We start from the raw sequence: 142946 nt of genomic DNA, 5'->3' as shown, positions 1-142946 counted from the left end.
TTTTGTGGTATGCAGGCCTCTCACTGTTGTGGCCTCTCCCATTGCGGAGCACAGGCTCCGGACGTGCAGGCTCAGCGGCCATGGCTCACGGGCCCAGCCGCTGCACGTGGTATGTGGGATCTTCCCGGACCGGGGCACGAACCCATGTCCCCTGCATCGGCAGGCGGACTCTCAACCACTGCGCCACCAGGGAAGCCCAGCATCTCTCTTTTTAAAAATTGTTTATTTTTTATTGAAGTATAGTTGATGTACAATATTATATAAGTTACAGGTGTACAATATAGTGATTCATAATTTTTATACTCCATTTACAGTTATTATAAGATAGTGGCCACATTCCCCATGTTGTACAATACACTCTTGTAGTTTATTTTATACCTAATGGTTTGTACCGCTTAATCCTCTACCCCTATCTTGTCCTTCCTCTCTTCCTTCTCCCCACTGATAATCACTAGTTTGTTCTCTATATCTGTGACTTCTTCTAGAAGCACACTCCAGGAAAAAGAGCAGCTCTCTCCTCGAGGACCTGGAGGTCCAGTAGATCTGTCCTCCTGCTGACAGTCTGAAGGAGTAAGCATCTTGTGCCGAAGACAACCATGGCCCCATCTGGGGAGAACATGGATGAGAAGTGCATGGGAAGAGGCAGGTCTTGTCTGGGGGATTAAGGCCCCCAAGTCAGCACCCGCCCACTCCGAGAGCCCACTCCCAGAAGCCAGGTGTCTCTGCCAGGAGGAGGAATGTGCCCATAGGTTGGTTGCTTCCTTCTCCTATGGTCCAGCAGGTTGTACCAGGTTGATAGGGGAGGAAATCCTGCCTAACTGGAAGCTTCTGACGCTGCTATACCCAGGGTTCAGAGCCCAGTGTGGCTTGGAGAAGATCCAGGTCTGACAACTCCCCCCCTTCCAGGAGGGCATAAATTGTAACTGGCTCTGGACCTTCCTGACCCCCTTGTGAGCGACCACGGCCCCCACAGCCCGAGGCCAGCCTGGTACTTGGGACCCCTCCCCAGCTCTCACTAGGGAAGCGGGTTTAGTGTAGCAACATGAGCTGCTGCATCCTGGGCCTCTCTCCTTGGTTCTTCTTTACTCAGCCCCCCACAATCAAAAAGAAAGGTCCTGGGCTTCCCTGGTGGCACAGTGGTTAAGAATCCGCCTGCCAATGCAGGGGACACGGGTTCGAGCCCTGGTCCGGGAAGATCCCACATGCCGTGGAGCAACTAAGCCCGTGCACCACAACTACTGAGACTGCGCTCTAGAGCCCACGAGCCACAACTCCTGAGCCCACGTGCCACAACTAGTGAAGCCCGCACACCTAGAGCCCGTGCTCTGCCAACAAGAGAAGCCACCACAGTGAGAAGCCCGCGCACCGCAATGAAGAACAGTCCCCACTCACCACAACTAGAGAAAGCCCGCGGGCAGCAACGAAGACCCAACGCAGCCAAAAATAAATAAATAAGTTCATTAATTTAAATAAAGAAATAAATAAATAAAAAGAAAGGTCCCCCTTTCCTACTGTACAGCCCAGGGAATTATAATCAATATCCTGTGATAAACCATAATGGAAAAGACTGTGGAAAAGAAAATATGTATATGTATATGTATAACTGAGTCATTTTGCTCTACAGTAGAAATTAATACAGCGTTGTAAATCAACTATACTTAAATAAAATTTTTTTAAAAAGAAAACAAAAGAAAGTACCCCCCCACACACACTCCACATATATTCCCTGACCCACTGGCCAACAGAGAAGGCTGAGTGTCACATTGGTCTAATTATCGTTCTAGGTGTTCTCTTCATGGCCTAGCCCAGGGCCAGACTAGGACGTGAACACTGATGAGGCAGTAAAGAGCAGGAGCTAATCACTTTCATCTGGAAAGATTTTCCTGTTTTTTCCATTTTTTCCCTTTAGCTCTATAACCATAGAAGAGGGATTACTAGGCCCAAGGGCATAATCCTCCTTAAGGTTTCTTATTCACCTGTCAAGCAAGTGTTCATTTCTTTCCAAGTGAGTTGTTTTCTACTTCCAACCTGCATTCTACTCCATCTTCAGTGCTGAGTATCATTATTTCTCATTAATGCTACTTCGATATTTGAAAATGATTTTTTCTGATTGTGTTCATTTTAGTTTCTTTGTTCCCAAGTAAGGTGAACATTTTCCCATAGCTTTAAAAAATTAATTAATTAAGTTACTTATTTATTTTTGGCTGCACTGGGTCTTTGTTGCTGCGCGCAGGCTTTATCTAGTTGCGGTGCGCGGGCTTCTCATTGTGGTGGCTTCTCTTGTGGCAGGGCACGGACTCTAGGCACAGGGGCTTCAGTAGTTGTAGCTTGTGGGCTTTAGAGTGCAGGCTCAGTAGTTGTGGTGCACCACAGCATGTGGGATCTTCCTGGACCAGGGCTCGAACTCGAGTCCCCTGCATTGGCAGGCGAATACTTAACCACTGCTCCAACCGGGAAGCCCTTCCCATAGCTTTAAGTCACCTTAATACTTGTTTGTTCAGGCCCTTTGCCACTTTATCTTTGGAGTATCTACTGGGTTTTTTTTTAAGCTCTGTTCAGTTAAGTTTTAATGAGTTTCTACTTGGTATCATGCAGGAATTGTGTGGGGTCCCAACAGTACGGAGATGAAGCTAACACATGCCTTACCCTTCAGATGACACTCTTCATGGGAAAGCAGGGCTCCTAACGAGATCATTTCAATACTATAGTGAGACAGGGGTTTGCATCAGGCACAGGGAAGGGGAGCATTTTCCCCTGAAAGGAAATACCAAGTACTGAAGGAATAAGAATGAACCAACAGAAGAAAACACTGAGGAATTTACAGGCAGAAAGAACCACAGGGATAAAGGCCCAGGGGCAGGAACCAATAGTAGGTGGTGAAGAACCCGAAAAGCAGATGCTTAAGGCTGAGGTGGGGGAGCAAGAGGGCTTGAAAGATGGGGCAGTTGGGGCTAGGAGGGGTCAGAGTATGAATAGCCTTGAACTCCACTTGAAAAAGTTTGGACCACTTTTTGGAGATGAGGAAGAGCTAGTGAATGGCTTTTAGCGGGAGAATGACATGGGAATATTTGTCTCCAGATTTGATTCCTCCCGGCTGCAGTGTTTACAGTGAATAGGACAGAGATCCAAAATAGAAGGATGTATGAGTTTGCTAGGGCTGCTGTAACAAAGTAACACAAACTTGGTGGCTTGTCAACAGAAATTTTTTGTCTCAGAGGCTAGAAGTCTAAGAGCAAAGTATCAGCAGGGTTGGTTCCTTCTGAGGGCTGTGAGGGAGAATCTGTTCCATGCCTCTTGACCAGCTTCTGGTAGTTTGCTGGCAATCTTTGGCATTCCTTAGTTTGTAGAAGCATGACCCTGATCTCTGGCTTTATCTTCACATGGTGTTCTCCCTGTGTACATGTCTCTGTGTTCAAATCTCCCCTTCTTATAAGGACACCTTTTTATAAGAACATGATATTGGTTTAGAGCCCACCTTAATGACCTCATTTAAACTTGATTACCTCTGTAAAGACCCTATCTCCAAATGAGATCACATCCTGAGGTACTGGGGCTTAGGACTTCAACATACAAATTTTGCAAGGACACAATTTAGCCCATAACAAAAGGGGAGAATAGATTAGGAGCCTAGGACTTGAACTGTGGAAGGACAGACAAAATAGAGGGGCTAAGACAGAGTTCATTTGTCGATGTAAAATCCACAAGTCTTGCTGTTTCATGAAATGTAGGGGAAGGAGAGTTCAACTTCCAGGTTTGGAGTACTTCCATTTCAGGGTTATTTGGGTATTAGTACCAGAGGAGGAGGATGGGGAAGGGGAGTAGAGAAGATTGGACTGTAAGGTGACAAGATCATGCTAGATACATTAAGCTTGAAAGATCTGTGGGACATTCCCATCAGTCAAGCAGAAGAGAGATCAGAGCTGGAGACGTACATTTGGTAGTGAGAAGCAGGTAGGTGGAAGTTTAAAGTAATGAGCAAGGAAGTGATTGCCCAAGGAAAGCAGAGGAAGGATAGAGGGTCAAGAACAGAAGGCTAGGGAACACCATGTATAAGGGTGTAAGGACGGTGCTTAGTATGAGGAGTTCATTAAAAAATTCCAAGGAGATGGGCTTCCCTGGTGGCACATTGGTTGGGAGTCCACCTGCCAATGCAGGGGACACGGGTTTGTGCCCAGGTCTGGGAAGATCCCACATGCCGCGGAGTGGCTGGGCCCGTGAGCCATGGCCGCTGAGCCTGCGCATCCAGAGCCGGTGCTCCGCAACGGGAGAGGCCACAGCAGTGAGAGGCCTGCGTACCGCAAAAGAAAAAAACAAACAAACAAAAAAAAACACACCAAATAATCCAGTTTTTAAATGGGCAAAGGACTTTAATAGATATTTCTCCAAAGAAGACACACAAATGGCCACCAGACATATATATATATATATATATATATATATATATATATACATATATATACATATATATGTATATATATATATATAAAGTACCTGAAAAGGTGCTCAACATCCCTAATCATCAGGGAAATGCAAATCAAAACCACACTGAGATATCACCTCACACCTGTCAGGATGACTATTATCAAACAAAACAAAAGAAAACAAGTACTAACAAGGATGTGGAGAAATTGAAACCCTTGTACCCTGTTGATGGGAATGTAGAATGGTGCATCCACTAGGGAAAACAGTATGGAGGTTACTCAAAATACTAAAAATAGAACTACCATATTATCCAGCAATCCCACTTCTGGGTATATATCCAAAAGAACGTAAATCAGGATCTCAAAGAGATATCTGCACTCCCATATTCACTGCTGCATTATTCACAATACTGAAGACATGGAAACAACCCAAACACTCAAGACAGATGAATGGATAAAGAGAATGTGGCATATGCATATAGTGGAATATTATTTAGCCTTAAAAAAGAAGGAAATCCTGCCATTTGCAAGAACATGGATGAACCTAGAGGAATTTATGCTAAGTGAAATAAGCCAGTTGCAGAAGGATAAACACTGCATGGCTCCACTTATATGAGGTATGTAAAGTAGTCAAACTCATAGAAGCAGAGAATAGAATGGTGGTTGCTGGGGGCTGAGAGGAGAGGAAAATGGGGAATTGTTGCTCAGTGGATATAAAGTTTCAGTTATGGAAGATGAATAAATTCTAGAGATCTGTACAACACAGTACCAATATATAGTTAACCATATACACCGTATGTAATTAACAATAAGGCACTGTACACTTTAAACTATACTGAGTCTAGATCTCATATTAAATGTTCCTATCACCAAAAGGAAAAAAAAACCCACAAAAGAACACAAGGAAACTTTTAGAGGTGATAGGTATGTTTAGTACCTTGCTTGTGGTGATGGCATCACTGGTGTATGCATATATCCAAACTCATCAAGATGTGTACCTTAAATATGTTCATTTTGTATATCAATTATCCTTTAATAAAGCTTTAAAAAAAGAAAAGAAAATGCGGGTAATTACATGAGACTTCATGAGGTATTAAAGGACCGGACTTGTATCCGCTGCCTACATGGTGGCCGGCACTTAGTAAGCCCTCAATACTCTCCCGTTTATTAACTAGAGGTTAAGGACTAGCTCAATGTCCCCGCAGCTCCCTGAGGTCCCACAAACCCCGCCCCTGTTGCCGAGGGAACAAGTGCAGAGAAGGCGCCTCCTGGGCTGCGCAGCCAGGCGCGTCCCAGCCTGTCTCTGCGGTTCAAGCAACGCCAATGAGAGGCGCCCGTAGTCTCGCAAGGGCAGGGAATCGGGAAGGGCAGGAGGCGACCTGGAAAGGACTAAAGAGCCGGCGGAGAAGCCGGAGACCGAGAGGCTGGGAGAGAAGGATGGCAGAGGGGCCGAGAGAGGGGAAGATCCTGGAGAGGGTGACAGGGCGCCCACGGCGGGAGCAGGTTCCGGGCCAGCGTTCTTGGCTGCTCCCAGTCAGATCCCTCTGGGCCCAACAGCCGGCAGTGGCTTGACAGGTTGCAAACTCCTGACCTGGCGCAATGCAGCAATCCCTCGAGCAGTCTCCTTGCATATGTAACCTGTCCCCGCCCTCCGCCCTCCGCCACCCCCCAGCAAACTAAGGCGTTCATTGGTTCAGCCTTTAGATCTTTCCCGAACTCTCCAGCTTTGTCTGTAGTTGGCAAAGTGCAAGCTCATCCCCCTAAAGCCAGGCTCATACCCTCTTAGCGACCAAAGCCAGGGTGACTGAGCGCCTGGTGGGGACCTCAGGTGCTGCGAGAGGAGCATTTACTGTGATCAGAGGCACATCTTACCCTGTCCTTCACACATCTTCGTTCGGGAAAAGCTGAGTGCTGGAGTCCCAGAGGGGTGAGGAGAGTGTCTGCTAGCCCCCATCGTTAATGGTTTCTAAATACTACCACTCTCTGCTAAAGGATACAGGGTTCTTCGAAGAAATGGCTTATTCTATGGCTGGAGCAGGGAACGTACAAGATGTGCTTAGAACATCTTGTGCCAGAAAGTAGTGAATTGCTCAGAGAATAACGGGGACATATCAGAATGATACAGGAGGCAGCTTGAAGGGGCTCTCACTGGGCCACGTTTGGACAGTTTGAGCCCCGAAATAAAAAACGACTTCCAGTTCCGGTCAAGAGGGAGTAGGCCATCCCTCGCAAACCCTCCCTCTTACAACTAAAACCCCCTGTACACAACACAACAAATAAGCATAGGAAGACTCTGGAAGGTGGAAAGAAGGCAGATAGATGGTCTAGGGACCTCAGGACTTGAGGAATAACACAGCAGTGAATTTCCTCAGCTTCCTTATTGCGGCTCATAAATCCTGGACAAGGGGCTCCAGAAGCCTCCAATCTGGAACTGCCAACAGGCACAGACAAAAAAAAAAAAAAAAAAAAGCTACAAAGAAAGTCTGTTTCGCCAAAGGTCTGGGCAAAGGGTGGCTTAACAACAGAAAAACCGTTTAGATAATACCAGCCCTACACACCAGCCAAACACCAATGGAAAAATCAACATCCCCCCCAACACTACCATGTTTCATCAGGAGAGCAGGGAGCTGGTATTCCACCCCACCCCTCAGCGCTGAGCCTCTGCCTCGCCCAGCATCCACAGACTAAACAAGGCAGTACTGGTTAGTTCTAATCAGGATTTCCCATTCCCCTCACCTCTGACGTCAGCAGGACCCAGAAGGCAAGTGAGCTTACACCCACACACAGAGGTAAGGAGATGGTGTCAGTCTGTGTCCCACCCACCTACATGGAGGCCTGTAGGTATTTTGAGGCTCTTTTGTTTGAAATGTGCACATTGAGGATTGTCATTTCTTTCTGGTAGATTGATCTGTTTATCATTATGCAATGTCCCTCTTTGTTTCTAATAAGGTTATTTTTTGTCTTTGTTTTTTTTACTCTGAAGTCTACTTGATCTGATATTAATAGAGCCACTGCTGCCTTTTTAAAGATTAATATTCAGTCTACTTATGCCATTGTATTTGAAGTGAGTTTTTTGTAGATAATATCTGATGTGGTCCTCAATTTATGTAGAGGGGATATTTAAGACAATTATATTTTTAAAGTGGAGAGGGTAAAGGAAATAAGGTTTTTGCACTTCATTCAGAGTGGTAAACATTGATACCAATAGATAAGTTACATATCTACTGGTTACCTAGAGCAATCACTAAGAAATCTATACAAAGAGATATACTCAAAGAAATCTATACAAAGCAGTACACTCAAAACACTATAAATAAATCAAGATGGAATCCAAAACATGCTCAAGTAACCCACAGGCAGGTAAGAAAAGAGAATGAGAAACAGAGGAAACCAGCAGGAAATAAATATTAAAATGGCAAACAAACTCTAACATATGAATAGTTACCTCAAATATAAATGGTCTAAATTCATCAGTTAAAAGAGATTGGCAGAGTGGATTAAAAAACACGATCCAATAATATGCTAGAATAAAGAACTCTTAAAGCTCAGCATTAAAGAAACAAACAATTTCTTTAGAAAATGGGCAAATTGAGGGACATTCTACAAAATAACTGCCCTGTAATGTTCAAAAGGTTATGAAAGATAAAGAAAGACTGAGGAATTATTCCCGATCACAGAATAATAAAGAGATGTGAAAACTAAAGGCTAGACATAATCTCCAATTGGATTCTTTTGTTATAATGAACACTGTTGGGACAATAGGTGAAACCTGAATGGGGTCTGAGGATTAGATGGTAGGGATGTTAATTTCTTGATTTTGTTAGTTGTCCTATGGTTATGTAGGAGATGGTCCTTGTTTGTAGAAAACACTGAAGTATTTGGAGATGATGGAGTATCAGGTTGGAACATACTTTCAAGCAGTTCAGAAAAAAAGTTACTTTTATTGTACTTGGAACTTTTCTGTATGCTTGAGATAGTTTCACATAAAAACTATTAAAACAAAGCAAAACAAAATTATTCATCTAAACACATATGCAATAAAAGCCATATTTTTATGGCAAGACAAGAGAGATTTAAACAAAAAAATCTTCTCTGCCCTTTGGCCTCCTCACTTCCCCCACTGTGCATTGTGTATCTGCATTACGCATCTATCAGATCTGCCCCATCAGCAGGAGCACCTGCTCAACCATAAAGAGCAATAATATTCTCCTAGCACCAACAAGACAACTCCTTAAAAGATAACATTCCTTCTTGATCTTGTAAGGGGTACATGACGCACCACAATGCTGCTTAGATCTGGATTATGTAAACTGTCAGTAATACATCGTTTGATGTACAACCCTCTGTCTCAAAAAACTTATATAACTGTGCCTTGACTTCTAACTGGCGGAACAGTTCTCAGGGCTTTCTGAGATGCTCTTCCTGGGTTATAACCTCAAATTTGGCTCGAATAAAATTTTCCATTTCTTTCTTAGATCGACTGATTAATTTCTTATTGACACACGCCATCAAAAAGTGAAAAGAAAAGACACAGACCAGGAAGATATATTTTCTATGCATATAATGGACAAAGGATTAGTATCCAGAATATAAAGTATCATTAAGAAAAAAGATGGACAACTGCATAGAAAAAAGAGTAAGAAATTTAAGCAGGCAATTGAGAAAAGAGGCAAATAATCATATAAAAGATGCTCAGCCTCATGAATAAAACCTCATAAAGAACCAGAGGTGGTATCATTGTGCTATTAATCCAATACTGGAGATTTTCCAATACTGTGAAACCCATTTAATGAGAAAAGGATTGTTTTCCTTATCATACGTATAAAAATGATTTGTAACTAGTATATTCAATATCATATGAGTAAATGTAGCTAAAGTGTCTGAGAATACAATCCACAGTTTAATCTTCATAGTGATTCAAACCTGTTCAGCAATATTTTTAAATTAATCTATTAATTTATTTATTTATTTAACAGCTTTATTGAGATATAATTGTGCAGGCAAAAAATGTTGCCTGGCATTCCAGGAAACAACAAATGTTGCCTGCCATCTAGCCTCAGCCACTGCATCCACCACCACCGGGGCGCCTTGAGGAGAATTCAGGATGGAGAAAAACAAGACAGTGGCCCTAGATAGTTAAGATGCATATCTAAGGAATAATTTCGATGAATCTGGATTCTTGCATCTTCCCATACATAGAAAAGCACTAAAATAATTAATTTGAGATGTCTGTTTTTCTGGTTAATTGTAATCTTTTGATATTCGATTATATGTTTTTTCCCCCCTAACAAAAAACTCCTATATATCCTGGCTCCTCCCTTACCTCTTTGGGACAGTTCCTCTGAGCTATCTGAGAGGCTGCGTCCAAGGCTATAGTCCTCAATAAGGTCCCTGAATAATACATAACTCATAACTTTCAGGTTGTGCTTTTTTCTTCAGTCAGCAACTGGCACATAACATAGTGTTAGGTACCACCTCCATCTTGTTGCATAGTTACGATTTCTTGTTTGTGGTGAGAACATTTAAGATCAGCTTTCTTGGCAACATTCAAGTATATGAAACAGTATCATTAGCTACATTCATCATGCTGTATATTAGAACCCCCAGAACTTGTTCATCATAAAGCTTGAAGTGTGTGCCCCTTGACCGCTACCTCTCCATTTTCCTACCCCCAACTCTGGATAACCACCACTCTACTCTCTGTTTGTGAGTTTGGCTTTTTTACATTCTACATATAAGTGATATCATTCAGTATTTGTCTTTCTCTGTCTGGCTTATTTCATTTAACATAATGCCCTCAGGGTCCATCCAAGTCATCACAAAAAGTCCTTCTAACTCATGGCTGTTTAAGATTTTAGTATATTTTGGATATTAACCCCTTATCATATAAATGATTTGCAAATATCATCTCCCATTCCATAGGTTGCTTTTTCATTCTGTTGATGGTTTCCTCTCTGTGATATAGTCCCACTTATTTATTTTTACCTTTGTTGCTTATGCTGACATATCCAGGAAATTGCTGCCAAGAACAATGTCGAGGAGATTTTCCCCCATGTTTTCTTCTAGGGGTTTTATGGTTTCAGGTCTTAAATTAAGTCTTTAATCCTTTTTGATTCAATTTTTTGTGAGTGGTGTATGTTCAGCAATATTGTTTTACCCAACAAATGGATAAAGGAAACACATATTTCAGTTAGCTGTCTTACATTCTCTTGGCTCAAAGCCAGAGAGCAAAATTTACTTGTATTATTAATCATTTTAAACAACTCTTCTCTTATAAACTTAAGATGAAGGCAATGAAAACCTTTTCCTTCCCTATCAACTTGGAGACTTTGATGTCAAAATAGCATGTATCATGATTTCCAGGTGCTGTGACTTTTCCCTATTCAAGTAATGTCCTGACAGCGTTCTATTTCTGGTAGTGATTATTTTAATTACCTGTTCTATGGCATTGTCTTTCTCTGTATCTCACTACTTATAAAACTGCAGATTTTTAAATAAAAAATAAATGAAATATTTCCAATACTTCTAGAGTATCTAGTAGTTACTTGGGGAAAAAAATGAAAACTTGAGATCTGTCTTCTCCTTGTACCAGAAAAGAAATTCCATCTGGTTTGAAGCTTTAAATGTTAAAGGAAAAAAAAGAAAACTAAAGGAAAGAAAAAGCCTTTGAAAATGTTAAATTAAAACAAGGCTGAATATTTTTATAATTGACAAATCAGATGTCATGAAAGAAAAAACATTGATAAATTAAGCCTCCTAAAAATATAATTGTTTGTGTGTGCTTCTGGACATCTTGCTATTCTTATACCAACATATTTTTTTAACAAAAAATGAGATCAGTGAATAATTATTGCTCTGCAACTTATTTTTATTCACTAGGCAATAAAATAAAGGCATCTTTCCAAATCAGAGCCTTTGTTTTAATGAATGTGTATCTCATTATATGGAAATCTATAATGTATTCTCTTTTGTATTCTTCTCTTTTGTTAATATCTTAACTAACTAGGTTATAGGAGGAACAAAGAGTAAGCCTATACCAACACTTATAACGCCTAGAGATTCTTATCAAAGGGTTTCAAAGCACCTAATCCAATGCTTTCATGACTTCCTCTTCTCCAGCAAGTGGCTGGAGATAAGTGATTCTGAAAAGAAAACTGCTGAGTCATGGAGTATATTTTTTTTTCACCACCCACAGGTGGATATGAAGTTTAATATTTTAAAAAAGTAATTAAGATTCTGAAGACTGTAAAGTTATGGATGTTGAAAATTACATAGTTTTGCTTTTCGGAGTGATGATAAAATGCACCATGTTAGTAGTTAACTTTTAAATGAGGAGGGAGAAGGGTAAGCTGGGACAAAGTGAGAGAGTGGCATGGACACATATACACTACCAAATGTAAAATAGATAGCTAGTGGGAAGCAGCCGCATAGCACAGGGAGATCAGCTTGGTGCTTTGTGACCACCTAGAGGGGTGGGATAGGGAGGGTGGGAGGGAGACGCAAGAGGGAGGAGATATGGGGATATATGTATATGATTCACTTTGTTATAAAGCAAAAATTAACACACCATTGTAAAGCAATTATACTCCAATAAAGATGTTAAAAAATAAATAAATAAACTTAACACACCAATACATCTCAGGTGTTGCTAACAAAAAGGAGAGGAAAAATTAGATTTCTAATTTCATGATCTAAATATTGTGTCTTCCAATCAACTTCCAAATTGTGTACAAAATCAAATGTATACTTAGTTGTTTTCTTTGGTTCTCAGAAAAAATTTTCCCTACCTTCTCCTTGGCTTTTTTCCTTCCAGAAAGTTCCCTGGATGGAATTTTGCACATAGCCCAGCAGAGGGCTCTGTGTTCTGAGCCACAATCAGGCATACATAGAAGACGCTGCAGACACCAGTTAGGGAATCAGGAATGAGGGCTCCTACCTCCCACACGCCACCCACGGGACTATCAGCTTCCAGTTACAGCTGTTCAGCGAACAACAGATGGTGTCTGCACTTACTTATTTAACCAAGGAGGCAGAAGAAATGGTTTCTAAGAATAACTAGCAGCTCAGAAAAGTATCCCTATTATGTGAATTGCCATGCAAGTGTTTTATATTGCAGCTTTTATTCCCCTAAGATTCCTATTTTAATTTAAAAATGTATTTGAAAGACATACAGACATATAACATAAACGCTCAGGGAAAATACATTAAAAAGAAATATGTTACTGTGGTAAACAATGGTTATTAAAGAAGAGATTATGGCTGATTTTGCTACATTCTTTTTTCCCCCAGATTTTACAGTTTGTGCAGTTCTTTTGTTTTGAATACTCCATTTTCAAAAAGGGAAAATATAGAAGAATGAAAAAGCAAGAGACAGGAAGTAAATAATGTTTATCAAAAAGATTCAAAACATTTGGAGCAACTTTGGGAATTCCCTGGTGGGCCAGTGGTTAGGACTCAGTGCTTTCACTGCAGGGGCCTAGGTTCAGTCCCTGGCTGGGGAACTAAGATCCCACCATGCGGCCAAAAAAACAAAACAAAACAAAACAAAAAAACCCACAGAACAAAACCATCTGGAGCAACTTTAAGCAATCTTTACTGAAAGAGTTTTTAGAACAGTTTAAAGTGGTGTACATGAAAATGATTCATTTAGCCTTTATCTAATTGGTCATTTTTATCCTTTCAGCGAAAAAAAAGTAGAAGAATTCACTTATTTGAAGAAGGAATGGATCTCTTTTCCAGAAACAAAGTTTAAAAACTGCTGTTGTTTTTATCTTGATTTCAAGGAGGGGGGAAAACCCTGTCTGATGACTTTCTGTCATAAAAGTATATTTTGAATTAAAGGATCATTTACTCTTTTATTCCACAAATATTTAGATTCCTTTTATGTGCCAAGCACTTTTCACACCCTGAGCAGCTCCCCCATCAAACCCACAAAAAAGGTTTGCCTCACTAATCTAGATCACAAGCCCTTGTTATCAGGAAACTAGAACTGTTACTATCTTATCCCATCTAGGTAGGTCCCCTATCTCCCCAACTCCAACTGTGACTTAGCTAGGCCTCCTTCATTCTTAAGTTCTCCAACTATTCTTTTTTTTTAATTGAAGTATAGTTGATTTGCAATATTTTATTAGTTTCAGGTGTACAACATAGTGATTCATATTTTTATAGATTATACTCCATTTAAAGTTATTGTAAAATAATGGCTATATTTCCCTGTGCTGTACAATATATCTTTGTTGCTTCTTTATTTTATACATAGTAGTTTGTACCTCTTAATCCCCTACCCCTATCTTTTCCCTCCCCGCTTCCCTCTCCCCACTGGTAACTACTAGTTTGTTCTCTATATCTGTGAGTTTGTTTATCTTTTGCTGTATTCATTTGTTTGTTTTATTTTTTAGATTTCACTCTCTAGCTATTCTTCAGGGAGATCTTCTCCCCCCCACTGCAACTGGCTTCTGCCCTCTGGACATTGGCGTCCTCAGTATTCTTGGATGCGTGCCCTTATCAAACTCCTTGCAGATACTACCAGGTCATTTGCTGAACTGTGGGCACCAGGAAGGAAGGACCAGGAAACCCTTGAGCCAAACCTGCTGACATGGAAGTCCCATGTATGTGTAAATGAACTGTACTTATAGAATAAGTAGGTTTGTAAGCATTCTCTAGTTCTGATATGGGGTATTTCTTCTCTTTCCCACCATATTTTATTTTACTTTTTAAAAATCGAAGTATAGGGCTTCCCTGGTGGCGCAGTGGTTGAGAGTCCGCCTGCTGATGCAGGGGACACGGGTTCGTGCCCTGGTCTGGGAAGATCCCACGTGCCGCGGAGCGGCTGGGCCCGTGAGCCATGGCCGCTGAGCCTGTGCGTCCGGAGCCTGTGCTCTGCAACGGGAGAGGCCACAACAGTGAGAGCACTGCGTACTGCAAAAAAAAAAAAAAAAAAAAAAAATCGAAGTATAGTTGATTTACAACATGTAAATCAGGTGTACAGTAAAATGACTCAGTTATATACATATATATAGATATAGATATTTCAGATTATTTTCCATTATAGGTTATTACAAGGTATTGAATATAGTTCCCTGTGCTATACAGTAAATCCTTCTTGCTTATCTACTTTATGTATTGTAGTTTACAGCCATTAATCCATACCTCCTAATTTATCCCTCCTCCTCTCCCTTTCCCTTTTTGTAACCATAAGTTTGCTTTCTATTTTACATTTTTAAATGTTTATTTTGAAATTATTTCAAACTCAACAGAAAACTTGCAAGAATAGTACAAAGAACTCTTGTATACCCTTCATCCAGATACTTCACTTGTTAACATTTTGTCCCATTTGTTTATCCTTCTCTCTTTCCACCCCCTCCATTTGTACATATAATATTTTGTCATGATTTCCATTTACCCTTAAATACTGTGGGACTGTAAAGAAAATATTTTCATGTTTCTGCATAGTTAGGGTTTTCTGAGAAAAGAAATTTGGGCTAAAAGACAAGACTTGGAAGCTAAAGGGTAAATAGATAGTAGGAAATCATAGGGAGAAATTTGGCATCCCAAAGGTATGTGTTTACATTTCAGAGTGAGATGAAACCCAGAGCCAGGTGTTTACATTCCAGAGGATTCAGAAAGGCTGAGACTATGGTGCAATGGGTTCTCTCTGTCTCTCTTAGAAAGGAAGTGGCTGGGCAGCTGTCCTATTCCTATATAAGCTCCAAGATTCCTAATTTTGGTGCGCCTCCCTTAGAGTCCAACCCCTGTGTTGCAGGTCTGTCCATCTGGCTCTGAATGCATTGCCCCAGAAGGGTGAAGGAATGGGGCAAAGGGAAACTGATGTAGTTATTCCTGTAAGTAATAATAACCTGCCTGAAATCTTATATTTACTTTCAATATAATATGAATAAATACAGATATTAAAATTTTATCAAATACTTCAGAGTGTATATCCTATTAACAAGGGCATTTTCTTACAAAATCACAATTCTATTATTAAATTCAGGAAATTTAACATTGATACAAATATTATCTAATCTTCAGTCCTTATTCAAACTTTGCCAATTTTCCTAATAATGTCTTTTAAAGCAATTTTTTCCTGGTCCAGGATACAATCCAGAATCACACATTGCCTTAATTGTCAAATTCTTTTTAGCTACTTTTAATCTGGAACAATATATTTGTTGCAATATTAGCTTTGATCACATGGTAAGGTGATGATTGCCAGGTTTCTCTATTATAAAGTTACTGTTTCTCTCTTCCTAATTAATAAGCATCTTGTAGGGAGACACTTTGATGATGAATAGGATATTTTGTAGACTCAAACTCCTCCCCTCCCATTTAGTATTCATTGATTACTCTTGCCTAAATCAAGAATGGTTGAAAATGATGATTTTCTAACTCTGTCATTATTTTTCTACATTTAATAATTGCTTTCTAATGTAAGGAACCTGGTATAGATTGAATGTTTGAATACCCCTAAATTCATATGTTGAAAACCTAACACCCAATATGATTGTATTAGGAAGTGGAGCCTTTAGGAGGTGATTAAGTCATGAGGGTGGAGCCCTCATGAATGGAAGAAAAGAGACCCCAGAGAGCTCCCTTTTCATTTCCACCGTAAAGACACAGAGACAAGTTGGCAGTCTGTAACTCAGAAGAAGGCCTTCACCAGAACCCAACCATGCTGGCACCCATGCTTGGACTTCCAGTCTCCAGAATGGTGAGAGATAAATTTCTGTTATTTGTAAGCCACCCAGTCTGTGGTATTTTGCTTTAGCAGCCCAAACAGACTAAGATAACATATATATATATATATATATATATATATATATATATATATATATATATATATATATATAAATATACATACATACATATACACACACACAAATATATATACATATATATATATAATATATATGTTATATAGTATTGGGGGCTTCCCTGGTGGCGCAGTGGTTAAGAGTCTGCCTGCTGATGCAGGGGACACGGGTTCGTGCCCCGGTCCGGGAAGATCCCACATGCTGCGGAGTGGCTGGGCCCGTGAGCCATGGCCGCTGAGCCTGTGCGTCCGGAGCCTGTGCTCTGCAACGGGAGAGGCCACAACAATGAGAGGCCCGCGTACCGCAAAAAAAGAAAAAAATATTACAAATATGGTAGATATTAGTCCAACTACTTCAATAATCACTTTTAGGTGAATGGTCTAAATATACCAATTAAAAGAATGTCAGGATGGATGAAAAAATCCAAGACTCCACCATATGTTGTCTAAAAGAAACTCATTTTAAATATAAAGATACATACGAATAAAAGTAAAGGGATGGAGGAAGATAAATCAAGCTAACACTATTCAAAAGAAAGGTGAAGAAGCTATATTAATTTCAGTCAAAACTGACTTCAGAGCACAAAAAATTATCAGGGACAAAGAGGAACATTACATAATGGTAAAGGAGTCAATTCTGTGAGAAGATATCCTTACTGTGAATGCTTCTAAGAACAGAGCATCAAGATACATGAGGTAAAAACTGATAGAACTGCAAGGAGAAATAGACAAATCCACTATTATAGTTGAGACTTTAATACCATTTTACCAGTAATTGATCCAGCAGGCAGAAAATCAGTAAGGACATAGTTGAACATCATTAATCAACTGGATCTAATTGACATCTTAGACTACTTCATCAAGCTACAGGAGAATATACATTCTTCTCAAGCTCACATAGAACATTCACCAAGATAGACCACGTTCTGAGCCACAAAACACACCTGACCAAATTTAAAAGAACAGAAATCATATAAAGTATACTCTCAGGCTACAGCAGATTAAAATAGAAGCTAATAACAGAGATAGCTAGAAAATGACAAAATATTTGCAAATTAAAAAACACACTTCTAGGGCCTCCCTGGTGGCGCAAGTGGTTGGGAGTCCGCCTGCCGATGCAGGGGATACGGGTTCGTGCCCCGGTCTGGGAGGATCCCATATGCCGCGGAGCGGCTGGGCCCGTGAGCCATGGCCGCTGAGCCTGCGCGTCCGGAGCCTGTGCTCCGCAACTGGGGAGGCCACAACAGTGAGAGGCCCGCATACCGCAAAAAAAATAAAAAAAAATAAAAAAAAAAACACACTTCTACATAACACATGGGTCAAAAAAAAAGAATTCTCAAGAGAAATTTTAAAATATTTTGAATTAAATGAAAATGAAAAAAAAACACCTTATCAAAATGCATGGGATGCTGTAAAATCAGTGCTTAAAGGGAAATTTATAACATTAAATGCATATATTAGAGAAGAATAAAGATCTAAAATCAATAATCTAAGCTTCCATCTTAAAAAACTAGAGAAAGAAAAGCAATATAAACCTAAAGCAAGTAAAAGAAAAGGAGTAATAAAAATTAGAGCAGAATTCAATGAGACTGAAAACAGTAAAGCAATAGAGAAAAATGACAAAACCAAAACCTTGTTCTTTAAAAAGATCAATAAAATTGATACATCCCTAGCCAGCCTAACTAAGAAAAAAAGAATAAAAGAAACAAATTACTAATATTCCGAATGAAAGAGGGACCATCACTACCAACCCCATGGACATTAAAAGGGTAATAAAGGAATGTTATGAATCACTCTATGCTCACAAATTTGGTAACTTAGATGAAATGGACAAATGCCTTAAAAAACACAATCTACCAAAACTCACACTAAGTGAGATAATCTGAATAGGCTCTTTCTATTAAAGAAATTGAGTCAATAATTAATAACCCTCCAAAACAGAAAGCACCAGGCCCAAATGGTTTCCCTGGCAAATTCCACCAAATATTTAAAGAAGAAATGACATCAATTCTCTATCATCTCTTTGGGAAAATAGAAGCAGAGGGAATACTTCCTAATTCATTCAGCGAGGTCATCATTACCCTAATACCCAAACCAAATAAAAACATTACAATAAAAGAAAACTATAGACCAATGTCTCTCATAAACATACATGCTAATATCCTCAACAAAATATTAGCAAATTGAATCCAGGAAAGAATTATACACCATGACCAAGTAGGATTTATGTCAGGTATGTAAGGCTGGTTCAGTATTTGAAAATCAATTAATGTAATTCATCACATCAACAGCCTAAGAGGAAAAATCATATAACCATATTGCTAGATGCAGAAAAAGCATTTGACAAAACCCAACACTCTTTCATGATAAAAGCTCTCAGCAGGATAGGAACAGAGGGGTATTTCTTCAACTTGATAAAGAACATCTACAAAAACCTACAGATAACATCATACTTAAGAGTGAGAAACTAGAACTTTCCCATTAAGATCAAGAACAAGGCAAGGATGTCCCCTCTCACTACTCCTTTTCAACTTTGTACAGGAAGTCCTAGCTAATGCAGTAAGGAAAGGAAGTAAAAGTTATACTGATTGGGAAAAATGAAATAAACTCTTTGTTCACAGATGACATGATTGTCTATATAGAAAATCCCAAAGAATCAACAAAAAAACCCTGGAACTCATAAGCAGTTAAACAAGGTCACAGAATATAAAATTAATGTATAAAAGTCAATTGCTTTACTATGTACCAGAAATGAACAATTGGTATTTGAAATTAGAAACACAATACCATTTACATTAACATAAAAAATACTTAGGCATAAACCTAACAATATACAGACAGAATGTACATGAGGAAAACTACAAAACTCTGATGAAAAAAATCAAAGAAAATATAAATAGATGAAGAGATATTCTGTGTTCATGGATTGGAAGAATCAATGTTGTTAAGATGTCAATTCTCTGCAACTTGATTTATAGATTCAACACAATCTTAATCAAAATCCCTGCAAGTTATTTTGTGGAAATTGACAAACTGATTCTAAAGTTTATATGGAGAAGCACAAGACTCAGAATAGCCAACACAGTACTGAAGAAGAACAAAGTCAAAGACTGACTCCCAAACTTTAAGACTTAATATAAAGCTACATTAATTAAGATAGTGTGGTATCAGTGAAAGCATAGGCAAATTGGTCAATGGAACAGAATGGATAGAGATCCCAGAAGTAAACCCATACAAATATAGTCAATTGATCTTTGGAAAAGGAATAAAGGCAATTCAACAGAGAAAGGATAGTCTTTGCAACAAATGGTGCTGGAACAATTGGACATCAATAAGAAAAAAAAATCTAGATACAGTCCTTATACCTTTCACAAAAATTAACTCAAAATGGATCTTAGACCTAAGGGTAAAACGCAAAACTATAAAACCTCTAGAAGATAACATGGGAGAAAAATCTAAGTGACCTTGGGCCTAGCAGTGAGTTTTAAAATATAATACCAAAAGCACAATCCATGAGAGAAAAAATGGGGTCTTCCCTGGTAGTCCAGTGGGTAAGACTCCGCACTCCCAATGCAGGACGCCCGGGTTTGATCCCTGGTCAGGGAACTAGATCCCACATGCATGCCACAACTAAGAAGCCCACATGCCACAACTAAAGATACCATGTGCCACAACGAAGACCGGGCACAGCCAAAAATCAATCAATCAATCAATCAATCAATCAATAATAAAATATTTTAAAAAAGAAAGAAAAAATCGTTGTTGGGCTTCATTAAAATTTAAAACTTCTGCTCTGCAAAAGACACTGTTAAGAGAATGAAGAGACAAGCCACAGACTCAGAGAAAATATTTACAAAACACATATCTGATAAAAGACTTGTATCTAAAATATACTAACAACTCTTAAACCTCAACAATAAGAAAACAAACACCTCAGTTAAAAATGGGCAAAATATCTGAGCAGAATAAAGAACAAAGAAAATACATAGTTGACAAGTAAGCATATGAGAAGATACTCAACATCATATGTTATCAGGGAACTGCAAATTAAAACAATAGTGAGACACCACTACATACCTATTAGAATGGCTAAAATCCAGAAACTGACACCATCAAATACTGGTGAGAATGCAGAACAACAGGAATGCTCATTCATTGCTAGTGGGAATGCAAAATGGTGCCACTTTGGAAGATAAACATAGATTTACCATACTACCCAATTGAGTTGAAAACTTATGTCCACGCACAAAAAAACCTGCACGTGGATGTTTTTAGCATCTGTATTCATAACTGCCAAAAACTAAAAGGAATCAAACTGTCTTTCTATAGGTGAATAGGCAAACAAACCGTAGTACATTCATATAATAGAATATGATTCAGTGATAAGAAGAACTGAGCTATTAAGCCATGAAAAGACATAGATGAATTTTAAACACACATTGCCAAGTGAAAGAAGCCAGTCTGAAAGGCTACATACTGTATGATTCCCAGTATGTGATATTTTGGAAAAGGCAAAACTACTATAGAGACAATAAAAGATCAGTGGTTGCCTAGGGTTCGGGGTAAGGGAGGAAAGGGATAAATAGGTGACACATGGGGATTTTTAGGGTGGTGAAATTATCAAGTATGATGCTATAATGCTAGATACATATCAGTATGTGTTTGTCAAAACCCATAAAGTTATATAATACAAAGAGTGAACTTTAATGTAAGCTATAACTTTTAGTTATACTTATGTGTCAATGTTGATTTATTACTTGTAACAAATGTACCACATTAATGCAAGATGTTAGTAATAGGGGAAACTTGTACCAGTGCCAGGAGGGATGTGGAGGCCATGGGTATATGAAACTCCATGCTCAACTATTCTGTAAATTTAAAACTAATTTTTTAAAAGTAAAAAACCTGGGCCTCCCTGGTGGCGCAAGTGGTTGAGAGTCCGCCTGCCGATGCAGGGGATACGGGTTCGTGCCCCGGTCTGGGAGGATCCCATATGCCGCAGAGCGGCTGGGCCCGTGAGCCATGGCCGCTGAGCCTGCGCGTCCGGAGCCTGCGCGTCCGGAGCCTGTGCTCCGCAACGGGGGAGGCCACAACAGTGAGAGGCCCGCATACCGCAAAAAAAAAAAAAAAAAAAAAGTAAAAAACCTGTAGTTGGTCATTATGAAGTTTATTTGACAAGATTGGAAGAGACATGTTAATTTAAATTTTTAGTTTGATTTATAACTTTTAAATATATATATATTCATATATATGTATATATATGAATATATATATATGTGTGTGTGTGTATATATATACATTCTTGCTTTAGGACCTGCTGGAGGTGGGCTTAGATTGTGTAGATGATCTTTTTGAAGAAAAGTAAGTTTGGAAGACTTGTTCCACCAGATGTCAGAATGTATATAAATTAGGGCGATGTGGTAATAGTGCAGGGATAGGCAAGCAAATAAATGAAGTTGAATGGAAAGTATAGCAGTATGTCCAATACAGACCCTTGACCTATGATCAAGGTGTTATTACAGAGCAATGCAGAAGGTAGGCCTTTTCAATAAGTGGCTCTGGGCCAATTGTGTATCTACGTGGAAAAAGGCTGAAATTGTTTCCCTATTTCACACTATCCACTAAGCATTAACTAGCAGGGCATTATAGTTAAATAAGAAAGGCAGAACTATAAATCCTTTAATAGATAAGATACGGGGATAGCTTCATGACTTGGTGGTAAGGAATTTCTTTTTAAACAAAAACTTCAAATCACAAAACTTAAATGAAAAGTGTGATTTATTTTACTCTATTAAATTAATAAATTTGTTCATCAAATTATACTATAATTAAAATAAAGAGACAAGCCACAGAATGGGAGAAAGTATTTGTAACATAGCTATGAAAGTTCTCTTATCCAGAAGGTGAAAAGGGTTTTTGCAAATCAATGTAAAAATGGGCAACCCAACAGAAAAGGGTCTATACAAGCAACTCATAATTGAGGAAATTCAGATGGTATATAAACATATGAAAAAGGGTTCTATTTTACTAGTAGTAGGGAAATTGCCAATTAAAACCACAATAAGATGTTACTAAACACCCAACAGATTGTCAAGCATTTTAAAGTGTGATGGAACTGTAAAAGGCGCACATTTATAGGAAACAGCTTGGCATTATCTAATGACATTAAGGATATGTACTCTCTATGACACAGAGGTGCAAATACATGTCTGTCTGAACCATCCCTCAGGATAGGCTGGCTGCACTTTAATCCATGCCAGTGCAGAGATTTCCCTAAATAGTTCAGTTGGTGTATATATCCTGAACCTCAGTAATCTGACCGTTGAAAGCACATTTTTAACATTCACAAGCTAATAACAAGCACTAATTTTGCAATTGAAAAGACATTTTAAATGTTCATTACACAAATTAGTGAAGCTTCAAGTGTTGATCAGAGATAATATAGATGAACAACCAGAGTGAGCCCTTTCCGAACAAATGCTAGCTCACTGTCCTTGCTGTGGGAATTCTCAGTTAGAACAACTTGTTGTCTTAGGTGTCAATTAAAATCAACCCACCTATGTTGGTCAAAAGGTACATACTTATAGTTATGAATAAACTCTGAGAATCTAATGAACAGCATGGTGACTATGTTAATAATACTGTATTATATACTTGAAATTTCCTAAGAGAGTAAATCTTAAATATTCTCACTATTTTAAAAAAAAATGCCAACTCTATGAGGTGATACATGTGTTAAATAGCTTAGTTGTGGTAATCATTTTGTAATGTATAGGTATATCGAATCATCAGGTTGTACATCTTAAATACATATAATTTTTATTTTGTCCATTAAGCTAGGGGAGAAAAAACCAACCCACCAATGGTAGACACTCTGATGTGGTACCTAGATCCCCCTTCAAGCAAGGACTTGTGGACCCAGCTGCTGGGAGCACTGGGAGCGCAGTCCTCAGCCATCAGTCCCTTCAGAGAGCCTCCTTGCACAAGGCCATGCCCTCCCAGGGTGGTCCCCACCCAGTCATTGACCAATGTGGGATGGGGATGGGGTTGGGGGCATAAAGGCCTGGCTACCTTCAGCCCAGCTTGGGAAATCTCTGATGGGCCAACCTATCTCCAGAGCTTTCCTGTGTGATCAGCCAAGGCTATCCTAGGGACTGCACGTAACAACTCGACGTGTCCCTCTGTCCAGTCTGGCCTCTCCACCTCCCCTCCACATGCACCGATACCAAGAACATTCCAGAACAAACAGTCTGAACACTAAACTCCATCGTGGGGTCTGCTTGTTAGAGAGCCCCACCTGCAATACCACCTTCCTATCTTGCTGCCTATGCTGTCAGGTTTTAAAGGAAATGACAAACATTGCAACTACCAGATCACATGGATGCCTTTGGCTTCAAGGCATATGGTTTCAACAAACTTCTGTATATAACATAGTTAATATTATATAGCTAGAATACACCTCAAGTTGCAAAGCTTTGGCCTACTGTGAAACGTGTGCATTTTGAAGATATAAATGGAAAAAAATCCTTTAACTCAGCTTAGATTTCAACTAGTTTGTACGAATACTAAGGCACTCAGATTCTTGGATTAAACCTGAAAACCTGCCCATTAATTGGAAAAAAAATAGAAGAAGAAGAAGAAAGAAAGAAAAAGAAAAGAAAAAAACTGGTGATCTAGAAATGTAAGAATTTTATCTGAATTAAAACTTCATATTGAGGATGAAATGTTTTTTACCATCTTAGCCTTTTTTGTTTCTTATACTTTAGTGTGACATAAATTTTAAGATTAATCTGAACAGAAATATTTGAACTCAGAGCAAAATATTTGCATCTTTTTACAATCTTGTGTTAGTTTCAGATGTATAGCAAAGTGATTCAGTTATATATATATACATATATATGTATATATATACACACATATATTCATATATGTATTCTTTTTCAGATTCTTTTCCATTATAGGTTATTACAAGATACAGAATATAGTTCCCTGTGCTATACAGTAGGTCCTTGTTTATTTTATATATAGTAGTGTGTATCTGTTGATCCCAAACCCTTAATTTATACCTCCCCGCCCTGCATCTTTTTGATATAGAAATTTTTAGTGCAGTATAAATGACTAAGTCCCTGTTGAAATCTTTCAACAGTGCCACTAGAGGGCCTGCACCTTAGGAAACACTTGGTATAGTAGAGGTTGCTAGGTTTAGCAATTGCTCGTTTTAAGAGCCTTAAAAACTTTAAGATAGAAAATAACTTGCGTGAAGAAAATGAGAAAGAGGGAGACAGAGAGAGAGAGGTAGACAGTGACAACAAAGCATTAGGTGTTGATGGGTTACAGGAAGAATCTTAGATGTCCTAGGGCTTAGCAGTGCCAATACTGCTCTTCAGAATTAAGAAGTACCATTTCTCATGGGAGCCTGAACTTTTAAAGAAAAAAGGTTAAAAGAAACTCACCCTTCTGTGGCATTCTTAAAAGCTTTGGCACCGTTTTTAGCATCAATTAAATTTCTTCTGGTATTACAATGCAAATTACATTGTTTTAGGAGCAAGATTGGGAATAAAGGAGTGGACAGAGGTTTAGAGAGCTAGGCTAGGCCCTGCTGGGAAGGGTGGGTCTAGGCCCCCTCATTCTGTCCCTGGTAATTTTAGCCCCCTCATCCTTAGGACCAGGGAGGGAAGAAAGGGAGTCTGATTCTCCTTACTTATTCCAACTTCATGTTTACCAGCCTCTGCCTAAATTGTCTCAACCTTTGGGCACCTCACTCTACATTAATGCCTTAAGACATCTCTTTTTCCTTTTGCATTGGAAGAGGTTTCGCATGAGACAGAATGACCTTTAGACTGGAAAGTTAGGCATTATCTATAAAATTGTAAAGATTTTCAAGTGAGTGTGCATTTCTGAATGCCAAGAATTGTTATTTTTCAGTGATTTCTCAAGGGAACGCTGATAAGAAGATGTTTTGAATATTTTCCTTCCATGCCCTTTGCTAACATCATCTTTGCTCACATAGTTGTTGAGAATGTGAAACTGAGACAAAAATGTTGTGTAATCTAGAGGAAAGAAATGTTCCCAGATCCTTATCCTTGAACGAGAAATACAGTGTATTTAGCTTCTGGAGTTGCCATAACAAAATACCACAGACTGGGTGGCTTAAACAACAGAAATTTAATTCTCACAGTTCTGGAGGCTGGAAGTCCAAGATCAAGCTGCTCCCAAAGTAAATTTAATTCTGAGACCTCTTCTCCTGATTTGTAGGTGGCTGCCATCTCACTGTGTGCTCACATGACCTCTTCTTTGTGAAGGGGAGGGGAGTGAGAAGAAGAGAGGGAGGAAGGAAGGGAAAGAGGGAGAGATAAGAGAGAGAGGGGGATAGAGAGAAAGAGAGAGAGGTAGATGGAGAGAGGGAGAGAGAAAGCACTTTTTGATGTCTCTTCTTTAAAGGACACTAATCCATCACATCAGGGCTCCGCCCTTATGACCTCACTTAACTGTAATTACTTCCTTAGAGCCACATCTCTAAATATAGCCACACATGTGAATTTTGAGGGGACACAACATTCACTCCATAACATATGGTGAAGATGCCTTCATTCTCTTCCATAAATAACAAGCTGAATATACTGGATGTACTTGTTCCCTATAAATATATTGGTAAAATCTCTTTAAATATTAAAGCTAAAGATGGAATTCCACAGCATAGTAAAATTTTTTCAGAAGGCTCAGAGAATATTCTCTCTATGCCTGAAGGTATTTATGTTTCCTATAAAATATCTGATTGACAGAAATATTGTGCTGAAGCATATTGTATACCTAGACTATTTCTATATTAAGCATTTAACTGCTAACCTAGAATTAAACCCAGGAATAACAGACAGGCCTTTTCAAGAGGAAGGATGCTGTGTGTAGCAAAACTTCTCCTGCCACTGTGAAAAAAAACCCCAAACCCAAAAGTTTCAGGGAAACAGCAGCTTTTAAAGAGATTTTAGCCAGAGTTATATCATTATTTTGGAAAAAGCACCCAAGGTCTTGGTTTGGGGGATTGCATGGAGTCATTAAGAAAAGGAGCAGGCACTTCTGCTTCCAGCCAAGATGAAGTAACAGGTAACAGATATAACCTCCCATCTGAAAGAACCAAAATAAATGAATCAATATAAATGACAGTGGACAATATAAATGAAACAATGGTTTTTTAAGACACTGGATATCAGGCAATGAAGGACAATGATCCCTGGGATATGGAACATAAACAAGATGAGACCTGTGATTGCCCCAGCTTACTGCCTTGAGAGAGTTTCCGTGCCCAGCAAAGCATCAGAGAATGAGATGAAGCCCAGTAGACTCCTTGAGTTGAGAAGATCTCCTGGTTGTGATAGTGTACTACAGTTTTGCAAGATGTTACCATTGGGGGAAATTTGGAAAAGGGTACATGGACTTCTCTGTATTATTTCCTACAGCTGCATGTGAATCTACAATTATGTCAAGATGAAGTTTTAAAAAACCTTAACTTTAAAAATAAGAGAGGGCTTCCCTGGTGGCGCAGTGGTTGGGAGTCCGCCTGCCGATGCAGGGGACACGGGTTCGTGCTCCTGTCCGGGAAGATCCCACGTGCCGCGGAGAGGCTGGGCCCGTGAGCCATGGCCGCTGAGCCTGTGCGTCCGGAGCCTGTGCTCTGCAACGGGAGAGGCCACAACAGTGAGAGGCCTGCGTACCGCAGGAAAAAAAAAGGGTAAAAATAAGAGAAATAAAGGTGCTTTCAGATATAGAAAATCTGAAAGAATTAATCACTAGTAGACCTGCAGCATGAGAAATATTAAAGCATGTCCTTCAGGCAGAAAGCAAATGATAACAGATGGAAATCAGGACCTACACAAAGGAATGATGAGGGACTTCCCTGGTGGTCCGCTGGTTAAGAGTCTGCCTTCCAATGCAGGGGATGCCGGTTCGATCCCTGGTTGGGGAATTAAGATGCCACATGCCATGGGGCAACTAGGCCCTCATGCCACAACTACTGAGCCCACATGCCATAACTAGAGAGAAGCCTGCACGCAGCAATGAAAGATTCCGCGTGCTGCAACTAAGACCCGACACAGCCAATAAATAAATAAATAAATAGATAGATAAATAAATGAATAAATAAAATATTTTAAAAACCCCAGAGGAATGATGAACACTGGCCTTGGAAACTACATATGTAAATATATAAGATTTTGTATATTCAAATCTCTTTAAAGAAAATTGCCTGTTTAAACAAAAATAATAATAATGCATTATGGGGTTTATAACATGTAAAAATATAATGCATGACAACAATAGTATAAATTTCAGGAGGGTAGAAATGGAAGTATACTACTGTAGGGTTCTTATACTATATATGAAGTGGTATATTGTAACTTGAATGTAGACTATGATAAGTTAAATATGCTTACTATGAAACCTAAAGCAACCACTAAAATAACAGTTATAGCTCATAAGTCCACAAAGGAGATAACATGGAATCATCATAAAAATATCAATCCAAAAGATGGTAGAGAAAGAGATAAAAGGGCACAAAGAACAGACGGGACAAACAGAAAATGAATAGCAGGATGATAGGCTCAAACCTAACCATATCAATAATCACACTGAATATAAATGGTCAAACATCCAAATTAAAAGGCACAGATTGTCAGATTGGATAAAAAGGCAAGACACTACTATATGCTTCCTACAAGAAACGCTTTAAATATAAAACCAGAAATAGGTTAAAAGTAAAAGAGTGGGAACAGATACACCGTGCTAATACTAGTGAACACTAGTGGAGTGACTATATAAATATCACACAATGTTGATTCCAGAGCAAAGACCATATCACAGAAAAGGTCATTTCATAATGATAAAGTAGCCCATTAATCAAGGGGACATAACAATCCTAAACATTTATGCACCTAATAACAGTGGATCAAGATACATGAAGCAAAAACTGATTGGACTGCAAGAAGAAATAGAGATTTCAATACCCTTCTTTCAAAAGCTGATGGAACAAGTAGGCAGAAAATTAACAGGGATATAATAGATGTGAACAACACTGTATTATTCTGTTCAGGCTGCCATAACAAAAAAGACTCGATGGCTTAAACAACAGAAATTTATTTTCTTACAGTCCTGGGAGCTGGAAGTCTAAGATCAAGGTGTTGGCAGATTTGGTTTCTCCTGAGGCCTCTCTCCTTGGCTGCAGATGGCCACCTACTCACTGTGTCCTGACATGGTTTTTTCTCTGTGTGTGTGTGTGCTCCTGGTGACTCTCCCTCTTCTTAAAAGGACATCAGTCATACTGGATTAAGACCAACGCTTATGACCTCATTGAACTTTAATTACCTCTTTAAAGGCCCTGTCACCAGATATAGTCACGTTGGGGGTTAGGGCTTCAACATATGATTGTGGGGGAATACAATTCAGTTTATAACAACACTACTAACCAGCTTGACCAGACTGACACTTATAGAACAATCCACCCAATAATAGCAGAATATATTCTTCTCAAGTGCACATGGAACATTTACCGATATAGACCATATTTGGGGCCATAAAACAAGTTTCAGTAAATTTATAAAGATTAAAGTCATACAAAGTATGTACTCTGACCCAAATGAAATTGAATTAGAAATCAATAACAGATGAATCCACTATCGTAGTTGGAGTCTTCAACACCTTTCTCTTATAAATGGACAGATGCAGCAGGCAGAAACCAATAACAAAAAGATCCTTGGAAAATCCTCAAGTATTTGGAAACTAAATAACCCATGGATCAAAGAGAAATCAAGAGAAAAAATGTAAAAATCTTAGAATTTGTGGGATGCTGCTAAAGCAGTATTTAGGAGGAAATACCTATATTAGGAAAGAAGATCTCAAATCGATGAGCTTAGCTTCCACATTAAGGAACTAGAAAAAGAGGGGAAAATTAAATCCAAAGTAAGCAGATGGAAGGAACTAATAAAAATCAAAGCAAAACTCAATGAAACAGAAAACTGAAAAACAATAGAGAAAATCAATGAAATCAAAAGCTGTTTTTTTGAGATCAATAAAATTGGTAAACCTCTAGATAGACTGATGAGAAAAAAAAAAGGCACCACTTACCAAAATCACGAATGAAAGAGGTGACATGACTACAGATTCTACAGACATTAAGAAAGATAATTAGGAGGGCTTCCCTGGTGGCGCAGTGGTTGAGAGTCCGCCTGCCAATGCAGGGGACACAGGTTCGTGCCCCGGTCCGGGAAGATCCCACATGCCGCGGAGCGGCTGGGCCCGTGAGCCATGGCCGCTGAGCCTGTGCGTCCGGAGCCTGTGCTCCGCAACGGGAGAGGCCACAACAGTGAGAGCCCCACGTACCGCAAAAAAAAAAAAAAAAAGATAATTAGGGAATATTACGAACCACTTTATGGTAATAAATTTGACAACATGGATGAACTGGGCAAATTCCTTGAAAGACACAAATTACCAAGGCTCACTCCAGAAGATAATCTGATTAGCCTTAAAGAAACTGAAATTGTAGTTTAAAATGTTTCTACAGAAAAACAAAAAACAAAAAACTCCAGGCTGTGGCTTTACTGGTGAATCTACCAAATATTAAGGAGGAAATAATAACAATTCTACACAAACTCTTCCCCAAACTTGGAGCGGTGGCAATACCTCCCAACTCATCCTATGAGGCCAGCATTATCCTCATACCAAAATCAGACAATAACATTACCAGAAAAGAAAACTACAGACCAACATCCCTCAGTAATATAGGTAAAAAATTTCTAAACAAAATTTTGGCAAATCGAATTCCATAATATATTAAAATGATAATACATTGTGACCAAGTGGGATTTATCCCAGGAATGCAGAATTGGTTTAACATTTGAAAAGCAATTAATATGATTCACCACAATTACCACAATGACAAAGTAAAAAAGAAAACCATATGATCATCTAAATAGATGCAGAAAAGCATTTCACAAAATCTGATACTCATTTTGACAAAAAACCCCAGAAAATTAGGATAGCAGGGAACTTCATAGGGTATCTGGGAAAAGGAAAGGAAGGGGAAAAAAAAAGAGGAGAGCTCCTCAAGGCCATAGCCCTGGATGGCGAAGCTGGGTACCTGCAGGCCACCAGGATTGCTAAAACATCTGTCAATGCTGGGAATGAGCCTTCTGAAATGAAACTAGCCTTCGTATTGGATTCTTTGAGATGTTTAATCTCTCGTAATCCTGTCAGTGTCCTTGAACTTGGATCATACATCAAGTTCTGCCAAGGGACATAGATCTTTGCTTTGATACTTTATTAATATCAGTGGTGATGATAGTGATAATAGGAATAGCTAACAGTTACTGCACAGCTACTATGCATCAGGCACTGTGTAAAGTTTGATATAGATTAGTTCACAGAATCTTACAACCACCCTATGATGGAAGTATTTAAAAATATATATATTAAAGATAAGGAAACCGAGACACGGAGAAAGGAAACAATTCGTCCAAGGTCACACAGTTACATAGCAGGACATGGGGATACTCACCCACTCTAACTAGACAAAAGGTCAACTCTTAAGACATTCTGGGTAACTTCAGAATTGATTTTCTCATACTACATGATGGTACACAACATGTATATGGGCGACCCAAAAACTATGAGGAATTCTTATATATACAAAGCACTAAATATAATACATATATAATATCAAGAATGATATAGCAAAGACCACATGTGGGTCATTTATCCAGAAATAATGAAAATTTATTTGGGGCATATTTGTCTGAAATCTCATTTACAATGGTTTTACAAATTGAATAAAAATTTATTGAATATGTGTGAAGTAAACCAACAGATATTAAACTTTTTTTTTCACCTTTGATGGACCTGTGGGTCAGTGTACATGTGCTTGGAATAGATATGCTAACCTTGAGAAATTTTTTACCAAATGCGTTTCTGATCAAAACCAAAAGCAAACATTTCAGAATCACTTCCTTTGGGGAAATTGCTTTTTGTTTGTTTAATTAAAAATTTAAAAATAATTGCTGAACATATTGAATTGCAATCCCTACCAAAGGAGCTACCAGGGAGGGCCAGAGGTGTGTGTCACTGTTCATGGCATTTCAAAGATGGTTCCACTGATCAGTTTGTAGGTTTATATTGATCCTTTTGTTTGACTATTAAATATTTTCATATTCGAGTTTTGCTTTATTTCTAAGAAATAAACATAGCCACCGAAGGATTTCCTCATCAGAGTAAACTTTAATAACAGAATTACAGGACCTGTTATTTGGTTTAATTATTTTTTTCTTTTTTCCCCCAGCTTTATTGAGAAATAGTTGACTTTTTCTTTTTTTTTAACTCATCTGGTCCTTGAGTTTGGAAACTGAAAATATACAAAACCGCACGTTTTATGAAAACATGGAAGTATCATATTTAACATATAAGGAACTTTTTAAAAAATTAATTTAAAACAAAAGAACCCTGTCTGCTGGTTTAATGGTATGTTTCTCATCCATTTAGATCACAGGGATAGCAAATTCAAATTACCACCCAATGCATCTTGTAGGACAGACTTTTTAATAAGGAATATTAATGTTACAGGTAGTGTTTCGGTTCACTTGCAAATTTCCCACACTTCTGACCCCTGGGTTGTATATTAAAAATGTCTTCAAGAAATATTCAGAAATGGAAACTTCCACACTCTGCTTTAGATGGAACAATTACAGTTGCACTGGCACTCATCTAAGAGCAACATTAAAGCTGGTTTGCAGCAAGTCTCAGGCCCGCACCACCTCTCATTGGCTGGGACGGCCCAAAGACCACCTGGGCTCAGAGTGACTCCCTGCAGACCACTGCAGTGGCCTAGAGGAGCCAATAATTGAGGGCGCTGAGCCAGGACTGTGGGACTCCCGGCTAAGCCTTGGTTTGTCACTCAGCAAAACGTGTATACGCAGTCCCCTCCCACAGTCATCTCTCCTGTAATGGGTTGCTGAGCGGGAGGCAGGGTGATGGGGTTTCAGAGGTGGCGTTAACCTGGCTGCCACAGGGGCAAGCAGTGGCCTTGGGAAATGGGAGTGGCAGGTTTCAGAGGGGAGCCTCAGGCACGCAGGACTGCTGGGGTAGATCCAAGATTCCTTAAGGAGGTGCCCCTGGCTTGCACCCTTGTTCAACATATTTTTGTTAACCAAACGTTTATTCCTGGGGCTCCCTCACCTCTGTCCAGTAAGGGCAGCCTGAACCTCAATTTGCTCAGCTGTAAAATGGGTAGCCTTACAACAGCAGTCGGTGAATACTTCAGGTTTTGAATGTTTCTCAGAATTTAAAATCAACACTAACAAAAATCAACAACGAGTTTAAAATCTTTTAAAAGTTTTAGGTGGATAATTTCGAGGGCGATGTCAGAAAACCATAATCAGCTAGTTTGGGTTTTAATTTTTGTTTTAATACATGGTGCTTCTGATGATTTTAATGTGATGATGATTAAAAACCCAAATCCCTTTAATGGCCTTCATGGCTTGTCAGGTACCTGTGAGGTACATGGCTGAAGTCGTGTTAGTTGGGATGGGTTTTGAGTGAGTCTATTAGCCTTTGGAGAGAACGGATTGCCTTTGAGTGAGCCTCGCCCCGCCCAATCCCCCATCCCCCACCCCATCCTTCCTCTTCCCCACACAGCACTGTGCAGTGAGCTTACCCTGGGATTTTGCTCATCTTTTTATAAACGTTGTGCAAAGGAGTCAGAAATCTGTCTTCAAATACTGCCTAGAAATTAAAGTTTTTAATCAAATTAAATAACATTTAAATGAATTGAAATTTAAAATGCACTCTCCCCATCCATGAAATTATTGTTTCTCCTGGTGAGCATTTTGGAGCCCCTCACTGAGCTCCAGCTGGAGTTGTTCCTTACCCCACGTGGCGCTAAGGTGGCCGCCAGGGCTCCTGCACTGGGAGACAGGCATGCCTGGTCCAGGGACCCAACTTCAGAACAGAGAATTTGTTTTTAAATCCTCTAATCAATAAGAATTCATAAGAAATCAAATGTTTAGAATTACGTTTGAAGCCATTTTTTGCCATGCATTTTAAAAATCAAGGTATATTTTACATACAATAAAATATGCCCATTTTCAGTATAGAGTTCAATGAATCTTGACAAATGCATAGAGAACGGCCCAATCAACCTCCAAAATTCCTTCATGCTCATCCCAGTCATTCTCCCCCAAGACAACAACTAGTTTGATTTCCTTCACTACAGATTATTTTTCCTGGCTTAGAATTTCATACAAATGGAATAATTACAGTATTTCTATTTTGTGTCTGGCTTCTTTCACTAAACCTTGTGCTTATGAACTTCACAGACATATGAAGTAGTTTGTCCCTTTCATTTGCTAAGTAGTATTCCATGATCCCATTGCTGTGTTTCTTTGTCAATTCTTATGTTGTTGGACTCCTGGGATGTTTCCAGTTTTTTTTGCTATCATGAAGAACGCTAATGTGAACATTTGAGCACAAGTTTTTTGTGTGGACATATTGCGGTAACATGCTGTGGCGGGCTCACCAGAGCCAATTTTGCAAATCTCTTCTCAACTCTGGTTCTGTGACGTCATATTAGTACACAGTTTGAAATAAGCCATGATGGGAGTATTTACACCATAGTTGACAATCGCTACAAATTAGAGCTTTTTTCCCCCGGAGAGCTGGTTGGTAAACATTTACCAGCACACCATTGGACATACGTTTTCTTTTTTTTTTTTTTTGGAGTAAATACCTAGGAGTGAGATTGCTGGATTGCATGGTATGTCTGTTTTACTTTATATGAAGCCGCCAAACTGTTTTCAAAGTGGTGTAACATTTTACACTCCCAATAGCAACATATGAAAGTTCCAGTTGCTCCACATTCTCATGAATACGTGGTATTGTCAGTCTTTTTAATTTTAGCCATTGAAAGAAGATCTGAATAGAAGAGGGGTGATGGGAAATGGGGGTTATATGGCAGCCCAGTAAGCTGTACATTTGTCTCTCTCCTTATAGACAGAGAAAGTCCTCAGTAAATCCAAGTTGAAGCATGTTGAGATCCCCTCACATAATGCCCTTTCCCTGATCCTTCCCATTTTATCGCAGAGGAATGCTGAGGCTCCTAATGGGAGAAGGTAGTCACTTCAAACACAACAGGCTGCGTTCATACTGTTGGGGAATAATTAAAAATAAAATCTTGTGCCAACCCAGTGAATTCGCTCCACAAAGGTAAAAAAGAATGAAATAGTTTTATTGTCGAATAAGCATTAAACCAGCTCGTGATGTGCATCACAAGCAATTCACTGAAGAGATTTCAGAGAGGGAAAGAAACCTCATCCTTTTATATAGCCAGGCAGAAACAACCCATTGCATACATGTTCTTAAGACAGATGATAACTTGCCCTCAAGAGAACTTGACAGCACCTTTTACTACACACAGGTCATCTCAAATTCCCTGGTAATCGGTGTAGCCATCTGCCTTTAGGCAAAGGAAGAATAAAACACATATCTCTTTGACAAGCAGGTGACGACTTGGAGCCAGCCGCCTAGGTCAAATTCCTAGGGTCGTGGAGATAGGGCACTATCTCCGCTGACGTTTACATTTCAAAGAGATGGCTCCCAGGCCCTCAAGAACAACATTCCTGAGTTGTAAAACTGGCAGGAGGCCTATTTAGATTTTTTAAAGAGTTACATATATCTTGAAGGTATGGAGAAAAAAAATTAGACGTTTTCTGAAGGAAATACTCCAAGAAAAGGGAGGATGGAAAGTCTCTTTCACTTGTGACATCAGGAAAAATTCAACTTTTAAAAACTTTGTGTCTACCCTACGATACTTCCACACTCTTCCCTGCGTTATGGCCTACTCCAGGTCCACAATTTCCCCTGACCTTCTACTATTAGTCTTTCAAAATCCTTATCAACTCCATTCCTAAAGGAAGCCTCCCCAAACAGCAGGCCGCCACTCCTAGAGCCACAGCCACGGCCACACTAGAGACTCGCTGTATCAAAGGCTATGACTACAGTCTCTTAGAATTGGAAAACTTTGCAGATATTTGGTCTGATTCTAACCCATTTCAAAGACGGTAAAACTGAGACATAGGAAAATCCCAAATGGGTACTTAGGGCGCTGGGTCACACTGGAGCAAAAAGGACGCTTAAGGATCCCCCGCCCAAATTCGGGGATCCCTAAAGTCAGCCCCAGGTGACCAAAAAAAAAAAAAAAAAACAACACCCTGCTTGATTCCACTACGGCACGATTGGGGTTAAAGCCCATGGAACGCAGGTCTCCTCCCAACTGCGCCTGCGTGAGTCAGGACGTGCGAATTTGCCCTGGACCCTGACGTTTCAGGTAGCCCCTCCTAATGCGGAACACGACCCACATTCCGCCGGTCCTGCCTTGACAGGCGTGACCCTAATCCAATAAGAATGGAGGGCTGAGTCCTCTGGAGCCAATAGCCAAAGCCCAAGGGGCGGTGGAGGCGGACTCTGTAAGGAAACAAGAAGACAGGCCCAAGATGGAGGCGGCGGCGGCTGTAGCGGCGTGACAGGTGAGGGCGGGCCCGGCAGGGTTAGGTTTCTGGAGCGACCGCTGGGCTCGGGTAGGGAGCCGGGACCGAAAGCTCAGCTCCAGGATGGCTGCGCCTGGGCCCCAATGCCCCCCGCCCGGAACCGGAGGAGTGGTTTGACCCGGGGTGAGACCATCGTCGACAACGCGGGGGGGGGTAGCCTGGAATAGGGGTGCAAGGCTGCGGGGGATGGTTTCGCCCGTCGCGTGTGGCAGCGCGCCTGCGCAGAGCTGGAAGGCCCTCGGTGGGCGGGGCCGGGCCGAATGGGGCTTGCGTTGTGGTGTCTCGTCATGTGCAGTCCCTCTTAACCTCCTTAAGGTATCTGATGACCCTTGCTTACCGACAACGGGGAATGCGTGAAGACGTAGCTCACTTCTCTCTTTCCTTATTCTGGATCAGTGTCTAGCCCACTAGGAGAATGTTTGAGGATTCCCCCATTCCTCCTCTTTAACCCTCCCCAGCCTCCTTCCATTATCACCAGTAATATGACTGCAACCCTTTCATTAGTTGTCAGGGAGAATTTTGGAGCGCCCTCCGCCCCACCCGCGCTTTACCCCCATTTATCTCACCTCAACCATGTCTGGTGATGCTCCATTACCCTCCTTTCCCCCATGACAGTGTCTGGTGACACCCGTTATCCACTCTTCTTCCCATTACAGTCCCTAGTGACCCCTATTACATCTCCCCTCAGCGTAGTGTCTGCTGAGCCTCTATGAACTCCCCATCACAGTCTGGTGACTCCCATTAGCCACCTAACACGGTATCCATGAACCTACCATCATTACAGTTCAGGGCTTTGGGATGCCCACAGTGCCCTTATGAACACTGTTTGGTGCAATTCCCATTTCCCTCAAACTAAGGGCAGTATCTGATGATCCTCTGTTAGTTCCCCATCACCCTGTCTGTGACTCACCCCACACCACAGCATATGAACCGCCTTCTCCATCAGAAAGCCAGGGCAGCCTGTTCATGTCTATTATGTACCTGACAGGCCCCAGTGCAGTGCGTGCTGACTTCCCCGTTAGTCCCTAGCACGGAGACTTATGTGCTCCTGTGCCCTCCGGGACAGTGTGTGTACCTCTCACTATGTCCTACCCCCCACCCCACCCCGCCCTACGCAGTGAATCCGAGACCTTGGCACTTAAGTGTGAGACAGACAACAGGAGTGGCTGAGCAGAGGAGGAACTGGATCCTTTGGGCTGTGTGGAAATTAGGCTACAAGGAGTGACAGTGGAGCTGGGAGATTGAATTTTTGACCCCTGCCACTTTGCTTCCAGACCATCATTATGGGACCTCTGAATTTTCCCTCTGTCTTCTAGGAGCCCCATGGCACCTGCTCAGCCCCACCTTAGCCCGTCTTGACAAAGTCCTAGGCTCCATGGAGCCACCACGGGGCCCCCCTGCCAACGGGGCCGAGCCGTCCCGGGCAGTGGGCACCGTCAAAGTGTACCTGCCCAACAAGCAACGCACGGTGGTGAGTCTGACGGGAGCAAAACTGGCAAGGGGTGGGCATGGACCCGGTTTTAAATCTTGGATCAGAAAGGTGACAAGGGCTGGGAGGGTCAGCTGGGGACCCCACTGAGTGCTGACTCCTCACATCTACACACACACAGGTGACTGTCCGGGATGGCATGAGTGTCTATGACTCTCTAGACAAGGCCCTCAAGGTGCGGGGACTCAATCAGGATTGCTGTGTGGTCTACCGGCTCATCAAGGGGTAAGTGTGGTACCGCCACCTCCAACTGGGTGCGCAGCCTTCCAGCCCCTCCTCAGAGTCATGCGACTCTCCACTCTGCTGTGCAGTCTCCGTTAGTCTTCCCTTCATTCAGTGAATCTGTGAGTGCATCCAGCTTTTGTCTTATTACTTCATTAGTTTATTGGCCTGTAAGGGCAGCAACTCATTTCCTTCTTGCACCCCAAATCCTCACCGTGCTCCGTCATGTCCTCCCGGAATTCATCTGTTTCATCTTTCACTGTTTTATCAATTTGTCAGCCCTCTCCTTCCTCCGTTTCCTTGTTCTCTGTCTGCTGTGTGGGCCTCGCTGACCTTCCATTTATTCCTCTGTTTTAGAGTTCCTTAACTTTTTTGTATTCAATTCACGCATTGCTTTTTATTTGTTATTTCAGTGCCTCACCAGCTGCTTTGTCGGGGGCTTGCTCAGGACTTCTAAGATTTAGTTGTTTCTTCAGTCTCATTTGCTCCTCGTCTTGTGGCTAAGAGCATGGACTCTTCGCACTGTCCTGCCACTCACAATCCCTTGTGGCTCTGGACAAGTCATTTCATCCCCCTGAGCCTCAGTTTCCCCATACATAAAGTGGGGGCAAGGATAGTACTAGTTCCTAGAGTTGCTGTACTGAGAATAAAGCATGTCATCTATTATTGCATGGATGGCAGGCTTGGAGGGACTTTTGGGGGGTTCCCTTCTTCCCCATGGCCCCGTCCACCCTCCCACTCACTCCCTTCCATGCCTTCTGCAGGCGAAAGACAGTCACCGCCTGGGACACAGCCATTGCCCCCCTGGATGGCGAGGAGCTCATTGTGGAGGTCCTCGAAGACGTCCCCCTGACCATGCACAATTTTGTGAGTGCAGGGTAGAAAGTGGGGGCAGACCGTGGGTGTGGCGGGAGGGTCCCTGACCAGGCCTCAATCTTCTCTACTCTGTGACAGCAGGTACGGAAGACGTTCTTCAGCCTGGCCTTTTGTGACTTCTGCCTTAAGTTTCTGTTCCATGGCTTCCGCTGCCAAACCTGTGGATACAAGTTCCACCAGCATTGTTCCTCCAAGGTCCCCACAGTCTGTGTCGACATGAGTACCAACCGCCAACAGTGAGCCTGGCCTGGGGTGGGCAGGGGGATGGGGAGGACAGAGGCCCAGCCACAAGGCTCTTACAGACAGCTGACCCATGTTCCCTTGCTTTACACCCTGAATGCCCTCAAGGTTCTACCACAGTGTCCAAGATTTGTCCGGAGGCTCCAGACAGCATGAGGCTCCCTCGAACCGCCCCCTGAATGAGCCACTCACCCCTCAGGGTCCCAGGTAGGGAACGCCTTAGCTGAAGCGCCGCTGTCAGAAGAAAAAGATCTGGAGGCCTCCGTAGAGTACAAGCCATACTTAATTCATTTGTTTACTCCATGAACATTTATTTAGCACCTACAAGTGTGAGTAAGGGCATGGAGCTCTGGGGCCTTGGGTGAGTCCCCTAATCTCTCTGGGCCTTAGTTTTCTCATCTGTAAAGAGCAGATAATGACCACATAGGGTTCTGGTGAGGATTAAATGAGTTAAGACGTGTCCAATGCTTAGAACAAGATCTGGTATAAGATAAGTTCTTATTAATTATAATATATATCTATATATATGCATCTAACTACTTAGTTAATTCTTCCAGTATAACCACGCTCAAGCCTTTCCACTTTGAAATACATATTATTTTATCGTAAATTCCCTTTCACTTCTCCTTTATGTTAAGTATTATAATACTATAGTATTTCAATGTTGAAATCTATTATTGCTCTAATATATCGTGTTCATATGATATGCATTTTATATATCTATATTTTATAATGTCAATATTTATATGATATATTTATGCTATTATGTGTTATGTTGATAATATTTTTATATAATGTAGAACATCAAACATTTTTATGTAATGTATGAAATAGTAAAGTTAGAGCATTATGTTATTTTTAATTATGGGTATATGTGAATAAATTATCTATGAATTGCATTTTAGGATAGTGAAGGGACCGTTAAGAAATATTTTTGTAACATTATAATATATTTAGTATATATCATGTATAACAGATGTGTATGTGTAACATATAACATTATTATACGATGTGTAAAGCATCGTAATGTTAATATAGATAACATACTGTATGTTATATAATACATAATATATTTGAATAGTACATATAGTTATACAATATTATATATTGCTCTTCCCCCACTATCTGCATGGCTTGCTGTCCTTCCTTTAAGTCTTTGCTCAAATGTCACTTGCTCAGAGAAGCCTTTCCTGACATCACCAGGGACACTTCCTGTCTCCTTATGTTGCTTTAGTTTTTGCTTTATTGCACCTATCACCATTGGACATATTAAATATTCTTTGTTTTTTATTCCTCTTTTTTCCTGCTGCAGTCAGCCCCATGAGGGCAAGAACCTTTATTTGTTTTTTGTTTCTTTGTTTTTTTTTTTTAATTTTAAAGTTTTAGTACAGTTCAAATCAGCATGCGTGTAGAACCTTTATTTGTTTCATTCACAGTTTTATTTCCACTACCTAGAATGGTATCTGGCACGTGGCAGGCACTCAGTCAACGCTTCTTGAACAAATGCATAATAGTAATGACAGTGGACGTTTACTCTGTGTGAGCTAAACACACACTTAGGACGGGGCGGGGCGGGGCGTGGGCGGTGGTAGCAGCTCTACTGGTTTTCTCATTCACTCGACAGTGATTTCACAGCCTTTCCCCTGCCAGCTCCTGCACCCAGCACCGCGACCCCAAGCACTTCCCCTTCCCTGCCCCGGCCAACGCCCCCCTGCAGCGCATCCGCTCCACATCCACCCCCAACGTCCACATGGTCAGCACCACGGCCCCCATGGACTCCGGCCTCATCCAGGTTGGTGTCGAGGTGGGAGGTCACGGGGGAGCACCGGGCAGAGGGGAGGGCCATTCCTGTTGTCTTCCATGTCCTCTCTCTGACGCCCAGCCCTCTTCTTCCAGCTCCCTGCCCAGAGTTTCAACACTGACGGTGAGCCCCCCGCTACCTGCACCCTGAGTCCCCCACCCCACCCCACCCAACCCGGCTCCACTCACATCCTCTCCGCAACTGCAGCTGCCGGGAATAGAGGTGGTGGCGATGGAACCCCCCGGGGGAGCCCCAGCCCAGCCAGCGTGTCCTCGGGGAGGAAGTCCCCACATTCCAAGTCCCCGTCAGAGCAGCGGGAGCGGAAGTCCTTGGCCGATGACAAGAAGAAAGTGGTGAGCTCCAAGGGGCACCTTTGGTGGGGGCACCGCAGGCCGAGTGATGAGGGGTGTGGGCAGGCCCCTGAGATGCCGCCCTTGTGGCCCGCAGAAGAATCTGGGGTACCGGGACTCGGGCTATTACTGGGAGGTGCCACCCAGTGAGGTGCAGCTGCTGAAGAGGATCGGGACGGGCTCGTTTGGGACCGTGTTTCGTGGGCGGTGGCACGGCGATGTGGCCGTGAAGGTGCTCAAGGTGGCCCAACCCACAGCTGAGCAGGCCCAGGCCTTCAAGAACGAGATGCAGGTGCTCAGGTGAGATGGCTCGCGTGCAGGGATGGGGGCAGGGGCGGTGGGCACCGCCTTGGTGCCTCTCTGGGGAAAGGCCATACTGAAGGCACTTCCGGCACATCCCCTGTGTTTGTGTGGTGTTACAACCATAATGGTAAGTTTCTTCTCTATCAGAGAAGCCCCTTTCCCCTCTGGGAAAGGGGTATGTTTAGAGGACCTCTGGTCACATTGGTGTTTGCGTTTGTGTAAATACTGATATTAATTAATGGCTCTGCCTCCAAAATGTGGGTCTTTTCATTTGTCTGCTGTGAAATGGGTATCACTAATGTTACTGTGGTACTTACATCAATAGCATAATGTGAGTTCACTGCATCGCCAGGCAGCCTGGCATCCTTCCCTCTCCTCTGCTTGTTCTGCATCATTAGTATATGTTTATTGTGTTGCCTTGTTATTAATTATAACAGTACCATACTTTAAAGGACAGTATTAGAACTATAAACAGAACCATAACTTAATCATTGTTTGATTAATGATTGTGGTTGCTCTACCTAATATATCATTCATACTATATTAACTCATTTGTGCTAAGAAACCCTGGCACTCCGTTTTTGCCACCCTAGTTCCTACCACTCCTGGGGTTGCCAGTGTGGGCTTTCCCCTCTGACAAGTGGGCACAACTGTGTTGCAGAGTTGACATTATCGTAATTCCTTGTGCTATTTTAATACTCATCCTCATAATGGATGCCACAGTAAGGAAATTTTCAGTCTCTGCTCCTCTCTATGAAATGGCAATGATTTGAGCAGGCTGTGAATTTGCGTTGTGTTCGTATTGAAACTATAACCTAACTGCTGTGAAGAATACTAATGCGCTGTGAGCAAAATTGCAGAAGCGTTGTTGATGTTCTTTGTGTGTAAGTTACCATTGTAACTGCAGTTAATACTTCTATAAGGAATGAAAGTTTTCTTCTAAATGAGGGTGGCTCCATTCATACAGGACAGAGTTTCTGTCAGGTAACCTAGGTACCCAGTAGCGATAACAGCAAGGACAGTGATGTTTTCAGAGTGCTTGCTTGTGTTCAGCTGTTCTCATAAGCACCTTACAGGTTATTTACTCACATATTCCTCCCAACACCCCTGTCAGGTAGCTCACAGAATTATCACAGTTTTTCAGTTGAGGAAAATGAGGCACAGAGAAGTTAAGTGTCTTCCCTGAGATTGTACAGTGAGTACCCAGGGAAGCCTGGATTGGAACTTAGGATCTAATTTGAGTCCAAATCCCAAGCTCTTTACCTCTAAGCCTCTCATGGTTAACAGGATATAGTCACACATCACTGATATTTTTACCCAGCATTTATCAATATTATGTTGATATATCACTGATGAAGGTTGGCATTCCACTTTCTCATCTCAAATGGTCACAGGCTCAGGTCATGGTCAGGGTCAGAGGTATGGCAGGTATTGATGATTAAGACACTCCTGGTCAGTAGGGGGTGAGGGGTGATCCCTCCCTCCTGCTTTTGTTGGGAGACTTGGATGAGGAAGCCCAGGACGTAAGCGCCCAGCGTGGAATCATAGCCCAGCAAACATATCTCACAACTTCATTGAATCTGGCCATAGTCTGGCCCTGAGCCTCCTGAAAGCCAGGGTGGGGATGATGGCAGAAGGCAGCAGTGAACAGCGCCATTCCCAATGCTCAGAAAGTTGCTGTTTACCCTCCCTGCCCTGATACCTTCTGCCCTGCCTGCAGGAAGACACGTCACGTCAACATCTTGCTATTCATGGGCTTCATGACCCGGCCGGGATTTGCTATCATCACACAGTGGTGCGAGGGCTCTAGTCTCTACCGCCACCTGCACGTGGCCGACACACGCTTCGACATGGTCCAGCTCATTGATGTGGCCCGGCAGACTGCCCAGGGCATGGAGTGAGCGTCCTGGCCCGGGGACTAGGGAGGGGCCTGGGGGATCCGGGGGTGGGGAGATGAGGTAGCCCCCAGACAATCTGACACCTGCTTGTACTCCCAACAGCTACCTCCATGCCAAGAACATCATCCACCGAGATCTCAAGTCTAACAGTATCTACATGTTCCTCTAAGGGCTGGGCTGGGGTGGGGGGCATCAAACAGGCTTAGAGGGATGGCTCTTGTGGGAGGCTTTCTGGGGGCAAACAGGGAGGGGCACATGTGGCATTTCCCTTTGCCAGGTGCCAGAGCTGTGGCTGGTGAGGGGCCTTTAATGGGAGTCTCTTGGTCAGGAGTCAGGATTTTGGCTGGTTCAGGTGCTCTTCTTCGGGACTCTGGTCAGGGTCTGAGGACCGGCAGCTGTGGAGGGCGTTAGGGGGAGCTCCTGACCAGTGTCACAGGCATGGTGAGTGTGGGTGCCATTAGAGGAGCTTCCTAGTCAGGAGCCACAGGAGGGCCAAGTGTAGGGGGCATTAATTGGAGCTCCCCACCCAAGTCAAGGTTGTGGCTAGTTTGTGTGACATTGCGGGGCTTCTGGTCAGGGTTAGAGGCATGACTGGTGTGGAGGTGTCAACGAGAGCCTCCCAGTCAGGGCGAGAAGCCTGGCTACTGGGAGTCCCTGTAGTGGCCCTTGACCCTGGCGGACATCTTCCTACACGAGGGGCTCACGGTGAAGATCGGGGACTTCGGCCTGGCCACAGTGAAGACGCGGTGGAGTGGGGCCCAGCCTTTGGAGCAGCCCTCGGGCTCTGTGCTATGGATGGTGAGTTGGGCCAGGCTGGACTGGGGGCATATAGGGACATGGGCTGCTGGGCTAGGATGTGGGAGGCCAAGTGGGGCCGGGGATGCCTGTACCCCGAGGTGTGGGTGTCTGGACTGCTCATGCTTCACCCCGTGTGGGTGGCTCTGAGTTACACCCAGTGTGGCTGGTGGGCCCTGGGCCTATGGGCCAGTCATTTGCTGACCTCCACATTCCTCCTGCCCGGTCTGGCCTATTGAAGGCAGCTGAGGTGATCCGTATGCAGGACCCGAACCCCTACAGCTTCCAGTCGGATGTCTACGCCTATGGCGTTGTGCTCTACGAGCTCATGACCGGCTCGCTGCCTTATAGCCACATTGGCAGCCGTGACCAGGTGAGCCCCATGCCTTACCTGCTATCTCCCAGGCCAAGGGATCCCCTCAGCCTCCAAACCTCTGATCTCCACCTTTGCACAGACCAAGAACACCACACTTCCCCCAGAAATCCCAAGTTTTCTGAGCTGAGGATTCCCAGATTCCTCTGGGTCTTCCGTACCCAGAATTCCCTCCTTCACCCACATCTACTCCTCTGGGTCCTCGAAGTCCAGAATCTCCTGAATACCTTATACCCAGAATCCCCCTAGGCCCCCAAAAGCCCAGAAGCCCTCTGGACCCCTGGACACACACAGTCCTCTGGCCTGGGTACTCAAACTCTCCAAAGTCCCCAAAGCCCGGAATCCCATTTCTCCCAGAAACAATCCCTTTGTACCTCTGGAATCCTCACAGATACCTACAACCATTCAGGCCTTAGGTATCTGTCAGACTTCAGGGCCCTTGAATCCACAGTACTCTAGGCCCCAGACATTTCTCCAGGTTCAAGGCCTGGAATCTCCCAGACCCTCAGAAACCCAGGATCCTGTAGGCTTCACGTACCAATAGTCTTTGGGTCTTGAGCACTCACAGTCGTACAGACCACGTGGACCCATAGTCCTGTAGGCCCCAGACCTCTACAGAAATACAAACTACTGAGGGCTAGAATCCTTTAGCTTCCTCCAGACCCAGAACTTCATGTTTCCCCCAGACTCAGTACTTTCTAGGCCTCTAAGCCCCCTAGAAACCTGTGGACCCATAATCATCTGGGCCCCGGATACCTACAGTCCTTGACTTCCCCCAAGCTTAAATCCTTCTGTTCTGTAAGCAGAGAATCCTAAGTCCTCAGAGACCCAGACTCTTTAGATCCACAAGATACCCACAATCCTCTGGGCCCCAATACCCAGAATACCCCAGTTCTCCTAAAAGGAGCCCTCCAGGTCCCTCAAGACTCAGAATTCCCTGGGCTTCCCAGCCCAGACCCCCAGATCACCCTATTCCTGTCCCCCTCCCAGATTATCTTTATGGTGGGCCGTGGCTATCTGTCCCCGGACCTCAGCAAAATCTCCAGCAACTGCCCCAAGGCCATGAGGCGCCTGCTGTCTGACTGCCTCAAGTTCCAGCGGGAGGAGCGGCCCCTCTTCCCCCAGGTGGGCCGAGGAGGAGGGCTGGACACCCTGGGGTGGGAGCCTCTGAGGAGAAGGACTCTGAGGTGTGAATGTGAACTGTGTTGTGTTCAAGGCTCCGAGGTGTACAATGTGTGTGAGTGTGTGCTTCCCCATTAGGCTGGGGTCTGGGGGTGTCGGGGTGCCCACGCGGCTCTGGACACCCCTCCTCACCCGCCCCTGCCCCCAGATCCTGGCCACGATTGAGCTGCTGCAGCGGTCACTCCCCAAGATTGAGCGGAGTGCCTCCGAACCCTCCTTGCACCGTACCCAGGCTGATGAGTTGCCTGCCTGCCTACTCAGCGCAGCCCGCCTTGTGCCTTAAGCCCTACCCCCAGCCACCAGGGAGCCAATCTCAACCTGCCACGCCAAGGAGCCCTGTCCACCAACCAATCAATGTTCTGTCTCTGCCCCGTTACTGCCTCAGGATCCCCCATCCCTGCCCTGGGAGATGAGGGGGTGCCCATGTACTTTTCAAGTTCTTCTGGAATTGGGGGACCCTCGAAGACCGAGACCCCTGCCTCCTCCATAATTCGGTTTCCTCTTGGCTTTGGCGATACTTCTAAATTCAGGAGCTCCTCCATCTCCAACGGCTGGGATTTGTGGCAGGGATTCCACTCAGAACCTCTCTGGAATTTGTGCCTGATGTGCCTTCCACTGGATTTTGGGGTCCCCAGCACCCCATGTGTATTTTGGGGGTCCCCTCTGTCTCCCACCATTCAAGGACTCCCCTCTTTCTTCACCAAGAAGCACAGAATTCTGCTGGGCCTTGGCTTGTTTATTTTTCTTCCCGACTCTTCTCATGGGGTTCAGAGCCGCTGAGGGGTGAGGGTGAGTCCAGGCAAGGGTTGGAGGTTGGGGGTAGGTGCGGATCACACAAACAGCGCCACTGCACGCATCACCACAGGCGGCACGATGAACGAGGACCACATATGCCAAGCACGGCACGAGAGGAGGCCACGTCAGTCACAGACACAGACATCACTGCAAAGGTGGGGAAGTGGGGGACCACTGGCCTTCTGTGTGCAAAGGATTCTGGGAGGATGGGTGGAGTTTGCATATTTAAAGACAGCTGTCAGAGGCAGGAGAGTGGGGCAGGGGTCCCTGGGGAACTGAGGGGTCCTAGCAGTGGGAGGAGCTCCCAGTGTGTTGAGTGGGGTTGGTTGGTGGGGGGGGGGGGTGTGAAGGGAAATCCTTGGGGAGCTGGGTGGGGGCGGTTGAAAGGTGGATCTCCAGAGATGGGAGATCCATAGAAAGGGTCTCAAAGGTAGGGGTTTCTTAAGGAGTTGGGAAGTTTTGATGGGGAACAAGGTGAGCTTGAGAGATCTGGTACCAGGAGTGGGGTTTTCCAGGAATTTCAGGGCTCCGGGAGTTGCCTGGTGTTTGGGAGAGCTTCCAGAAAGGAAAATGCACTCTGAGGGCACCAGGAGTGGAGGTCTTCGGGGATTTGGGGGTTCTAAAACTGAGAAGTAGGTCTCAGTTTTTGAAAGGCCTTGGGAATTCTAAACATGAGAACTGGATTTAGGACCAGGAGTGAGGTTTCCCCAGGGACTTGGGCATTCTGAGGAGTGAGAAGAGGGATCTTGGCGATCCAGGAGAGGGCTTCTCAAGGGATGAGATTCCAAAAGTGAGAAATAGATTCAGGGCCCAGACAGGGGTCGCCCAGGGATTTGGGGGCTCTCAGGGTGGGGTGTCAGTCGGAGAAGAGGCTGGCGAAAGACTTCCTCAGGCTGCGGATGGTCTCAGCTTTCACCTCGTCCTGGCTAAGGCTGGGCCTGGGCGGGGCTGGCTCTGGAAGGTTGAAGGCATTGGTCAGAGACTGGGATTTGCTAGAGAGAAACAAGGTGGAGGCGTGGGAGGAAGGGGGGGAGAGGAAGGGAGGAGGGGGAGAGAAACACAACGTTACCCCAGGCCCGGCCCCAGCCCTGCCCCTCTGGTTCTGGGGCTGTGCCTGTGACCCTCCCACCCCCCAGCACGGGCCTGGACCCTGAGGGATTCTCAGGACGGACGGAGGAGCCCTGGGCCAGGCTGGGAGGACTTGCATCCAAGGTGAAGAAGCCTGGGGTTGATGGGAAGAGTTCTGGGCTGAATCTTCTCTTAACAATTCTAGGCTAGATTGGGAGGAGTGTGATATAAAGGTGATGATGGGCAGGGAGGTTTCCAGTCTAAGGGTGAGGAGTCCAGAAAAGGGGTGGTGGTTCTTGGACTACGGACAGGCTGGAAGGGGCAAATCTAAGGGGGAGCAGTTGGGTGGGGCAGGGAGGACTTCTGAGCTAAGAGAGGAGGTCTGGAATGGACCAGAAGAGGCAGAGAGGATGGTGTGATTTGGGAGGAGACTGAGATGGGCTAGAAGGGAGCCTAGACTGTAGGAAAAGCATGAGGACGACTGGGAAGAGTGAAGTAACATAGGAGGACTGTGGATTGGGCCAGGAGGAGTTTGCGGGTTCGGCTGGGGGGAGTCAGGTGGGGCACGAGGAGGATGGGTTTGGCAGGGAAGTACTGAAGGAGGGTCAGCAAGGCGCCTGGGGTGGGCCGAGAGGAGCTGGGCTGGGGGGCTTTCCCAGGGCCTACTGGGAGGATTCTGCACTTCAAAGGGGGTTTCTCTAGGATGGAGGGCAGGAGCCTCTGTGAAATGGGAGGGGTCTGGCCCAGACTGGAACTGGAGAGAGAGCTCTCAGGAGCCCTGTACAGGACCTGGGTCTGAGGAACCTGGGAGCTGGGGCTGCCCTCCAGGTGCAGGACCGCATTCTGTGAGCAGCAAGGCGAGGGCTGCTGTGGGGTCCCCTTACTTGAGCTGGGGGTGTGGGGGTCCCCCGGCAGCGGCGGTGGCAGGTGGTGGCACATCCTGGCTGGGTTTCTGGGCCAGCTGTGGCTTGGTGGGACGTCCAGCGGGGCCCGAGCCACTGGGTCGCGGCTGCTGCGTGGTGGGTGGCCCAGTGCGGGGCATGGGACCCGCCTGGCTGGCCTGGCGTGTGGGGCCGGCAGGGCCTGGGGGTTTCTGGGGTGGGCCCTGGCGCTGCTGACCACCCGGTGGAGCCCCTGAGGCCTTTGGCGGAGCCTGACCAGCGGCCGATGTCTGACGAGTAGCCTGTGGGGGGCCTGCCTGGCGCTGGGGAGAGGGGGAGGCGGGCGGGCGGGCTGCTGGAGGTGCCCCGGGGCCTCCCGCCACTGGCCGGGATTGGCGGCCTTGACCCTGGGGCAGCGGTGTGGCCTGGGACGCAGGCTGCTGGGGCGCTGATGTGGGACTCGGTAGGCGCTGGGGCAGGGGGCTGCCAGCTGGGGGTCCAAGGCCCGAAAGGTGCTGCTGACCCTGCGGGGTCGGGCGCTGCTGCAACGGGGGTCCCTGGCGTTGGGGGCCTGGGCCCGGCTGTGGAGGGCCGCCTGAGGGACAGAGAGAAAGTGCACACGTGAGAGCGAGCAAGTGAGAGGTGGGGGGCTGCCGGCAGGGTCCGGGCCCAGGAAGCTGGCCCCTCACTTACCCTGTGGCGGGGGTCGTTGCTGAGCTGGGGGCCCCGCGGGCTGCTGGGAGGTCTGGCGGCCCAAGGGCAGGGCCCCTGGGGATGGAGTCTGCGGCAGAGGAGTGGAGCAGGAGAGGTTAAAAATAGTTACCAGCCGGTGGAGCATCAGCCAATCAGAATGACATGGGTTCCCTGTGTGCTGGGTGTTGCCGCATTTGTGGCTGAGCTGAGAGGATGGCAGGTTGTGGGGTGCGGGACTCATTCCCAGGGGAGGGGTCAGGAGGCACTCAGGGAAGTCAGGGTAGCAGCTATTTATCATTTTTTAAAATAGTTGGTAACTGCTGCAACACGGGTGTGTCATGGCGATGCCCTTAGCCTGCTGATTATCAGCTCTGTGACACAGTATGACCAAGGGCTGGCCTGCCCACCACTAGCCCCCAAGGGCCAGAGCCAGGGGCCTGACCTGGCTGTGGGAGCCCCTGCCGGGAGATGCATCCCGCTGCCGCTGCCGGGGCAGGGCCTGGGCCATCTTGTTGACCACAAGCTCTACGATGAGTTGCTTGTCTTCATCCTGGTGGTCACCGATGAGCGGCATGGAGGAGCCCACCACCTGGGGGAGGAGAAGGGATCCAGTGAGGAGAGAAGCAGGAAGTGCATGGGAGGGTGACGATGACGAAGTGCTGTAACTTGGGAAAAGGCATGACTGGCGGCTGCCCAGGAAACCAACTTCAGTATGGGAAGCACCAATTACGCAGTGTGGGGAAGGCTTGTCTTTTACAAGATACCTTACAGCTTAGGACATACTAGCAAGGGTGAGCTAACGAGGGCCTACCGGCCAAATCCGACCCAGCACCTGTTTCTGTGCAGCCCCAGGCCCCGGAGCTAAGGATGGGTTTTACATATTTTAATGATTGAAAAAAACCCCAAAAGATTTCATGACGTGAAAATTATATGAAATTTAAATTTCATTGTCCACAAAGCAAGTTTCATGGGAACACAGCCACCCTTACTTTCTTGCCATATTGTCTGTGGCTGCTCTTGCAGATTGAGGAGCTGCGGTAGAGACTGTATGGCCCACAAAGCCTAAAATACGCACCATCTGGCCTCGACAGAAAACGTTTGCCAATCCCTGCTTTATAGTTTACTAGGTGCTCTGTGTTTTACAAAGAACTCTGTGGTTTACATGGTACTTTGCAGTTTACAAAGCTCCTTGCCCTTTACAAAGGACTGTTACATATATGGTGTGTTTAGACTTTGGAAAGTGCTTTGCAAAGGGCACCACTGTTTACAAGATGCTTTACCATGTATAAAGCGCTACCGTTTACCATGCACTCAGAAGTTTCAAGGTATTTTACAGTTTGCAAATTGCTTTACTGTTTACCGGGGACACTGCTGCTTATAAAGAGCTTTAGAATTTTGAAAGTGCTTTGCTTCAGTAACGAGGATTTCCCGGTTTACAGAGCTCCTCTTTAAAATAATTTTATAAAGCACTTTGCTGTTCACCAAGCAGTACCTTCCTAAGGTACTTTACAGAATGCTTTAGTATCAGCCACCACTCTCTATAAAGTTCTTTATAGCTTACAAAGTACTTTGCTGTTGGTCCAGTACAAATTCACAGAACACCAAAGGTTACTAAGTGCTTGGTCATTCACCAGAATGTCTCAGTTCACAGAGGACGTTATAGCTTCACAAGTGTTTTGCTCTTCACTAAACATGTCCAAGTTCACAGAGCCGTTTAGAATTTAGTATTTTGCCATTTGCCAGGGATGTCCCGGTTCACAAGGCACTTTACAGTTTTACATCTTGCCATTTGCTGAGGGCTCTCTAGGCCCTGGCGTGCTTCACAGTGTTGCTGCCCTGCACCTGCTCCCCCGTCTGCGCCCCCACCAAATTCTGGGGTGCTCCTACCTCAATGATGTGATCCCTTCCGTCCTTGCCATGAAGCGCTTCCACCGCGCAGATGTCCAGTCCCCCGAAGATCTCTGAGCACGTGTCCACCCACAGCTTGTACCTGCCAAGACACAAGGCAAGGCAGCCCGTCAGTGCCTGGTCTGGGCGGCCACACTTCTACCTCCCACCCCCGAGTTCAGGCCGCCCACCTGTCAGACATGGCGATCTGCTCGAGCATCGCAGAGCCGGTGTTGGTCTTCCAGTTTCCTGACACTGACGTCCTCCTGGAGAGTAAGAAGAGACAGGAGAGAGGCTTGGGGGGCCTGGGCTGCACGAGGCAGGGCAGGGGACCCCTACCCAGGCCTTGGTCTCCTTCCTCACATGTAGGCCTTGTAGTTCTGCCCGATCTTCTGGACGCGCACGTCGTATTTGGCATCAATGAAGGGCTCGGCAGTGGCATATGTCTTGGTCAGTGCCACGACACTTGCGATGTCCTGGAAGTCATGCTGGTTGTCCACCTTGACCTGTGGGAGTGGGGTGGGGAGCAGGGCCCGGTCAGGAGGGGGCGGCAGTCGGGGTGCCTTAGGGCAAATGACACAGGTGAGGTGAGTGCACAGAAATTCGGTGGACACCCCAAGGCACTCAAGCATGCATTAATTCTGGGTCTCCTGGTTTTTACATGTACACACAGACACTAAATTGGGTGTCTACAACTCTGTGAACACACAAAACCCGATCTTTAGACTTGTTTACTTTAAATGGTTAAGTTGTATGGTATGTGAATTATATCTCAATAAAGCTGTGGGAAAATTGTGTGTTTATACAGTACATGCATGTGGGCACCCAGACAAAATCAATTGTACACACAATATATAAACATACAGAAGCATGGACACACTCAAACATACAAATTACAAGTCTGCTTTTTATGGACACACAGACAAAATCGGATGGACAGCATACAGGACCCCAAGACCCTCGAATGTAAAAGATGATGTAGTGTGTGTTCAACACAGAGGCCTGCCTATATACAGACACAGTGCTGGATACACTAACAAAATAACAGGACACACAAAACTGGCTGAACGCATGATAGAAAATTGGGCCACCAAAATGTAAGAATATGAGGAAAAATACAAATAGATAAAGGACACACAATTATACAGAATTATTGTGTGCACTGAATACACAATACACTTCTAACAGGCATACCTTCTTGGAGATACTGTGGGTTCAGTTCCGGACCACCGCAATAAAGCGAAGGTCACAATAAAGCAAGTCACACAATTTTTGCACATAATTTTTTTGGTTTCCCAGTGCATATAAAAGTTATGCTTATACTGTAATCTGTTAAGTGTGCAATACATCTAAGTGTCTAAGAAAAACAATGTACATACCTTAATTAAAAAATACTTTATTGCTAAAAGATGCTAACCATCATCTGACAACGCAGGGTTGTCACGAACCTTCAATTTGTAAAAAAAATGTAGTATCTGTGAAGCGCAATAAAGCGAAGTGCAATATAACGAGGTATGCCTGTACTTATATCCGCATGATGCCAGGAACATGCATCTCTTACAAGCACGCACGTACAAAGCCCACCCGGGGACTTACCTTACCCATCCCAGAGTGTGCATGCCCCATCTTCACAACCACAGGGTACGTTGTGCTGCTGAGCTGGTAGGGTGGAAAGGGAGAGCATGGTCAGGGCAGGAGGGCTGACAGCCATGGCTGGGGGTGGTGCTGAGGGGAGCCCACCCAGCGGGAGCCACACTGAGAGCGATTTTCCCAGAAGAGGTAGGTCAGAGACAGCCAGCCACCAGCTTGGGGTCACACAGTACCTCGGAGCCCAGAATTGAACCCAGAGCCCTGCCTTCCTGTCCCTCCCTCCACCACCCCCAAGTCCCAGACTTCCCGCCTCTGCTTTCCTGGGCAGAGGCATGGGATAGGGGTGGGGGATTTTCCGGAAAAGGGAAAGTTTGTTTTTACAGTGAATGGATGATACAGAAGTGAGTGTGTGCATGTGCATGCGTGGGGGTGTAGTGGCGAGCATGTAGCAACTGGACCCCTCAGCCAGGCCTTGTGTGTGTCTCCTCCACACACATACACAACCCAGAGACACACAAACCCTCAGAACTCAGATCTACACAGCCAAACCCAGAGCTTCCCACACATGCTGAGACCCACGCAGTGGAAAGATCCACCACCAACACTGGTTCCGGAGCATGCCTTACTGTGTGGCTGCACGGAGACCCTCACAGCCAGCCAGCCAGCCCAGCAGCACACACTCAACACTCGTAGACACGCAATCAACACTTTGGGGCAGAGACATACACACAGCCCTCCTCCTCTCACCCAAATCCATGTAACAGAGGGACACGCAACACGAAGGTTATCCATGCAACACAGAGATGAACAACCCTCAGAGGCACAGCCACAGAATGCAGAGGCACACACAACTCTTGACAGGCACACAAAACAGAACTGGGCACATATTCAACACTGACAGATACACATGCAATGCTCCTAGGCATACGCACAACAAACAGAAGGACCCACACCACATGGACAGGTATACACACTTCCAGGTATTCACAGAACCACCGAGACCCACAACACAGAGACTCATACTCCTGGGCACACGCAAAGTGTATGCAGGGACGCACACACAAAAAACGTGCCTTGCTATATATACAGATGGAGAGGCATGCACACGACCAGAGACACCCACAGCCTCCTAAGTACATGGACAACACCCTGGGGTGTGTACGTGCACAGACACATTCAGGTGTGGGGATACCTCAAGTCTCCCCCAACCCTGGGTGGGGTAGAGGGGATGAACATGCAGGGCTTCACCCTCCCTCCTCTGTGCGGACAGGGGTGACAGGGTAGAGGATGGCATTCCCGGAGGGGCTGCTGGGGGCGGTGGTGGTTCCCAGTTCCCGACAGGCACAGGAAGCCCGCAGGGTCAGGGTGACCAATTGGCCTTCAGGCCTCACCCTCCCTCTGCACGCCCCCCACCCACCTTCCTCATTTCCCAAATGACTGGCGTCAGTATGGAGCGCTGAGAGGCACTGAGTTGTTACTGGGATGCTCTGATTAGCATTCCAAGGAAACCAGGCTGAAATGGCAGGTGACGTAACACAGGCACACACGCAGCTCACAGAGGTGACAACACGTCCTCAATTCCATTCGCAACCCAGACCTGTTTTACAGGGGCAGGCACAACTCCAGAAGCAGCACAAAACATACTGGGCTCGGGACTTCCCCGGTGCCGCAGTGGTTAGTCATCTGCCTGCCAATGCAGAGGACACGGGTTCGAGCCCTGTTCCAGGAAGATCCCACAGGCCATGGAGCAACTAAGCCCCGTGCGCCACAACTACTGAGCCCACGTGCCACAACTACTGAGCCTGCGTGCCACAACTACTGAAGCCCGTGCGCCTAGAGCCCATGCTCCGCAACGAGACGCTACCACAATGAGAAGCCCCATGCACTGCAACGAAGAGTAGCCCCCGCTCGCCGCAACTAGAGAAAGCCCGCGCACAGCAGCGAAGACCCAATGCAGCCAAAAATAATAAATAAATAATACAATTAAAAAAAAAAACACTAACAAAAAACCATACCGGGCTCAGGTACACTCAAGTACACACACACACACACACACACACACACACACAACACAGAAGGGCACACATCACCTAAAGGCACGCCCGCAACCCTCAGAGGCAGAGACACAGCAGGAAACTGTGTGCAAGCACACACGCACACCGCCCCCTGCCCCGAGGTTTTTAGGCTCTTTTCATAAACCTTCCTTGTTTTCTCTGGACCTAAGCCTGAACACAACACTGTGTATATGTGTATGCGCGTGCCCACACATGTGTGCATGCAGGGAGCTCTGAACACTGGGATCCCCTGGCCAACCCAAGGTTTGAATCTTGGCCTCTCCTCTTCCTAAGGCCATGTTCAACCCCAGGCAGGTCACTTAACCCTCTCTGGGCCTCAGTTTCCTGATCTGTATAAAGGGTACAATCAGGCCCAAGCACTTGGTGTGTGTGGGGACTGCCAGGTGTCTGCTGTGCACACCCAGCTGGACCCCATGCCCCCCACACCCATCCAGCTCGCCAGGAGGCCATACAGCCGGGCACCCATCCATGAAACGCCACCAGTTTCAAAACCTGCACAATAACCCGGGTCCACACAACCCCTCACCTGTAGACGGTGGGCAAAACTCTGTGCTGACTCAGGTTTCAAAGTCATGATGCTGCAGCAGGACTTCCCCTGCCCTAACTTCTCCCTTTGCACCCACCACTGACTTAGCCCCCGTCTCATTCACTCTCATTCCCCACTTTCACCATCAGCTTCTCCAGATTCCTGGTTTACTTCTCTTCCCCCTTACCTGGTCCTGCCCGCCCCCGCCCCCAACAGAGTCACTTCTTCACTCTCCTTCCTGGGCAGAACACTTGACCCCTTTGTGTATCTCATTTTCCTCATTGGTATAATGAGCACATGAACAGTCTCTAACTCACGGATGTTGTGAGGAACACATTAGTTATTTCGGGCAAAATGCTTAGCACAGTATCTGGCACACAGGAAGCCTCCATCCTCAAAAGGTGTTGGGCACTATTATTATTATTGGTTTAATATCCCTAGGTTAGCCAATATTAATTAACAAGGAGGTAATCGGGATTGACTGATAGATAAAGTACTTCCAAAGATTTTAGAGCCGTGTTTGATACATAGTAATAGTAAGCACTTCGTAGTGCTGGCGGTAGTTTCTGTTGTGGTGGTAGTGTTGGTGGTGATGGTTGTGCTAACCACTCTGAGTTAATCAAGCTTAATTAGCAAGGGGGTAATGGGGATTGGATGAGAGAACTACACAAAGGCTTCAGGGCACAGTACACAGTAAGCGCTCCATAAGTGGCTCCTATCATCACTACCATCATCATTATTATTATTGGCTGGTCCTCCTTGACCTAACCAAGGATGTTAATCGGCTCTCAGAGCCCTTTCCCAGGACCCCAGGGAAGATTCAGGCAGCATCTGGAAGTTGGTGGACAGAGATTGCCTCACGCTGACCCCCACCAGGGGCGTGGGAGGGTTTCTGGGGAAGGGGCAGGGGAGGATGGGAGGGGATCAGTTTCCTACTGACTCACTGGCCTCTTTCACCACCATTCAATTCCCCCCACCCCAATGCTCATTCATTCACCAGCGACCTCCCCGCTTGCCAGGACTGTGCCCAGCCTGGGTTAAGATCCTGGTGCCAGTTAGCCTAGGTTCAAATCCCAGCCATGCCCTGTGGTCCTGGGAAAGTTCTTCAATTCCTCTATGCCTTGTCTGGGAAATGGGAATAATACTGATAACCATCTCAGAGGCTTATCGTAAGCTTTAAGTGAGATAAATTATGCCGAGTGCTGCCCCGTACACAGTTGGTGCTATATAAATGCTGACTATTTGCCTGTGTTTTTTTTTTTTTTGAGAAGGGGTAAGACCCAGGCTCTGGCTCCATCCAAGTCTCCTGAGTTCCAATCCCAGTTCTGCCACTTATTAACTGTGACCTTGGATAAATCACTTAACCTCTCCGTGCCTCAGTTTCCCCACTTTGTATCCTTCCTCCATTCACCTGCCCTATCTCCCTCCACTGCTTCTACTTGTTTGCTCTCTGCCGCTCACCGCCCCCCCCCCCAACAGTAGGTGCACAAGAAATGCTTATTGAAGGAATGAACTAATTTGGACTTTAGCCATGGGGATTTTCGGGAATGTGGGTGATCGGATAGATTTTGGAGACTTTAGGGAATTGCACTGGATGGAATCCGGCCTGTAAGCCCTCCATGAGACCACCTGGAGGGACTGGTGCCTGACGTGGAGATGGGGGAGGGGGACGGTCAGGGCGAGGCTCAGCGGGAGGGAGAGGAGGAGGGTGCATCTCCTTTTCGGCAGCCCAGGGCCCGCCCCTTGGCCTCCACGGATGGTGGGCGGATGAGTAATGCATCCAGGAAGCCTGGAGGCCTGTGGTTTCCTACCAGCTGCCACCCCGCCCCTCGCTTGGATATTTATCCTCCGCTGCTCCGGCCCTGCCGCCATCGCCGAAGACCCAGCGCCCAGAGAGGCTACACCAGAGGTAGGCAGGGGCTTGGGCGGCCCGCAGGGCCTGGAACTGGGCTGGAGCTTTCCTGGCTGATGATACTCGGCTGCTCAGCCTGGCCAGCGGGTACCGGGAGCCTAGGCTGGTCCAGGGGAAGAGGGTGGGGGGCTGGAACTGCTTCCCTCAATCCCGACACTCCAAATTCCTTTGAACCCCTGACATCCATCCTCTCAGCTCCCCGAAAGCCATGAGCCCTTAATGTCAGATGCCTCCCAAGCTGCCAACTCCTCTAAATTCCCTCCCTGTCCCCCAGCAACCCAAACCCCTGATGCTCCCTAAACTCCCCCAGCCTCCCAATCCCCAGCCTCCCAAATCTCTAAACTCAAAGCTTCCTCTGAACCCAAATCCCTCAGGCACTCCCACCCCCTTAAGCCCCCAAACTCCGTCAACTCCTTAAATCCCCAACCTCCTCCAAATTCCTCAACTTCCCTCAACTCCCCCACCTCTTCCACCTCTCAATATGCGTAACCCCCAAACTCCCAGCCTCCCCGAAAACTCCTCCAGCTCCTCAAAGCCCAAATTCCTCAGCCCCCCACTTTCCGACTTCTTCAACACTCTTAAATTCTCAAACTCCCCAGCCCCCTTATTCCCCAAATGCTACAGCCCCATAACTCCCCCACTCACCTAGTCCCCTAAATCCCTCAAACTCCACAACTCCTAAGCTCTCCTGACTCCCTACCCCCCTAGACTCCCCTGGGCTCTCAAATCCCCAAGCCCCTTAAAATCCCCAAGCTCCCTAACCCGGTGTGTGTGCAGGGTAGAATGGGGTGGGAGGCCTGCCCAGGTACATGGATTGGCTGAGCTGGGGGCTCTCTGAACCCTCCTCCCCAGCCCCACAGAACGCACCATGGCCCCCTTTGCACCCCTGGCCTCTGGCATCCTGTTGCTGCTGTGGCTGACAGCCCCCAGCCGAGCCTGTACCTGCGTCCCACCCCATCCACAGACGGCCTTCTGCAGCTCCGACCTCGGTGAGTGTATCCGCCCTGCCCACACACTCTGGGCTTTGTTTTCCCTCTCAGTCCAGTGGGGTTCACGATGATGCCGACCTCTAGAACAATTCCACTCAGCCCCACACTGACTCTGCTTTAGCCGCTCTGCCATCCTCACGCTTTCTTGATTACTCAAGGCCCAATCCCACCTCAGGGCCTTTGTACTGTCTACTTCCTCTGCCTGGTATACCCGTCTCCCCAGGTATCCACATGGGGGGACGGGTATACCAAATGTCACCTTCTCAGGGTGGCCTTCCCTGACCACCCTGTTCAAAACTTGAGCCCCTGTCCCCTACTATTCCTGATCCCGCTCACCCAGCTCTGAAGTTCCCCATCACACTTAATACTGTCTAACTTCCTATACACTTAATTATTTTGCTTGTGTTTAGTCTCTCTTCTCCTGGCTAGAATGTGAGCTTCACAAGGAACGGATTTCTGTGTTTTGTTCACTGTTATGTCCCTGACGCCAAGAACAGTGCCTGGCACAGAGAAGGCGCTCCAAAATATTTGTTGAGTGAACGAACACATGATGAATATGTGAAAAAGGCTTGAAGCAGTGCTTGGCTAAGAGTAGGCACCAACATACAGATGAAGCAATTAACAAATGCATAAATCGCTAGGGTGCTGTATGGCATTCAGCAATCCCTATTTAAGTATGTGCTTTGCTAGTATTATTATTGTGATTATTTTTATTGGCTCATGCAGTCCCTTTTACTCGTTTTTTTCCCCTGTTCTCCTGCAGTCATCAGGGCCAAGTTTGTGGGGACTGCAGAAGTCAACCAGACCACCTTTTACCAGCGTTACGAGATCAAGATGACCAAGGTATCCCTCCTGCCCCTTCCCCCAGCAGTTCCTAAAATCTTCCTCCCTGTCGAAACAAAAGCCTTTGGCCACTGGTTTGGCGAGGAAATTAGCTGTGATATCAGAGTGCTATACGACTTCAGGGAAGAATGTGGAGTGGGAGGAATATGTCAGTAAAAGATTCTTCCCCTCATCCGTTGACAGATGTTCAAAGGGTTCAGTGCTTTGGGGGATGCCTCTGACATCCGGTTCATCTACACCGCCGCCATGGAGAGCGTCTGCGGATACTTCCACAGGTCCCAGAACCGCAGTGAGGAGTTTCTCATAGCTGGTGAGGCCCCACCCCATCGCCCTGTGCCACGCCACCCCTCCGCTGCTGCCTGGCAACTGCAAGGGAGGGAGGGGAGGCTCTGTGGGAATGGTCCCAGTTGAAATGGGGACCGCCCCAATTTCAGCCTATCAGAAGGCTGGGGCTTTGCCCAGCGGGGTCTGTGGTCCTGGGATACCAATCTGGCGCCACTCTGTCCCTGGCTCAGCCAATCAGAATCCACCTGTTGACCCCCCCCCCGCCCCCTCCCGCAGGACAACTGTCGAACGGGAACCTGTACATCACCACCTGCAGTTTCGTGGCTCCTTGGAACAGTCTGAGCTCCGCTCAGCGCCGGGGCTTCACCAAGACCTATGCTGCTGGCTGTGAGGAATGCACAGTGAGTGCCTGGACATTGCCCGCCACCTGGGGAGCAGTCCTTGGGCTCTTCCCCAAACCATGGCTTGTTTCTGGTTCCCTCTGACTATTCCTTGTCCCTATGGCTGCTTCCCAAACCCTAGGGATGTCCCTGATCTCTCTTGCTGTTCCCTCAAATCTGAGACTGTTCCCCTGGACATTCTGCTTGTTCCTTTGCCCTGTGTCTGATACCTGGGAATTCACTGTTTCCTGGACTTTCTGGCTGCTTCCTGTCCCTCTGACTCCCCCTTGTGACTGCTCGGCCACTCTGACTGTTCCAAGACTGCTCCCTGATGGCCCTGAATGTCCTCTGACCCCAGTGACTATCTCTGAGCCCCACATCTCCTTATGCTTAAGTTTCCTGCCCACCGGTTGTTCCCTGCTACCTCCAGCTGTTCCCTATCCAATGGGACAGGTCCCCAGGAGACCTGCCTGACTGTTCCCCCATCACCATTCCGGGAAGCTGATCCTTTCCCTGGATTGCTGTCACCTCCTCAAGCCCAATGACTGTTCCCCACAATGGGAGGGAGTGTTCTTGAGTCTGTACCCAGGTGGGGTGACACCAGGTCTCCCCAGCAGCTCCAAGTTAAAAGCTGAGGAGCAGAAAGTTCTCCTCTGGAGGGGAGATAGGGGCAGGAGGAGAAGCCCTCAGAGATGTGTTTCCCTCCCCTCCTCCAGGTGTTTCCCTGTTCATCCATCCCCTGCAAACTGCAGAGTGACACTCATTGCTTGTGGACGGACCAGCTCCTCACAGGCTCTGACAAGGGCATCCAGAGCCGCCACCTTGCCTGCCTGCCCCGGGAGCCAGGGATGTGCACCTGGCAGTCCTTGCGGCCCCAGATGGCCTGAATCCTGCCCCCAGCAGAAGCTGAAGCCTGCACAGTGTTCACCCCCATTCCCACTCCCGCCTTTCTTTCTCCAAGACAATGAAATAAAGAACTACCACTCAGCAGGCAGTGTCCCTGTGTAGTGTCTGGGAACAAACCTATGTCAGACGACTTGGTGGGAGCAACCTGGGACCAACGCTGAGGGGGTGTGGCATGGGGTCCAGCTCCATGGGTAGCCTGGGGGCTGGCCCTACCCTCACCCAACCTTCAGTACTTCTCCCTGAAAAATGGGTCTCACAGTCCCTACCCAGAATCCTTCCGAGGTCTGTGCTAGGGTTGGAGGATGATTAATGAATGGGTGCATTCATTCACTGGGTATTTTTTTGGGGGGTCAAAACACATGAAACTCTCATAACAATAACTTCCTGTGTAAGATTACTAACAGTGATTTTAATTTCTATACTGGCAGTGTAGTGTAGTGGTTAAGAGCCTAAACACTAGAGCCAGGTCATTTGCAGTCAAATCCTGCCCCTTCCATGTACTAGCTCTGAGACCTTGGGGAGATCACATTACCTCTTTATGCCTCAGTTTCCACATCTGTAAAATTCGTATAAAACGAATGCCTAACTCCTAGGGACAATGTAACTTTATGTGTAAAGTGCCTGGAACTGTGTTAGGCACATAGCACTTACAAGTATTAGTTAGTAGTAGTAAGATAAATGTAATTTAATGTATAACTTTAGTAGTGATCATTCTTCTCACTAATGATTATTTACAATATTGAAAATCACATTTAATGTCAGGAATGATAATTTACAATATTGGAAATAATGTATAATATCAGTAGTAATAATTGAATGCACCCTGGAAACTTAGTTTAACTCGTGATCCTGATAATCTCCCCCACAGATGTTACAAATATTTAATATGCTCATTTGTTTTTTCTTATTACTATGATACTTTTACACTGCTTCCCAGTGTGCAAATCACCCCACTTAAAAATACCAACATTAAAAAGACTTCTGAGGACAACCCCTCTCCCCACTGATAACGTTCCCCACTATGAAGTCCTCACTGTGGACAAATCACCACATTTATAAATCTCTATTGTTGCCAAAACTACAGGTGACAAATCTCTAAGCCCTTGGTAAATGTTTCCTTTGAAAAGTCCCCTCTCTTCACCGTACAAATACCTCTTTCACAAATACCGCACTAACAAATACCTCTGTTGAGCTACCCTCTTTATTCATAAATATCCCATTGACATATCTCCATTGAAGACCCCCCCCCATTGACAAATATCCCCATTCACAAATACCCAGCAGTAATCTATCACCCACTCATGGACCCCAGTGACAAATATCTCTCTTCATAATTACCTAATCCATTGGCATATCTCCTATGACCACTCAGTTGACAAATCTCTCTATTCATAAATACCTTTCTATGACATAATTCTCATTGACAACCTCTACTGACAAATCTTCCCATGTATTCTACTGGCATATCTCCCCATTCAGACATACCCATCAAAATGCTCTCATTGTCAATCTTCCTATTCAGAAATACCCACCATTGATATCTACCTCGTTGATAAGCCCACTTTAAAATCTTTCCATTCATAAAACCCCATCCATCCATCCATATAGCCCCTCTTGATTGACTCCCCCCATTGACACATTTCCCCATCCTTAGATATCTCTAGTTGGAAAATCTCCCTGCTGGAACAGCTCCCAATATATTACCCTATATGTTGAAACATCTCTCCACACCCCCCAATGACAGATGAAGAGGCAGATTTCTATACGAACAACCCTTCCTTTTTATCAATACTGACACCTATATCTCACTCTCCAGCCTTGGACACTTCCTGTGCCAGTAGTGGTGAAATCTGATGACCAACCCCAGTTATACTGTAGAGCGTCCACCAAAGGAAGTGATTAGGGCACAAGTTCTCTCTGGATGTAGGGGTGAAGGTGGAGTTTAAAAAAGAGATTAGTTGAAAGTCTGCATGAGAAGCTGTGAGAACCCCAGACAAGCCCCAAATACCAATCCCCACTCCAATAGAAGGCTGTAGACATGATCTCTTCTAAGAGTAAAACAGAGGGTTCAAATGCGCAGGAGTGCCCAGGCCGCACCTCCCTGTTGTTGACTATTTATCCACCACTGAGCTTGGGCCTCCTGCTGAACCTCTGTGGAGAGCTACAGCTCTGATGAATGGAGGTGGGGCCGTTGGTACCAGAGGCCCAGTCTCAGTGTCCTTTCCCCCCACCACACCATGGGGGCCTCCCCTGACCCCAGGCCCCTGGAAAGTAGTAGTGTTAATTAAATGTTCCCTGAATCTTCTCTTGATTGGGGGTGAGCTGGGCCAGGGAAAAGTCATGCTTCAACTCCCCCCACCCCCACTGTGTCTACAGGTCCTTGCCATGAGTACCAACTTCCTGCTGGTCCCTGCTTTGCTCCTGGCTCTGTCCCTGACCACCCTTGGGCTGGCTCTCATACTGTTTATTGTAACTCAGACATGGGTAAGTCTGGGTAGACCTCAGAGAAGCCTCCGATGCAGGGACTCACAGTGAGGTTCCAGAAGGGTGGATAAAGCCCCTTGAGGTGGTTGAACCTGGATGGTAGCTGCTCTGCAAACCCTTTTTTCCCAAGAGTCTTGGGGACGGGGAAAATCTTGAATGTTTGAACCCCAAGGGGTCCCCTGACACATTTCTCCCACCCTTAGTCCTTGTGGCTTAATTCCTGGATCTTCTCACTGAGATCATGAGTTCAAGTAACCAGGGCACCCTGCTCACCTCTTCCCTGTACCCACCTCCCCACCAAAATACAAGCCCCTACCTTGCTCTGACTGAAGGAATAGGGTGGGTCTTTGAGATCCAAAAGCTAATGATGCGATACTAAGACCCAGCCACTCACCCCATAAATGCTCCTCAGTCCCAGTGTCCCTCTCTCTTCCCCCCCACCACAGACAATCAACGTTCTGAAAGGGGTCCTGAAACTCTGGGTCATGAAAGTACCCAAATATAAAGAGCAATGTGGTTGTATCTATCTACACACCCACCAAGAACAGTGGTGGTGACATCCATGGGGAGAAGTTGTCTTCTATCTCAGGTCAGCCAGCCTGTCCCCACCCTGCATGGACTCCTCATCCTCAGACTTCCGGCTCCGTCCCAGCCCTGGAACAAAGTGCCCCTCCCTGGGGCATTCTTCCACCAAATACTCCCAACCTCAGGATACTGTGCTCCTCATTTCAGCCAACCACAGCAAATTCTGTCCCTGACCCATAATGCCCTGGATCTTTGGGACTGACCACCTGGGGATCACAATCTGTCCCAGCCAAATGACACTTTACTGACCATCAGGACATGGCATCCATCCCCTCTAGGCTCTTTGAGGGTTGGGAACCTGCACTGAGTTGTGTAGCCTTGGAAGGGGCTCGGGGAGGAGTATATCAGGAAGGTATCTTGAATGTCTACATGTAAGGATGCTAGGCCTTGAGTGTGCCCCTCAGGTATGCCTGCAGCCACAGCTCCAGCTCCTCTCTGTTCTTTCTGCTCCCTGTTCCTGTTTGCTCGTCCCTACTTCCTCTCCTGATCCCCTGCCCCAGCTCCTTCTCTGTGTTCTATCCCTCCCCCCGCTGCTGCGCCCTCTCCTCGCTCTCTTCTTTCCTCTCTGCTCCCCACTCCTCTTTGTTTCCTCACTGTTTGCTCTTCCCTTTCATGGGTCCCTGGCTCCCCTGCCTATCCTTAGCGTCTGTGGCCCTTCTCTTCCAGGAGCAGAAGCTATGAGGAGAAGCGAGTGGAGGAGTGCCCTGCCCAACCACCCCCAGGTGCCTCCCTGCCACCCCTGCAAAGCCACATACCTGAGTCCCAACCTTGCACAGTGTCCGTGGAGGGACCTCTGTTTATCTGAGCACTGGCAAGAAGAACATGGAGCCATGAACTTGGCTGTCTTCCCCGGTGACCTGATATCTTTTATTGAATCTTCCTGTACAACAGCCTCTGGCCTTGGACCCAGACTTCTCTTCAGCCACAGTGGGCTGGGGACACTTCACCTCCTTCAACATCACAAACTAATCTAAGCCCATCAACCTCCCCCCACCACCCCCTCAAGTCTCCCAAAGACCACCAGCTTCTAACTGTGCTAGGGATCTATCTGGTTTGTGTTGTGTTTCTTGATCTGGGTGCAGAAGACAGGAGTGTGCTCACTTTGTGAAAATTCAATGAGCTGTACACTTATGATATGTCCCCTTTTCCAAACTTGTTATACCTCAATGAAATTGGCCCCTCAAAACGAAACCCCATAAGCTACAAGAATATACTGTACAGCACAGAGAATATAGCCAATGTTTTATAATAACTGTAAATGGAGTATAATCAATAAAAATTGTGAATCACTATGTTGCACACCTGAAACTAATATAATACTTTAAGTCAACTATACTTCAATAAAAAAATAATAAGTTAAAAAAAAGAAAGGGAAGAAAAAGAAACCCCCACCCTCTTGAAATATCTCCCTCTCTCTTTACTTCAATTTCTCCCTCACTCCTGCTCTCTCTCTTTTCACACAATCCCCACATCCCTGACCCTGTTGATTCTCACCCCAAAGCACCCTCTCTTTCCTCATAGCACAGGGACCATGAATCCTGGGCTCAGAGAGGGGACTGGATCCAGAGAGACCTTGGTGTTGGACTCCACCCGTCACACCATGAACCCTCTGCAAATATTTGCTGAGCCACAAATCACCTGGAGTGCAGGTAGCAAGGGAAGGGAAGTCCTTATTCCCATAGCACCCCACCCTCTATGTCTGCATGACCAAGTTGATGTAAGTAGATCACCAGGCTAGGGAAGTCGGGGTGAAAAGAAGTCAAACTGTGCTTCACAAGATCTTCCCTGTGCCCCACCCCTGACCGGTGACTATTTAGACACATTGAGTTGAGTATCCCTGAAGATTCCTGGTGGTCTCCAAACTGGATGGGAGTAGATGGGGTAGGGGGGCCAGAGTCCTGATATGTGTCTTCCAGCTTCAAAGTACGGGGTGGCGCAAGACTGCTCCCACAAACCCAGGCCTAGCTTTTGCCCCTCCATTCTGCACAGTAGGGTTGGGGACAACAGAGGAAATAGGGGAGGCAAGCTGGCCTGTGGGAAGTCTAATGCTTCTGCCACCGCTCGCCACCATTACCCACCATTAACTTTGTCTTCTTCCTGGCCTCTGAAGTCCTGTTCTTTCTGTCCCTTGACAAAAATAGCCTCTGCACAGCTACAGACAGCCAGGAGGTGCGTCTGCCCTACTAGATATCAGGAATTAATGAGAAAATATAGTTATTAAGACAGTACTGCACTGGAACAGGTATAGAGAAAGTGACCGACGGAGTAGAACAGAGAGTCCTGAACTTGCCCCACACATATATAGGATTTTAGGATATGACGGAGGTGGCATACCAGATCAGTGGGGAAAAAAGTGTTGCCTATAAGGAAGAAGATGAAACTGGATCCCTACCTATCTCACACTGTATATGAAAATCAATTTCAAGGAACACATGTAATAAAGATGTTTGGAAAAGTGCTACTTGATTGCTACACTGAGAACAGCATAATGTAAGTGAATGGATGTGATGACCCCTCTGTAATGCATGTAGAAAAGCTTTAAAGAAAACATGTAATAAAGATGTTTGTAAGAATGCTAAAAAAAACAGAAAAAGAAAATCAACTTCAGATGGATGAAGAACTTAAATGTCAAAAACAAAGCTTGCCACTTTTATCATCTACTAAATTTCCATATGTACATGGATCTAAATCTGGGTTTTTAATTTTTCTTCTTTTAGTCTGTTAATCTATCTATTCATGTGTCAGCATCATATTGTTTAAATTAGAAAAGCTTCATAAAATGTTTGCTGGCAAATGCATTAAACTCCTTGTAGGCTGGTAGGGCTAGTCCCCTCTCATAGCTCTTCTTTTTCAGGGTTTTCCTAGCTATTCTTGCATGTTTGCTTTTCCATATGAACTCTACTATCAACTTGTCCAGCTCCAGATAACAGCTTATAGGTATATTTTGGGGGTCACATTATATTTATAAATTAAAAATAGAGACCTAAGAAGGGGAACTGACATCTTTATGATGTTAATTAATCCTATCCACAAATAAGGAATGCCTTTCCAGTTGTGTAAGTCTACCTTTGAGTCTTTCAGGAGTGTTTTAAACTTTTCCTCATATAAGTTTGCACACCTCTTGCTAAATTTATCCTGAAATATTTTATCTTCTTTGTTGTTACCTTAAATGGGGTTTTCTCTTCTATCTGGTTGTTTGTGTATATGAAAACTACTGATTTCTGTATGTTGATTTTATATTCTGCTATGTTATTAAGTTATTTTATTGTTTGAATTTGTTATTGGTTCTCTGGAGGATTTCCAGATATACTATCATATCATCTATTAATAGAGATATTTTTACATCCTCTTTACCCATTCTTGCATCTATAATTGCTTTGCCTAGTCTAACTGCATTGGTCTAATACCTCTAAGTATTGTACAATGTTGAAAAGGAATGGAGACAGTGGGCACCTTGCTTTGTTCCTGACCTTAGTGGAAATGCTTTCAATGTTGTCCTATTAAGTTGATAATAACTTTCAGATTGAGGTATACAAATTTGATTATGTTAAGAAGGCATGAGTTGATTTCTGTTTTTGAATGATTTTATCATAATGGGTGCTGAACTTTGTTAAAGGCTTTTAAAATATCTATGGAAATGATCATATGACTTTATCCTCAGATCTATTAATATGTTATATTATATTAATATGTTACCTATAACAAACCATCCTCACATTCCAAGAAGGAAATTTACTTACACAGTTATGCTATCTTATTTTCTTAATTTAGTTCTGGGTTTGTTTGCTAATATTTTATTTAGGATTTTTGCATTGATATTTATGATTGAAAATGGTCTATGCTTTTCTTTTTGTGTTATCAATGTTATAATTGCTTTAGAAAAATAATGTGGAAGTTTCTCTTCATTTTCTGTTCTTTGTAACAATTTATGTGGCATTGGGATTAACTGGTCTCTAACACTTTGGTAGAATTCCCCTGTGAAACCATCTGGGCCTGATGCTTTTTTAGGGGGTAGTTCCTTAATAACTTTGTTTCTTTTATGGAAATTGGTCTGTTAAGCTCAAATGGGGTCGATTTTGGTAAACTGTGTTTCCCTAGAAAATTATCCATTTCCTGTAGGTTTAAAATTTTATCTGTGTATGCCTTTTTATATTTTAACTTTTGGAATCATGCTTACATATTACGTTTAAATGCATAAAATTAAGTCAGTATAGATGGGAAAAAACCTAACATTTAATATAAAGGGAAACAAACTATATTTGAAATAACATGAATAATATAACCATGTTGAATGACAAAATGAACTAGACCATGTAACATTTGAATACAGTACTTTGTATATCCTCATCTAAAGACATAAAAAGGGCAAACAAATCTCAAGCTATACCTTACTACAGTTGTTTTGCACAGTGGTACGGATGTTGAAATTCTAAAAATACTTTCTGTGTATTGTAGGATTGAGCAAATGAGTAAATATATTGATGATGTTGGAAGCTAGGGTTCTCAATGTTAGAGAAGAGAAATATAAATATAGAAAGGGGGAAGGCTAGAAGGAACCCTATGTTGTGTTGGGATTAGAATTGAAAGTATCGGGGATCCCAGCTCAAAGAGAAGAAACTTCTCCCAGTTCCCTGGTCCAACTGATTGCTGATCACCAGGATCCTGTGAGCTTCTGCCCAGAATGAAAAAAACAGTTTTCATCAGATACACCACACTAATACTGGTAGGAATGTTTCCCTCCTGCTGTTCCAGTGACTTGCTGATCTGTACCCTTTCTCCTTCAGTGGAGCCAACCTGCACAGTGAGACAATGTGGTGAGGCACCTCCTGCGGGTAAAAGGCGTGTAAATCCAGACCCTTCTCCCTCCATTTTCCCGCGTGTGATCTTGAACCAGTCAAGGGCGACCCTCTCTCCATGGCCTCTGTTCCTCTCAGGCTCACATCCCCCCTTCTCCCAGAGATGCAGGAAGGAGGAAAGTGTGTGAAGTAAACTCTGAAGAAGCCCCAGATGAAGTGACACAGCCAGGAAATTTCAGACTAACAAAACTCTGGGGGAATTTCATGACATTGAAAACACAAAGGATCCAATGTGGAAGGCTGATCCAAACTTGGCAAGGAGGATGACAATTTACAAAGCATAGAAATAATGTTGGCTCCCTGTAATCAGGTATGCCATGAAAAGAAGGCAGTCACTGCTCACGCTACTGTTGATAAGTTTATTATAAAGAAATAAAACAAGTTAATTCTAAAAAAAATAGAAAGTATCAGGGGAATTCCCTGGCAGTTCAGTGGTTAGGACTTGGCGCTTTCACTGCTGGGGGCCCAGGTTTGATCCCTGGTTGGGGAACTAAGATCCCACAAGCCGTATGGTATAGCCAAAAAAAAAAAACCCCAAAAAGTATCAGTATGAACACATTTCATATAATTTCATATATATGTATATATAAAATTTCATAGGTATATATTTCATATATATATAATGAAATTTCCTAAGCTCTGCACAATGAGAAGTTCTAGAAGCAAGGACATTCCAGTAGCAATGAGTACATCTAGCTCCCAGATCCTGGCTTTGAAATACCATTATCCTAGGGTTGTGAAAGAACAAGATATGCCTGGAGGTGATGTTGGCAGAAATGCCAAGTAAGGGCCTATAAAAATCCTCTCCTCCATAAAAGCAATGAGAATATTGGTAAAAATTGTCACAATCAATTTTATCAGAACTCTGGAAACTGACCAGAGGTTTACAATAATTCAGGAAGCATTTATTGAAGAAAAAGGCTGAATCTCACTAAGAACAGTAAGTTTTGTGGCATTTGAACTTTTCCTGTTCCCATTCTCTTCTTCCCACTTCCACAAGAGATTTTAAAATCAACACCCTTGCAATTCTGATGAAAACACAGCAGGCTGGCTAGCAGCCAATGGAGGAAACAGAACAGGGTAGGAGTTCCTCCAAAGCCCCATTCCCAGAAACTATCTTTATTTGACCTGTATGGCACTTCCCCAGAAAATTCCATTCACAGGACGTGTCTATTTGACCTGACTCAGAATTCACCTGGTGTGAACAGTTTTTCTTGGGGGTGCTTTTCAAAAATAATCAGCAGCAATTGTTAAACACAGCAGCTGTTTGAGGCAACGATTACAGTTAAGACAATCAACAAGCTGACCAAAACCTAACAGAAAAATCTGAGTAATAAAACATTCATAGGAGGCTTTGAAAGTTCTGACATATTCCTAGGAATCTAGAAAGCCATAAATATGCATAATGCTGTGTGGATGCCTAGGATCTCTGGCTGACCTTGAGGCTCTGCACAGGCAGGAAGTAAAGGCTAAGGCAAAGTTGTAAATAGCCTGCCTGAACATTGAAGGCATGCCCCCAACGTGCCCTCAGAGCTCATCAGCAAAGGCTGGGAGACTTACTATATCCAAGTGTTTAAAGAAATATCTGTCCAATCATTAGTTGACCACTAAGCTAATAAAGCAGAGACTTCAATGACCATATATGACAAAGAATACAGACTTTACAGAATTAGTTCAGGAAAGTCCCTAAAAAACCCCCCAAAGAACAACAAAAGCAAACCCTGGGGAGGAGGGGGAATCTGATTTCCAGAGTTGTCACGTTATATAATTTAAGATATTCAGTTTTCAACTAAAATTTATAAGACATGCGAAGAAACAATAAAGTATGACCCAAACACAGAAAAATAAAGCAGTCAGTAGACACTGTCCCTGAGGAAGTCCAGATGTTGGAATTAATAGACTATAAATCAACTACTTGGAATATTTTCAAAGAACTAAAGGAAATCATGTCTAAAGAACTAAATGAAAGTATAAGAATGGTGTTTTAACAAATAGAAACTATCAATAAAGAGATAGTAATAGAAATTCTGGAATTGAAAAACACAATAACTGAAATGAAAAATTCATTACAGGGGCTCAACAGTAGATTTGAGCTGTCAGAGGAAAGAATCAGCGAATTTGAAGATAGGTCGACTGAGATTATCCAATCTGAGAAGCAGAAAGAAAACAATAAACAAAATGACTGGAGCCCCAGAGGCCTGTGAAACACCACAAGCATGTCGACACACACATATTGGGAGTCCTAAAAGGAGAGAGGAAAAAGTGAAATAAAGAATATTTGAAGGAACAATGGCTGAAAACCTCCCAAATCTGATGAAAAAGATTAATCTGTACATCCAAGAAGCTCACTGAACTTCAAATAGGATAAATCATAGAGATCTACATCTAGGCGCATCATAAACAAACCTATAAAAGTGAGAGACAAAGAGAGAATCTTGAAAGTAGTAAGAGAGAAGTGACTTTTCACATACAAAGGATCTTCAGTAGGACTGACAGCTGATTTCTCATCAGAAACCTTGGAGGCCAGAAGGCAGTGGTAGAACATATTCAAAGCACTGAAAGAAAAAGACTGTCAACTAAGAATTCTATATCCTTCAAAACTATATTTCAAAAATGAAGGAAAAGTTAAGACATTCACAGATAAGCAAAAACTTAGATAATTTGTCACTAGCACACTTCTCCTACAAGAAATACTAAGAGAATCCTTCAGGCTGAAGTGAAATGACACTAAACAGCAACTCACATTCACATGAAGAAATAAAGAGCACCTGTAAAGGTAACTACATAGATAAATATAAAAGACAGTGTGAATGCATTTTTTATTTGTAATGCTTTTTTCCTCCTGTCTGATTTAAAAGATAACTGCATCAAGCAATAATTATAAGTCTATACTCATGGGCATATAATGTGTAAAGATGTAATTTGTATGACAATAATAGCACAAAGGCAGAGTGAGGGAATAAAGCTATAAAAAGGCAAAGTTTTTTTTAATACTATTGAAATTAAATTGGTTTTAATTAAAATGAGAGTGGTATAAATTAAAATGTTAATTGTAATCCCCAGGGAAACTACAAAGAAAATAATTTTTTAAAAAACATGGAAAAAGAAACAAGAGAATTAAAATGGCACACAGGAAAAGATTTAACACAAAAGTATGCATTAATGGAGGAATACAGGAACACAAAAGGCATAAGAAATATAGAAAACAAATAGCAAAATTACGAGCATAAATTCTACCTTATCAGTAATTACATTAAATGTAAATTAATTAAACACTCCAATTAAAAGGCAAAATAGGTGAAAAACATGACATAATTATATGCTGTCTATAGGAGACACACTTTAGATTCAAAGATACAATTAACTTGAAGGTAAATGAATGGAAAAAGTTTTACCATGCAAATTGTAACACAAAGAGAGCTGGAATGGCTATACTAACCTCAGATAAAATAGACTTTAAAACAAAAATTGTTACTAGAGATAAAAAAGGACATTTTATACTGATAAACATTGGTACTCGTAACATTGGTACTCGTAACATTGGTACTCACAATTTTTTATCAATAACAGTAATTTGTAATACTGGTTATAATTTATACTTCCATCAAGAAGATATAACAATTATCAACATATATGCTAACAACAGAGCCCCAAATACATGAAACAAAAAAACAGGCAGAACTGAAGGGAAGAAATAGACAATTCAATAATAATTGTTGGGACTTCCCTGGTGGCACAGTGGTTAAGAATCTGCCTGCCAATACAGGGAACACAGGTTCAATCCCTGGTCCAGGAAGATCCCACGTGCCGTGGAACAACTAAGCTCGTGCACCACAACTACTGAGCCTGTGCTCTAGAGCCCGTGAGCCACAACTACTAAGCACACGCACTGCAACTACTGAAGCCCGTGTGCCTAGAGCCCGTGTTCTGCAACAAGAGAAGCCACTGCAATGAGAAGCCCACGCACCACAATGAAGAGTAACCCCCGCTCGCTGCAACTAGAGAAAGCTCATGCACAGCAACAAAGACCCAATGCAGCCAAAAAATTAAAAAAAGCAAAAAAACAATAATTGTTGGAGATTTCAATACTTCACTTTAAATAATGGATAAAACAACTAGACAGAGGATAAACAAGGAAAGAGAAGACCCAAACAACACTATAAACCAACTAGACCTAACAGACATCTATAGAACATTCCATCCTACAACAGCAGCATACATATTCTTCTCAAGTGTACATAGAACATTTTCTAGGACAGACTATATGTTAAGCCACAAAACAAATCTCAATGATGTAAAAGAGCTGAAACATACAAAGTATGTTCTCTGACCACAACTGAATGAAATTAGAAACCAATAACAGAAGGAAATTTGGGAAATTCACAAGTATGTGGAAAGTAAACAACACACTCCTAAATAACCAATGGGTCAAAGAACTCACCATGAAAATTAGAAGATACTTTGAGATGAATGAAAATGAAGACAACATACAAAAATTGCTTATATGGAAATTTTAGCTGTAAACTTCTACATTTAAAAAGAAGAAAGATATCAAATCAATAACCTAATCTTCTTAAGAAACTATACAGAAAACAAAAACAAACACCAGAGCAAGCAGAAGGAAAGAAGTAATAAAGATTAGAGTGGAAATAAATGAAGTTGAGGATAGAAAAACAATAGAGAAAATCAATGAAACCAAAAGTTGGTTCTTTGAGAAGATCAACAAAATAAGCAAACTTTTAGACTAAGATTTTATTTATTTATTTATTTATTTAAACTAAGATTTTAAAAAAGAGAAAACTAATTACTAAAATCAGGAATGAAAGAGACATAACTACTGACCTTAAAGAAATAAAAAGGATTATAAGAGAACACTATGAACAATTCTATGCTAACAAATTAGAAAACCTAGTTGAAATGGACAAATTTCTAGGAAGACACAAACTCCCAAAACTAATTCAAGAAGAAATGGAAAATCTGAATAGACCTACAGTAAGTGAAGAGATTGAATTAGTATTTAAAAGAACAAAAAAACTTCCTACAAAGAAACACCCAGGACCAGATGTCTTCACCAGTGAAGTATGCCGAACATTTAAAATAAAATTAACACTAGGGACTTTCCTGGAGGTCCAGTGGTTAAGACTCCATGCTTCCACTGCAGGGGGTGCAGGTTTGATCCCTGGTCGGGGAATTAAGATCCCACATGCCACATGGCACAGCAAAAAAATTTAAAAATTTTAAAAATTTTAAAATTAAAAATAGGGGGCTTCCCTGGTGGCGCAGTGGTTGAGAGTCCGCCTGCCGATGCAGGGGACACGGGTTCGTGCCCCGGTCCGGGAAGATCCCACATGCCGCGGAGCGGCTGGGCCCATGAGCCATGGCCACTGAGCCTGCGCATCCAGAGCCTGTGCTCCGCAACGGGAGAGGCCACAACAGTGAGAGGCCCGCATATCGCAAAAAAAAAAAAAAATTAAAATTAAAAATAAAATAAACACTAATCTTTCATTAACTCTTCCTACAAATAGAAGAGGAGGGAACACTGTCCATTTCATTCTATGAGGCTACTATTACCCTGATACCAAAACCAGACAAAGACATCATAAGAAAACTACAGATCAATATCCCTTATGATTATTGATACCATAATTTTCAATAAAATACTAACTGAATCCCATAGCATATAAAAAGGATTATATGTCAGACCAAGTGGGATCTGGCCCAAGAACGCAAGTGTGGCTCAATTTGCATGAAAATCAATTAATGTAATACACCATATTCATAGAATAAAGGACAAAAAGCCGTATCATATCAATAAACATAGAAAAAACATTTGACAGAGTCCAGCATCCTTCCATGATAAAAACACTTCAACAAATAAAGAATAGAAGGGAACTTCATCAACACTTAGGTAGCAGTTAATAAATGTCAGATGCACTGTTGTAACCACTTTATGTTCATTAAATAATTTAATTCTCACATTAACTCTGTAAGGCAGGAACTATTATTACCCATATTTTACAGATGGGAAAACTGAGGCACAGAGCATTTAACTAACATTTCTTATGTTTGGAAGCTAATAAGTTGTGGAGCTAGGATTACAATACAGAAATTCTGACTACAGGGTCCATGTTCTTAACCATAGCCAGCTATACTGTCTCTCAGTGAATGTAAAATAATAATAATGATAAACAAACTTGGTTTCCTAAGAACTAATGATTTGATCTTCATCTGTTAGTAAACTTAATTCATAGCACTGTCGACTTATATCAGTGACCATAATTTGTAATACTTGTAAGAATTTTTAATATTAGTACCAATGTTTATTTAAGTTGGTAAGGCTGGGTCAATATTGATATTTAATTGTAATTTAATTCATAAAACTGGTGATCATTTATATAAGTAAACATAATTTGTAACATTGTAAAAAACTTGTCGGCATTGGTAATGGTGATTCAATTTCTTTTTTTTTTCCAATTTCTATTTGTAACTAAAACCTGATTCATAACTGTGGTACTCATAATTTATACTAGTAAACATAACTTTAATATTAGTAATTGTTTATGATATCAATTGGATGTTAACCATATTAATAATGATTTCTGTTAGTAACTGTAGGATAGCTCAAAACATAGGTACTCATAATTTATATTAGTAATCTTAATTTGTAACATTGGCAGTAATTTGTAACAGTACTTTACAATGTTTGTACTAATAGTTTAATTTCTTTTAGTAATTATAACTTAATTCACAACATAGGTACTAATCACTTATATTGATGATCTTAATTGGTAACACTAATAAATTGTAATCTTAGTTGTAATATTTGATGACATTAGTAATGATAATACAGTTTTTATTATTAAGTATAACATAATTCAAAACAGGGACTTATCATTTAGATTAGAGCATAATTTATAATATTGATAATAATTTGTAATAATAGTTATAATCTTCAATGATACTAGTAATAATTACTCAGCTTCTATTAGGAACTATAATATAATTTAATTCGTAACATTGGTACTCACAATTTTTTATCAATAACAGTAATTTGTAATACTGGTTATAATTTATAATATTAGTGATTATATTTGTGGTAAAAGTAGCCAACAATCCAATTTTCTATTTGTATGTAATCTAATTTTTAACATTGCTACTGATAATTTTTATTGGCAATCCTAATTTGAAACACTATTAACATTTCTATCAGGAGGAATATTTGGTAATGTTAGTAACAGTGACTTGATTTGTATATGTAACATAATCTGATGTGCATCATTTTTTTTAAGTCTTTATTGAATTTGTTACAATATTGTTTCCGTTTTATGTTTCGGTATTTTGGCCGTGAGGCATGTGGGATCTTAGAATTATGGAACGCTTCATGAATTTGCATGTCATCCTTGAGCAGGGGCCATGCTAATCTTCTCTGTATCGTTCCACTTTTAGTATATGTGCTGCCGAAGTGAGCACTATAATCTGAATCATTACATTAATTCTGTTAATTTACATTAGAAATCAGTTTTTTAATACTGGTGAGAATAGATACTATAACAGGATCAATGATTTAATCACACTTGTAACTACATAGTAAATTCCCGGTAGTAATAAACCCTATCACGAAGCAACGTCACCCTCCATGTGCATGTGCCGGCTGCACTTTCTGATAGCATACCACTGGTAATACATCCATTGGCAATACTATTGCAATAGGCATGATGCTTTTCCCTCCAGCTCACTCCCTTTCCCCAGACTCACCATCTCTTTGTGATTGGGGTAGAAGGTCTGATCGATTAGAGGGAATTCCTCTGTCCCCAGTTTCTTGTGCAGTCGAACCATCTGAGCGAACTATGAGAGGCAGGAGAGACGGGTCAGCAAGTCCCTTTACCTGGAGGGAGTCTCCAAGCTGGGACTCCAAGCTTCCAAACTTCCTCCGTTCCCCCAGATCACAGTGGTTTCAAGCTCCCACATGCATGTATGAGCTGTTCCCTCTGCCAGTAGCACCCTTCCTGTCACTTACCACCCAGGGCTTGTCACAGAAGTTGTAGACAGAATGCAAAGAGTTAACGCTGGGGATTCCGGCATACTGCAGCCCAATGACCAAACTGCGGTAGTCTCCATTCCGTGCCATGCTGAAGGCATGCTGGCGGATCAGCACGAAGTCTGGTTTCAGAGACCTGGGGTGGCAAGGGTAGAGTGTAGATGGTCCTCCCAGAAGCTCCCCACCACCTCTAGAATAAAGGTCAAGTCTTGAAATCTCCACAGCTCCTAGAAACTACACAGTGGTTTCTCACCTCAGCCACATACACAAGCTGTTCCCTCCACCACATGTGCCTTTCCTCACCTGGTGGCCCTCTTAAGCCTTTCCTGCCTGCTCCTCTCCTCACCAAGGTGAGCTCGCAACTTGCCCGCTCAGCTCTCACAGCTCCCAGTCACATAGGATGCTGCCCAGAATAAATTCCAGCCTCAGGGCCTCTACATGGGCTATTCCCTCTGCCTGAAACGCTTCCTCCCTAGATTTCTACATGCCCCACTCCTCCACCTCCTTCAGGTCTTTCCTCAAATGTCTCTCACACTACTGGTCTACCCCCAACCAAACTGCAGACCCTTCCCCAATCACTTCACCAATCCCTACATCCCTTTGCTGATATTTTTTTCTTAGCACTTTGACATTTTCTTCTTTATTTGTTTATTGTGTGTATCCCACAGTAGAATGTAAGCTTCATGAGAGCAGAGGGTTTTTGTCTTTTTTGGGGTCTGTTTTGTTCACTGCCAGGACCTCAGCATGTACAACAGCTCCTGGCACACAATAGATACTCAATAAATATTTGTTGAATGTAAAATGCTGAGAGCAGCACCTGGCATGCAGTAGATGCTCAAGAAGTGTTTGTTGAATTAATATTTGGTTGGCCAAAAAGTTCGTTTGGATTTTTCTGTAAGATGTTATGGAAGAACACGAATGAACTTTTTGGCCAATCCAATAACTGAAAAGTTTGGCTTGTGGTCTTCTGGGATCCTTGGCTCTTCTCCAGAAGAGAAGCTATCTCCTTACATTCTGTGCCTAAGTTCTTTTTCTAAAAATTGGAATATAATGGGCACGTTATATGTCAATTATTGTATAAGTTTAAGGTGTATAACATGTTGATTTGATACATTTATATATTATAATATGATTGCCATTGTAGCATTAGTTAGTACCTCTACCATGTCACATAATTATTTCTTTTTTCATGGTGGGAATAATTAAGATCTGGTCTTTTAGCAGGTTTGCTGATTATGATACAATATTGTTGTCTGTATCCACCGTACTGTGGATTAGATCTCTAGGATTTATTTATCTACCAGTTGCAAGTTTGTACTCTTAAACAACATCTCTCCTATTCTTCCACCCCACCCCCCAGCCTCTGGCAATCACCTTTCTACTCTCTGTCTCTATTAGTTTGGCTCTTTCAGATTCCACATATAAGTGATAGCATACAGTATTTCTCTTTATCTGTCTGATTTATCTCACTTAGCATAATGTCCTCAAGATCCATCCACGTTGTCACAAATGGCAGGATTTCCTTCTTTCTCATGGCTGAATAACATCCCATTGTGTGTGTGTGTGTGTATGTGTGTGTGTGTATCACTTCTTTATCCATTCATCTGTTGATGGATACTTAGGTTGGCTATTGCAATGTGCCTAAGTTCTTGCTCACAGAAGGATGGGAGGGGAGGTGGGGACTCTCCCTCAGCTCTAAGGGAGCCCTATGCCTCCCCCATAACACCAAGGTAACCTTTTTACACTCACCGCACAACCTTCACCCCATTCCGAAGAACTTCCATGTCCACAGAGAATCCACCATTGGCATGAGCCACGAGGTTGAGATCAGAGAATTCAGCCTGGGAAGAAAAAAAAATCAGGGATTCACTCACATCACACAAAAAAGACCACTCAGTTTGCAGTCTGGACAGTTGACCCCCATGTCCACCTGCCCCAACTAACCTGTTCTACTTTAATGTCAATTTCTCCATGGATCTTTTTCCCTTTGAAGTATTTCGCCCTGAAGAGGAAAAGCAGAGCACATCCGTCAATACTCCAATCTCAGGAAGACAAAACCCAGGCTGGTCCTTTGACCCCGTTGCCCCTCCAGTGCCACTAGAGAAACTATAATGTGATTTATAATTGTTGAAATACTTTGAAAAACCTAACAGTTCTTTGTGAACAATGAAGTCTGTTGTAATCCTTGTGGAGGTATGTAAATGTCAAAGGACATTGCAAACTATAGAACAAGTTCTTAAAACACAGAGAGCAGGCATTTCCCAAAGTACGGTCTGCTTGTCACACTGCTATCTGAAAGGCTTTGCAAAACAAGGAGTGCTTTGTAAAGTGTAACATACTTTGAAATTGCATGGAGGTTTGTAAATGGCAAAGAACCTTAGGGGGTATATATATATGGAGTGTGCCCAGGTATGTGTCAGCACCTATGTCTGCTTGTGTGGCCTGAAGCATCTCTCTGCTCTCTAGCCCTTTCCCAAGGAAGAACACATTCACCATGTGTGGTTGTGCACTGAGAGGGACACAGCAGCCATGAGTGGGCAGCTGCATTAGAAAAGGAGGAGCAGATTGAGGGGTGCAGGCTGGTGGGGGTTCTACAGAAGCCAGAGTCAGCCATGATGAGGGTGAGGAGGAATGCAGCTGAGGATGAGGGGAAGCCACAGGAGCAGAGAGGCGTAGGAACAGCAGTAGACACATCACGAACTGCTAAGTCACTGTCCCTGGGCCCATTCCCATATGGGCTTCTCCCCCAGGCCCAGGATTCCTTTCTGACAGGCTTCTCCACAGACAGAAGCTCATCCCCAATCAGGTTTCCCGTAGAAGAAGGCTGAGGGGATGAGCCACTCCTGGGATTGCCTACATGCACACAATCAGGGTCTCTGATATACACAGCACAACCAGCCCTAGTGATTTCACTGACATACCCCTAAGACCCCAAGCACAGCTATTTTCTCCTCTCTCTCCCTCTCCCCTCCTACCCCCTACTCCATCACTGACACTGTCCCCTCACAGATGTTGGAAGAGAATCTCTTAGACCTGTGCATTTTTCATTTAGAAAATGATGATGATCGTATGATATCGCTTATATGTGGAATCTAAAAAAATGGTACAAATGAACTTATTTACAAAACAGAAATAGACTCACAGATGTAGAAAACAAACTTATGGTTACCAGGGGGAAAGGGGGGGAGGGATAAATTGGGAATTTGGGATTGACATATACATGCTACTGTATATAAAATAGATAACTAGTAAGGACCTACTGTATAGCACAAGGAGCTCTACTCAGTACTCTGTAATGACCTATATGGGAAAAGAATCTAAAAAAGAGTGGATATATGTATATGTATAACTGATTCACTTTGCTGTACACCTGAAACGAACACAACATTGTAAATCAACTATACTCCAATAAAAATTTTTTTTAAAAATTCGATGAATGGAAAAATAAATAAATAAAAGTTATCTATCTATATATCTATATATCTATCTATCTATCTATCTATATATATATATATACACACACACACACATATATATATATATACACTACTTTTTGACCATATATGTAGTGGATACTGTGGTGTATATATATGATATATATCACTTTTTAAAACTTTTTTGACCATAAATGTAGTGGATACTGTGGTGTTCTGCTCAGATCTCTTCAGGGCCAATGCACCCTGAATATCAGCTGAAAGATCAGAATATCAGTTGAAAGATCACAGCTGTGTCCCCTTGGGAATTGTCTTCTGTCACAGAGCACTTCCTTGGCCAAGGTTATACTTACTTACTGGCAGCCCATGGCTGATATCTGGTCTATGAGTGAGTACAAAGGCCAGCCTCTTTGCCTCAATATAGGCTGACTCTGAAGGACCATCCTAGCTCTAGAGCTCCCCCTTAGGATCAGCTGAGGCCTTGGATGCAACCGCACTGGGGACCCACTTCTCCCTCTGCTCAACCTTGCCCTCCTTACAGGTGCTGTTTCCAAAGGGACTCCCCTATAAGCCTGTGCATGCAATTCTCTGCCTCAAAATCTGTTTTCAGAGACCCCAACCTAAAACAGTGGGCCAGAGAATTCAAACTACAAAGAAGACTCTACTGCCTTTCTGGAGCTGGGCCACCCAGCAGCCAGCAGGCAATAATGAAGCATCATTTGTGGGGGTGGAGCACAACAGTCCCTGACGTGCTGTAGCTACACAAAGCGCCCTGTGACATGTCTGCGCTGTGGTGCAAGCAGGATGCCACTTGAACCATATGATCTGACAAACCCTATGTTACTGGAGATGTCTGTAGTGAGAAAAGATGCAGTGTGGAGTTGATTCTCCTGAGTGGGAGACTTATAGTGCAGGCCTATGGGGTTTTGAAGCAGCAGTAACTTTAACTGATGGTGGACTGTAATGAGATACGAGTGCAAGGGAATGCACTAGCTGGTGAAATATTCCTGGTACTAGAGAGGTGTGAGGGAAATGGTAACCAGACTTGGGTGACTATTCGCTAAACACCCTTGATTAGCTGAAGAAAGATATGGCATGCTCAGGGTGAATAATCACCAATTCATAGCAAAATGTAAAAGGCAGAAGACCTCCTTGGCTGTACTTAAGGAAACCCCAATCTTCTGCAACCAGAGGGCAGACAGAGGAGAAGATCAGACTTAGGACTTAACTGTAAGTGTAGTACAACTTCAGAGAAGGTTGGATTCTCAGGCCCAGTACATCTCTTATTCCATGCTCAGGGCCCTAAATAAGGACAGGAGTGGAGCCCTGAGATTGTGATGGGGATATCTGGGAAGATGCATGTAACACCTTGAACTTACAGATTCACCTGAACCCACTGGATCTGCTGGAGTAGCCCATTCCTTGTTAGAATACAGAAACTTCCCTCTGCTTGAAAATAATGCAGAGGCCTAGAATGAAGCATATGTCTTATAAAACAATTCTTACCCCTTTCAGAATCAACTTCCCTTCCCCTCTCGGCAACCAGATCAATAACCAGGGTCAAATCCTAGCACAACCTGACTGGAGAGGTTCTAAGCTTGCAAAGGAAGGAAAGGAATGATACACAGAAGCTGAAGAATCTGGCTAACAGGTATCAGCAGGAGCTGGGAAAGCATGCCTGAGACTGGATGCTGAGGACAATGGACCAAGGGAGTGAAGCATGAACTTGGAGCACTCTCCCAGGACACAGAACTTAAAACCATGGCAAGGGCTCCAGGAAATGTTGCTGATACAATTTTGGATGACTTGTGGAAGCTTGGAAAAAACAGTGGCCCACACCAAGTGAAGTAGAAATGCCAGACTTCCATGGCAGATTGTGGAGGAAAGGATCAAAGGGCTCAGAGAAGCAGATGTGTTAGAGTAGATACACTACTTAAGTCTGGAAAACCAACCAGCTGACTCTATTCTATGGGAGTGCCCAGAGGATATACCCGACTTACAAAGTGAGGAATATGTTGGTGAGAGTGGCACCAGCCATGTTGAGAAGCACAGTGGACATAAGGTCATAAATGAAGTCCTGGCCCAGGTCCTGTTCACAGTGGGTACATTGGGTCCACAGGTCCACCTAGTGGTCACTTCCCCAGCTCACAAATACATAATTGGAATGGACATATCTGTAGTTTTCAGAACCCCTACACGAGTTCCTTGGCCTGCCAGGGCAGAGCTATGGTAGTGGGGAAGTTCAAATGGATGCCTCGGAAATTATAGCCCCCTCCCCTGATCAAAACTGTAAATCAAAGACAATATTGTATCTATCCTAGGGGTGATGGTGGAAATTAGTGCTCCTCTGAAAGAGCTAAAGGACGCAGGGGTGTTAGTCCCATCATATCTCCACTGAATTAACCAGTTTGGGCTCTGAGGAGGCTGGATGGATCCTAAAGAATGTGGACTACTGCGAGCTCAACCAAGTGGTAGCCTTGATTGAAGCTGCTGTACTGGTCATGCTGTCATTGCTGGAGCAAATTAAAGGATCTCAGGTACAGCAGGTGGGCACTGACTTAGGGAATGACTGCTTTTCTATTCTGATCAGAAGAGAGGATCAGAGACATTTCACACTCATGTGGGACTGACCACAATATATACTGATGGTCTTGCCATAGGGCTGTGTTATCTTTCTCACCCTATGTCATCATATAGTCCAAGAGGACATGGACCATCTGTATATCCCAGAGAATATCACATTGGACTACTATATCGATTACATCATATTGATTGGCCAAGATGAGCAAGAGATGGTTAGCACATTGCCTTGATAAGACACATGCACTCCAGAGGGTGGGAGATAAACCCTGAAAAGACTCAGGGTCCTGCCACATTAGTGCGATTTTTAGGGATTCAGTGGGCCAAGGTATGCCAGGACAGCCCCTCCAAATAATCGCGCAAAGCACTGCATCTTGCACCTTCCACCATGAGGAAGGCCTCTTCAGGTCCAGAGGAGAGGTCTCTTTAGGTTCTGGAGACAGCGTATTCCACACCTGGAAATACTGTTCCGATCCGTATTTCAGGTGACACGTAAGGCTGCCAGCCCTGAGCAGGTCCAGGGTGTGGTGTGAGCAGTCTTGCCAGTCAGGGCATATGATCTGGCAGATCCTACGATACTGGATAGTGGGGAAAATGCAGTGTGGAGCTTATGGGATGCCTGGAGTTCTGGAGCAAGGCCATGCCATCTGCAGCACAGAATTACACAGCTTTTGAGAAACAAATCCTGGTGCAGTACTGAGCCCTGAGACAGACAGAATGCTTGACCGTGGGGTACCAAGGAACCACGTATCCTGGTGCCTATCATGAGCTGGGTCCTGCCAGGCCCACCAAGTAATGAAGTCAGATGGGCCCAGGAGCCAGGATCGACCCCAGGCAGGACCATGCAAGCTGCCTGAGCAAGTAACCCAGATGCCCGTGTCATCCACACTGTTGTATTAGTGTCTCCCTCATCTCACTAAGGGAACACCTTACAACGAGCAGATGAAGGAAGAAAAAGCCTAAGCTTGGTTCACAAATGGGTTGGCTTGGTACGTGGATGGAAGCCAAAAATGGACAGTGACGATGCTATAGCCCCACTCGGAGGTCTTGAAAAACAGTGGCAAAGCTCCCAATGGGCAGAGCTTTGGGCTGTGCACCTGGTCATCTATTTTGTGGGGAAAGAGAAGTGACCCAAGATTCGAATACATATTCACTGATGGGCAGTGGTAAATGGCTTGGCTGATTAGACAGAGGCCTTGAATGAACAATATTGGAAGATCGGGAAGAGGAGGTCTGGGACACCAAAATGTGGGTGGACATACGGGAGTGGAGATGAAACAGAGTGAGTGTGTTAACACCCACCAGATAGTATCCACCCTGCAAGTGGCACTAAGCAACCGGGTAGACAGAATGACTCAGCCAGATGATGTCAGCCAGCTTCTAGAATCAGCCAGTGCTGGCAGATGGGCACACGTATGAAGTGGCAAGGGTAACAGAGATAGAGGCAGCATGTGAGGCCTACGGCATTATTGCTGAATGTCCAACCTGCCAGCACCAGAGACCAATATGGAGTCCCTGACACAGCACCATCCCTCAAGAAGACCAACCGGCCACTCCATGGCAAACTGACTACACTGGGCTCCTTCCACTCTGGAAAGAGTAATGACTGATTTCGACTGGAATATTCTATATATGGGTTTGCCTTTCCTGACTACAGGACCTTAGCCAGCAGCCCTGTCCAAGGGCTTACATAATATTTGATCCACCAGTATGGGATCCCGCATAACATTGCATCAAACTGAAGGACACACTTCACAGCAAAGGAAGTGCAAAAGCAAGCCCACGACCATGGAATCAACTGGTGACATTATATACCGCGCCACCCAGAAGCTGCTGACCTGATAGAGTGAAAGAACAACCTGGTGTAGCCACAGCTAAGACCTAAGCTTGGAGGTGATACTGTGCAGGAATGGGATACCATCCTCCAAAACACGGTGTACACGCTAAATCTGTTGTTTGTGCTGTGCTCTTTAGAGGTAGAATACACCGGTCTGGGGACTCGGAGGTCAAAGTAGGAGTGGCCCAGCTTACCATCAATTCCAGTGATCCACTTTTGGAATGTGTGCTTTCTGTTCCCTCAGGGTTCTGCAAGGTTAGAGGTCCTGGTTTTCCAAGGGGGAACACTGCTACCAGGGGACACAGCAAGAATCCCATTACCTTCTAAGCTTTGACTGCTACCTGGACACTTCAGGCTTCTCATGCCAACGGAACGGAAGACGAGTCACTGTCTTGGCAGGGGCACGTGACCCTAATCATCACGAGGAGATAGGGCTGTTGTTACACAGTGGGGGCAGGGAGGAATATGTTTGGCCCCCAGGCGATCTGCTTGGGCGTCTGTCGGTACTCCTTGCTTAACACTGATGGCAAATGGACGAGTACAGCAGCCACAGCCTGAGGGGATGGGGACCAGGAGCTCAGGGATCCCTCAAGGATGAGGGAATGGATCACTCACCAGATAAGCCACTGAGACCAAGGAGGGGGGTGCTAGCCGAGGGTGAGGGGAATCTAGAACGTGAGGTAGAGGAAGGAAACGATGCATCATTTACTTATGCCACATTTATCAACTATGGCAGTGGAGGCTGTAGTTTGTCCAACTAACTGTGTTCTTTCAAGTGTCTCCCAGAAAGCAAGATCAATTAGAATCCTGGAAACGCTGTTCCCAGATGGGTGAACTTACTTCTAAAAAGCAAGTGAATCTGAGCAGTCCAGGGGGTAGGCTGTGCGCTCCACCCCGATCTTCACACCCCTCCTTCTTGTCACATCTGTCCCCCAGCTTCTGGGAATACCTGCTGCTGAAGGCTCACAGTGCTGTCCGTCCCTGGGAACTGCCCTCTGCAGCAGGGACTCACCTTCTGCAAGATTATGCCTCCTCCCAGAGGGCAGCCTGCAGCCAATGACTTACTGATGCAGGACTACAAAAGCCTGGCCACCCCATCTCAACTGGGACAACTCTGAAGGGTCATCCCAGCTCCACAGCTCCCCAGATGATCGGACAACTGTTGTGAAGCATCACAGCTCAGCCTTTCCTTCTGCCAAATCCTGCTTCCCCCACTCCTCCCCTGCAACAGGTGTTATTCCCAAGAGCTCTCTCCGATCAATCTGCACACAAATCTCAGAGTCTCAGGGTCTGCTTCCAGGAAAGTCTAAGAAAAGAAGCCACAAGAAGAAATATATAACCCACTATATACACATTTACATAATAACCCATCCTATATATGTAATATATATTATATAAGACATATAATGTTGTACAGAAAATTTAATATAGGATGTCTTATATAACATATTGCATATTATATATTATGTGTTACAGTACCTAGAATGCGTATAAATATGCATATATTAGAATGAAAGTTTCAGTAAATAATTACCTTTAGTATTTGCAATGGAGTCTGATATTTCCTATTCTATTCCATTTCATGAAGAAAAACATACACATATATATGTATTATATACTATAAACTCATCATATAACAAATGTATTAGAGAATATACATAATATATATGGTATACATTATTGATTACACTTCTTGTTGGAGTAACAGTTTCGCTAAATAATAATTCCACTTACTATGTGCAATATACTCTGTTACTATTTTCATGGAACGATATTATTTATCATAGTTCTACTTTCATTTCATGAAGAAAAAGAAATGCTGGTCACAAGCCAAGAGGTGACCCACAGCCTAAAAAACACTGGACTAAATTATCTGTAAAAAGAGGTGACGAGTCTCAACTCTGAGTCTGCAACTTTAAACCACACAGGACTCAAAGACCCAGGAAGGAATGAGAGTGGTGAGGTTTGGTGGGTAAGGCATCAGACTGTACTTAGGTGTACAATCCATTACAGAGTTTGCACAACTCCTCCTTTATTCCAGGCTGAAATCCCTAAGCTTGCGTGGTTCTGAATGTCTGCAAGTTGGTGACTCAGAGGTCTCTGTTCCTCACACTGAACCTGGTGTACACAGGCTCTCCCCCTTTGCCCATCCCACCCCGCCTATAGCAGACACTAAATAAATGGTTGCTAGGTTGACTGGAAGAAAAGACTGGGGTGGCTGCTGGGATAAAGGAGGGCTTTCGGGATACAGAAGTGGAAGGGAAGAATTGTTCACAGAATTCAGCAGATGCTCAATAAATGCTCGCTAGACAAGTTAGAAGAAAAAAGTGGAAAACACTGGAGTTGTGATTATGGAAAGGGGAAGGGTCTTGTCAGTAGTCGGTAGATAATTAATAAATGCTTGATGGAACGAAGGAAAAGTCAGCAAAGGACCTGCCTGGAGGGTCGAAGTGAAGAAGGGAAGTCTAAAGGAGGGTAGTTACCAATATACAGCAGGGGCTTCATTAAGGTTTGTTGACTTCAATAGATCAAATTTAGCCAGGAAGATGGCATCTGTGTGAGTGGGTGTTAGTGAAGGAATTACAACATGTGTTCAATAAATGCTTTATGGATTGAGGGAGAAGAGAGTGGAGGAGTCTGCTGCAGCGAGGGGAATGTCGTTGTTTGAACAGGACACAGTAAAAGAATGATAAATGCTTTTTGGATTAATTGGGGGAAAAGGGCAGTTGGGAAGATGGCTACTATGTGGGGGAGGGAACCTAGCCAGAAAACAGTAGGTACACATCATGAGCTTTCGATTGTGTCGTGTGAAAGGCAGGATGGAGATTGTTGAAGGGGGAGCTAGGGCTACAGGAGGGGGAGAAGAGGCACTGAATATGGGGCTCTCAGTAGCATACAGCAAGTGTTCATTAAAAGATTGGTGGGGCTGAGTGGAGGAGAAAGTATGGAGAATACAGCTGGTGGTTGGGATTAGAAGGAAAGGGAACTGAGGAGGGTTCATCCTAGTATATAGTAGTGCTTAGTAGATGCCTCCCATACTCTTACACATGGAAAGTGTGCAATAAATATCTGTAGAATGAATAAATAGAGGGAGCTCTGAATAGAGACAAAGGCTTCTGGGTAAGGGCTCCTGGGGAGAGGGGTGACTAACCAGTAAAGAGCTGGTACTCAATAAATTCAGGCTGAAAGAGACCCCTGGAGAGAGAGCTCTTGAGACAAGGGAAGGAACTTCCAAGCTTGGCAAGAGGAAGTTGCGAATGGCTCTTATATAGTAGGTGCTCAGTAAGTGTTTACTGGCTTAGATAGAAAAAAAGGCCCTTTGGGGTATAGACTTAAGATTGGGAGAGGGAATCCTAGTGATACTGAAGGGAGTGGGAAAAGGGTAACCCTTCTAAATTTGGTTCTAGATTCATTGAAGGAAAGGACCCTGGGGAGAGGCTTTATGATTGGCACAGGTTATCCTAGGAGTAAAGAAGGGGAATCTACTTCCTACGCACGACAGGTACTGCATACGTGCTCACTGGACCCACTGGAAGAAAGGCACTTTGGGGAGGAGGTGTGACTATAGAACACACAGAAGGCACTCCATCAATGCTCACAGGAGCTATTAGAGGAAAAGGCCTTCGGGGAAGGTGATTTAGAATCGAGCACCTGGCAGACAATGACTAAATGCTCACTGGATCCATTAAAAGAAAAGGCCTTTGGGGAAGGGGGTTGGCTAGAGATGGGCATATCATCACTGGATCCATTGAAGGAAAAGTCTTTGGGGGAAGGGGAATGGGGATACAGTAACTTGATTTATGTAAGCTTGATTCTCCATTCTTGGGAGGAAAGGCTTTTACGGAGAAGGCACAGAATCAGGCACACAGTGGGTGTGCCACAAATGCTCCAGGAGTGATTTTTTAAAAAGGTCTTTGGAAAGAAAGATTGAAACGGTGCACATAGTAAGTGCAGATATATGATCACTATTAATTGAAGGCAAAGGCCTTTATGGAGAAGGTCTAAGGTTGGGTCATGCAGATGGTGCTCAATATATACAGACTGAAGCCCCTGGAGGAAAAGGCATTGGGAAAAGGGTCTGGGGCGAGGTAAACAGCAGGCACTCAATAAATGCTTGCTGAATACACTGAAGGAAAGAGCCTTTAGAGAAGGCTCACACCTTTAGATCAGGCAGTTGATAAATGCTAAGTGGGTCCACCAAAGGAAAGGTCTTTGAAGAAGCAGCTTGAGAATAGGGGATAAGGGAGTTACTCAAATGAATGCTTTCTAGATCCGTTGTAGGAAAAGGATTTGGAGCAGAGAGTCTGAAGATGAGCCCCACACAGAAGGTTCAAAAATGCTCATACAACTCATTTGAGGAAAATATGTTTGAGGAAGGGGCTTGGGGGTGGGGCATACACCAGGCACTTAATAAATGCTTCCTAGATCCTTTGGAGAAATAGGTTCTTAGAGAGGGGGACTGAGTTGGGGCACACAGAAGGCATTCAATAAAGGCTCACAGGATCCATTAAAGGCAACGCTTTGGGCGAGAATCTGGGATGGGATACACAGCAGGCACTCAATCAATGTTTAGTGAATAGTTTAAAAGGTTTTTGAGGTGAGGGCTGGGGTGCGGGCACATAGCGCACTCTGGATACATGCTCACAAGATCAGAGAAGGCCTTAGGGCAAGGACCGAGGGGGACAAGACACATATCAAGCTCTCAACGAACGTTCACAAAATTCACGTAAGCCAAAGGCCTTGAGGAAGGGCCCCCAATGAGGCACACTCCAGGTACTTGATAAATGCTCACAAGATCCATTAGAGGACAAGACCTTTGGGCACGGGTTGGGGGTGCAGGGCACATCAGGCTCCTGATTGCTCACAGGATATACTGAAGTCAAGGCTTTTGGGAAGAAGGCACACAGCAGGCGCCCGATAACTGCTCCCTGTATGGATCTAGAGGGTCTGGGTGGGGGGAGGGGGGAGGCAAGGGCGGGGCACACATGAAGCGCTTCGCATAATAATTTAAAGGAAAAGGGTTTGGGCGAGGGGGCCAGGCACAGGGCACACAAGCGGCGCTCGATAATTGCTCATGATGGAACGATCTGGGGACCCAGAACCGCGGGGGGACGTCCGCAGCAGTGGCTTACCAGTCGGTGTGGGGCTCGTCGATTACCAGCAGCACCCTGGCGGCGGCGCCCCCACGGCCTGCGCCCCCAGAGCCGCCGCCCACTTGCTCGCTGAAGGTGGCGGCCGCGGCCGCCGTGGTCTGCTTGACCGCATTAGACAGCGACGAGAAGAAGCCACCGCCCCCCGAGGACCCGGGGCTAGGGGCAGCCGGAGAGGCCACGGGGGCTGCCGATGAGGCCCTCTCAGCAGTGGCGGTCGCAGGACCGGGCGTGGCTCCCGGGCTGGGGGCAGCGGGCGGCGGCGGGGGCGGCTGCGGGCGCTGCAGGTCTGTCATGTACCCATTTGGCAGATTGGCCATGAAGTTGCTGTCCGACAGGCGGCGCCGCAGGTAGTTCATGGCTGCGACGCGGGGCAGGGGGTCCTAGGAGCAGTCTGGTCAGGACCGCGGGGGCGGACCGCGCGGGGCCCAGGAGCACAGCTGTGCTCTCAGGCACGACGCGACTCTTCCGCTGCCCGCTGCAGACTGAGGCAGCGCTGAGTCGCCGCCGCCGCCGCAGCGCGGATGGTCGCGCCCGTGACCCCCTCTTTCGCGCCCCGCGTGGTGCAGTCCGGCTGGGCCGGTGGCGGCGCGGACGCGACCAAGGCGACTGGGAAGGGGAGTTTGCGGAGGAGCGGTGAGTGACGTCAGCGCGCCTTCAGGGCTGGGGTGGCGGTGGCGCGCGCCGGGAGGCGGGGGCGAAGGCACTGTCCGCGGTGCTGAAGGCGTCATTGCGCAAGCGCCACGCCGCATCCTGTCTCCCCTCCCCCGCCTCCGATTGGGGATGCGCAATTTGGGGAGTGGGGGTGGGGTGGGTGTTTGTCCGGAGGGTCCGGGTGGGTGCGTCAGGCAAGCCCCCCACCCCGCCTCATCCTGGTCTTCCCACGCACTCGCACTCACACGCAGGACCCTCCGCAGATACTCGGATTCCAGTGTTGATAATCACCACAGGAGGCATTTGCGGGGGGTGGGAACACCCGGAGACTCAAAAGTAGGGAAATAACCCCCTCACGGCGAGGGTTGGGGGTCACACGCACTACTCCACGAGATCGGTTTCCCACGTCCACATAGGCTCAGCTAGGCAGAGAGATGCATGCGTGGGTGGTGTAGACAGCATCAGACAGGGGGACGTGGACACTTGTGGGGAGTACATACCCTTGCGCTGGGGGGGGGGGGGGGCTGGAGGCACACAGGGAATGCCACATATGTGGAGAAACATAGACACACACAAAGTAAGGAAACATACGGAGGCATGTGCAGAGAGAGAACACGCCGATCCAGGTATCTATACAGACACACATAAGCCCAGGGTAACAGTCATAGACGTGCATGCATACATAAACGCAAATACGCCTACACACGCACACAGGCACCACTCGGACACACGGAGACCCAGGGAAACTCACATGAGCATGCGCACCCAGACAAAACACACCCACAGACAATCATGGACAAACCTAGATCTCCACACAGACACATTTCCTGAAGCTCTAGCCTTGATGTGTGTTCACTTCCCCACCTCACCTCACCCCCCTACACACACAGTTGGCCTATAGATCCCCATCCGTTTGCCCTGGACACAGTCAAAAACCACGATAACCATCTGGCATTGTCAGTGCCCAAGGCCATCTTTCCCTGCACCAGAGAACTTTCCACAGACAGAGGCAGACCCATCCTAGGGTATGCAAACTGTAGGTGCCAAATAGTGTTTGCCACATGAGCAAATGATCCTTGTAGGTTAGGCAGAGGTGGGCTGTGGAAGCTCCTGTAAGATCCTGACTACAATGAAAACACAAATCCATTTAAAAATAATCATTTGTTGACCGATTGTACCCAACCCTCACTACAATACTATGGGGCGGGTAATGGGATTTCCATTTTACAGATGGAATCCACGAACTCCAATTCATTCCCAAAGGGTCATGTTCACTTTGTGATCCATACATTTGTTTTTTTCTTTTACGAATGTGCCAGAAAGAGGTGTCAGTGTGGCTGGAACAAAGTGAGTGAGGGAGATTGTGGCAGGAGATGGGGTCAGAGAGGTTAGCAGGGACCAGATGGAGCAGGGCCTTGTGGGCCATGGTGAGCGATAATGGTGGACCAAGTGAGGTGGAAGGAGATACGGCAAGAAGTAGGCAGATGTGGAGTCCCTTGTGCCATCAGGATTTTCAAGTGAATCATCCACTTATTCATTTGTACATTCTTCATTCATTAAATCTTTGGCCTGTTTAAACAAGGTCATGGTGTGAGGTCTGGAGTCAGAGAGCCTGGGTTCAAACTGGGCCTCCACTATACTCTTGAGAAAGTAACTTACCGGCCTCTGAAACTTGGCTTCCTCATCTGTAAAAATGATCACCCAACCCGACTCTAAGAGGGTGGGGGTGGGGGAGTGCTGTGACTTCTGCCAGGAATGTCCTTTCCTTCTCTCTCTCTCAAGGATCATCTTTGGCCTAGTTCTCCAGGAAGTCCCCTCTTCCCTTAGGCTCTCGCAGTCCACTATCTCTGTTCCCTCCTCCATCGCAGCCAGCTTCAGTCCACCTGCAGGCCTCTGCTTTGGCCATTCCTTCCCCCTCTCATGGATGCCCTCTCTGGCATCCCATATCCCAGTGTTCCCCAAATGGGGAACTCTCCAGAAATTGGGTATCTCCCAACATTTTTTTTTTTTTTTTTTTTTTTTTTTGCGGTACGTGGGCCTCTCACTGCTGTGGCCTCTCCCGTTGCGGAGCACAGGCTCCGGATGCACAGGCTCAGCGGCCATGGCTCACGGGCCCAGCCGCTCCGCGGCATGTGGGATCCTCCCAGACCGGGGCACGAACCCGTGTCCCCTGCATCGGCAGGCGGACTCTCAACCACTGCGCCACCAGGGAAGCCCTCTCCCAACACTTTGAAGTATGTGCTCCCCAGTTTTTGCTCAGTAACACAAGCAAACAAGCTCTGCTGGGCCCGTGGTGCCCTGTCTGGGGGATGGGAGCAGCTGCAGGTCTACAGATCTTTCTGGCTCCTCTGAGAGTGAGAAGTTGGGCTCCTTAGGAATCTGTCTCCAGTCTACCTCTTCCCAGTAGCCCCATTGCCAGGTTCCTAGTACTCATGTCCCCCAATGTCATTCCCTTTCTCCAGGTGGCTCATTTTCCAGAAATTAATTTTTTTGTAGACTGTTTTGCAGAAGAACGAAGATTCCCCCGACCCTCACCCCAGGAGTGTCTCAACTCCCTGAGGCAGAGGTAAGGTTCCTCTGTACTGGCTTCATCTTCTCCAACAGGAAGGCACATACAGAAGGGGCTCCAAGAATGTGCTTCTTTGTTGTGCATTGGTGAGCAGTGACTCTGAAACACACACACTTGACATATGTTCGTAATCAGTATTGTACCCATGTTTATAACTCACACATACATATTCATGCCACTTTCATGAGCATGCATACACACCCACACTCTTATAACTTACACATTGTTATGTGCACACGGTTGTAACTTCACACACACTCCACATACACTCAATACATCCTTAATTCCTGCACAGACCCATAGGTCTGCATATCACACATTCACAGAGATATGTGCCTCATAACGCACACATATTTTTCTCATACCCTGGCAGTAGCACCGGAACCTCTCTCACTTAGGCTCATTCCTTCCAAGATAACCGAATATCCATCGATTTCATCTTCACCCCAATCCATCAATTGACCCATTTTACACAAGGGAAAATTGACCCAGAGAAGTGAGCACCCTGACCGTCTCCGGGTGCCACAGATTTCCCATCCGAAGCCTCCCACACAGAGGTGCCCCTCCACTCACAGGACAAAGTCCTAAACTCTGCTCCTGACATGGTGTTTCAAAAATGTCCAGCCCACTACCTACCTGAGCCTGTTTCCTCCTTGGTAAAATGAGGATAATAATATTAACCTCATATGTTCATTGTGGATTAAATGAATTCATGCTATGGAAAGTCTTAAAACACTACCAGGCACACAGCCTGGGTTTGTTCCCTTCACTGTGGAGACACATACGGCTCTGACTCTTCTTCCCCATCCCCCATGATGTCCAGCGCTATTGTTAGTATACAGTAGGCGTTGGTAAGTGTTGAATAAAATGTTCGAATGAAAGGATCACCCATTCTAGTCTGTTCCCTTGCTTAGATGTCCTCCCCTTCTACCAGCCCTCCTCCACCCGATGCCCAGACTTAGCTCTAGTATACAGTAGATGCTAATAAGTGTTGAATGAATGAACAAACGCTAAAGGAATGTGTCTGAGTGTCTTGGGGGGCTCCTCCTGGCAGATGCTGACTCTAGCTTCTCTTTGCCCCTGTCCCGGCTCAAAGCACCTCGTAGGCACTTCCTCGGTCCGCCCCCCGCCTCGCGGGAGCTATTTGTCGCCGCTAATTGCAGCGTTGGAGCTGGGCTGTTGGGAGTGGGTGGGTGCAGGTGTTCGCTCCGTGCGGCGCCAACCCCTGCCAGGCCTCATTGCCGGATGACGCGGAATCCGCCAGCGGAGGGAGCTTTAGGAGCGGGGAGATGGAAAACAAGCACTCCGACCAATCAGAAAGTGCCTGCCAGGGAGGGTAGCCAATCAGGAAGCCCGTAATTCGTAAATCGGGACTCTGCAGAGGGACGTGCTAGGGGACCCGGGGCACTGCGGGGAAGTGGGGCAGACATCAGGGCTACAGCAGGAACGGACACTCGTCTTCACTCCTGTCACCCCGTGGCCACGGTGGAAAATACTGTTTTCCACCACAGGCCACTGCGACTTTGCCTGTGCTGCGCTCTTTGGCCTAAAAGATGCCATGGCCCCACTCCTGGGGAAGAGGCTGGTTTATTGAAGTCTGAGAGGTCAGGGGGTCCGAGTGGAAGAGAGAGATGTTAGAGCTTCTCATCCTCAGGGTTCTTCGCAGGGAGGCGCGTGTAGACATGGCCGTTTCTCCTCCACCACCACCTTCTGCCCTTGCAGCACATCGCACGATACCAACGGCTTCCCCCAAAAGGTCACATTCTTCTCACCCTGACCTTCGACCATGGTAACGGTGGGCCTGGTGCGTTAGGGGCGGGGGATGAAGGCGAGAAGCTCAGAGAAGGCAAGAATGCATTCAACAAACTCTTACTGAGTGCCTACTGTGTGCCCAACACTATTTATTTTTAACCTGTGAGATATTGGGCAATTTCTTTATCTCCCGTGTACCCCAGTTTTCTTCATCTGAAAAATGGGAATACTAGGAATACCCACCTCACTGGGCTGAGTAAGGATAAATGAGTTGATTCAGGTAAAGTGCTCAGAGTCATGTCGGGTACACAATAAGTGCTCAATAAGTTCTGTGTGTCTGCAACTGTTGTTGCCAAAAAGGCCTTAGCGTGCTTTGGGGCATGGGTGACTGAGGGAATGAGAAGGTGAATGGAGGCATGAGTGACTGAATGAGCAAGTCAAAGCTTGGGTAACTCAGGGGCTAGAGCACATGGACACAGGAAGGACGGAGTGAATGGGAGAATGGCTGAGTGACTGAATGAGTCACTGAAGGGCACGGAGGCTACTGATTCTCCCCTCAACATCCTCTTTCTCAGCTGCTTCTTTAGTTTCTCCCCTCTTCCTACAGCTGGGAGATGGCACTCGGCCAGACAGGCACCTATGGACCCAGTGGTGGAAGCCCTGGTTGGGAGTGGCCAACTCTCCCACCCTGACTGCTGACATATCAATATCAAGACCCCTTCCAAGGCACACTGCCCCCTCACTCACGAGAATTTGGGGAGCGTGGCCTTGCAGAGGCGCTGGCGGGTGCGGATGGGGTTGGGTCCACACGGAGGCATGCACAGCCCCCAGGTACTCCACTCCGACCAGGAGCCTTTCCCTGCCAGGAGGGGAGGGGTTCCCGAGTCAGAATTAGAGGTCTTGGTGGGGTGATGAGAGAGAGGCTGCAGGGACACGCGGTGTGCGGCAGAGAGTCAGAAAGCCCCTGTCCCTGCACGGGCTGCCGCACCCTCACAGCATGGTCTCTGGGGCCACTTACAGAAGCAGCGCTGGATGTTGTAGCAGTGCCGGATATCCTGTTGTTCCCCGCGACATCGCTGTCCGTCAAACTTGCGGCCCTTGCAGAGCCTGGAGCGGGTCTGCTGGCCTGGGATCTCCTGGCAGTTGATGTGTTTTATGCTCCGGCGGATGCAGATGCTCCACTCCCCCCAGAGCTCCCACTGTCCGTTCACTGCAGAGACAGGGGCAGCTGGGCTTGCACCAAAGAAAGGAGCCAGTAAGGGGCTTCAGAGGGAGGAATGGGGGCTGGGAGACGGGGGTGGGAATGATCAGATGTGGGAAAGGGGGATCAGAGTTGGAACCAAGGCATCGGAGCCAGGAATGGAGGAATTAGAGACAGGAACAAGGCATTAACAGAGGAAACTGGGCAGCAGAGATGGGTGGGGGGGCTTATGCATGGAAATGGTGCATCTTGGGGTACTGACCAGGGCAGTGCACAGCCGTGTTGCAGATGTGGGTCCGGGTGGCATCACCGACACAGAAGGGGCCCCCGTGCTGGGGCACGGGGTGATCACATGTCCGTTGTTCCCGGGTCTGACCCAGGCCGCAGGTCACAGGGCAGGGGCTCACAGAACCCCATGGCCCCCAGCCACCAGCCACTGTTGGGGGAGACAGGAGTGAGGAGAAAGGCCACCTCAATCGCCCCCCTCAGCCCCTAGACCCTTGAGACGGACTGCCCCCAAACGAAGAGCTCCATGGTCACATGGTCTCAGATCGCTGTCCCTTGAAATGGCAGAGCATCTGTGCCTAAATAAAGAGCAGAGTGTTAGAGGTCTCATCCCTGAGTACCTGGGCAGGGTGGCAGGCCGGTGCAGGCCCGCTGCTCAGAGGATGACCCTGGGCAGGGATTCCCGGGAGGCTGCGTGGAGGGCTCAGGTGCAGAGCATGTGCGGCTTCGTCTCTCCTCAGATGCCTTGGGTCCATTGTGGCAGGTGCCTGAGCAGGGGCCCCAGGGGCCCCAAGCAGCCCAGGCCCCGTGTGCTGTGATGGGGTGGGGGTGGGGAGATGCCGAGTGTGGTCATGCATGCTGAAGGCCTCCCGCCCTGGAAGTTCCCTGCTGTAACCCCCAGACCCACCCTGGGTGCCCACATCATTGCCCTGTGGTTGCCCTCACTCACTGGGGCAGACCTGTTTGGTGTCACAGGCCTCTGACTCCTGTGCCTCTCCTGGGCAGTGGCCCCCACACTTGGGGGTGGGGCGATCACATGCTCGACGACGAATCCGGGTCCCTTTAGAGCAGGTGACAGAGCAAGATGCCCAGGGCCCCCAGTTGGACCAACCGCCCATCTCTGTGGGAGAGAAAAGAGGGGGACAAGATGGAGGTGGTGGTGTCATTCAGGGGTCCAGGCTTCCTCATGTATCCCACATCAGCTAATCCTGTGCCCGTTGTTTCTGACACACCTGGCCCACCATCATTGCTCATCTGGACTAGTGCAGTAGCCTTCACAGTGGTCCCTTTGCTTCACTACTCACCACATACGGTCTGTCGTCCCGACAGCGAGAGGGATCTGTCACAACCCAAGTCAGATCATGTTTTTCCTCCATCACTACATCACTCAGAGTAAAAGCCAACATCCTCACTGTGGCCCACAGGGATCAGTCCCCCTCTGACCTCCCCTGCCACCACTCTCCTCCAGCCACGCCGGCCTCCTCCTCGACCTCACAAACATGAAGCACACTCCCCCCCTCAGGGCTTCTGCCCTGATAGTTCCCAGTGCCGGGTAACTGACAGTGCTCGCCCGCCTTGCTGCTCCTCCTCACCAGGACAGCACGGCTTGTCCTCACACGCCTGCAGCTGCCACTGGGGGGTCCCAGGCTCCACCTTCTCGGGGCATTGCCCGCCCCAGCCTATGCAGCGCCGGTGCCGCAGCTGGGAGCCCTCTGTGCAGGTCACTGAGCAGGGGGCCCACTCGGACCACGCTGACCATTGTGGGAGCCTGAAGAGAGAAGCACATGTCCCATCCTGGCACGCTCTGACAAGGATGGTGTATGGGACCACAGAGTGTGGGTAGGCACAGACAGGGGTGCTGGATAAACGTATGTGGAATGGAGTGATGAGAGTATCTACCTCTTAGTGATGTTGGGGAGGAGGTGGGCACACAGCAAATACCTAAATATCATTTACCTTCACGATCAGGAACCTGGAGTTACCCTTTGAAGTCCCCCAAGGACAGTGCCAGGCACGCGGTAACCAAGTGCAAGGACTAGGGGACCAGAACTGCTGTCAGAGGCCTATCAGGCCACAGCCATGCACGGTAGCAGGCAAACAGGAAGTGCATAATAAATAGGAGCCATCATCCCAATGAGCTCAGAGACCCCATCAGAAATACCCCAGATCCAAGCCCCTGAACAGCATAACGCTAAACAGATGGGACCTGTTGAGACTAGGGGCCCAGAGCTGCCTTCAAAAATCCCCAAGCTCCCCATCCCCATGGTGTATCTGGGATATACATAGTAAAGAGTTAGAAAATATGTCTGACATACAGAGAGGGCTCAGTACACGTAAGCTGGCATCACGATTAGGAGACTGGAGATACCCTCAGAAATCCCCTGGCTACCCGCAACCTCTGCAATGCATCTGGTATGCTGGAAGTGCTCAATGAATATGAAGTGTCGTTATAATTAGGGACCTGCAGCTGCCCTCAGAATTGCCCAAACTCTCCCCCTCCAGAAATGTGTCTGTATACAGTAAGTGCTCCGTATGAGCTGTCATCACCATCTGGGGACTTGAGCTACCTTCAGAAATACCTGAGCTGCACCCCACCCACAATGCTTCTGGTATGCAGGAAGCGCTCAATACATGTAAGCCATGGCAGTTCTCAACTCGGGATGATTTTTACCTGTCTGGAGACATTTTAGTTGTTGCAAGTTGCTACTGGCATCTAGTGGGAGGCCAGGGATGCTACAAAACATCCTGCAATGCACAGGTCAGCCCTCACAACAAAGAATTTTCTGGCCCCAAATGTCCACAGAGCCGAGGCTGAGAGACCCGGAGCCATGGTCACGATCAGGGCCTTGGAGCCACGCTTGAGAATCTCAGAGAAGGCCAGAGCCCAAGTTCTGGGTTGCCCCGCAGACAGTCCTTTCTGCCCCCCTCAAACCCCAGGCTCCCCCTAACCTGCACGCCATACAGAGCTTGCTGCCGGGCTCCTGGAAGGCGTAGTCAGCATTAAGACAGCAGTCTTCCGTGCTGACACCTCCCCCAAGGAGGCCCTTGCACTTGCCCGTGGATTCTTCATACTGGGTGAAGCAGAGTACAGGGTCTGAGCCTGTAACGGGGCGGGGGAGCACGGTCAGGGGTGTGGGGGGGCCCAGGCACCCCTGGGGGCCAGCCGGGCCCCCACCCACTCACCTGTGGCTGGCGGGATGAGCAACGGCAGCGGCAGCAGTAGCAGCAGTAACAGATGGGCCTGCCCTCGGGTGGGCATGTTGGGCACTGTACTGCAGTCCCGCCACAAAGGAGGCCCGGCTTTATGTGGGCTGATCTGTTCCTAGAGTCAGTGGGAAAGAGGAACCAGGGGCAGGAGGAACTAGGAGGGTGAAGGTTAGCGGGGGGTGATAGGGGATGGCGGGGAGGGGAGGGTATCGTGCAGGTCTCTTCAGCTCCGACCTCTCCCTTGCCACCTCTGTCCCTGAGCTTCCTCTTCTCCTCTCTCCTCCCTACTTCCTGCCTCACGCTGGGTCCTGTTTTGTTTGTCACTGTGTCCCCAGCACCCCAGGCCCCGCCCAGCAGCCCAGTGGCACTCAATCAATGCTCTTTGGACAAATTCTCACTGAGGGGGAAGTGGAGCCTGGAAGTTGGAAGCAAGATTGAACTCCCTCGCTGTGACCTTGAGCAAGTCACTTGAACCTCTGAGCCTCAGTTTCTCCACCTGTAAAATGCACGCCCTCTACCACAATGACAGGGCCAACCTCATGGGGGGGTGTTGAACAAGGGTGAAGTGAGCGTGGCATGCTCAGCGTGTCCCTCATGGGGTGGAGCGGGCATCGAGGTAACTACTTCGTCCTCCATCCTGACTTCACCACCACCCTCCGCTTTCCTAAAAGTGAGGTTCTTTGTGGTCAGCAATGTGGAGGGGAGGTCAGCACAAGGGAAGTGAGAAGGGGAAGTGGCAAGGGTATGGGGAGAATTCAGGAGCACTGAACTGGGTATATCCACTGCCCCAGGGGCCAGCTGGGGACACCCTCAGGGCCCGAAGAGGGGGATAGTTGGCTTGGCCATGTTCCATCAAGTATCTTGGGTAGGTAATACCTGCCACCCCGCCCCACCCCATACACAGCCTACATCGTAGGGCATGTTGCGAAGATTGGGAGTTAAGATTTTTAAAAGTCCTTAGCCCAGTGCCTGGCATACAGCAGGTGCTGTTTGTTAAATACACTGATGCAACATCTACTGAGCAACTATTGGGTGCCAGTTGTTCTGGGCATTGGCTGGAACAGACAAGACAGCCCTAAATCCTGGCCCTCAAGGGATTTATGCTCTAAAAGAGGCAGACAATAAATGTCACCTCCCTCACAGAAGCCTTCCTCAGCTTTTTGTAGGGCACCTCTCATTCTCTAGCCCAGTGGCTCTCAAACCTGTATGTGTATCAGAATCATCTGGAAGGTTTGTTGAATCCAGATTGCCAGGCCCCACCCCAGATTCTGATTCTGTAGGTCCGGGGTGGGGCTCAAGAATGTGAATTTCTGGGCTTCCCTTGTGGCACAGTGGTTGAGAGTCCGCCTGCCGATGCAGGGGACACAGGTTCGTGCCCCGGTCTGGAAAGATCCCACATGCCGTGGAGCGGCTGGGCCCGTGAGCCATGGCCGCTGAGCCTGCGCGTCCAGAGCCTGTGCTCCGCAACGGGAGAGGCCACAACGGTGAGAGGCCCGTGTACCGCAAAAAAAAAAAAAAAAGAATGTGAATTTCTCACAACGTCCCAGGTGACACTGATCCTGCTGGTCAGGGACCACACTTTAAGATCCATCATTCTAGTTCCTGACCCTTTACTTTTCTTTGTGGATCTCATGTAGAAAAATTTTTCTTCATAATCCTTCTCTTAATCATTAGTTCCAATGCAGCCCACTTTCCATGCTTCACAGAGCCTTTTTTTTTAAAAAAGTAAGTCCTAATGAGTGAAACTCCAGAGCCTGCTTTAAAAACAGGAATCTTTTTAATCAACAAAAAGGAGTCTAAGAATTAGGAAGGCAATGTCTCATTTCGCCTGCATCCAAGGAGGAACACCATTCTGCAAATTAAAACAAGGTTGAAGGATTTGATTTGGTCAGGCATTAAAACAGAACTTCCTCAAGAATACTGGTCTTGCTTTACGAGTGATAAGGTGTGTTGACATTCGTATCGGTTACAGATGTACTGTTTCCTGATAACATAAGCCTGTCTTTGAAAGTGTGCTTTGAACCGAGGGGTCTTGTTATGCTTCTAGGACTTCAGACATCAGTGCTGTTATCCTATGAAAACAAACTCCCCAAGAAACCTGTAATTCTGGTTGGCTGCTTTATCTAATCACCTGTTGCCCTGGTAATAATGTTATAATCGATACTTCCTTTGTTCCTAAACTGTATACCTACTCACTGGATTCCCTTGGGAAGAGGACGGTCACCACTTTCATCTTCTCCTACACGTTTGGGCAATAAAATGACTGCAGATTTCTTATTTAAACAAAGACTGAGTCTTATCTCGTGTAATCACTGCAACACCACCTAATATGATGTATTTGTCTGTTGTCCTCACTAAAATGCCAGCTCCATAAAGGCAGGGATTTGTGTCTGGTTTGTTAACTGCTGTGTCTGGAGGTCCTGGATGGGCACCAGCAAACAGTAGGTGCTCAATAAACCTCTGCTGAATGAGTAAATAAATGCAATAAACAGAGGTCTAAAGATTCTGATAAGCGTGAAGATGAATAATCTGGATTGGAGGTAAAAATGCGAGCATCACGGCAGGGAGAAGTAGTGCCTCAAGTGCCGGGACTGGACCAGACCACCTGGAGAGGGCTTGGCTCATGAGAAGAGGGAAGGGAAGCCCGGGCAAAGCCCCGGCGAACTCCAGCATTTCACGTTTTGGAGAACTGGGCGAAGCCAGCCCAGGGGCCTGAGGAGGAAGAGGACAGATGGAAGAGGGCTTTCCCCTAGGCCTGGCACATTCCATCCATGGGCTCTCACACACGAATTCAGCCTCAGTCATTTTTTCTTTTTTTTACATATTTACACACACACTTCTGAATTTACAGTCTCTACTATAGTCTCTTACAAACAAGCTTACATACATACTCAAACGCACAGCCTCTCCCAGCCACTCAGGGAGTCGTTTACTGTCATTGGCCCCCAGTCTTACTATGGTCTCCTTCGGCCAAGACCACAGTTACCCTCACGGGTCAGTTTTGCACATCCACACAGTCACGCCTTTTGATAGGATGTTTCCACCGCTCACTCAGGCCGTCATTTTCTCACATACACAAATGGTGAGTGATTTATAGCCACCACTGGTCTCTCTGGAAGTTTCTCGTGCACACACCCACACCCACAATCACTCTTTCTCTCCCCTCTTCACACTCACACCCATTCTGCACACCCAGAGTCACTATGCTAAGAGTTTCACATGCATACACAATCCCACAGCGTCTCAGACACCGTCTTAGTCGCCTAGTCTCATATTTCTTCGCAAGCAGCTTCCAACGTGTCCAGTCCTTGCTCTACAGCCTTTAATAAAGTCTCTTGCAGTTTTACACAGACACACAGTTTCTCAGACACTCTGTCACTTGTTTTCTCACTCTCAGTCACCCAATCAGTGTCACGGTCACTTGCCCTCACTCAGCCTCTGACATCCTGTTGTCACTAATTCACCAATGTTACTAGGCTCTCAGTAAGTCTCACACACAGAGCCTCTCATGGCCCATCTTAGTCGTTTACACCATCATCTGCTGCATCCAGCCAGCATATTGTGTACCCTCAGACACAGTTACAGCCTCATCGGTTTCTCACCCACACTGATCGCACGGTCTCTGTGTCTCATTTACTCTGTTCCATTTCCTGTTTCTCACCAGCATGTAGTCTCTGGTTTAGCCTCTCATGAAACGTTTCACACTCTCACATGCTGCTCAGTCATCAGTTTTCTCTCCGGCGGCACTGACTTCCTTCTTTTTTACTCATCGCCTCTCACGGACAGTGAGGTGGTCTCTAGCTCACTTTCACTCATACTCAGTCTCACCATCATTTTCTCTTACACTTTCAGAGTCCCTGAACCTGTGGGCTAGACTGGAGTAGTAACTGCAAATCAATCTGCCACTAGGCTCAGGTATACACCCACACACGTACACACACACACACACACACACACAATTACAGCCTCTCACACTCTTCCAGTTGCGGCCACATTTCCTCAGTCTCTCACACAGTCTTCACTAGTTTAGTCTCGCAGGAACGGTTTTCATACACACAATTGCGTATTCTGGTATCTTGCGTCTCAGGCACCCATCTGGCCTCACAGCCATTTTCTCTCATACCATCAACCTCTCACACATGCACTCCCATTACCTTAGTTGATCCAACAGCCTTGCGTGAACAGTTTCACGCACAAGCCACCCCCCAGACGCTGAGTCACCTGCTTACTTACAGTGAAGTTCCTTACCTACGCACGGTCCCTGACAATCTCTATGGCACTTTCGTGCTCATACAGGCTCTCACATGTTGTTTTGGTTACTCAGTCTGTTTTGCTCACTCAGTCTGTTTTGCTCACCATCAGCCTGTTCAACAGTGACTGATGTGCAGTCCCCACTTCCTTCTCTTAAACGTTATCTTTACACACACCACCAGTTTCTCGTATAGTACCTTAATCACTCATTCAGTCTTACAGTGGTTTTCTGCCACCCAGCCACAATTTCTCACATAGGCACAATGTCAAGTATGCGGTTACAACTTCCACTCTCTCAACACATGGCTTCACAAACGAACGTGCGCAATCACAGCTTTCCATAGTTTTCTCTTTTTCACACACCTGGTTACCAATCCACAGTCTCTACCACTGTTTCGGACACACACCACTATGCTCTCTCGCTCTCGCGATCAATCTCACACCCTCACCACCTTTCACACACAGCCACGCCTTTGCACACAGTTACTCCCAATGGCTTTAGGGGGGAAAAAAATGCTAGCGGCCTCCAGCATCACCTTTAAAAATATATATTTACAGGAACAATTCCCCATTCTCTGGGACTCTTAGAAAAAAAGATCCATTTTTGGGGAAGTAAAACAAACAGTGGAGACAGGTGTAGCACCGTCCCCCAAATCACCAACCCCCAGGTCCCCAGGCCCAGGCTGGGCCGGTGCTGATGGGAGGTGAACCCAGGAGTCCTTTGAACCCGCCCTTCTCCAGCCTGGAATTCACACAGGACAGGCCTTATATCCCTCATTCCTCCCTCCCAACTCCAGGGACACTTAAAGGGTCCTTTGTACCCGCCCGCAGGAAATTGGGGGGCTGGGAGGGAGAGAGCTGAAAATACACGTTTGGTATCAAAAATAAACACTTGGGGGCGGCAGGAAGACCTCCCCCCAAAATCCCTTCCTTCCCACCCACCCTATCTGATATAGGAAGAGATGCCTCCCTCTCCCCTATTGAAAAGCCCTGTTTAAAAATAGATTATACTATCAAAATGGCAGGGGGTGGGGGACAGGGAGACCTGGAGTACTGGTGGGAGGGGCCCCCCAGACGGGGACCACTCCCCAAAAAAACCCTCCATTGGGAGGTAACAGGCAGGACCCCAGGAATTTGGCAGACACAGGAATGGCTTCTCAGGGGAAGAAGAAAAGGGGCAATTCCTCCCCGGCCAAAAAGGGTGGTTGAAAGAGGACAAGCTGTCTGAGAGAAAGGCCGGGGAGGTGGAAATTCCCATTCCCAAGGGTGTGAGTCTTCCTTGGCCGAAACTCCCAAACCTTTAAAACGGCAGAACTTCTTCCTGGACCCTTGGGGAGGGCCAGGAATAATAAACTACAGCAATCTAGCTTTTCTACCCACACCCCAAAATGGAGACAGGGCTCCCTCAGCTCCCCAAGGGCAGCCTGAGAAATAAATAAAGAAAGTTCCTTCTCAAGCCAGACCCCAAACTGTCTCATCTTGGGGAAAAAATGTGGAGATGGGGGAGATGCCCTCGCCAATCCCCCCCCCCAAAGAGTTGGGCCAGGCTCCTCCCAGTGGCCTTCAAAAAATAAATAAATAAACCGTCCCCACCACTGCAGTAGGGACGTGTAAGAGCGGCCACTGGGGGACTGACCAAGAAGAGAGAAGTTGTATGTTTTCTGTGGAAGGGTTACTGAGAGATCCTTTTTCCTAAGAATCCCCACCCAACCACGACCACAGCACGAGTCTGTCAGCTGAACTATGTTTCTCCTTGAGACGGCTGGCTGAAGAGAAGTGCAGGGCATGGATGGAGTGACCCCAGAAAGGGGTGGTGGCGGTGGTGGTGACAGTCATGGCTTCTGGGGCCCTGGGGAGAGCACCACGGGGGTTGAGAGGCCATCCACGCTGATGGAAGGGATGTGCACCTGGGCGCTGCCACTGGACGGAAACTGGGGACAGAAATAGGGAGAGGTCATGGATCGGGGCCGTGCTAGGGTCTCTCACCCTTTCCGAGATGGGGGGAGCTGATCCTACCTGGAAGGAGAGCTTGGCCGGGCTACGGGGTGCAATGGGACTCAGGGTGCTCCAGAAGTGAATGCTGGGGGGCAGCGAGCTGGGCGTCAGCAGCACCGGGGTCTGTGGGGAAGGGGTGGTCAGGGCGCAAGTGAGCAAGAGGGCAGGTGTGGGAAAACCAAAGGAACTTGGTTCCAGCCCCGCCAGATTTCCCACTCGTACTTCTGAGATCACTCCTCAAAAGTGCACAGGCCTAGACCATAACTACTAAGGCCATGCCTGTGACAGCTCTCCAGCTTTACACAGACAACCCCTCCTAACTCCTGAGGGCCCACCCCAGCCTCATTGGGCAAGACCACCTACAAGACCCCACCCACATGCCGCTTTCAAACCTCACCATCCCAGTAGCTCAGGGTCAACTTCCAACTCTTAACCCCCACCTGCATACCTCACAGGAAACCCGCTAAGCAAATCCCAGACCCAAAAGCCCCGCTTAGGTTCCTCAAGCTATGCTCCAACCCAGAAACGGTTCCTGCAGAAAGCCTCTCGGGCCCCTCAGTCCCTGCCCACAGAACTCCCCAGACCTGCCCTTCTTTTGGGGACCCGACCCCTCGGCATTGCAGGCTCGTTCGCCTTGCAGCAATCAAGCCCAGTCTCTCTGCGTAGCCAACCCCACTCGAAGGCTCCACCCTCCCACTCACTCAGAGGTAACCGCATTGGCCCTCGCGGTCAGTCTAACTCCTCCCACCCCCACCCCGCCCCAATCCCATTCATTCCAGGTGCCAGCCCCGCCCCTTCGAAGGCTCTCACCAATGTGTGCGTAGGTAGCAGGGAAGGCGTCAGCGCTGGGCCGGGCGCCTGCAGACCGGAACCAGTTCCCGATCCTGGAGTCCGTTCGGGTCCCGGCCCACCCAGCAAGCTCGGGCTGAGTGGAAGCTCCAGGTCCCGGGGCTTCCGGCCCTTCTGAGGCTGGGCGATCTCCGTGCTGGAAGTTGTGGAAGCCGCAAGGCCGCCCACCGGCGCCGCAGTTTCCATAACGACCGCAGGCAGCCGGGCTGGCACGCCCTCCGCGGGAGGGGCTTCTGGCTCGGCCTTGGGCTCAAAGGGCTCGGCCTTGACGGCTTCCAGGACAAACCCCGCCTCCCCAGTGGCTGAGGCTTCTAACTCTTCCTTGGGCTCTTCCACTTTGACCTCTGGGGGCAGTGGCCGGCCCAACCCAGGCTCCATATTTGGCTCTTCGGATTTAAGGTTTGGGGCCTCGGGTGGGGTCAGGATGACCTGGGAGAGGAACAAGTGCAGAGGGGGTGCCTAAAGATTGCTGAGGTAGTGAAGCCAATTATTTCCCTTGGAAAGCGGGACCTGGTAATGGGAGCAGGTCCTCCAACAAGACGTGGGACTTTGCCAAGGAAGTGGGGCTCCTTCTGGAGTAGGTCCTCCTATCTGGGGGCAGGGGAGGGGTGAGACACCTGATAGCGGCACAGCTGCCTTTAGGGGCGGGACACCAGGAGATACCGCCCCCATTCACGAAAGCAGTGGTTCTCAGAAATTTGCTTTATGGACCAGCAGCATACGCCTCATCTGGAAACTTGTTAAAAATGCAAACTCTCAGACCCATCCACAGACCCACATAAACAGACATTCTGGGGGGTGGCCCCCCGAAATCTGTGGCTTAAAAAGCCCTCCAGGTGCTTTCTGATGAGTGCTAGAGGTGTGAGAACCAGTGCATTAAGCAAACACATTCAGGACAACTACTACATGTTGGGTGTGCTACTAATTGTCGTGTGCTTAATTTCCTTCTTCCTTCCCAGGCTTTGCATAGCTCTCCTCCCCATCCCTTTCTCCAAGGGGACTTCTGTGTCCCTCCTTCCACTATATCTCCTTTAATAGGACGTTTATGTCCCCCCTCCTCCCAGCCCCCCTCCTCGTTTGGGAATTGTACATCCCTCCTCTTGCTGACTTTCCATACTCTAGTCCTTACCTGCAGAGGCAGGCCGGCCTCCTCAGCCTCCAGGCAGGCCTCCAAGGGGCTTGGGCTGGTGCTCCTGCCCCCCGAGGGGGGCACTGCTGCTCCTGCAGGGGCGGTGTTGGGGAGCACTGTGGAAGGCCGAGGATGAGAGGGCGGCTGTGGCTGCGGCTGCGGCTGCAGGGACTGGATGGTGAAGGTGGAATAGAGGCCCGAGCGCATGTAATCGTTCCGGCTGCTGCGTGCCAAGCCGCCCGGGCCTGCCACTCCTGCACCCCTGGGTGTGCCTGCCTTCCCAGAGGCAGTGTCCCCGGGGACAGCGTGTACAGCTGTGGTGCCCACATTTGCCACAGTGGAGGTGACAGACACCTCAGGCTGGGGTGGGCAGTCCTCAGTGGAGCACCCCGCGACCTCGGGGTAGGACACAAACTTGTAGACGAACTTCTGGCCACTCACTTTGCGGATGATGTTCTGGGAAGGGGGAGACAGGATAGAGGGTCTTAGAAGAAAGCGCCAGGGAGGGTGTGGATGGTGAGGGGGTGAAGGCGTGTGTCTCCTATAGGGCCTTTCTTTCCTCGTGCCCCTCTCCTGTCCTTTTACATATACACCGTCCCACCTCAGTGTCTGCCTCCCCATAGGTTCCCCCTCCCAGCTTCTTTCACAGCTCGCCCATCTCTCAATTTGGGGTCTCCTCCCTTCTCCTCCCGTTTCTACCGCTCTCCCCCAACCTGATTCCCCTCTCTGTATTCTCCCCCAGCTTCTCCTCCTTTTCTGTCGCCGCCCCCCGGCATAATCCTTCCTTTAGTCTAATGCCCTTCTCCCCTCCACATCTCCTTCCTGTCCATCCCCCTCCAAGTCTCCCTCTGTCACACTCTCTTCATCTCCATCTGTCTAATTCCCCCACCCCCACCTCAGGTACACACAACCAAACCCACGGGCTCCTCTCCACACTGGGGCCCACGTAGGGGAGTAGATCCAGGAGCAGGCTTTCCTCCTGGCTCCAGGAACCAGGAGTGTCTGTGGGCTAACAGGGCCAGGCCCTGGGGCTGGCTGCCAGGACAGTTTTGGAGTCTAGTTTATGCAGTAAGACAGGAAAATGAAGTCACTGCTAATAAATGTTGGAAGAGACTAAATGAATGTAGAAGAATGTGGTGATGAATTGTTAATAAACATGAATTATTACAGGATTATTTAAAGCTCTTGACACAGACGTGGAACAGGGCAAGGTCATCAGGGAGGACAGGATGAGGAGCCTCATTCTTAATACTGTTGGGGAGGTTTAAGCTGAGGCAACTGGAAAATGAAGTCACTGATAGCAACTAACAAGAATTTAAACTACTGGTATAAAGATTGGGAGAATCTTAAGGCTGGCTTGGGTGGGTCACAGAGCACGTTTGGGGTATTTCAGGACAGGTCTGGAGGGTCTCAGGGATATTCTGGTGGTCTCAGAGCACAGAGTGAGGCAGCCTCATTATTAATATTGTTTTGGAGGTTTGAGCTGAAGGATTAAAATATAAAAATGGAATAAATGCTATAAATGAGTTAAGGGTGTGCACCACAGGTCCAGGGCTGTTCTGGGGGACAAGAGGCATCTGGAGGGCACTAGAGCACCCTGGGGACATCTTAAGTGTTGTCCATGTATCTCACAGGGTGGGGGTTTGTGTTTCTCAGAAAAGGAATGAAAAGGAAGATTCATTAGTATTGTTTTGGAAGTTTCAAAGGGGGTTGAAAGGAAGGGGAATTGGATGAAAGCAGTCAAAAGGTACACACTTTGAGTTATAAGAAAAATAAGTACTAAGGATGTAATGTACAACATGATAAATATGATCCACACTGCTGTATGTTATATATGAAAGTTGTTAAGAGGGTAAATCCTAAGAGTTCTCATCACAATATTTTTTCTTCCTTTTTCTTTTATTTTGTATCTATATGAGATGATGGACGTTCACTAAACTTATTGTGATGAACAGTTCTTGCTGTATGTAAGTCAAATCACTATGCTGTCACCTTAAACTTATACAGTGCTGTGTGTCAATTATATCACAATAAAACTGGAAGAAGAAAAATATTGTTTTGGAAGTTTCAGGTAAAGAAATAAGAAACTGACGGGACTTCCCTGGTGGTCCAGTGGTTAAGACTCCACGCTCCCAATGCAGGGGGCCTGGGTTCGACCCCTGGTCAGGGAACTAGATCCCGCATGCCGCAACTAAGAGCCCACACGCCACAACTAAAGATCCCACGTGCTGCAACTAAAGATCCCCCACACAGCAACGAAGATCCTGCATGCCGCAACTAAGACCCGGTGCAGGTTTATTAAAAATAAATAAATAAATATTAAAAAAAAAAAGAAATAAGAAACTGAAATAACTGGTATAAATACGGGGGGGTATCTAGCACTGGTTTGGGAGTCTGAAAGGATAAGATAAGGAAAATGTACAATTTTAGCTATAGGAATAAGATGATAAATTAAAATAACTGATATAAATATTGGAGTGGATCAGTGTTGCTCTGGGAATACAAGAGGATGGGGTGTGGGGCAGGCATTATACATGTTGTTTTGGAGGTCTTGGCTAACAGAGTAAGAGATCAAAAGAACTGATAAAAACGTTGAGGGTCCTGGAGAATGAGGTAAGGAAAGGTTAGTATAATGCTGTCATGGAGGCTTTGATTCTAAGAATAAGGATGTTCTAGAATTCTTATTCTGGGATAAGAGCAGATTATGAAATAACTGGGGGAGCCCAGGACTGGCCCAGGATGAGGAAGAGTCATTACTAATAGAGTTTTCAAAAGTTTTGGCCAGAGGAATAAGGCAAGAAGATGAAACGTCGTGCGGGGCATGGTGCGACAGCAGGACTCTGGGGATCTCAGAGTGGAGTGAGTAGGGGGTCAGTGTTAATGGTGCTATGAAGGTTTTAGTCGAAGCTAAAATAAAATACAAGAAAATAAAACAACTGAGATAAATGCTTAGGGGCCCCCACGTTTGTGTAAGAGTACCAGAGGATGGGGTAAGAAACGGTAAATTTTAATATCGTTTTCAAAGTTAGAGCTCTATCAATTTAGGCAAGAAAATGACATAACTGATTTAAATGTTTGGCACAGGCCGGGGGCTGGGGTTCCTGGCCCGTCTCAGACACCTTACCTTATCATAGTAGTACCGCAAGGCCCGGCTGAGCTTGTCATAATTCATGTTGGTTTTATTCTTGCGCAGCCCCCAGAGCCGGGCCACCTCCTCAGCATCCACCAGCTTGAACTCACCGCCATCCCGGGAGGTCCAGGAGATGATGTGGCCATTGCCTTGCTCTCTCAACAGCTGCAGCAGAAACTGCCACAGCGTCACAGAAGGGTCCATTGCTGGGCGAGCGCTCACGCCATCCCAGGGGTACCTGGAGGGCAGAAAGCTCAGAGCTGAGAGGTTGCAGACACAGGAAGGGGAAGAGGTCAGCAGGAGGTGGATTCCTTTCTTGCCATCTTGCCTCCACCTCTGTCCTCAACTGCCACCACCATTCCCTGAACGCCCTCAGCCTGGCTTTGGACGACTCCTGTAACGAGATGAGACTTCTGGGGATGCTAGGATAGCGTGAATGTCTTCTGCGTGCGGGACAAACGTGAACCTCTGGGGGCCAGAGGGCAGACTGTGATACGCAGAATGATGCCCCTCACCCAAAGATGTCCACATCCTAATTTCTGGAACCTGTGAGTATATTATGTTACCTGGCAAAAAGAACTTTGCAGGTGAATTTAAGGTTATGGGCCTTAAGCTAGAGACTACTTGGGCGAGCTCAATCTCATCACATGAACTTTTTTTGTGGTTACAATATACCCTTGTTGCTTATTTATTTTATACAAATCCTACAACCTCAAGGAATTGAATTCTGCCAACAACCTAAACGAACAGGAAATGGATCATCCCCTGGAGCTTCTGGAAAGGAATACAGCCCTGCCGACACCTGGATTTTAGGCTGGTGAGACCTGTGCCGGCCTTCTGACCTCCAGAACTCTAAGAGAATAATTTGTTTTAAGCAGTTAAAAGTTTGTTATAATTTGTTACAGCACGAATAGAAAACTAGAATAAGGCCCCTCACCTGAACATTTTCATTTGCATCTTCTACCACATCAAATATTAAGTTTTCCAGGAGGTTCCTTCTGCCAGCTCCTCGCAAAGGCTGTCCACTTCATGCTGGGTTCCCTTCCTCTGCCTAGAAGTCTTCTCCATCGTTCAGTTCCCAGCCCCAAGGGCCTTGCCTCTATGAAAATTCCTGACACTGAATGTCTGCTCTCTTCTGTCTCTCTACCCCTCGCTCCTCTGACCGTCTCTGTCCCTCTGTGCTCTCCTTCTTGACAACAGCAATAATGAACATTTATTGAGTGCTAAATACATGCCAGGCATTGTACCAATCAGAGGCAATATGGCCTACTGGACAATCAGCCCCTCCAGGGCCAGACCGCCAGGGCTGGAATCCTGGTTCTGCTCCTTATTAGCAGTGTGACACTGGGCACGTTCGTTAACCTCTTGTGCCTCAATTTTCCCATCTGTAAAATAGGGATAATAATAATACCACCTAGCTCATAGGGTTATCGTACAGATTAAATATACTATGCCTGGGGTATGATAAGCTCTTATGAAATATTAGTTTCTAATTTGTTCGTAATTCCTCAACTGCTAGGCCAAAACCTGATCTGAAACAAAATAAGGCCTTTTGTGGTCTTCACTGATCCTCACTTGGTGTGACTGTTCATACACCTATCTTGCTGCAGAAATCTGAATGTGGCTGATTACAGAGCCCACTAAGGGTGTTATGTAACATCTTGTATGTATACCTTGTCACCTTTCTAAAATCTGAAAAATTCAAAATTGTGAAACACATCTGGCCCCAAGGGTTTTAGATAAGGGCATGTAGACCTGGATTGCTATTTTTATAGCTATTGACTCATTTCTCTCTCATCACAACTTTGGGAAATAGGTACTCTTATTATCTCTAATTTACAGATGAGAAAGCAGAGGCACAAAATGTCTAAATGACATGTACAGGCCACACCGCCCTAAGCGGCAGAGCCAGGATTTGGACGCAGGCAGCCAAGTTCCAGGTGTCTGATCTTTTCAACCATTAGACTAAACTGCCCCTTGCACTGACTGCTCCTCAGCATGTCGAGCAGAGAACAGGACCCTCCTGGCGCCCCCACCCACCCCATAACTGCTCCCTTTGCTGAGTGTGAATTGGAAATAAACATGAGGTTCCTTTTCCTTAAGGAATGAGCTTTCATCAATCAACTGTTCACCCAGCTGTTGGGACTGTTGGGTTAAGAATAAGACCTTCCAAATCGGAAGGTTTCAAAGAACCTCCCTCTATTATTTATAGCTTGAGTCTTTAATCTGTAATGAAATACATTCTGATCCTCTTATGTCTGAGCTGTTTCGAAGTTCATTCTGCAGACACAATTTTAGGCAATTATGTAAGTCACAAGGCCACGAAGTGGCCAGATCAGAGTCCCATCATCAGAGACCTTGCTGGGTTTATTTGGAAGGCCTGTTTGTTTCAGAGGCACAAAGAGACCAGTGTGACTCCTGGTGGCGACAACAGGCAATTTTACCAGTTCCTCTTTCGGTAGCCACAGAATCTTTTACTTAAGGTGAAACCTGACGGTTGGCCTCAAGCCTCAGCAGCGCATGGGGTTTTGTATTTTGTTTATTATCATGTCTCCCACGTGACCCCTAATAAGAGTTCTAGTCATATGCCTCACTCAGATGTGTTTACTTCTCTTTATTTCGTTCATTTAGCAAGCATTTTTGGAGGGCCTACTGTGGGCCAGGTGCTGGGGATACAGCAGTGAATACAACAGTCAAAAATCCCTGCTCTGGCAGAATTCACATTTTAGTGGGGAAGACAGACAAGAAACAAGATAAACAAGAATATGTCAGATGGTGATAAGAGCTCTGGGGCCGGGGGGGGGGGGGGGAAACGAAGCAGGGAAGGAGTTGTTATTTTTGAAAGGGTAGTCAGGGGAGGGTAGTCACGAGGAGGTGATATTTGAGGAAAGACCTAAGAGAGGTGAAGGCATCAGGTCTGTGACAACGTGGGGAGCAGCCATCCAGGCAGAGGAAATAGCCAGGGTGAAAAGCACTGAGGCCGGAGAGCCTGTCGGGTCAGAGGAAGGGAAAGGAGTGTGGCGTGGTCGGAGAGAAGGCAGTGACGGGAAAGTAGCAGGAGATGAGAACAGAAGGGCAGCAGGGGCCAGACTGAGTAAGGCTTTTTTGGGCCCTGGAAGGGCTTTGACATTGACTCTGAGTGAGACAGGAGGCACGAGAAGGCTGTGAATAGAGGGGTGACAGCCTGTGATTTGGATTTTAACAGGATCCCTCTGGCTGTTGTGAGGAGAACCAACTGTACGGGCTGAAGAGGCTACTGCAATAGTCCACGTTAAGAGATGGTGGTGGCAGCAGGGGAACTGGCGAGAAGTGGCTGAGTTCTGGATAAAATCTGAAGACAGAGCGAACAGGATTTGTTGGCAGATAGGATGGGGGTGGTGTGGGGTGAGAGAGGTGCCAAAGGTGATTCTAGGTTTGTGGCCTGGTCACCTGAGATGGCAACACTGCGGGAGAGCAGGTTTTGAGGGGTCATGGTCAGTCTCGGAGGCCCTGTGAGATACCTACGTGTATGCCAGGAATAACAATACCAATCTAAACGATAGGAACCAGTCACAGAGCCATTACTGTGTACTGCAGACCATTTTAGTCACTTAACTCATTCAATCCTCAAACCAACACTATGGGTGGGCATTATTATTACCCTCCCGTTTTCCAGATGAGGAAATGGAGGCACAGAGAAGTTAAGTAACTTGCCTAAGGTCACAAAGCTGGAAGCTAGCAGAGCCAGGGTTCAAACCCAGGCAGTTTGGCACTAGGCAGTGATCCTGGACACCTTGCTCCACCAGCTCTCTATAGAGCAGAACAGAAGGGTAAGATCCTACAGGGGGACACGGATGCTATTTTACACAGGGTGAGCAGGGAGGGCTTCCCTGAGGAAGTGACATTTAAGCAGAGATGTGAAGGAGGGGAGACAACAGGCCATGCTGACACCTGTGGGAAGGGTACTTCAAGCACAGGGAACAGTGTGCACAAAGGCTCGGAGGTGGGCCCAAGCTTGGCACGGGCACCCTGAGTTAATCCAGTTCCCATCTCTGAAGATATGGATGTGCTGTTCTCCCTGCCAGGAGTGCTCTTCTCCCTTCCCCAGACACGATGAACCCTTTATTACACACATCATCAAGTTCTGGTATCTCCCCGGCAGAATTAATTCTTCCTCTGTGTGATCCAATGTGCCGAATAAGCTGTCTGTCCTTGCAAATGGGTTCTTCTCTCTGGGTCTCCAGCCTCGTACTCCTGTCCTGTTCTAGCTGTGTGACCTTGAGCGAGTTACTCAACCTCTCTGGCTCTGTTTCTGTACCTGTAAAATGGGGGATGTGTCACCCTCAGAGTAAAGTATCTGCAAGATACACTTACTCTCAAAGGCCTTTGTGAGGATTAAAGGTCAGTATATGTAAAGGACCTAGAAAAGTTATCTCTGGGACACAGCGGACACTGAAATGTTACAATTAGCTGGCGTGATAGTCTTCTCCCTCCCCAGCCCCTCCCGCACAATCTTATGTATCAGCATGGCCTCACCATCTGGCTCCCACCACCTTTCTGACCTTGCCTCCTACCTCTCCCTCCACTCTGCTCCAGCCACTCTGGCCTCCTTCATGGCCCTTGAACATGCCAGGCACAATCCCACCTCAGGGCCTTTGCACTGGCTGTTCCTTCTGCCTGGTACGCTCTTTCCCTAGGCATTATGGCTCCCTTCCTGAACTGCTTCAGGCCTTAATTCAAGAAGCACCTTCTAAGTGAGGCCTGCCCTGTGCCTAAGATTTCAACCACCCTGATACTCTATTCCTACCTTCCCTACTTCACTTTTCCTCCTTAGCACTTGTCTAACATGCTAACTAATTAGACTCATTTATTTATATAGTCGGCACTCTTAGCAAATGTCTGCTCCACAAAGGCAGGAATTTCTGCCTGTTTTGTTCCCTCCCATATCCCCAGCGCCTAGAATGCCTGGTGCTCTGTGTTTATTGAATGAACAGTCCTGACTAACCAGCCTCTTTTAACTAGCTCTTCATCTCCATCTGCCCCCCACCCTGATTTGTCTGATATTATATTTTCCCCATTCATTCGTGCAATAAATTCTTATCAAGTACTGGATAAGAGTTTTAGGTGCTAGAGACCCAGCAGTGAATAAGCAGACAAAGAGTCCCTCATGCGACTCCCATTCTAACGGGGAAAGACAATAAATATGACAAACTGGTAAAATATACAGTGTGCCTGACAGTGATAAAGGGCAAAGACACAAATAAAGCGGAGAAGGGGTCTAAGTCCTGTTGGCTGTGCAGGTTCAGATGGTCAGGGACGGGTTGACATTTGAACAGAGCCCTGAAAGGATCCACACAGAGAGCGGGGTAGAGTGTTCTGGGCAGAAAAAATAGCCAAGGCAAAGGCCCCAAGGCTGGGTTGTACCTGGTGTTTTTGAGGATGAGTTAGGAGGCCAATGTGGCTGGAACAGAGTTGGGGGGGGGGTGCGGCGCGTAGGAGGTAAGGCCAGAGAAGTTACTTGTTTTATTAACTCACAGGTATTGTTTATTTACATTGGAGGGTGTTCTAATTCTGATTCCCCCATTTAACCAGTGAGGAAAGAGGTGCAGAGAGAAAGTGGTTAAACCACTAAGGTCACATAGCTGCTGGGATTGGGGGTGGATGGGTGCTGAGACGAGGTGTGGAATGGAGACAGCTCTGCAGGCAGAGGGAACAGCAAAAACAAAAGCATGAAGATGGGAACTAATTTGGTTTTTAAGGAGTGGGGCCTCGTGTGAGGTGAGATGAAGTGAGAGAGGAAAGCCTCAAAAATTATCCTAGGGCTTCCCTGGTGGCGCAGTGGTTGAGAGTCCGCCTGCCGATGCAGGGGACAGGGGTTTGTGCCCCGGTTCGGGAAGATCCCACATGCCGCGGAGCGGCTGGGCCCGTGAGCCATGGCCGCTGAGCCTGCGCTTCTGGAGCCTGTGCTCCGCAACGGGAGAGGCCACAACAGTGAGAGGCCCGCGTACCGCAAAAAAAAAAAAAAAAAAGTTATCCTATGTTCTGAGGGGCAACCTAACCTGGTACCTACTGATCACCTCTGTGTAAGGTATTTAACCTCCCTATGCCAAACCTCCCTCAGTACCTAGCTCATGGGGTGGATTAAATGAGCTCATTAACATACAGCGTTTTGCCTGGTACACAGTAGGTGCTCAATAAGTGTTAGCTCCTATTGGCATTATCACTATCACTAATGTATTCATTTACTGGAGGGAGGCAGGATGTCTTAGTGGTTAAGAGTGTGTATGAGAGGATGTGTTCTAGAGTAAAAAAGTCCTGGGTTCAACAAGCACACAGGCTGATCTACTATTAAGAAGGAGGGAGGGTGGCAGGGAAGGCCACAGACTGATGCACCACAAGGAAAGGAGGGGGGAAATAAAAGCACACAGGCTGACCCTCCTGGAGGGATTACAAAGCACTGGACTCACAGGAGGGTATACTGGAGGGGTGTGAATGCAGCAAGCACATGGGTGGCAGGAAGGCCAATGAACAGATCCACTGCAAAGGTGTGTGCGTGTGTGTGTGCGTGTGTGTGTGTGTGTAAAGGCTCACCTTATTCACTAGGGGCAAGGAGAGCAGAAAAGCACATTGACTCCTGCACAATAGTGGAGAGGAGAAAAGCCACCCCATAGACTGATTAAAAGGAGAGGGGGACAAGGCCATGGACTGGGCTACTGAAAATGGGGAGATACAAAGCACTAAACTGACCCACTATTAAAAGGAAGGGAGAAGCCCAAGGACTGGACTGACAGTCTACAAAAATGGGAGGACAGGGCAATGGGCTGATAAGCAGGAGGACGTGAAAACAAACATGTAGACTGATCCACTGTAAAATGGTGTGTGTGTGTGTGTGTGTGTGTGTGTGTGTGTGTGTGTGTGTGTGTGTGATAAAGCCATGGGCTGATGCATCGGGGGATTGGAGGCAGGAATACAAATTCACAGATTAACTCACTGTTGGGGGGGGGGTACAACGCTACGGATTGACTCACTACAAAAACAGTAGGGATGAAAAAACAAGGCCACAGACGGGGCCCCTGAAAGTTGAGGACAGGAGAATACAAACACTCAGATGCACCTACTGTCAAGGAGGTGGACATTGCCAGAGACTGGTTCCCTATAAGCGGGGATCTGGGGCAAGACCACGGCCGAGTCTACTGTAAGGTGGGGTGGGGAGACATACAAGCAGGCAGACCGACCCATTATAAAACAGGAAGGGGGGTTAAGCCACGGGGCAAAGGGCCAAAGGGAGGGGACAATGGCACAGGTAGGTCCACCAGCCGAGGTGGTGGTGGTGGGGAGTCGAACACCAGCAGGCCACGGGACAAGCCACATCCCCCCGCGCGGGGGCGGGAAGGATACGTAGGGTCACGGACCGGGCCCTCCACCCTCCAGGCCCCGGGCTCACCTGTGTGTAGCGCAGCGGTGGTGTTGGCAGCTCCGGGGGGCGGGGGCTCCATGCGCGGCCCCACCGCCCCCCAGGCCCGGGCTCCGAGGCGGTGGTGGCAGCGGCGGTGGCGGCGGCAGCACCTAGAAGCCGCCCCTGCGTTTCCCCACTGCTCACGTGGGCCCATGAAGGAGGAGCCGAACGTTCCGCTGCTCGCTGATTAGCCAAAGAACCGTGGATCGACGGCGCGACTTCCAGGGCTGGGGAGGCGGGCCTTGTTCCACAGAGCTATGTTGTGATTGGTCCGAGGGGAACTGATGGAACGCAGATGGCCGCCTGGGTTCCGAGGGGGCGTGCTCAGCCCCGCCGGTGCTCCACGCTGATTGGTTCAAGACAGATGGATACGCCATGGGCGACAGATAAGGTTCGGGGGACGCCTGCCTCGCACTGATTGGCCTATATGGGGTTGATGGAACACAGCCAGCGTCCGAGGATAGGGGTGGTTAGGCCCTGCTTTCTGCTGATTGGCGGCCGAGGGACTCTTAGACAGCTGCCAGAACCCCTAAGGGGGCGGTGCCAAACCCTACGCAGCTCAGCGGAAGCGGGACTTGTATAGAAGTACACAGGCGTAGCAGCCCGCAGGGAGGAGGTCTGGCCAGGGTTCTGCGTAGGCGGGCAGGGTAACTCTGTAGTGATTGGCTAGAAAAGACAAATTTAGAACCGAGCGGCTGCCAGACAAGCGAAGGAGTGTTGAGTGGCGGAAACTAAATGCCTACGAGGGTGGGTCGAGCTGCAGCCAGTAATAAAGCAGTGGAAGCAGGCTCTGCATCGATTGGCAGAAGCTGGACTCAACCTAGAATAGGGGCTGGACCAGGGAGGGCGGGATCAGCCCTAGACCCATTGCTGGAAGCTGGAACTATCGATAATCAGAAGCTGGGGCAAGGCCAAGGTTGGGCCTAGACGGGCGTGGGTGTAATTTAAGGTACCTGAGAAATGATTGGGGTGTGGGAGAGGGGTAAACCCTAGGGCCAGGAGTGAAAGGCTGCCTTGGGGAACAAACCTCCACCCTGAATCGGCCCATTCTCTAAGGTAATTCAGAGAGTATTGTACAGGAAAAGAAATGGAAGGGTCAGGTGGGGGCCCAGGTTGTCAAGGCGATGGTATAGAGGGCAAAGCAGAAAGTCAAGTGGCACATTCTGCCAGGGGACAGGCTGAAGACGGGACTTCAGTGGTTTTTAAAGTTTCCACACAGACTGGATCTCTGGGCCTCCTAGTAACTTTGTGCTTTAGAAACAGGGCACTTTCGCAAACAGCAGGGGTTAAGGGGGGAAAGAAGGGCCAATATGACTCAAAGACATTCAGGCTCTTTAATGTCAGGGGAGGTAGGAAGAAGTCAATGGTGAGGCTCCGGGAAATTCTGCAGGCCTTGTAGTTCTCTAAGCCCCTGAAAAAGAGAACAGAAAAGACTGCACGGAGCCTGGGTCCAGGCCCCACCCCAGGCTTGCTCAGAACTCCCTTCCCTCCGAGCCAGCTCGGCTCCAATTTGACTGCAGTTTAGAGGGAAAGAAGGTACTTCCCATCTCTGGCTCTCTCTTCCTCAGGTCACCGCCCTAAACATTTGGAGATAGAGTCTGGGAATGGGGTGAGTTGCTCTCACCTCTAGCAACATGTGGATATGGGCCTTGATATTCATGGAGTCCTTGGTGAGGCTGTCGCTGAGCCTGGAGAAAAGAAACAAGAAAGGGCAAAGTGGGCCCCACTTATGATCATGAGGATGATGCTTCCTCATCATTTCAGGAACTACCTACATCCTGGATGACTTCCACATGGCAGGTGGTAGGACATCCTATTACCTGGCCTGCTCCTATGCAGAGATGCCTGGCTGCCATCTGGATGGCACAGATTCAGAGACATTTATTGAACGACTACTCTATGCCGGGTCGTTTTAGGTACTGGGGAGATAGCAACAAACACAACAAACAAAAATCTTGGCATCGTGGAGCTCAAATTCTCATTAAGAGGGACAGTGATGGAATAAAACACGGAGTATGTCAGATGGTTATAAGTACAATGAAAAAATTAAATAAGAGAGGATAAGGAGTGCAGGCATGGGGGCTGTAATTCTAATTAGAGTGCTTAGGGATGGCTTCACTGAGAAGCATTTGAGTAAACACTTAAAATGAAGAGGCGAATCATGTGAATACACGGAGGATGAGTGTTCCAGACACAAGGGGCAGCAAATGCAGAGGCTCTGAGGTGGGAGTGTACCTGGCATGTCTGAGGCCAGCCTGGGTAAAGAAGAATAAGCGAAGAGGGGCTGTAGGAGGTGAGGTCACAGAGGGAAGTGGGGGAGACAGATCATGTAAAAGCTGCCAGGCTACGGTAAGGACTCTGGCTTTTACTCTAAGTGAGATGGGAGCCAGGGGATGATTGTGATCAGAGAAGGGATGTGAAACAACTAGGGTTTAAGAGGATCCATCTGGCTGCTGTGCAGAGACTGACTAGGGATAAGGACAGCTAGTGTGGAAGAGGAAGCCCAGTGAGGAGGCTATTGAAATAGTCCAGGTGAGAGATGCAGACTCACACCACAGCGGCAGCAGTTGAGGTGATGAGAAATGATTGGATTTGGGATATATTTTGAAGGTAGAGTCAACAGGATTTACCAAAGGAGGATGCTGGGTGCGAGTGAGAGGACTTAAGAAAGACACCAAGGCCTAAGCAACTGGGAAGCTGGACTTGCCTGAAACCACTCTGGCTCTGGACTGTTGAGTTATGTGAACTAGTCAATTCCTTATATCTATGGCAACTGGGACCAGTCTCACCCAAAAGAATCCTAATTGATACAAAGGATCAAGGAAGGCCTTTCTGAAGAATGAGTAGGAGTTAAACAATAGGATGGTCTTTTCCACAAAAAGTCCAAGAGGCAGGAAAGAGCTTTTTGAGGAGCTGTCAGGAGACCAGTGTTAGAAATTAAGCAAATGGTGGAAGGAAAGTGGCACAGGATAAGATCCAAGAGGTAGGAAGGGGCTAGATCATGCAGGGTCTTGATATCATGGTAGGAATGTGGATTTTATTGGCTGAGCTATCTGTCAGTGTAGGAGTGTTTTAAAGAAACAAAATACTGTTAATAAAAGTAGAAGGCAACAACATAGGATGTCAAATTGGGAAAAAATAGTATGAACCCATTTATATATCACTATCTCCCAAATTTATATTTTCAATCCAGCCCTCTCTCCCGAACTCCAGCCTTGGGAGTTTTAACTACATCTTCAGAAAATCTACTTCAGTGTTTAACGAGCACCTCACACTTAACAGGTCCTAGACTGAACTCCTGATCTTCCCCTCCAAATCTGCTCCTCCCTTATCTTCTCCATCTCATAAAATGGCAATTCCATCCTCCTAGTTGCTCAGCCAAAAACCTGGACTCCTCTCTTTTTCTCACACCCCACATCCAATCAAGCATTCTATTTAAAATTGCAACTGCTCCCTTGGAGGCAATGTTTCTAATCTCCAATCCTTGTTGTTCTCTGCAACATTGTCAACCTGTGACATACTACATCCTTTACTTGTTTACTGTCTGTCTTCCCTGACTAGAATGTAAGCTGCGTAAGGGCAGAGATTTGGTCTGCCTTGTTTCCTGCTGTATCCTCAGGAACAAAAACAGTATGTGGCACATAGTAGGCACTCAAATGTACAAGCTTAGTCTATGAAGGGTTTCAACGCTTTAAAAAAAAGGAGAAAAGTATAAAGTTCACCAAATGCTAGTTGTAACACAAAAGGGATATGTTTAACTTATTGCTACTGATTAATATGTAAGGCAGTGTTAATAGTCATATGGTTATTGTTTCTTCTATAATCATGTCTGCTTATGGGTGTGGATGTGTACTCCTTTCTCTGTAATCAGAAAGAACGTACACAGAGACCTGATCCTCCCACTCCTCAAAGAAACAGACTAAGAACAGAAAGGACTGATAGGCCATTTTGGTTACATAAAATAACCTGAAAGAAAGTTACTTTAAAGTGTGTCCAGAATAACCAAGTATTTTAAAGAAGAGAGCGAGCTACACAGACTCAAATCTTCATCTCCTAGAAAGATTCAATTACTACGGAGTTCTACTAATTATCATAAAGTATTAAGAGATTCACATTTCTCATCACACTAATAGACCAGGTCAGTAAATCAAAAAGACCAGACAGGGGCAGGCAATGACAAATACCTCATTTTGGGGAAAGACATCAAGTCTCATAAAATTAAAACCTATTTGAAAGACTCAGGAATCCTGTGACATAACAAGGAAGGCTTTGTCATAAAAAATTGGACTTGGTCTAAATGGCCACCAAGTTCAGAATTGCATCGGCCTATGAAACCAGGTCCCTCGACCAAACTATTCACCAACTGGCCTGATCAGTAAGACTTAGAAATCCCAGTGGGTCTGAGGCTCATTTGGGTCTACGGACACTGAAATCCTGAAAAGGTTTGAAAAGAGAAGAATTACTGAAACCTAAGGGAGGCAACTCTGGAAGAAATGAATGTCGGAATAAAGAGAAATATAACCTAGAAGGAATCTTAGATCGGTGGGGTTCACACTTGTGAGATGTTGTTAATCTAAATGTATTTGCTCAGCGTCCCCTCACTCACTCCTTCTGAGTGAGTGAATGCTCACCATTCTCGGCAGTTCCTCCTAACATGGCAGGCACACTGGTTGCCTTGCCAGGAATGCTCTTCCCCAGACAGCCCTATGGCTTGTTCACTCAACCAAGTGACTCAAATGTCACTTTCTCTGGGAGGCCTTCCCTAGCCCCATTTTAGACCTCCCGTCCACACTCCCAATTCCTGTTCCCTGCACAGAACCTTAAACTCAACTGGAGCCCATCCTTTATCCCCACATTACCTCCCCATCACCACCAACAGAGATCTGCTTCAATCCCCACTTAAATGTATTTCCAGCATATGCTTTTAAATTCATTCAACAAGAGTGCCTACTATATGCTATGTGCTATTCTAGTGACTTGGGATATAGAGAAAATCTCTCCCTTTGCAAAGCTTATATCCTAATGTGAGGAGGCAATGAACATTGTAAAGAAGTAAATTACAGTCAACATTAGGAGGTCATAAGTGCTAGGGAAACAAAGAAAAAGTAGAACAGGGGAGGGGAGTCAGGAGTGCCAGGGGTTGCAATTTTAAAGTTAGGTTATAGAAAGCCTCATTGAGGAAGTGACATTTAAGCAAGACTTAAATTGAATAAGGAGAAAGGAAGCAATGCAGGTACCTGGGCAAAGAGTGCTGTAGGCAGAGAGAAGAGCCCCTGCAATCACGCTGAGGTGGGATCATTCTGAGGGTGTTTAAAGAAGCCTGTGAAGGTTAGTGTGGTGAGAGCCCAGTGAACGAGCAGGAAAATTAGCAGGAGGTGAAGTCAGAGGTAATTTGTTTTATTGTTTCTGATTTACAGGCTGAGACCTCCAGGATCTGGTCAAAACTGTGCTGATGTGTAATAGTTATAGTCCTTCTAGAAGGTAAGCCTTCAAGGAACCCTTCTGTCTTGTTCCCTGCCGCCTCCCCACCACCAAGCACAGAGCCTGGCACACAGCAGATGCCCAATAAATTATTGTGTGAGTGAACAATACAAAGACCATTTATCAGTGCTTATTATGTTCTACACCTGAGGCTAAGCTTTGCACCCCCACTTTCCTCAGCCCTAGCCCTGAGGGGGAGGGGAGATGGGTTCCTAAGTATCATCCCAGGCAGCCATGGGGAAAGGGGGAAGAAGGGTGTTGCAAATGGTGGTGTTTTTTAGGCACTATCCTCATGCAATGGACTTACTCTGTGAGGAGACTGCTCTTACGATCAATGAACCTGAGAGCTTCTGCCAGTGTCAACTCCAGGAAAAAACCATATCCAAGGGCCACAAAGATCCGTGAAGTGTCTGGGCTAAGGAAACAGTGGTTAGAGGAAGCGGGGAAGTCCTTATCACTGTTTAGCACACCACACAGTTTGAGATTTTTTTTTACTCCCCTCTCCCCCGTCTTCCCCAAATTGAAGCTCTGGGTGGGCAGGGATTTTGTCCTATCTTATTTACTGTCACATCTCCAGCACCTAGCAGTGTCGGGTACATAGCAAATACTCAAAGAAAATTTTTTGTTGAATGAAGGAAAGAGGAAGCTGAACCCTGTGGGCTCAGAGGGGCGGGTAGACACTCACACCACTGTGTCAACGAAGAAGTTACAGCCCAAATCCACCTGCATATATAACTCCGAGTGATTAGCTTCCTGTGGGGCCGGGGAAAAAGAGGTAGGGATCAGTGGTCAATTTTTAGGTTAGGTGACAGGTTTTGGTGTGGGGTATCTCCTCTCTTCCCCCTCCTTTGCCCACAAAAAGATGGTACCTGACCCTGGCATCTTTACCTGGAGTCGCTCAATGACATTTCTCAGTTGAAGGTATTTGGCCAGCTGCTCATATACCTTGTCGCGATGGTCCAGCACCTTTCTGATGGGATAAGAGTAAAATGGTGACCAAGAGGAAGCCCTGTCTCTCTTGGAATACCTCATATCATGACCCTCTGAGACTCTCATGTCACCATGCCCTAAAGAGGTGTTTTAGTGCAGAAGTCAAGATTTGAACTCTGGGTCAGACTACTTCGGTTTGAATCCAGGCTTTCCATTTTACTAGCTGGGAGACTTTGGCAAGTGAGTGACCTTTCTGGAACTCAATTTCCCCATCTTTAAAATAGGAATAACGAGTATTACCTCACAGAGTCATTAGAAGGATTAAATGAGTTTACTATAAAGCATTTAGAATAGTGCCTGCCAAACAAGAAGCTCTATATATGTGTTAGCTATTACTTATTAGTATTATTACACTCTACTCCCAATGCCTTCCTCCAATCAGGATACCCCATTCTCATCCTAGAAAAAAATCCTCCATCCCTTTTTGGATGCTCATAATCCTAGACCTGAAAACTCTACTTCCTCCTCAGATTAATAATGATAGGAATAATAATTTTTCATACTCATTGAGCCTCTAGTATCCAAGTTAAATCCTTTACAAGGACTGAACACGTTGAAAACTCAAAACCACCACATGAGGAAGGTTGCAGTAACTTCCCCATTTCACAGATGAGAAAACTGAGGCACAGAAACTCGAGGCGAGGTACAACGTGTTCACACGTAAAGCGAAACGGCGAAGCCAGGATTCGAACCTGAAAACTCGCTCGTAACCCTTAAGTGCCATCTGAGCCTGCGCATGCGCGGACACACGCTCCATTAAGACCGCCATGTCTTCCCTCCCCCCACCCCGACACCGTCGCACCCCGGATACCGCCCCTCCTACCCCCTCGAATGGCGCGCGGGGCCGGCTTCTGAACGCCTCACCCACCAATCAGAAGGCTACGCCCTGACTTCGAACGCCCCGCTCACCACGTGCACCGCTCCAAGCGCCCCGCCCCCATTCGCTCACCTCAGGTCCCGCTGCAGCACGTCAGAGATGAAAGCCTCATAGCGCAGCACTTTCTCTGCGGTGGCATCCACCGCCCGCCGTTTAGGGGGCGTCGCCATGATGGGCTCCTGAGGGAATGAGGAGGGGGAAGACCACGATAACCACTCAGTTTGCTCTCAAGCACAGTACATCTGCACCCTCTCAACGTTAGGAGTGGGGTCATCCGGCTCAAGCTGGGGGTTCAGCCTTCTGCCCCTCCCAACTCTGGGACCCAGTCACACAGGCACACCCAAACGCGGCCGTTACCTGAGAGCCGCCGGCAAAAAGAAGAGTTGGTAAGAACCTTAGCTTCCGGGTGGCGCGGGTAAATGACGTACAACGAGGGTGCTGGCCAACCAAATAACCAGGTGGTGTGGGGTGGTCCTGAACGGAAAAAAATGCCTGAGAGAAGAGAAGGGCGGGGCTTTACAAAATCCGATGAGATTAAGTAAGGCTGCAGAGGGTGGGAACCGGGACTGAGCGCGGAGCCTATGAGGACTGCGCGTGGTTGGTGGGGGTGGGGTTTAATGGGATTTGGCGGGTTCCAGAGGAGGCGGGACGCACAGGTAGAGAGAGTAAAGCGTTTAGTATTTAAAAGTAGGAGCTTCACAGGGAGATCAGCTCGGTGCTTTGTGACCACCTACAGGGGTGGGGTTGGGGTGGGAGGGAGACGCAAAAGGGAGGAGATATGGGGATATATGTATACCTATAGCTGATTCACTTTGCAGAAACTAACACACCATTGTAAAACAATTATACTCCAATAAAGATGTTGAAAATAAAGAAATAAATAAACAAAGTCCGAGCTTCAGAAGCAGACGGACTAAAATCGATCCTGGATCTGGTCTGTAAAAAGGAAAGTACATCCTCGTATCGCCCTGGATTTTGATTTTTCACACGGGAAGTTTGGGTTTGACTCCCGATAATGGAAATGACTGTGAGCATTAAAAAAACGTTTTTAAAAGGAGACAGTTTTTCTAAAATGCACCTTTGATGGCTCCAGCTCTGTGGCCTGCAATCTAACTGGGGTTCAAGCAGAGACTGACGATGCACTATGTCTAATCACGTCATTTAATAGGGGCGTCAAATGGGGGGTCGCTGAAGTCCTCTGCCCAAGATAGGTTATCTTGTAGCTGAAATAGTTCCTATGTTTTTATTTAAATGTGTAAGCTTTTTATTAGTTTATTTTTAAGCGCTCAAATTACCGAATGGATTTATTTCCCATGTTAAATTTTCAAATAATAGCATCTAACCCAGTAAGTCCAGGCCTGAGCCTGGAGGAGAACCTGGATGCTGGATCCCCCAAATGATATTCCCACCTGCAGGGCCTAGAGCACCCACCCCTATCAGGGAAGTCTCCCCAGATAATTTGCGGGTTTACGTGTCTTTTAAGCAAGCTTTGTTTCAAATACTCAAAACCTGAGCAAGTCAAGCTTTTCTTTGCCCTTAGAACAAGATGATTGCAAAGGAGATATTGTGAGTTAAAAAATTTTTTTGGTAAATCTTCTCATGTTACATATGGTTACATTACATTTAGTTTGATCAAAACAGACACTAGGTAGTTAGACAAATATTATCGAGTTAATCTATACCATTTTCTTGTGAAAAAAGGTATTTCATTTATTATCTTTACTTAACATGGAGAGCACAGAGTTCTGATGAGCTGGAGATGGATTTGTGCAAGTCTATTAGCTTACATTCCCCCCAAAACATTTTTTTTCTTTTAAAAAATGTTTCCAACTTTATTTTTCACATTTCAAACCTACAGAAAAGTGGGCACTGAACACCAATATAGCCTTCACTTAGATTCACCAAATGTTAACATTTGATAGCATTTGTTTTCTCTCATTTCAGACCATGCAATAATTGTTGACATGGATGCATAGCATTCTGTCTTTTGGATGGCCTCAGATTTTTGATCCAGTCTTCTGTTCCTCGATGTTTGGATGTGTCCAGTTTTTTTCATTGTTATAATCCAGGATAAGATAACAGTCTTTGCTTTCAAAATTTTGTGTGCAACCATGTTTATTTTCTTGTGACAGATTTCTAGGACTGTAATTTATTTATTTATTTATTTTTTTCTTTTTTGCGGTATGTGGGCCTCTCACTGTTGTGGCCTCTCCCGTTGCGGAGCACAGGCTCCGGATGCGCAGGCCCAGCGGCCATGGCTCACGGGCCCAGCCGCTCCGCGGCATATGGGATCCTCCCAGACCGGGGCACGAACCTGTATCCCCTGCATTGGCAGGCGGACTCTTAACCACTGCGCCACCAGGGAGGCCCTAGGACTGTAATTTATTGATCTAAGGGAGGTCACTGTATTGTAAAGCAAGTGTTAAGTGACAATTGTACACCTACTCCCAATAACAAACTACCTCATCCAAGTTTTACATCGAGGTCAGCACACTGTGGCCCCCAGTTTGCTGAGCCTTGTTTTCCTACTGCCTGCAAGCTAAGAATACTATTTACAATTTTTAAAGGCTTGAAAAAAAGTAAAAAGAAGAATACTTTGTGACATGTGAAAATTATATGAAATTCAAATTTTAGTGTCCAGTAGTAAAATTTTAAACATAGCCACACTCATTCATTTACTTTGATGAAAGAAATGTTCACACATTGAGGTATGGGGAAGTCATTCTGGCTTATACGTGAGTTAACCTGAATTTTATGCTTACTAAAACAAAACAGCCTGTTTGTGGCTTATCAAAATTACACTGTGCATCTGCTTTAATTATTAAAGAAAAGGGCGCATTGACCAGAAGTAAAGAATATCCATGTTAAAGATTAAATGCCTCCCTTCCTGGGATGCCAATGCTGGTACTCCTTCAATGATAAGACTCCCTTCCCCAGTGCTAAGGCCATACTGACTTGCTCTGCACGTGCTGATCCGTTTTTTTTTTTTTTTTTTTTTTTTGTGACTTCGAAGGAATGTATCCCTGACCTGTTTGATATTCTTTGTTCTGACAAGATACAAAACTCGGCTGAAAACCAAGCTTCTCCGGAGCAGTTCCTCAGAGTTATCTAAGAGTCTGTCTTCTGGGCTATAGTCCTCAGTTTGGCTCAGTTTTACTCTTCTCTATTCCTATTCCTATCATAGATTGTTTATTGATTATTTCTGTCGACAACTTATTGTCTGTGGCTGCTTTCATGCTGTGTTAACCAAGAATTCCAAGAACGGAGGCGTGGTTGAAATGAAGAGGCATTTATTTGGGGTTTGTTAGGACTAGTCCAGGAGACACAGACCCAAGAAGCACTTGAATTGTGTTCTGCAGGACTACAAAATGGGGGAGCTTTATAAAGGCAAAAAAACACCACAAGGTTACATAAATTGTCAAGAATTAGGATTGCAGCTGGTAAGGAGTGTGCTTGTTAAGCAAGCATTGGCTGGGGTTCAAAATGATTACATAGATGCCAAGGGGGGACTTTGAAACTACAAGGTTGCAACTAGCAACTGCTAGCAGATATTGTTTTGAAAAGGGCTGCTGGTGTCCTTGAGTTTGATACAGTTCAGAGAAAATTCAAGTTCTCAGTGGTGCAGGGATGTGTCTGAGACCAGATCCCCAACAGCTGCCCGACTCCATTTTTTGTATGTCTGAACTGTGATTACTCCATTATAATTTCAATTTGTCATCACTACAATGGCAGAGTTGAGTAGTTGCCAAAGAGACCATATGGCCTGAAAATTCTAAAGAATTTACTATCTGGCCCGTTACAGAAAAAGTTTGCCAATCCTAGCTCTACACAATCATGTCAGTCACCAATACATAGGTTGGGACTATAATAAGCACATGGGCCTCCCTGGCTTCAACTTGTGACCTCTTACTGGCTTATGGGTGGGCGTTTTCAGGCTTCTGGGAGATATGAGGCTCTTATATCTCTATTTATATTTTCTCTTCCTCCAGTCCAACCTCCTATCCCCTAACCTCCCCCAGCTCTGACTTAGAGATCTCTGCCTTTGCCATTACCCAAGAAGAGTAAGAAATAACTGAGGCCCAGATGAGTTATAGCTCATTTGTTCATCCACTACCTACTTTATTTTCCACTGGATATTTGGAACCTGATAAAAATACATCCCATTAGGGCTTCCCTGTTGGCGCAGTGGTTGAGAGTTCACCTGCCGATGCAGGGGACACGGGTTCGTGCCCCGGTCCGGGAAGATCCCACATGCCGCGGAGCGGCTAGGCCCGTGAGCCATGGCCACTGAGCCTGCGCGCCCGGAGCCTGTGCTCCGCAACGGGAGAGGCCACAACAGTGAGAGGCCCGCGTAAAAAAAAAAAAAAAAAAAAAGATTAACACCAAAGAAGATTGGGAAGTAGGTATGAAATTCACATCTGTGCATAGCTGTGAATTTGTCTCTGATCTTCCCACAGCCATAGCAAAAAGGAAATTGGGTTAGTTATGTCGATGAAAATAATCATTACACAATCTAAATATAATAGAATAGAAAAGAGTTTTATTTGAGCCAAATTGAGGACTCTAGCCTGGAAGGCAGTCTCTCTCAGATAACTCTGAGGAAGTGCTCTGGAGAAGCTTGGTTTTACATCTTGTCAGAAGAAAGAACATCGAACAAGTTAGGGATACTTCCTTCAAAGTTAAAAAAAAAGAAACAGATCAGCACATACAGAGCGAGTCAGTACGGCCTTGACACCTGGGAAGGGCGTCTTAAACATTGGAATACAACCATTGGCAACCCAGGAAGGGAGGCATTTAATCTTTATCTTTAACATGGACATTTTTTACTGCTGGTCAATGCACCCTTTTCCTTAATAATTAAAGCAGATGCACAATGTAAGTATGATAGGCCACAGGCAGTTTTGGTTAGCATAAAATTCAAGTTAACTTATGTATATGCCAGAATGACTTCCTTATACCTCAACATGTGAAAATTTCTTCTTCTTTTTTAACATCTTTATTGGAGTATAATTGCTTTACAATGTTGTGTTAGTTTCTGCTGTATAACAGTGCATCAGCTATATGTATACATATATCCCCACATCCCCTCCGTCTTGTGTCTCCCTCCCACGCTCCCTATCCCACCCCTCTAGGTGGTCACAAAGCACCGAGCTGATCTCCCTGTGCTATACAGCTGCTTCCCACTAGCTATCTATTTTACATTTGGTAGTGTATATATGTCAATGCTACTCTTTCACTTTGTCCCAGCTTACGCTTCCCCCTCCCCGTGTCCTCAAGTCCATTCTCTCCCTCTGCGTCTTTATTCCTGTCCTGCCCCTAGGTTCAACAGAACCATTTTATTTTTTTAGATTCCATATATATGTGTTAGCATACGGTATTTGTTTTTCTCTTTCTGACTTATAACCATAATTCAAAAAGAGACATGTACCATAATGTTCATTGCAGCATTATTTACAATAGCCAGGACATGGAAGCAAACTAAGTGTCCATCAACAGATGAATGGATAAAGAAGATGTGACACATATATACAATGCAATATTACTCGGCCATAAAAAGAAACAAAATTGAGTTATTTGTAGTGAGGTGGATAGACCTAGAGTCTGTCATACAGAGTGAAGTAAGTCAGAATGTGAAAATTTCTTTCATCAGTTATGTGATTTGTATTGTTTATGGGGGAAAAGCATACCAGTTCATCAGCAGAAGGAAATATTTCATGGCACTCAGCAGGAAACTATAAAATTAGAACTCTCCTTCACTTCCTGCACTAAAATGAATTCCAGATGGATTAAAGATTTACATGTAAAAATAAAACTATGAGCGTGCTAGAAGGAAACAAATGGAAGAATCTTTTATTATTCTCTCAGAGTGAAGTCCTTTCTAATCATGACATAAAATTCTCAAGTCATGAGAGAATATACTGATACATTGTGTACATAAAATTAATGTATGCATGGTTAACTTAAAAAGCCTTAAAGCCAAATGACAAATGTGAAGAAAAATTTGCAAGAGATACAATCAATGGCTAGTTTACTTAATATATAAAGAGCTCTTACAAATCAATATAAAAGGCCAATAATTTAAAAGGAACTAGACAGAGACAATTCATAGATATACAAATCACTTTTATTTACTTATTTATAATATTATTTATTTATTTATTTGGCTGTGCTGGGTCTTAGTTGCGGCACATGAGATCTTCAATCTTTGTTGCAGCATGTGGGACCTTTAGTTGCAGCATGCAGGATCTTTAGTTGTGGCATGCAAACTCTTAGTTGTGGCATGCATTTGGGATCTAGTTCCCTGACTAGGAATTGAACCTGGGCCCCCTGCAATTGGGGGCACGGAGCCTTAGCCACTAGACCACCAGGGAAGTCCCACAAATCACTTTTAAATACATGAAAATGTGTTCATCCTAAATCATAATAGAGAGATGCAAGATAAAGTTATGAAATGCTGTTTTTCATCTATCAGGTTGGAAAAGACCAGAAAGATTTGTAATACAGTTGACCCTTGAACAATAGGATTAGGGTTTGATCTGCATGGGTCCAATAAATATACTGGAAAATTTTTTGGAGATTTGCGACAATTTGAAAAAAACTTGCAGACGAAACATGTAGCCTAGAAATATTGAAAAAATTAAGAAAAAGGTATATCATGAATGTGTAAAATATATGTAGATACTAGTCTATCCCTACAGAGGCATAAGATGAGTGGTATAAATATAAAATTAATGGTGTTAGTTTTCTTACTGTTTTATAACTTTGCTTTCAAAGAATAACATTACCATACAGTATTCCTCTCTCCTCTCTCTCTCTCTCTCTCTCTCTCAGTTGGAGAAACTGAGTATCAGCTTATAATCACAGGTAACTGTTGGTTGTTTAACAGTAACCTTGTTTCTAAATTGGGAGATTGGGATTGACATATACACACTACTATATATAAAATAGATAAATAATAAGAACCTACTGTATAGCACAGGGAACTCTACTCAATACTCTGTAATGGCCTATATGGGAATAGAATCTAAAAAAGAGTGGATATATGTATATGTATAACTGATTCACTTTGCTGTACAGCAGAAACTAACACAACATTGTAAATCAACTATACTCCAATAAAAATTAATTTAAAATTTTTTCAAAAAGTAAAAATAAAAAAGTAACAGTGTTTCTAATATTGTATTATGAATATGACAAATACTGTATGCCATAAAAATTTTATAATTATTCATTTATTAGTGTATAAGCTAGGCTACTATGAAACAATTGTATCAGTTATACTAGCGTATCATAAAGCAATCATACTGTGCTTCTTCACTATCAAGCATGAAACATTATAACTATAAATAAATATGAATATCTTTTTCACATTATCTTTTCATTTTTGATGTCTAGAGTTAGTAATACAGATAACATCTACAGTGTTCTGTTTTTAATGTTTCTTTATTTATTTGGCTGCACCGGGTCTTAGTTGTAGAGTGCAGGATCTTTAGTTGCAGCACGTGGGATCTAGTTCCCTGACTAGGGATCGAACCCAGGCCCCCTGCATTGGGAGCATGCAGTCTTAGTCACTGGACCACCAGGGAAGTCCCTACAGTGCTTTGTATCATATAAGGCAATATTGATGTAGGTACTGACAGACGATTCATCTTGTAAACAGATGACTTAAACTTATCAATCAATACAGTACAGTACTATAAATGTATTTTCTCTTTCTTATGATTTTATTAATATCATTTTCTTTTCTCTAGCTTACTTTATTGTAACGATACAGTATATAATACATATAACATACAAAATATGTGTTTATCAACTGTTTACCTTATCAGTAAGGCTTCTGGTCAACAGTAGGCTATTAGTAGGTAAGTTTTAGGGAAGTCAAAAGTTATACGTGGATTCTTATGGGGAGCACCCCAACCCCTATGTTCTTCAAGAGTCAGCTATATACTGTTGGTGTCACAGCTTAAGTTCTCTGGGAAGCAGATACTGAGACAGAATAAGTAGTGCAGGTTTATTGGGCAGTAACACCTGTGAAAGAAAAAGGTGGGAAGGAGGATTGGGCAGGATTGGAAGCTGTCAGACCATGATGCCAGCCTGACAAAGTTGCAGCTAGCTGAACGAGGAGCTCCAGAGCAAAGATTACCTGTTAGAGGAGTCCTGCCTCACACTTTGAACCACCTCATTGCTCAGTAATTGGCTGGGGACAGTGGGACCTTGGCGCTAAAGCTGAGGTGAACCGCAGCAGAGCTAACAACTGGAGACTCTCAAGTAACCATACCTCTCGAAGCTGGGCAATGAGTCCTTTCTTGAAGAGGAGTCTGACAGGCTCATCTCCACGTTGGCCGCAGTTGACAGCTATGTGGGAAAGCAAATATTGTTACATGCTGTTTGGGGAGTAAACAGAGGAATATATATATATATATATTTGAATTTTTAAAATTTTGTTTATTGTAAAATATACCTAAGATAAAATTTACCATTTTAACTATTTTTAAGTGTACTTCAGTAGCATTAAGTACATTCACACTGTTCTGCAACCATCACCACCATCCATTTCCAGAACTTTTTCATCTAGAATATCTTTAACTAGTTTAAAATACACCTAACTCTTTGATCCAGAAATTCCACTTCTAGGAATTTATCCCACAGGTATATTAGCACCATTATGTATTGAAGTACAACCAGAACATGCATGGCAGCATCATGTGTGTTAGCAAAATATTAGAAACAACCTGAATGTCCATCAATGGCAGACGGGTCTAATTAAGGTACATCTGTACAAGAGAACATGAACTATTCACCAGAAAGTTATAATCCAGGACCTGTATGTACCCAACAACATGGCCTCAAAATAATAAAGTTTACAAATAAAATTCTAAAACTTCTTTTACGATTTCTTGTAAGCCAGACAGACCACCCAGCAAAGAATTCTCTTAGTCTTTGTTTCTCTAGAAATGTATTTTGTCTTCATTAAATTTTTGAAATTTTAAAATAATTGTAGTTTCACTAGAATTTGCAGAAATAGCACAGAGAGGTCCTGTGCATGTTCATCCAGTTTCCTGCAATGGTTAAATCTTACATAACTATAGTACAATATTGAACAAAGGAAACTGACATCAGTATGATGTGTGTATATAGATAGTTCTATGCTGTTTTATTACATGTGCAGATTCAATAACCTCTACAACAATCAGGATACAAAAATATTCTCACGCTGAAATTATCTGCCTCATGCTACACTTTCATAGTCACACACACCCCTCCCTAATATCTCTTAACTCCTGGCAACCACTAATCTGTTTTCCATTTCTATAATTTTGTCGTTTCAAGAATGTTTTATAAGTGGAATTATACAGTATGTGTCCTTTTGAGATTTAATTTTTTTCTCTCAGCATAATGCCCTGGAGATCCATCCAAGTTGTTGCAGGTATCAATAGCTCCTTCTTTTTGTTGCCGAGTAGTATTCCATGGTATGGGTGTATTACAGGGTGTTTAACTATTCACCTATTGAGGGACATTTAGGTTGTTTCCAATTTTTGTTTTTGTTCTTTTAAATTAATTTTTATTGGAGTATAGTTGCTTTACAATGTTGTGTTAGCTTCTACTGCACAGCCATACATATACATATACATATATCCCCTCCCTTTTGGACTTCCCTCCTATTTAGGACACCACAGTGCATTAAGTAGAGTTCCCTGTGCTATACAGTATGTTCCCCTCAGTTGTCTATTTTATACATATTATCAATAGTGTATATGTGTCAATCCCAGTCTCCCAATTCCTCCCATCCCATCCCTTTCCCCCTTGGTATCCATATATTTGTTCTTTACATCTGTGTCCAATTTTTGGCTATTACCAATAAGGTTGCTATGAACAATTGTGTACAGATTTTTGTGTGGATTTAAGTTTTTATGTCTCTAGGTTAAATGTCCAGGAATGCTATTGTTGGGTTGCATGGTAGTGATGTTCAATTTCTTTAAGAAACTGCCAAACTATTTTCCAGAGTGGCTGTAACATTTTATAGTCCCACCAGCAATGTATGAGTGACCCAGTTTATCTGCATCCTCTCTAGCATTTGGTGTTGTCACTATTTAAAAAATTTTAGCCATTCTAATAGGTGTGTAGTGATATCTCATTGTGGCCTTAGTTTGCATTTCCCTGATAGCTGAAGATGTGGAACATCTTTTCCTGTGCTTGTTTGTCATTCGTATATCCTCTCTGGTGAAATGTCTTTTCACATCCTTTGCTCATTTTCTAATTGGCTTGCTTTTTTTTTAAACACTTTTGAGTTTTCAGAGTTTTTTACATACTCTAGATACAAATCCTTTGTCATACATATGGTTTGCAAATATTTTCTCCATCTGTCTTTTTGTCCTCTTAATGGGGTCTTCTGCGGAGCAAAAGGTTTTAATTTTTGGAGTCCAAGTTATTGATTATTTTTCTTTTTGGATAATGCTTTCGGTGTTATACCTTCACAAGCTTAGCTCCCAAAGATTTTCTCCTATATTTTATTCTAAAAGTTTTGTAGTGTTATGTTTTACACTTAAGTTTACGATGCTTTAAAAAACAGCTTTACTGAGATATAATTCATATGCAATAAAATCCACACATTTGAAGTGTACAATTCAGTGGTTTTTAGTATATTCACAGAGTTGTGCAACATCACCACAATTTAATTTTCAAACATTTTCATCACCCCAAATCGAACTCCTGTGCCCATTCTTCAGTCCACTCCAGCCCTAAGCAACAACAAATTTATTTCCTGTTTCTGTAGAGATGCATATTCTAGACATTTCATATAAATGGAAACATACAATATGTGAGCTTTTTTTTTTTTTCTTTTCTGCGATATGCGGGCCTCTCACTGTTGTGGCCTCTCCTGTTGCGGAGCACAGGCTCCGGACCCGCAGGCTCAGCGGCCATGGCTCATGGGCCCAGCCGCTCTGCTGCATGTGGGATCTTCCCGGACCGGGGCATGAACCCGTGTCCCCTGCATCGGCAGGCGGACTCGCGACCACTGCGCCACCAGGGAAGCCCCATGGATATTCTTTATTTGATGAGTCATTGCCATCATACTTACCTTTATTTCTCTAAACATAGTTTCTTTTATTTATATTTATAATAACTGTTTTGAAGTCTTTGTCTACTAAGTGCAGCATATGGGCCCCTTCGTGCACAGCTTCTACTGAATGCTTTTTTCCTGTGTATAGGTCATACTTTTCTGTTTTCTTGCATATTTCATAATTTTTTGTTGTTTTTGGGGGGAGGTGTGAAAACAGGATATTTTAGATAATATATTGTAACAGCTCTGGATTCTGATCCCCTCAACCTCTAAGGCAGCAGTCCCCAACCTTTTTGCTACCAGGGACCGGGTTTCATGGAAGACAATTTTTCCACCAAAGGCGGGGTATGGTTCAGGAGGTAATGCGAGTGATGGGGAGCAATGGGGAGCAGCAGATGAAGCTTCTCTCACTCGCCTGCCACTCACCTCCTGCTATGTGGCCTGGTGCATAACAGGCTGCGGACCTGGGGGTTGGGGACCCCTGCTCTAAGGGATGTTTTTGTTTGTTTTGTGACTTGCTTGGACTATTTCTAAAGAGTGTTTTTCCTCAGTGTCTGGCTGCTTTTATTTCTGCTCAGTGTTTAAAAACATTGTTTTTGTATATTTAAGCCTGGCCTTGTTAGGGTAGTCCCTGGGTCAGCACAGCTTAGCTGTCAGTCAATGATTGGTCAGAGATTATACTAGACACCTTGAGGCAGTAAGGCGACTACCCTTTGCTGATGGATCTGTGTGTAGCTTGGGGGAATGCATTAAAAGTTCAGCTATTTTCCAAGTATCTCCTGGCTTTTACTGTCTACATTTACAGTGTTTTATGTTCAACCAGGGTTGAGTAGCTTGCTAGGGCTGGCTCCAGTTTTTCCTGAAGATACATGAAGATTTGCTCATGTGCGCAGTTCTTCTAGATCACTTGGTAATTAGGATCTTATCAAGGCCTGTCTTCTCTGTGTCATTCCCTGGATCTCCCTGTTAAATTTATGACCGACTTGTTGGTTTATTGCTTGCCCCAATCAGTATTGAGGCCTCAGGCTAGCTGTGATGTTGACCTTTCCTGATTGTTAGCCACTGAGATCACTGATGTTTTTGATAATGCCCCTGGGCATGGAATTTTCCTCACTCTGCTCTAAAAAAGTCAGCCCCCTCCTGCAGCAGAGCTGCTTGTCCTTGGGGACTGTTCTTTCCTAGTGAAACTTCTGTGTCTCAGAGCTGGAGGGGGCAGGAACAGCTCCAGGTTAAAACATTACAGACTCCCATCATTCTTACTGAGATTCAAGTAGATTTTCTCGAATAAGCACTTTTCAATTTGTTGTATAGTTTTGGTCAATTTCCAGAGTCTTTAACTGGTTGTTTTTTGACAATTTTGTCCACTTTTGTAGTTGCTTTTTGGGGAAAGGATTTGCCAAGCTCCTCACTTAGCCATTCTAGAAGTCTCTCCATTCCTGAAACTAGATTTTTTGATTGCATCATTTAATAAGTGTTAGTATGCTTAATGAAAATTTGTGCCGGTATAAATTAACAGTTTTGATACAAAAGACTTATGCATGCTGTGACTTAGACTCTTAATCAGTTCCAAAAATGCTTAGTCACCATGCAGAGTCTGCATTTTTATACGTTTATTCATATATACGCGATGCTTGTGACACATGAGAATGAAGAGATATTGCATTATTGCCCAAAATGGGTGACAAAAGTTTGAAGTATCAATAAATGAGTAATATTATTACTCTCCTTATTAATGGTGCCTTTATTTCAGGAACTAGTTTTTTGTCTTTTTTTCACATGTTAGGTCTGTTTAACATTCTTTTCTCACTTCTAGGGGAAAAATGTGTTTCTCCTTTACTATCCCTCATAGCAGATGAAATATTGCCTCCTTGCCATGGACATTTCAGTTCATACATTGACATGCTCAATCAGATGGTGTTTAAAGTATGTATTAATACTTACATAAAGAAACTAGATATCACTTTAAGCTTCCTCTGCTACTTCTTTCTTTTTTAAAACTTTTATTGGAGTATAGTTGATTTACAATGTTGTGTTAGTTTCAGGTGCACAGCAAAGTGAATCAGTTATACATATACATATATCCACACTTTTTTAGATTCCTTTCCCATATAGGCCATTACTGAGTACTGAGTAGAGTTCCCTGTGCTATACAGTAGGTCCTTATTAGTTATCTATTTTATATATTGTACTACTTATTTCTTAAGCTGTTACCTTAGATTAGGTAATAGGAATAATTTTGTGGTTTTATTTTTCTGTAACCAACTGGAAGAATGATTAATGTCACATTCTAATATGTTCTGAAAATTTAAAGACTTTAATTTAAAATTGTGGTTTCTAAGATGATTTCATCTAAAATGATTCTCCTGGTATCATAGAGTGAAAACAAGTTCTAAAGCAGGTTAATGTTATTTATTTATTTATTTATTTTCTGCACTGCACAGCTTGTGGGATCTTAGTTCCCAACCAGGGATGAACGCGGGCCCTTAGTAGTGACAGCGAGGAGTCCTAACCATTGGACTGCCAGGGAATTCCCAGTGAATATCATTCTTGTTATTACAAGTATCTAGTTCAGATTTTTCTTATCCCTCTTAAGAATATTTTTAATTCAGAGAAGGCTAATTTTAGAATCTTAAGTCTGTTTCCCTTTAAATATTCTATAATATTTATCCAACAAGTTTAAGTTCTGAAAATGCCTTGATAGACATAAATTGTAGATAATATCTCAATTTATGGTCTTACAAATGAATTGTAATTTGTGTATTTTTTTGTTATTTTGTCATCTGTAATGGTTATACACAAATACTTCTTTGAGTTATTTTTGTTTTTGTTAGTTATGTTTGAAACTAAGCACTGTGAAAAATTATCAATCCACTAAAAATTGCTTTAAAAAAAGTCTGCCAGGACTTCCCTGGTGGCGCAATGATTAAGAATCTGCCTGCCAATGCAGGGGACACGGGTTCGATCACTGGTCTGGGAAGATCCCACATGCTGCTGAGCAACTAAGCCTGTGTGCCACAACTACTGAGCCTGAGCTCTAGAGCCCGCGAGCCACGACTACTGAAGCCGCATGCTGCAACTACTGAAGCCAGATTTGGCTTATAGGCCATAATTTGCTAACCCCTGATTTATGGAATTGTTTTCCTTTGTCTTGAAGAACATAAACTTTCATCTGATCCAAATTGGTAAGATTTTATTCAAGATAAGAAATCTCTCATTACAATGAAATATTCTGCTGTAGCATGGGAAAACGTAAATCTTTCTTACAACATCTATCAATGTGAAATAAAATTTAATTCTGAAAAGAAAATAAGCTATACTAAAATATCATTATCTACTCCAAATCCAAGTTTGGTTCCACACTCAGTTGGTGAGTCTGTGGGGAAATGGGCATTTGCTTATAGCTCAGGTACAGCCTCTATGGACAGGAAATTTCACATATATTTACCCTTCTATCCAGCAATCTCACTCCTTGCAATCCATTTCAAAGTTACACTGGCAAAAATATGAAAAGGTGATTCATTGCAACACCATTTTTAACAGCAAAGACTAGAAACAATTTATTTTAAAATTTTAAAAATATTTATTTATTTAATTATTTTTTTTTTGCTGTGTCTGGTCTTCGTTGCGGCACGTGGGCTTCTCTCTAGTTGTGGCGTGCGGGTTTTCTCTCTCTAGTTGTGGTATGCGGGCTCCAGAGCACATGGGCTCTGTAGTTTGTGGCTTGCGGCCTCTCTTGCTGAGGTATGTGAGCTCAGTAGCTGTGGTGTGTGGGCTTAGTTGCCCCGTGGCATGTGGGATCTTAGTTCCCCCACCAGGGATCGAACCCACGTCACCTGCATTGTAAGGTGGATTCTTTACCACTGACCACCAGGGAAGTCCCAAGACTAGAAACAATTTAGATATTCATCAATAGGGGACAGTTCAATAAGCTATGGTACAGTCATACAATGGAATACTATTCAGCTGTGTAAAGGAATGAGGAAGATCAACCACCATGAGAGATCTCTGATATACATTGTTAATTGCAAAAGTAAGGTGGAGAAAAGCATATAGTATGCTACCATTTTTTTAAAAATGGAGGAAAAGGCTTCCCTGGTGGCTCAGTGGTTAACAATCCACCTGCCAATGTAGGGGACACGGGTTCAAGCCCTGGTCCAGGAAGATCCCACATGCCACAGAGCAACTAAGACCGTGCACCACAACTACTGAGCCTGTGCTCTATACCCCAAGAGCCACAACTACTGAGCCTGTGTGCCCTAGAGCTCATGCTCCCCAACAAGAGAAGCCACTGCAATGAGAGGCCCATGCACCACAACGAAGAGTAGCCCCTGCTCGCTGCAACTAGAGAAAACCCGTGTGCAGCAATGAAGACCCAATGCAGCCAAAAATAAATAAAATACGATAAATTTTTTAAAAATGGAGGAAGATGTGTGTGTATATACATAGTCATGGTAGTAGTGTTGGCATTGTTATTTTGAGACTGCTGCATCTGTTGTGGGCTAATGTAAGTCTTTTTTTTTTTTTTTGCGGTATGCGGGCCTCTCACTGTTGTGGCCTCCCCCGTTGCGGAGCACAGGCTCCGGACGCGCAGGCTCCGGACGCACAGGCTCAGCGGCCATGGCTCACGGGCCCAGCCGCCCCGCAGCATATGGGATCCTCCCAGACCGGGGCACGAACCCGCATCCCCTGCATCGGCAGGCGGACTCTCAACCACTTGCGCCACCAGGGAGGCCTGTAATGTAAGTCTTGTACTATTGTTAGTGGAAGAATGAAGAGATATATTGTATTAGCTAATAAATTATCACAAACTTAGTGGCTTAAAACAACAGAAAGGGGCTTCCCTGGTGGCGCAGTGGTTGAGAGTCCGCCTGCTGATGCAGGGGACATGGGTTCGTGCCCCGGTCCGGGGAGATCCCACATGCCGCAGAGCGGCTGGGCCCGTGAGCCATGGCCGCTGAGCCTGTGTGTCCGGAGCCTGTGCTCTGCAATGGGAGAGACCACAACAGTGAGAGGCCTGCGTACCGCAAAAAAAAAAAAAAAAAAAAAAAAATTACACTAGATTGTATAGCAGGCAGGGAGCTTTGGAAAGCACACTGTAAATCAACTGTACTTCAATAAAATTTTTAAAAAATAAAAAAATAGTCTCAAGACAGACAAGACAGAAGTTGATAGTACTACTAGGTAAAAAGAAAAGAAATCTACTGTATATCATACATTACTGCTCTCAACTATCACTTGTACTTGGCTAGGATGTCGGGGGACAACTCAGACGAGATGTCTCTACTGAGCACCTTCAGATATCACTCCAGCGCTGAGAGATATTTGACTCTACCATAGAATTTATGTGAATTCAGATATATTAATCTAATCTCTCTAAGCTATAGTTTTCTTTTCTTTTTTTAAACTTTTAATTTTATTTATTTATTTGTTTATTTCAGTTTCCTCATCTTTTATTATTTATTTAAACATCTTTATTGCAGTATAATTGCTTTATAATGGTGTGTAATTTTCTGCTTTATAACAAAGTGAATCAGCTATACATATACATATATCCCCATATCTCCTTCCTCTTGCTGCTCCCTCCCACCCTCCCTATCCCACCTCTCTATGTGGTCACAAAGCACCGAGCTGATCTCCCTGTGCTATGCGGCTGCTTCCCACTCGCTATCTATTTTACATTTGGTTGTATATATTAGTCCATGCCACTCTCTCACTTCGTCCCAGCTTACCCTTCCCCCTCCCTGTGTCCTCAAGTCCATTCTCTACATCTGCATCATTACATTATTCCTTTCCTGCCCCTAGGTTCTTCATAACCATTTATTTTTTTTTAGGTTCCATATATATGTGTTAGCATACGATACTTGTTTTCCTCTTTCTGACTTACTTCACTCTGTATGACAGACTCTAGGTCCATCCACCTCACTACAAATAACTCAATTTTGTTTCTTTTTATGGCTGAGTAATATTCCATTTTATATATGTGCCACATCTTCTTTATTCATTCATCTGTCAATGGACACAGGTTGCTTCCATGTCCTGGCTATTGTAAACAGTGCTGCAATGAACACTGTGGTACGAGACTCTTTTTGAATTATGGTTTTCTCAGGGTATGTGCCCAGTAGTGGGATTGCTGGGTCATACGGTAGTTCTATTTTTATAAACTTTTAATTTTATATTGGAGTAGAGTTGATTAACAATATTATGTTAGTTTCAGGTGTACAGAAAAGTGATTCAGTTATAAGCTATAGTTTTCTCATCAGTAAAATGGCAATAAAAATCTTTATCCCTTGGAGATATAGTTGGGAATAAACTATATAGTGCATGTGTTGGAAAGTTTCTTCTGCCCATCACTTCCATAGCTGGTTCTGCCTAGATGAAATGCCAAGGTTCAGTGGGATCTCCCTTCCAAAATCCCATTACCTTTCTAGGCTCTCAGCAGGTCACTGTTATTCTGTGAGGGGCTTATGAGTGCCCTGGGCCATGGAAACCAGAGTTGTCACATGAAGTTTTCATAATATGTGCAGCAGGGATGACATTTATCATAGCAGAATGTGGACACTATGTTCACTTGTGACCAATTATGTAGGATGAGGTACTCCAAGTGTTTTCTCTCTTCCTCATTGCCACCCCAAGAGTTATGTCCCATAAGCTGTGGGAAAGACTGAACATAATTATGCCCTAATTGGGATCTGGAATGCTCGTGCCTAGGTCCTCTGCCTCTTTGTCATTTCCTAACATTTTCTATTCTCATCAGCTGAACATGTAACTGGACCTAGGATCTCTCCCTGTCCAACCTACCCATAATATATCACAGAAAAGCCCTGCTTTGTGGGGTGCAGAAATCCCTTCACTTTGACACCTTGTTGGGGGGACTTGTTCTGGAAAGCTCTCACTCTCCTTTCCTGAAGTTGGTAAAAATTTTTTTAAAAACCCTGTCGAAATGTGTTTATTAGTTTGTTTATCTTTCTAGCTCCCCTGTATTAGCCATGAGGACCATGGCCAGCTTCACAACCACATTCCTTTCCAAGTTGCATTTTCTTTCTCTTTCAGTGACTTTGGGCTTCCTGTTTTTCCTCCCAACCATCTATAATGCAAGAAAGAAGTCAAGGATGGAGTTATAATTCATCTGGTAAATCTTAGAATTCATTCATAATAGGGCAAAACAGGAAACAGTCCAAATATCCATCAGCTGGTGAATGGATAAACAAATTGTGATACATCCATA

The 142946-nt window shown here is 45.3% G+C and overlaps 6 protein-coding genes and 1 non-coding gene across 11 annotated transcripts; 2 read left to right on the top strand and 5 right to left on the bottom strand.

The window, feature by feature from the left end:
* The first annotated feature begins 35714 nt into the window (after positions 1–35714).
* Positions 35715–46063, top strand: ARAF (A-Raf proto-oncogene, serine/threonine kinase). 3 transcript variants are annotated; one of them, XM_060088134.1, is made up of 16 exons: positions 35715–35789; positions 37127–37281; positions 37421–37524; positions 38286–38388; positions 38479–38633; positions 38746–38844; positions 40273–40429; positions 40534–40561; positions 40646–40791; positions 40886–41088; positions 42812–42988; positions 43092–43138; positions 43669–43787; positions 44026–44157; positions 45148–45282; positions 45488–46063. In XM_060088134.1, exons 2-16 carry the CDS (start codon positions 37186–37188, stop codon positions 45620–45622), a joined length of 1836 nt encoding a protein of 611 aa, XP_059944117.1. In that variant the 5' UTR covers positions 35715–35789; positions 37127–37185; the 3' UTR covers positions 45623–46063. The 3 variants fall into 3 exon arrangements, with proteins under 3 accessions (XP_059944117.1, XP_059944116.1, XP_059944115.1); XM_060088133.1 differs by lacking the exon at positions 35715–35789 and adding an exon at positions 35796–35933 and having other exon boundaries at positions 40288–40429; XM_060088132.1 differs by lacking the exon at positions 35715–35789 and adding an exon at positions 35796–35933.
* Positions 46064–46065: 2 nt separating this feature from the next.
* On the bottom strand, positions 46066–89598 carry SYN1 (synapsin I). Of its 2 annotated transcripts, none has more exons than XM_060088130.1 (13): positions 89116–89598; positions 78077–78134; positions 77882–77973; positions 76112–76268; positions 75850–75939; positions 52260–52322; positions 51027–51169; positions 50855–50929; positions 50664–50766; positions 49219–49365; positions 48777–48864; positions 48087–48678; positions 46066–47126 (listed from the first exon to the last, which is right to left on the bottom strand). In XM_060088130.1, exons 1-13 carry the CDS (start codon positions 89490–89492, stop codon positions 46991–46993), a joined length of 2121 nt encoding a protein of 706 aa, XP_059944113.1. In that variant the 5' UTR covers positions 89493–89598; the 3' UTR covers positions 46066–46990. The 2 variants fall into 2 exon arrangements, with proteins under 2 accessions (XP_059944113.1, XP_059944114.1); XM_060088131.1 differs by having other exon boundaries at positions 46066–47088.
* TIMP1 (TIMP metallopeptidase inhibitor 1) lies at positions 56680–60250 on the top strand. Its single transcript, XM_060086990.1, has 6 exons — positions 56680–56763; positions 57619–57755; positions 58519–58598; positions 58782–58908; positions 59160–59284; positions 59980–60250. The coding sequence occupies exons 2-6, from the start codon at positions 57635–57637 to the stop codon at positions 60148–60150; spliced, it is 624 nt and encodes a 207-aa protein (XP_059942973.1). The 5' UTR covers positions 56680–56763; positions 57619–57634; the 3' UTR covers positions 60151–60250.
* Positions 75458–75564, bottom strand: LOC132482828 (U6 spliceosomal RNA). Its single transcript, XR_009530992.1, has one exon. It is a non-coding gene; the product is annotated as a U6 spliceosomal RNA (small nuclear RNA).
* Positions 89599–94006: 4408 nt separating the features above from the next.
* Positions 94007–98574, bottom strand: CFP (complement factor properdin). The gene is made up of 9 exons (XM_060087753.1): positions 98499–98574; positions 98265–98415; positions 96908–97083; positions 96265–96435; positions 95936–96127; positions 95572–95745; positions 95127–95318; positions 94856–94967; positions 94007–94157 (listed from the first exon to the last, which is right to left on the bottom strand). The coding sequence occupies exons 1-9, from the start codon at positions 98572–98574 to the stop codon at positions 94007–94009; spliced, it is 1395 nt and encodes a 464-aa protein (XP_059943736.1).
* Positions 98575–103280: 4706 nt separating this feature from the next.
* ELK1 (ETS transcription factor ELK1) lies at positions 103281–117487 on the bottom strand. Of its 2 annotated transcripts, XM_060087852.1 has the most exons (7): positions 117300–117487; positions 113989–114173; positions 109871–110114; positions 106747–107202; positions 105579–106046; positions 104790–104891; positions 103281–104704 (listed from the first exon to the last, which is right to left on the bottom strand). In XM_060087852.1, exons 2-7 carry the CDS (start codon positions 113991–113993, stop codon positions 104606–104608), a joined length of 1374 nt encoding a protein of 457 aa, XP_059943835.1. In that variant the 5' UTR covers positions 113994–114173; positions 117300–117487; the 3' UTR covers positions 103281–104605. The 2 variants fall into 2 exon arrangements, with proteins under 2 accessions (XP_059943835.1, XP_059943836.1); XM_060087853.1 differs by lacking the exon at positions 113989–114173.
* Positions 117488–118626: 1139 nt separating this feature from the next.
* UXT (ubiquitously expressed prefoldin like chaperone) lies at positions 118627–125120 on the bottom strand. Its single transcript, XM_060087241.1, has 7 exons — positions 125017–125120; positions 124732–124838; positions 123681–123762; positions 123478–123545; positions 123100–123207; positions 118936–118999; positions 118627–118722 (listed from the first exon to the last, which is right to left on the bottom strand). The coding sequence occupies exons 2-7, from the start codon at positions 124827–124829 to the stop codon at positions 118672–118674; spliced, it is 471 nt and encodes a 156-aa protein (XP_059943224.1). The 5' UTR covers positions 124830–124838; positions 125017–125120; the 3' UTR covers positions 118627–118671.
* Between the last annotated feature and the right edge of the window lie 17826 nt (positions 125121–142946).

Source organism: Mesoplodon densirostris, chromosome X, assembly GCF_025265405.1.
Source record: "Mesoplodon densirostris isolate mMesDen1 chromosome X, mMesDen1 primary haplotype, whole genome shotgun sequence".
Lineage (NCBI taxonomy): Eukaryota > Metazoa > Chordata > Mammalia > Artiodactyla > Ziphiidae > Mesoplodon > Mesoplodon densirostris.
The sequence above is the reverse complement of the archived record's forward strand: the minus strand, read 5'-3'. Positions and strand labels throughout refer to the sequence as shown.

Bases quoted from the DNA above. Each gene is read 5' to 3' on its own strand.
- ARAF (XM_060088132.1), top strand. From the start codon at position 35,894: ATGCCCCCCGCCCGGAACCGGAGGAGTGGTTTGACCCGGG. The intron at 41,089-42,811 runs GTGAGATGGCTC...CCCTGCCTGCAG, and splicing joins AACGAGATGCAGGTGCTCAG to GAAGACACGTCACGTCAACA. The intron at 42,989-43,091 runs GTGAGCGTCCTG...TACTCCCAACAG, and splicing joins CAGACTGCCCAGGGCATGGA to CTACCTCCATGCCAAGAACA.
- TIMP1 (XM_060086990.1), top strand. From the start codon at position 57,635: ATGGCCCCCTTTGCACCCCTGGCCTCTGGCATCCTGTTGCTGCTGTGG. The intron at 57,756-58,518 runs GTGAGTGTATCC...GTTCTCCTGCAG, and splicing joins CTTCTGCAGCTCCGACCTCG to TCATCAGGGCCAAGTTTGTG. The intron at 58,909-59,159 runs GTGAGGCCCCAC...CCCCTCCCGCAG, and splicing joins TGAGGAGTTTCTCATAGCTG to GACAACTGTCGAACGGGAAC.
- SYN1 (XM_060088130.1), bottom strand. From the start codon at position 89,492: ATGAACTACCTGCGGCGCCGCCTGTCGGACAGCAACTTCATGGCCAAT. The intron at 77,974-78,076 runs GTTAGTTGGGGC...TTTTCTTCCCAG, and splicing joins TTGACATTAAAGTAGAACAG to GCTGAATTCTCTGATCTCAA. The intron at 50,930-51,026 runs GTGAGGAAGGAG...CTTACTCTCCAG, and splicing joins CAGAACTACAAGGCCTACAT to GAGGACGTCAGTGTCAGGAA.
- CFP (XM_060087753.1), bottom strand. From the start codon at position 98,574: ATGCCCACCCGAGGGCAGGCCCATCTGTTACTGCTGCTACTGCTGCCG. The intron at 96,436-96,907 runs GTGAGGAGGAGC...TCTCTCCCACAG, and splicing joins GGACAAGCCGTGCTGTCCTG to AGATGGGCGGTTGGTCCAAC. The intron at 96,128-96,264 runs GTGAGTGAGGGC...ACCCCATCACAG, and splicing joins CACCAAACAGGTCTGCCCCA to CACACGGGGCCTGGGCTGCT.
- ELK1 (XM_060087852.1), bottom strand. The intron at 104,892-105,578 runs GTGAGAGCCTTC...CCTTCCCCACAG, and splicing joins TGCTACCTACGCACACATTG to ACCCCGGTGCTGCTGACGCC. The intron at 104,705-104,789 runs GTAGGATCAGCT...TTCTGTCCCCAG, and splicing joins CGGCCAAGCTCTCCTTCCAG to TTTCCGTCCAGTGGCAGCGC.
- UXT (XM_060087241.1), bottom strand. From the start codon at position 124,829: ATGGCGACGCCCCCTAAACGGCGGGCGGTGGATGCCACCGCAGAGAAA. The intron at 123,208-123,477 runs GTGAGTGTCTAC...CTGTTTCCTTAG, and splicing joins TTCTTCGTTGACACAGTGGT to CCCAGACACTTCACGGATCT. The intron at 118,723-118,935 runs GTGAGAGCAACT...TCTCTTTTTCAG, and splicing joins ATATCCACATGTTGCTAGAG to GGGCTTAGAGAACTACAAGG.